This window comes from Balearica regulorum, chromosome 4, assembly GCF_011004875.1.
Source record: "Balearica regulorum gibbericeps isolate bBalReg1 chromosome 4, bBalReg1.pri, whole genome shotgun sequence".
NCBI lineage: Eukaryota > Metazoa > Chordata > Aves > Gruiformes > Gruidae > Balearica > Balearica regulorum.
In genome coordinates this window covers 65,630,509-65,774,687 of record NC_046187.1, presented here as the reverse complement: position 1 = coordinate 65,774,687, position 144,179 = coordinate 65,630,509, and the positions used below count along the sequence as shown (strand labels likewise).

The window sequence follows — 144,179 nt, the reverse complement described above, 5'->3', positions numbered from 1 at the left end:
ACAGGTAGATAAAGATTTATCATAGTAACTTTTAAAAAGATGAGATGTAATTACTCCTGGAATGCTTGTATTTTGCTCTGTGGTAGTGTTATAAAGACTGAAAAACCTGTGAAAGACCCTTTGTAAATCATCAGTCTTCTACCTGTTCCTGATTTCTCCAGTCACAAACTTCCAACTTTGCTGCTACATTTTTGATGCTTGTGCTCTCGATATATGTGTGTGTATATATACATGACTATGGGCTACATGGGGGAAATTAAGTATTTGGCACATGTGATTAAATATGTTAGTGGAGCAGCTTCTTCATTTTAGAAAAACTGATTTATGTTGCAGATAAACTTGCCAAAATGGCCTTCTTAAAATGTTATTGTCCACACAGTAAAATAATCATGTTTGCTGGAGGGGGATAAGAAAAAAAATTCATTGCTAGTGATGTCCCTTACTGCGCTTGACTTGATCAACAGTGCAGTTAAGTCAAACCACCGCCACTCCTGGTGCAAATATGAATTAATGAATGATTCACAAGAATAATTTTCAGAGCAAATACATTTTTAGGAGGATCAGGATCCTACTTCTCTTGTTAGATGACTCTTCCTGTTAGGTAACTTATCATGAGTAGTTCAGAGGAGGGTGTATACCCCTCACCTGCTCCATTTATGTAACAAACAAATTGAAAGTGAAAAGGAATACAGTCATCTTGGATGAAAAACACCTGAATGGAGAAATAACTCACATCGCTCTGAGCCTGCAACTGGCCAGGAAAGAGGGAAGCAGCCTGCAGTACTGCCAGAATGGGGACCATGTGCTTTACCCTGCCTTTTGTGGTATGGGAGAATTAATGAGGCAAAATCCCTCTGGCACCTTCACGTGATGCCAGTAACTGTCACAAGCAGTTGCATGTTGTACAATGATGCTCTTCAAAGTCTGGAGTTTGTTGTACTATTCTCAGATGCATTAGAAGGGTGAGGAAGATAGACTTTCAAGAACAATTCAGGCCAAGTTAGCTGCTGGTAGCTGAAATGTCTGCTAATTAGATATTTTAGAAAGTAAATGAATACAGTTGCCTTAAATGAATTATTTTATGCTGAAGTCATAGTAAACCCTTTTGTCCAAATACCCTACAATATCATAGAATCATAGAATGTTTTGGGTTGGAAGGGACCTTAAAGATCCTCTAGTTCCAACCCCCCAATATGTTTTCAACTTCTCGTTAATACACGTGTAATTTTTTTACTATGTCTGTCACCGTGTTTTTTCCTAGATATATGAAACAACTGGTATAAGCAGCACCACCTTGTTGGCTGAAGTGTTCATACCTGTTCCTGAGACTACAGTTCTGACAGGCAGTGCTCCTATGGAAGAAATAGAGTTCAGCAGCAATCAGCGTGTGGTGTTGGACCATGAAGGGGTTGGGAGTGGTAAGGAGTCTTGGTCTTTGTCAGTTCTGTGTTTCGCATTTTTCTGAAACTCTATAGCAGTAATAGGTTGGCGTGCGTTTCAGAGTAAATTCTGTTAAGGGCGTTTACGGCCTCTGTAACTGAATTTTATAAAACAGTTGTGATTCTTATTATTAAAGTTTGCTGTGGAATTCTTATCTCTTACTAATCTTAAGCTGTATGTAATAAAAATGTGTGTGTTTATTATTTGGTTTATAGTATTAGTGGAGTTCTACTAGCTCTAGAAAGTGTTTGGGGTTTTTTTAGTATTTAAGTAATCAGGCCTCTGACACTGCAGAGTAAGCATATGGTATTAATCAGTATAGCTCCAGTGACTTTAATGTTTTAAACCATGTTTCATTAAGAACAGTATGATGAATCTGAAAATTATCAAAACTATTAAATAGTGTGAACGAGAAAAAAGCCTTTGACATAGCTTTCAACCCAAATGGAAAGCCTTTCTCTAGGTGGAATGGAATGCTCCTTTTGTAGAGCAGAGTCCTTTCCCACAGCACGCAGGGGAATCGAGTTGTTTCACATTACCCTATTTATATAAAGGCACAGGATATTTGACTTTATTTTCGGGAAGTATTGTAAAGATGTTTAGACATTGTGTTTTAATACATAAATATACTGCTTTGGGTTTTCCCTCCCTTAATAGGTGTGTCCTTCTCATTTGAAGCTGATGGTAGCAACAAAATGACTTTAATGACCTCTGGGAAGGTATCCAATAGTGTCTCTTGGGCAGTTGGAGAAAAAGGAATCCCATTAATTCCTCCAGTATCTCAGCAAAACACAGGCATTCTGAGGTAAGAAGATAGGAATTTTCAGTGATTCGTGGGAAACTGATTAAACTAGTATTTAAAAAAATAGACTTTCATAATCAAGAATTTAATCTTTTTCCTTAAGTTTAGGTATTTTACTTTGTGCCATACCCCCCCGCAGATATCTTAGGGTATGCGTTTTTGGTAAATAGAATTTGGTTAGAAATTTTATCTTTTAGTATATTAGTTATAGACAATATTAAAGTGAAACTCAAGCTGATTAATTCCCTTTTATGATTTTTCTATTAGAAGATGTATATATTGGCAAGGAGCTTTCCTGCAATCATTTTGCTAAGAACAGAAGCTCCAGCTCTTTCTTATCTGAAGTGCATTTGGGGAGGCTATTGGGACACATGCTTTAAATGCCTTTTCTGTAATTAATGATAAAAATTACTTTATGAAAGCAACAGAAGTTAATATGGGGGCTTGACACTGTTAGTGAAGTAATCGGTGAATAATTCAAGATAATACTCTTTCACGATTTTTCTCCATCAGAAGCCTCATGCAGAAATGAGTATATTATTCCATTCAAAACAATTTAATTTGCCCTGTGGCTGCTAGTTGGACATTATAGATTATTCATCTATTTTGTTGCTTTTATATAATTTCAGTAAAGTCAAGGAGATGATACATAAAGTCTGCTTTTGTAATCACCTCAGGTAACTTCACTGTAAAGCCTTAAGAGTTTTCCCGTACTTATTAACACTGAGAAAGTACCTCTCCCAGCTGATTAGATTCTGTGAATTTTTTATTTATTTAGAGGCTAGACATTGGCATTCAAATCACTCTGTTACTATTTTTGACCTAAGCTGCAGCTGTTGGAGTAATTTGCTGATTAGCATATGAGTAACCTGTTGACTTCAATGAGATCGGAATAGCATGAGATTAAAACATAAGGAAAAACATTCCCAAAGGCTAACTTTCAACTTGGGAGACTAATCACTGTAGTAAATGGAAAAATGGGGAATTTCAGAAGGAAGTTTGCTGTAAAACACTCTTCTTTGAATCATCCTCTAGAGATGAACAACCCTCAGTGACTTGCCATTGTCTATCGTGAAGGCTGGAGACAAGATTTTTGTGCCTGAAGTTAGTTTTTGCTGCCCATTAGATTTTCAGCACAATTGTGATTCAGTGTGCATTTGTTCAAGACCAGCGCCTAAAGATTTAACTTTGATGTTACCACTTTATCTGCTTCTCCAGTAACTGTTGGATATTTGGCTGATTCTAACCAAGCACGAGAAAGATCCATAAGTTCTTAAAGCTTTCTTGAAAATACTGAGATGAGTAGAGAACAAAGACTCAAATTAGCATCCCTAACAAGAGAAGGGACAACAGCCACCTTCTGTGGTGTTTGGCTAATAACATGCGTGCCCTGATGTGTTGGGTTTACCTGGCAAGGTTTTGGTAGCAGGGGGGCTTCAGGGATGGTTTTTGTGAGAAGATGCCAGACACCTGGCCAGCAAGTCAGTGTACAAATGGCCTCCAGACTGCCTACTGTGAATACAAGAAAGTGAGCAGGAGCATCCAAAGGATAAGGAGGGGAGCTGGGAGCAGTTCTTTTCAGTATGAACTGTCAAAACTTTTATGTTAATTTTCATGCTGTGAAGCAATTTATTATCTTACTTCGTAGTAATCAGCAACATGGAATAGTGTAGGTGTATTATAAATGTATCAGTAAGTACCTTACTACCTTGTATAAAAGTTCCTTCCACCAGTTCCTTTGTATTTCCCCCTTACTTTCCTTTGCAATTCATCATTCCCTCAGTTGCATAGCTACAACTAAGAACTGCGTAGTGGAATGTACTATTCAGGTTGTGGGGAGTTTATTGGTTCTTTCTAAGATTGTTTTAAATACTTTTGTATTGCTAAATAATATGTGTTTTAGGTATAAGTTCTGTCTATTCTCTCTTTTTTAGTGCTTTAAAAAATACTGATGCTATTGCATCCATTGGCACATCAGGCTTAACTGACATGAAGAAACTAGCTAAGTGGGCAGCAGAAGCAAAACTTGATCCAAATGACCCAAACAATGCAGGTCTGATGCAGCTGATCATGGTGAGTGGCTTTTTCAGAGCTATAGGGCTAATGGAGCTGTGAAACACTTAGTCACCAGGACCTTCTCAGGCGACCTGCATGTATGCTGGGGATGTAGTAGCATTTGAATTCGTGATGGACATACTTGTGTCAGTGTTAAGAAGCAAAATGTCTATTAAAAATATGATTTATTAATTCATTCTAGTGGTGAAAAATAGGTATAAGGGAATATGCAAGCTGATTACTTTATAATTTTTTTTAAAAATACATATTTTGAGTTTGAAGTTTCCTTAAAGCGCAGGGGTATTCCCAGTGTACTTGTATGACATTAAGTTGGAAGTTGCTCATTAGTGAGAGTTGCACAAAGAGATCTAGTGTTTTGTAACAGTTGGGACTTTTCTAAACATCAAATTGAGGAGCTATTTACGTAGTTGAAGTTGTTTGTGTAAATGAATCATCTTTACAATACAGCTTCCTCGGTTACTCTGCTATGTTACATTTTTCCTACTCTTTAATATTTTGTTTATGTTAGGAGGAAATAGAATTTTATTGTGTTCTTAAATGTGTAATCTCATACTTGGCTCAACAAAAACCTACTTTAAAACACAGTGTTTCAGTCTCAGTTTGATCCATCTTAATTGCTTTTGCTTAAAATGAACATCCTTGCAATACGTATGTAAGACTTACAAAAGTTATTTTATAGACTTTTGTCACTTTCTATGAAGAGGTTAATAATTTTTTTACTAATATAGGTTGCCACAAGTGGAGAGGCACATGTTCCTGATTTCTTCAGATTGGAACAGTTGCAGCAAGAATTTAATTTTGTTTCTGATAAGGAATTTAATAGATCAAAGAGATTCCGACTCTTGCAGCTCAGAAATGAGGATGTGGCAGAGTTCCGAAACTATAAACAAGTGCCTTTACATGAACGAGAAATCAGTGACAGAATCTTCCAGGTAGCATGTTATCTGAAATATTTCTTTCTAGTTTTAATGCTAGTAATATTTGACTTACAATTAAGTCAATTTGTCCCTTAAAGAATGCACAGCTATCCTGATGAGTAAAAAATGAGAATTGTATTCCTTCAGTCTTTTCTGGTGTTATTTTAGTGTAATTAAGATAATTTCCTTCCAAGGCAATATTTCCACAGCTACACTGTGGAAGGAGAAATATAGAACACAGCAGCTGCTGTAGACACAAGTGTTCTAAGATAGCTTTTTTTAAAAGGTAAAAGACTTTTTTTTTTTTTTTTTAGAGATGGTTTCAAATATAGAAAGGTAATGCAAAGCTGATTCAGACTTAGGCTTATTAACCTTTGAGCCCTTTCTGTGGAGACTGCTGGAAGCAATGACTGACAAGAATTAAAACCTTCTTATGTTTTACTACAGCCTATGTTGCAGTTATTTCTGGTTTAGTACGTTGTTCCAATTACCTTACCCTGTCCTTGCTTGTCTGTTAATTACCTTACTGAAATGCAATGTGTGCATTTTTTTATTTGGGTCATACTTCAATTATTTTTAATCTCAACTCCATTATTAGTGTTAAGTCACGCATTCTTTTGTTCTTTAGCAATTTGTATGGCTAAGGAGCATTTTAATGTGTTCATTCCTTAGCAGGGTAAGAATCATCTCAGATTCTGGCAACTGCAGCTTTATCCCTATTTCTTCTTACATAAATTTCTTTGAAAAATTCCTTTCTTTCGTTTCTTTTGGATTATATATTTTTTTAAAGATATTTACAAATTCAGTCATGTCTCGTTCTTTACAATAAAGATTTTTCCTTTTTAAATTTTAGATTAGAATTGTATCTTTAAATAAAAGATGTGCCACATCTTTGATACACATTTCTGATCCAGTTGATTTAGTGGACTAACTTTGTTCATTTCATGTTATCATTCAAAATTGAAAACAATAGTTTAAGAATTGTTTTATTTGGTGGGGTTTTTTTTAAATTAAGGGTAAATTGGATAAATCCACAATCACCCATTGCAAGTTTGGTTTATATGATATGATCTTCAAAACTAAGTTTAAAGCAGTATTGTTACTAGTTGGTTTACTAGCTGTTTGGCAAATAAGTCTGAAAATTCATAGACTTATGGAAATATTGTTTGGAAAATATTGTCTGGAGGTCATCTAGTCCTGCTTTCCACTGAAGTGGTGGGACTGTTGCCAGAACTGGATGAGGTTAGCTGTGAATTTGTCTAGCCAAGTCTTGAAAACCTCTAAATAGGAGATTCCACAGCCCTTCTGGATAACTTGTTCCAGTGCTACACTATCCTTCCAGTGATTATTTAAAAAAAAAAAAAAAAAAAAAAATCTCATATCCAACCTGAGCCTTCCAAGTTGTATTTAATGGCTGTTTTCCCTTCTCTGGAACTAGAGACAAGTTTGGCACACTCTTCTTTGTAACTGCCCCTCAAATAGTTGTGGACAGATACTGGATTGCTCATTAATCTCTTCCTCACCAGACTAAGTTGAACACCTTGTCCAGTGCAAGAAAGACACTGAAATACTGGAGCAAGTCCAGCACAGAGCTGCCAGAATATCTGCAGAGCTGGAGCACACGATGTACAAGGAGAGGCTGAAAGGACTAAGTTTGTTTTGGCCTAAGCAGGCAAGGCTGAGGGGGTATCTTGCTGCTTTCTTCAGGCACCTTGCGAGACGGTGCAGAGAAAACAGAGTGAGACTTGTCTTAGAGGGAGAATGATGATAGACACAAGTTACTCCAAGAGAAATTCCAGTTGGATATAATGAAAGCGTTTTTCACAAAGAATGTATTCAAATTCTAGAACATGTTGTCCAGCAAGTTTCTAGAATTGCCATCTCTAGAGATACTGAAAATTCAACTGGCAAAGGCCCTGAGGATCCTGACTGGAGTTGTTCCTGCTTTGAGTGAGGGTTTGGATCAGATGGCCACCAGAAGTCTCTTCCAACCTACATTTCTCTAACATTCTGATTTCTTGTAGGTCATGTACTGTAGGCCTCTGACTATCTTAGTAGTCCTTTAGTGGGCCCTGTCCAGTTTCTCCACATGCTTCTTGAACTGGCAGCCCTGAACTGGACACAATATTTCAGGTATGCCCTCACAAGTGCCAAGTTGGAGGGGCTAGTAATTTCCCTTTGTCTGTAGGCCATGCTGCTGCTAATGTAGGCTGTGGTTTGCCTTTTGCAGAAAAACATGTTGTTGGTTATCATTAAACCATAACCTCCAGATTTTTTTCAATATGCCTGTTACTCTGCTAGCTGCTTTCTAATCTGTGCAGGCACGTGGAGTTACTCCACCCTCAGTATAGAATTTTACCTTTTCTTTGTTGAGACTTCAGTTGTCATAGTCTTCAATTATCAAGAGCCCTCTGAACTGTGGTTCAGTCATTCCTTGTATTAACCATTCTTCCTGATCAAGTATCATTGGCTAAATTGCTGACAGTGCATTGTGCCTCCTCATCCAGGTCACTGGTGAAGATACCGAGTAATACTGGCCCTATAATCAATCCCAGGGGTACTTCGCTAGTTAAAGGACACGGACTGGACATTGACGTATTGATCCTTACTGTTAGAGCTCAGTTGTACATCCTGTTTTCAGCCCAGCAAGCAGTCCATTCAAACCCATGCTCCTCAGGTTATCCCAACCAGGAGTAACTGCATCCTACTCATCGACAGTAGTGATTTTTTCAATCTTATGTCCTAGCTCTATTCCTAAATGTCAAATTCTGTGGTCATGTCTACACTGATAATGGAAGTTTCCTGCTGTTGGTTCACTGTGGTAGGCATCTAAGCACCACGAAGACGCTTGTTCACTTCCACTCTCCCTCCCACCCTGGACGGGAGAGAATAGGTGGAGCAAAAGCAAGAAAACTCATGGGTTGAGATAGTTTTATAAGTGAAGGAAAGAGGAAGAAAGAAAAAACAGACAGACAAAAAACAAGTGATGTAAAGGCACTTCCCACATGTAGACTCATCCCTAGTCAGTCTCTGACCAATGGCTACCCTCCCAAAGTCCCCTTCCTTTCTGTTTTACTGCTGATCATGACATATGTTACGGAATATCTCTTTGGTCACTTTGGGTTAGTTGTTCTTGTTGTGTCCCCTCCCTACTTCTTGTGCACCCTCAACCTACTTGCTGGAGGTGAGTTGGAAAAAGAGACAGCGCTGACACTGTGCAAGCACTGCTCTACAATAGTGAAAACACTGCTGTGTTATCAACACCATTTTAGTCACAAATTTAAAACATAGCACCATACCGGGTGTTATGAAGAAAATTAAGTCCATCCCAGCCAGACCTAATACAATTAGGTCATGAAATTTTCTTCTTTTTTTCTCCACTGTGGTGTTCCCCCAAGTGATTCTGTTATAATCGTCCTCTCCAATCTTTTTACAGTGCATAGCACTAATATGCAGTACTGCTATGAAATCTTCTTTTGCTTTATATTTTTGGTTCTTTGTGTTCCTCAGAACAAATGGGTCCATCATCTCCACCAATGAACCCAGCAGCACAGGCTGTAGGACTTTGATAATCCAAGACATGCCGTGCTCATGGGCAAGCAGAATGTCTTGATACACTTATGGAAATAAAGCAACACAAGTGTCTTGGGTCAAATGGGAAGCATTTCAATTTGGCATTAAGCACCAGAGTCAGAGCCAGTCAGTCTGTGTCTATTTGCTTTATCAGAAGTTTATGATATTTTCTTATTTCTTCTGAAAGTTTAATGCCAAAAGTTTACTAACAGTTAACAAGTACTAATTAATGATTTGTGGTACTTAAATCATACTGCAGTGAAAAGTCTTCTGAAAAGAGCAATTTATATGCATGTACCCAGTTAGACATTCAGCTCCCATTATTGGACTTCTAGCTTAGTCATTACCAGATCTGCCTAAAAGTTAAGATTTCTGGCTCAGAAGAGCTATTCTTATTTTATTTTGTTGCTAATCTGAAGTTATTCAACAATAATTATTACACACTGGAAAAGTTAGATAAAGATTTAATGCAGAAATAATGAAGCACTGTGTTTCCAGAATGCACTTCCTGGACTTAGGAGAAAATTACGTTCTCTTAGGTAACAACAGTAGCACAATGACCTGAAGATTAATTTTACTGAGTCACTTTTGCATGCTAACTAGCTGTGGTTCTGAAGCCAACCTGATTTTCAGACTGCCCTTAAGCTGCAGGTCCTGGGAGACCCCCTGGACTTGTAGGCTCTGTGTTTTGCTTCAAAGCTGAGTGTCAGCTCTAGCCTTTTCTTAATTTATGAGACACTTTCCTAAATTGGTGAATAAAAGTTGCATCTGTCAGTACAGCTTTCATTGTAGTTCACCAGAATGGTAGCCACAACCCTGAGAAATACTCCGTTAACATACTTCTGCCCAGGAACCAAGTACTTCTTGTAAACCTTTTCTTGTGATAGTAACTGGTATTCATCTCAGCACCTCGGTTAGGCTACAGACTCTTTTATCAAACCTCAGGCAAAGCAAAATCTTCACACTCTGGCTGCTTAAAGAGCTTTCACTTTCTCACAACATAAAACCAAAGATTTTTTATTATGCTATTAAACCTCTTTATTTCTTGAATATCACTTAAAAGTAGCTCAAAAATTGTTTCTCAACGAACTTTCCCACAAGTACAGTTTCTTCCAGTGTTAGACAATATGAAAACTAGTTATGTGTATTAAAACACAGTTCAGATTTCAGGTCATCTTCCACGAATGCTGCATGACTTCTGTTTATAAAGGATTCTCCCTATCGCAGCTGCAGTAACAGAAGCCATTTCCAGTTCAAATGGAATTTCAGTTTACAGCAGCAGGTCAAAGTTCAGCTTTAAAAGAAGAGAAGGAAGTCTTCAAGTTATTCATAGTAATTTAAACCACATGGATCTTGTAACTAAATGGAATTCTTGTCTCTTTTCATGGAAGTTTAGCAATGCTATTGTTTACATTAGCATTTTATAAACCTCTGACATCTGTTTTGGTTTACTGTGATCCATACATTAATATTAATGAAATATTTACCATTTTTCTTGTATGTAATAAAGCACTGAATATATATCTAATCACCAACTCTAGTAAATATCTTTAGGACTATGAGAAGAGACTGCAAGAGAGGGATGTGATTGACAGCAAAAATTACCTAGATGCACACAGAGCAGTTGTTGCCAACTATCTACAGAAGGTAAGCTGCAAAAAAGACGGATCCACCATATTTCTTTAGGCCATATGTTGCTTCTATACTCAGATGTTTTATTTCTAGGAGTACTAAAAACTGATTCATCTCTAAACATGACCTACAGGTATCTTTAAATTCCAAGTTAGGCCTGAAGCTGGTCTCATTGAGCAAGTAGAGGTTTGCGAATGACTCATTTAATGTTATTGAAAAAGATGCAATATACAAAATGACCAGCTATTCTGGATTTTTCTAGCAGTTCTGTAAATTCTTTTTCACTCCAGTGACCCAGAGATTTGTACTTTGTGTCCCAGGTATTCACTGATTACCCTCTCCTCCCTATTTTCCTTCTTGTAAGCTGTGATGCTAAGAACTTCATTATCTCCATGAAAGCAGCCCTACCCACTCTTAAAAATCATTTAATGCAACACACAGAATGCCTTGTCCTGCAGCTTACGGCAGAGGGCATATCTTCCATCACAATACCTTCACTGTAGTATTAGAGTAACATCTTCTCCCCCTTATCTTGATTTAATTTATTTTTCTAGTCTGTTCACTCTGTTAGGATGACATTCTCTTTAATCCTTAGTGGGGGAAATTATAGGAAAACATTGGTCATATAACCAAGAGAAGTTTGCAATTCCAGACTCTTTTGGCAAAATAGCAAGTGCAAAACATGGCTACCAGTTTCTTACCAGTACTGGAAAGATCAAAAAGTGTATCAAATCCTAACCAGCCAGCAAAACTCGTAATATGATGATAAAGTTGATTTGATGTAGGACAAAGCAAATTGTCTGTTAGAAAGAATGGTTTGTGAAAGAAGCATAGACAGTAAAGAGTGTTTAAGTCTTCCAGGCAAGTGCCAAAGCCTAGATTCGGTATGATAATCTAAAAAAAATAATTTTTAACAAAGCTGTCATGTCTATGTCAGCCCCATATGTTTTGCATGGTATTTAAGTGTGCACTCAAACACATGGTTTATGCAGCGTACCAAATAATAGTACAGTAGTACAGAGTAACACACATTATAGTACCTTTATTTTAGATTAAATACAAGTAGCCTTTTCTACAATATTTGGGTATTTTACACTTTTATAAATTGTCTAGTGTGCTTGAAAATTAGATTGCTCACATCAGAACTGAAATTCATTTCACTCTGAAATGTGATCTTTATATGCATCTCACTTCAACACAAAAATATAATAATAAGCATAACTTCAATAAAAACTTTTAAAAATTACAAAGGGAGGTGTATTGCCGAAAATTGTTTGTTATTGCTGTTCTGCAACTTATCTTGTAGTAACACAGTGTATAAAGGCATTACTAGCATTAGTGGTAGGAGAAGAGGACAAAGGCAATACTCTGTCACTCTGCTGCCACACAGTTGTTGGGAGAAGAGGGAAGACTTTTCACCTCTATGCTTCCGTCTATGACCTCAGCATAGAAATGAAAGGAATGAGGGATTTTAAACATTTATTTGAAATCATAGTATTTGTAACACAGGCTTCATCCATTGTTCTGCCGTCTGAAGTGTTGCTTTTTTCCCCATAACTAATACCATATAGATTTGTCTACAGCCTTTTCTGCAACTTCATTTAGACATGAAAAGAGATGTCTCTTACTGTTATTTATTGTTGTGATTGTTTCTGATGAATAGATAAAATGTATTTCTGTCTCGTCTCCCTCCCCATTCACAGGTTCGAGAATCAGTAATAAACCGTTTCCTCATAGCAAAACACCATTTCCTTCTCTCTGACCTTGTCAATGAAGAGGAGATTCCCAGCCTGGGGTAAGGGTGCTATCTTTATTTGTTCTAAATCAACATAATTAATGTAAAACCAGCTCTGATCTTTTTTTGCAAAGTGTATTGATGTGACCAACTGATGTGATTTAGTGTTTAGTATAATACATAAACTTCCAATTGCTGTGTACACACACCTCTGCCATTGCAGGCAGTGTATGGATACACAAAGCACATAAAAACTTTTTTAAGAAAAAGTCTGGGTTTGGCAGAAGTAATGTGACTGTATGTAAATAAGATTTATCGTGGCTTAATGCGTCAGCTGAGCTGATCATAGCCCTAGGTGGTGCCAGATTGAATGATTTCCAAATATATCAGGCAAGTATCAGAGGTAGTAACGCTACTACTGGTTCTGTAGGTGATGCTGGCTTTGAGTCAGTGCATATGCCCTGCAAATAATGTGCAATAGATTTTTTTAACAGTCATTTTATTTCTTTTACTTCTGATGCATCTCTTTGCTGTTGCTGGATGTCATCATATGCTGTTTACTTTCATAAATGTTACTGGGTTTTGAAATTACTTCTTTCTTCTTTTAAGTTTATTATTTGTTTTATTACTTAAACACATTCTTTTAATTTTTATTCCAAATTTCATGCTTGTTGATTTTGACATTTATCAGCCACCACAGCATAGATGACTCTTAATTAGTGGTACTCACTTAAAATCTGTATAAGTAAACAAGTTGTGAAAGATAGTTATTTTTCTTTCATGTAGAAGTTGCTTGTATTCACTATAAACACTATGACACCCTTAAAGTACAGCCATAGTTTTTTCAATCAGCAGTATAAATCTAAACAGTCCCATCTGCTGGAGATACAGAGACATGCTCTCTTACACAATAGTTCATCCTATTTTTTAGTTTGAGTTACCACATCACAGAATGGAAAAATCCGAATGAGGCTATAATCAGCTTTTGTAGTTATTTAAAATCAAATACTTCATTGATACTGTCTCATCTTGAATACTAATTCATATTGGATTCTGTTTGTGAATTTATATGGTTAGTGAATTTAAAATACACCATGATTTATTTAAAAGCATCTACTTAGTGAGATATTTCAGTAATTCATGGTTTTGTGTTATTTTAACAGTACTTACTGTGATTTTTTATTATCTATTAGGAAATAATGCCATTTGCTATCAGTTTTTAAAGTAGATTTTGAAAGGTCTGCAGTTAATGATGTGTAAAAACATACATTGGCTTTTTATTCTTTTCCTGTTTGTTTTTGGTTTTTTGTTTTTTTTTCCTTTGGTTCTGCTTTGCCTTGGGTTATAAGTTCTGAGGGTCCAGGGTATGTTGTGATGTATTCATTCCTCTTCCTTTTTATAGTTTGTTGTAGATAGCTGTGTAATTAGATTTTTTGCCTATTCAATACAGTGGTTGTCGTCATCTGCTAGATACATTGTTCATAGCACTGTAGTTTAGATCTACCTTGAAGCTGTGTAATTGTCCTATTTGTGTCTTACCTAGTTTTGAAGGAAAAAAAAAAAACCCAAAACTTTTTTGCACATGTAAATTATAATTTCTGAATGTAAGACAGAACTGGATTGTGTAGTAGTAAACCATTAAAACACTGACATTTCATGGAGTTTTGTATGGTACTAGCAGGAGCATATATTTCCTTTTTCTGTTAGTGTGTAATTTGCATGTGTGTCATGAAAACACTGGAATGCTGGATTCTATGCAAAAATGACTAAATGTCTGTTTTATGATTATTAGTATTTTGGGACTTAGCCTGTTTAAACTGGCAGAGCCAAAACGACCACTAAAGCCAAGAAGAAAAGAAAGGAAGAAGGTCACAGCACAGAATTTATCAGATGGAGACATAAAACTGTTAGTGAACATCATTAGAGCTTATGATATTCCAGTGAGAAAACCAGTGATGAGGTATGTTTAAATGCCTGTTTCCAGGACAGATTCATTTTCTGGTTGCAGCTGTTTTGAGGACAGCTGAAGCAACTAATGTTGAAATTGAGCCATGTGTGTTGTTTTGATCCTCATGATAAAAACATACATACATTTATGTTTTTATTAATAATGATAAAGAACTGCTGTTTTGTAAGTAAGTAGAATAACATGATCATTTATCAATAACTGCTACATTCAAGAAATGTTTTACCAAAAGCTGTATTCGTCTGCTTGAGCAAAAAAACTATCTGAAAGATAACTTCCAGCTTTGACAACATTACTGCTCTGGTAATATCAGATGAATTATACCTTAAGCAAGCCTGCTAGTTATACTCAGGGCAATTTTAATTCATAATATCTTAATTAAATACCAAAAATAAGTATTTAAAAAATCCAGTTCTTCATTGTGGGATCCTTTATTTGCCTCTTGAGTGTGGTGTGTTTGTCTTCTCCTTCATGAACTCTTCAAGTTAATGGGCTGAGCCTAATTTGGCACTGACTAATTTTAAAGGTGACCATTACCTTCAGGCACATTAAGGCAATGCCTGCACTGCGTGATGCTGTGTCATGTAGAAGTACTTGAGTTCTGAACAGTCTGGTTCTGAACACACGTTGCATTTAACTCAGAGGTGTTTTCAAGCTGACCAATTACTGTGCATAAGAATTTAGCATCTTCTGCTGTTTTGTCTCTTTACTATAATAAAGGTTCTGTTGGATTTCTTTAAAGAAGTTCATACTGAAAAAAACAATTCCTATTAGAAACATGTTGATAGGAAGGAGGAAAAGATGAAAATTTCAATTCATTATCAGTATTACAAAAATAACTAAAAGCCCTCCTAGTCTTTTTGCATTATGAGATATCTTATTTTGAACTGCTTTCTCCATGAATAGTTATTCTTTTATAATCTCTACTGTGGTGTTATTTCAAAAAAGTTATGTGGAAACACTATAAAAATATATGTATTAACATTTATTTTATTTCACTCATGGGTTGCTGATTGTGTAATATTCATATGGGTTTAATTTTGTCGTAAAGGCCTTGCCTGGATACCACGAAGTCTACACTGTTTATGAATTCTGTGGGGATTCATCTTCTTAAACTGAAAAACCTGTAGCTCAAGGAAATTGTACAAGGGAGGCAAAAAAAAAAAGTCTGAGGTTGATAAGCTCTTCAGAAAAGAGAGCCTCCAGGCACAAAGTGCTCTTTTGCAATGAGGCTTACAAGAGCTATACACTCGCTACTCCTTTCTGGCATTCTTTTCGTGTTATTTGATGGAATAATTATCTTTCCAAGGTTAAAGTCATAACATAAAAATATATCAGAAGTATTTCCAGAATTCTGTATGGTTAACACAGAATGTGAGGGATTGATATTTTGTAACGTGTTCTCTGTCTTTTCTTGTTGTTGTCTGTTTCCTCTTGTAGCAAACTTCAACAACCATCCAAATCTTCAAGGTCCTTTAATGAGATGTTTGCAGCCTCTCCATCAGTTCAGAGCCCAGCCGATAGCCCAGATTTGGCATTCAACCAGGTATAGCACAAAACTAACATTTCCTTATGTGAAGTCGCAAGCGTTCCTCTTTTCAACAGGCAGTAACGTTTACCATCAGAAAGATGTCTTATTAGTGAGGTTGGCTTGCCCACCAGAAAGATAGTAAAGCTGCAAAAGGTTCAGAGAAGGGCAGTAAGGATGCAAGAAATACAGAATGGCTACTGCGCAATGAAAAATGGTAGGGATTTTCAGACAGAACAGCAGTAACCACAAGTCGGGGAGGAGGGCGCCTGGTGCACTCTTAGTCTAAACCAGCAGAGCCATTCTTGTGACCAATACTGAAACTACATTTCCTTGCCATTGAGAACTAAATTCAGCATCCTTCTGAATGAAGATGGAAGCCCTTCAGGGTTTTTTCCTGATTTTCTTACGATTTTCTTTCAAAATTATTGTTTCTTGGAAAGTAGAAAAGGTTCTGCCATATGCATTTGAACGCCAATGAAATGCTCCAGTAAGGCATTTTTTATGACATTAGGGGTTTGTTGTGTCTAGTGGGAGCTGCTTATCTGTAATAGAGACCAGTTTCAGAGACAACCAGGATTGTAGCAGTAGGCTACAGATAAGAGGATACAAATGCACTTTCTTCCACTGGTGTCTGGATCACATGTTCTCTTTCAGTTACCTTCTCTGATTAGATCGCCAGTAGCTTTCCCACTCTCAGGGGAAAATGTGGTTCTGCTGGTGTATGTATGTTTAAATTTGTCAAGTATTCTGAACACACATAATCTTTTGGAAATGCTAGTATATAAAATATTTTTTAAAGCTTCATGAATGCTTAGAAGCCTGGGAAGTGCAACATTTAAGGCGTATTAAAGTTTTATCTGAGCTGGACCACAAAGTATACTCCACAAAGTATACATTTATTTTTCTAAATACATGAAAATGTGTAATTTAATATGCTCTGATTAATTTTTTATAGAGATCTGTTTCCTTTGTTTTGATCTCTACTTACAGGTTTTAGTCCGTCCTTTTATAGAAGTTTCTTTTCAGCGAACAGTCTGCCGGACAACAACAGCAGAGGGTCCAAACCCCAACTGGAATGAGGAACTTGAGCTTCCATTTAGGTATGGCAAAATGAAATAAAATTATTTCTGAGTAATAATAATTTAATTTGAGCGTGCAGATTTATTCAAATTTTCATGTTCTGTTCAAATCACTTCTTTGGTTTATTTAACCTTTTCAGAGCTCCTAATGGTGATTACAGCACCCACAGTTTGCAGTCAGTGAAGGATGAAGTCTTCATTAATGTTTTTGATGAAGTACTTCATGATGTGGTAGAGGTGAGTTCATAATTGAAGGACAGTGTACATTACAGAATATTATAAGCTTTTTAAAAATGACAGAATAAGACTTTTCAGTGTAATAGCTTTCACTTTCCTGTGCCTCTTTTTTCTCTATTTTGTCATTCCTTACGGTTTTCTATCTAGTCAATACTACAAGTTTGTTAGAGGAAGCAGTCTTTGCAGTGTTAACCTTTTCTGTACAAATTAAGCTTGTACTATATAATCTCCTGCTAGAGTTGAACATGTGTATGTAATCTATTTTACTGATTTTTAATGACATTGGAGATATTAAAATTGAGAGGCAATATATGAATTGTAATCTGAATTCTATTCTTCTTAATCAGGATTTTTACTAAATTCCAGATGAATGATCCCAGTTGGTTTTAACTATCTTTTTATGCTCTGTCTCATCCTGTTTTACAAGCTGTTTGGTGAAAAAAAAAAAACCTCTTGTATATATTGTATATATTAATTTTTTAGAATGAGATAAAAATTGCAAGTTCTAGTAACAAGAAATTTTTGTAAGCTCTCGGTGTTGGCATAACTCCTTCCCCTGTTGAAACTAGTGAAAGCTTTCCCAGTCAATTCAGCATGCACGAAAATAGCAGCACTCAACATTCTTGAAAATATCGCCCAAAAATAGATAACGCACACATTTCAGTGAGAACAGAATTCTGTCCTCAAAACTGAAATGGAATTTGATGCAGCAGAAGGAAGATAAAAACTTGAAACTCAGATGTCACTCTAGCCTTTAAAGAATTTTTTTTTTTTTTAAATAACTTGTAGGCTGGTCATATTAGATTCAGAAGTCCCTGATAGGAAATACACATGAAAACATTGCTTCAATTCCACAAGGTTTAGTTAGATTTTCATACAATTTTACCTTCAAAACGTTTTTTAGATACTAGTAAAATATTTCATTAGAAGACCATAGCTTAATTTACTTTGTCTGAGAAGACTCTTGTGGACTCCTTGTCAGATATTTGAGTTCTCCATCACTGGTTTTTCAGGAGTTGAACCCTGAAGTGCAAGCACGTTGTACCATGGCCATGACATTCTTGTAAGTGTCATGCAGAATAATCACTGCCATGCTAGTAACTGAACTTACAGTAAATTATTAAAACAATAGAGAATTTTTATTAATGCCTTGATTAAATTTTTGATTGAATTAAAGGAAATGAAGCTGTCTTACAAAGTTTTATGTTGGACAACTTCTTAATAGGATGATCATGAAAGAGGAAGTGGAATTCGCACTCGTGTTGAGAGACACTGGCTGGGATGTGTTAAGATTCCATTTACTACAATATATTTTCAAGCAAGGGTAAGTATCAATAACACCAAGTAAATGTCTTAAAATACAGAAACGAAGAATGGAAAGGGGCTGGTAATGGAATGTCAGATTTAATGATGTTCTCTGTACCTGTTAGTTTACTTTTATGGAATTATTTGAAAATGCCCTTGAAACCACTGCTTTTTGTCAAATTTGATGAGTGTCAGTAAGTTCAGTGTTTTGAAGGGAGAAGAGATAGAGAAACATACTTCTACACTGACAATGCAGCCTGGCTTCCTTCAATAGTAAGGTTAAAAGTGCAAATTATTTAGGTTGTTTTGTCAGTGGCTTTTGAGATCTCTGGTATTGCACAGCCTAGATAGGTGAACTAGGAATAGGGATATCACCTAGATAGGTGATAGGAAATGAGACCTAACTCTTCTTTTTCCACACTTTTCATGAATGACCAAATTTTCACTTTTGCCTCTCCCAATCCCTTCTTTCCTCCATTTTGAGAACTTTTCAAGAGAATCTTTCTTCAAGAGATATCAACAGTTAGTCATGGGAGTGATAGTAAAACATGCAGTTCTTCATAGGGGAAAGACATTTTTTTATCCATCCATCCATCCTGGACTTAGGTTAAGGAAACTAATTTTTCACATCAATAGTCCTATCATATTGTAATCTTGCTGTAGGACTCTCTTTCTGCAAGGCAGTTACTTTCATGTATAGATCAAATCATCGTATCACAAAAGTCTCAGTTTCTTACTTCATAAAGATTCTGACATCAGTTGCATACCTAACAACACATTAATTTGTTCTTCTCTGGCTATATGGGACACTTCTCAGAACCTTAAGGGCTTTAAGAGCCTCCTGGATACTTTGAGTGGAGGATAAGTCTGTAGGGGTCTCATTTAATTTAAGTGCAGTGCTTGGAGTTCAAAGTGGTTTTCTCGGGCTCTCCGTTGGCAAGGCATAACGGAACATAATTGTCATGAGATTCAAGAAAGCATGGGATTCTTTTCATTGCTGAGAAATTTTGGACAGTGTACGTCTAACCAGCGCTAGTCCACTTGCTTCTGCTAGATCATTAGTAATATGCTATCTTCAACTTGGAAGTTAATCAATGAATTTAGGTGTTTGAGGGTCGTGGTGCCCTATAGAATGAATCTTTTGTTGACTTCAGAGAAGATGCAAGTGGTAAGAAGGTCTAGCCGCCTTTTTATGAGTCTTTGGGTATCCTATGCAGACAATGCCACTGTTAAAGAAAAATTCTACCAGACGTGAGTTACCCTAGGTTTGCTTTATTGCAGCGCTGGATGCACAGGGGAAATAGCTCCACCAAATGTGCATGCCAGGTGATCACCAACATACAGGTTATATAGAATCAAAATATACATATTCATTATTTTTCTGAGAAAAGTCCTATGATAATCATTTCTTGGAATCCATTTCAATATTCTCCTCCCCGTCACGCATGCTCAGTGATTTGAGTCGGTGGTCCTCAGGGGTCTCTGGTGGTCATCAGTGGTCTCGCACCCGTGTTCGCTGGATAACCCTCTTCTTGCAGGCATGCGCAGTATCCTTGCTGTGGATACACTTGTCCATTACAACTTACTTCATAAGATTAATATTCCCGGGCCTATTGTCTGGTTGGGTAGGGACTGTACAAGGAACGTAGCAGCATTGTACATTGCCATGGTCAGTTAGCTATTACCTTGATTACAAACCCCTTTCCCACGATTATAGTCTTTAAAACAGTTCTAGGCCTTAAGCAGCTTTCTAGTTAATGTAAGTTTTCTTATAGCTAAGCTTCTATATTTTTACAGCCACATAATGTGACCACCATTGTTACAGATCAAGAACAAGATCCTTTGCTCTTTTTAGGGAAATGTTCCATGCTGAATGCATGAAACTCATCTGAGAAGTGTGTCTGCTCACAATCCCAAGAGACTTAATGGGCAGGCTTAGACATTGTAACAGACTGCTTACCAATACATAGTGAAGGACACAGCCTATAATCCATCTTTGAGGATTACCAAAACTGATGTCAACCTCTGTTGTTCACACTTGTTGGTGTATCAGTCTTTCTGTTGTAACTCCAGAATTCTTGTCAGGTGCACTCCTGACTCTCTTTGAGCAGGTGTTGCAGTTTGTGATTCCCTAAGCATAGTGTGAATGCCTGCATAGATCTTCCCAGCATTAGAGATTCTTTTAATTTGAACAGGATTTCTTACTGAATTTGAAAAAGCCAGATCAGTCCAGTGGTTATATCAAGGGGCAATTAAATTTCAGTAGCAAATGAAACATTTCTTCATTCTGTTCCACTACACTGCAGCAGAAATTCTGAGTGATTTATTTAGAGTTTTCCCCTCATCAAAACTTAATTTTGTTCTTAAATGTTTGATGGGCCAGCCCAGTGAGTCGTCTGTTCATCTTCCACATCCACTGAAGATGTCCTTCCTGACAGCAGTCATCTGAATTCTGCCCAAATCAGGACGTTAATCCTCTTGCTTTTCTCTTAAAGCTGTGTGCTTCCACTGTTGAGACTTGCCTGAGCAAGTGTGAGGCAGGCCATCCCTTGTCTGACATGGCCTTTCAAAAAGACCTTATGTTCTGTTTGTGGTGGCAGAGGGAGGAGCGAAGGGCTGGTGAGTCCGTTGGAGCACTCTTCCATGGGAAAGCTAGCTGAATGGGCATGGTTCTAGTTGCACCCCAGAAGCATCAGCAGCTTCTGCATGGAAGGTGTCCATCTGTGAGATGCTGGAGCATCATTCCCACGTCACTCAAACATAGGCAACGGCCTGTTGGTGTGATGCTACCTTCAGAAGCACAGTCCTGCAACCTGTATTTTGTCATTTTCCCGGTAAATAGTGCCATGTGGAGATTGCTGTTTGAAAGAAAAACAGTGAAAGGCTGGCACTCTTTCTTTAAGAACTAGTGTGTATGATTTCCATTGCATTAAATATTAGTGTCCATAATATGCAAGAGAAGCTGAAATCCAGTTGCAGTTAACACATTTAACGATGAGATGTCTCATGTTTTCCCCAAAGTTAATCAGTATGCCTGTCATATTCTCTCATTTTACTGTTTTGTAATTCAGATTAATAAAGAAATCAAAGGAATAAAATATTTGAATGCAAGTAGCAAACGTATTTGAGAAGGAAGTTTTGCTTTTTTCTCTTCTAATGAGAAGTATTTCTCTGTATGTGTTGTAGATAGATGGTACGTTTAAGGTGGATGTTCCTCCAGTCCTCCTTGGCTACAGCAAAGAAAAGAACCTGGGAATCGAGAGAGGTTACGATTCTGTGCGAAATCTGAGTGAGGGCTCGTATATAACACTGTTTATTACCATTGAACCACAGCTCATTCCTGGAGAGTCAGTCAGAGAAAAGGTAACTAATCAGTAATTCATCATATTCTTTTTGTTTCCAGTGGTGCAGTTCTTGAGATGCATATTAAATAGGTATGCTTAGCGTACCAAAGGACATGAATACAAGTACAGAAAGACATTAATACAAATTCTTCAATTTTTTTAGCTCAATTCAATTTCATTGGATACACCATTAAGTTAGATGGACACTTAACGCATGAGATGTAACTTTCACCAGGTATCTAGTTCCAGTGTTAATAGAAAGCAAATTTGCATTCATTATCTGTGAGCATGTAATTTTCCCATTTACTTCTGTAAACAATAAAGTATTGATGTGAGGATTTGTGAACAGCGGACAAAAAGGAGGTGGCAGGTGCAAACATAGTATTTTCTTGCTTCTGTGTTGATACCATTCAAACACAGCATTTATTATTTATGGCTTCATGCATGCCTCCAGATCTTGAAGATAATTATTTCTAAACAGCAGCTCTTTTTTTTTCAGTTACTTTACGAAACCAGAAGTGCCTTACAGTAGCAACAACAATATGTAGTTAAAATGTATACACCGCTTGTTATTTTATGTACCATTATGCAATGATTTTGAGATCCATTCAGCAAGGATGAATGTTTTTCATGCACAAACAGCAGTGGTTCATTCTTTTCCAGTTCAGTGCTATACTGGTCATTTATTAGAGACAAACAGGAACTGGAGAGAAAGGTTATGTAATTTCTTGTTCAGAATAAATATAAAATTGTATGCTGCATTCTAAAAAGCTTTTTTCCTGTTAAAGTATAGCCTTGGAAACTACCCAGTCCTATGTTTTCTTGCTCTTATGCAATACCGTGGGAATTGTTACAATTTAGTACTGTTGAAAAAAAAAGAAAAATAATAAAGTGCATTCATGGATGCCTTTTAAGGTTAATTAGCTTGAATGATAAGATTATTACTAGGACTCGAAACCATAAATATCAACTTAACAGCCTTGAAGCGTGTTTAATAGATGAGACCTTATTCAGGAGTTTCATAGTCTTAATCTTCACATACAGTAATTAGTTGCTGGGGAAGAAAATTACTGAATTTGTAAGGAAACAGATCGCTGTTTATAGAAAGACCTGTCTCCAGTACTGTTTCAAAAGAAAAATTATAGAAATTCAAATAAGGGGTGAGATTATTGTAAAGTATTATGGACTGTGTGTTGTGAGTCTTGACCTCTTTAAATAATGAACAAATGTTCAGAATTTCTTGCATAGATGCAATTTGATGCTTAGTTACCAAACGCTTGTGTGTTATATTAATGCCTAGTAAAATGGTAGCTATGATTAGAGTTGATTTGAACACTCCAGAGGGAAAAAAACAGCATATTTTAAGTCATAGATCTTGCTGATATAAGTCCTCTTTCGTTTCAAATCTGACAGTAGGAGCTAACTGCCCCTCATCAAAACTCAGACTTAAAGAACTAGAAAGAAGACTGAAGTACCTTCCATTCTGAAGATGCAGCAAAGAATCATAGCACACTTAAATCACAAGACAGGAAGTGAGTCCTAAATAACAGAATAGCAAGAAGTACTACATGTCAAAGCTGCTCCTCACAAGGAGCCACACTGAGAAGACAAGGGGCAGGGGGTACAAGTTGCACCAGGAGAGGTTTTATCTTGATGTGAGAAAGAAACTTGTTACAGCGAGAACAATCATTCACTCAAACAGTCTCCCCAGGGACATGGTAGAGTCCCCATCACTGGAGGTTTTCAAGATGCAGTTGGACAGGGTGCTAGATAATCTCATCTAGGCTCCCTTTCCCACAAAAGTTCGGACCAGATGGTCTTTCGAGTACCAAAAAGTATGCATTGTCACTGAAGTGCATTGAAAGTAAAACCAGGAATAAGGAAAAATGGTGCTGAGGTAAAAAAGCTATTGGTACAGAAGATCTCTTTTCTAAAATTTGAAGAACAGTGAAAAACCAGTTGTGATTAATAAATCAGTAGGAGTTTTGCCAGGTTTCTGTTCACTCTTTGCATTAGAGATTTTTCTAAATCTTATAAAAACTTTACTTAGATGATGTGTTTACCTTGGATACTAAGCCAAACCAAGTTACTTCTTTAGCAAACATTGTATGAGATTTTCAAATAATCCATTTTTTCAAAGCAATATAAATAGAAAACACTAAAATATAATTTCATGTTAGAGAAAACTCTATAAAGCAGGACTAAATTCATTAAGAGACTGTTCTATTTTAGGTGGTGTGTATCAAATGAAATCTGTACATAAAAGCACTACTAAAGTGACATGTGCATGTATTCTAACTGTGGCTGAAAAAGAAATTATTCTTTGCTGCAACTCCCTGAACGTAGCACATACAGTTATTATAGAAAGTGTTTGGTATTAAATGACAGAAGCTAACTAAATATTTTTAGTGTCCTTTTGCTGCTATTCCTAGCCATTCCTTCTGTAGTTAAGTCATTTGAAATACTTGTGTACTCTTTTAGGATACTAAGCTTAATTTTAGTTTAATTTTACAATACCTTTTTTTGTTTCTTCACCTAGTTTTCCTCTCTTTCTTGCTGTCCTTCCTGAATCTCTATATAGATGAATGAAATGCTTAAGAAGGTATACTATTAATAAATTAAATCAGTTTAGAAATTCCTGTTGTGATCTGTTTAAGCTTGGTTTTGTAGCAGTATTTTTGCACTTCGCATTAGTTGACTGTGACATCGTAGTTGTTTCTTTGTCAGTAATATTTGCAGTGGATTACTACATTTAGCTTTACAAAGTGCCAGAGGCTGTATATATTGGCTGTTAATTATGATTGAGAGGCATCACCACTGCATGCCTTCTCTGCTGCCTTGGTGGTCTAGCTGCAGGGCTCTGCCCAGCGGTTCCACCTCTGGTTAGTTTGAGAAGAAGGGTAGCAAAGGACAAAGTGGTTTATTTTGATCACAAATATTACCAAGGATGAGCTTTCATTCTCAGCACCACTAGAAATACCCAAGCGATTCTAAGAAGATGTAAAAAAACTATTTTGACCAATCCGAGGACTTTTAAAAGATGACATCTTAGGTGACATATGAGCAAATAATTGTCATTGTTCTATAATTAATTTGTGCTTTTGAGCCCTAGATTTGCTTCTGGAAAATCTCATCTAAAAGCATTAAAATTTTAGACAAGTCTGAATTACATGGATTTATCTAAAAATTACTTGGACCATTTCTGCAAATATTTTGGCATTGCGCAGGGTTGTCACAGTATCATTTATATAAAAATCACTGGGATTTTGTGCATAACCACAATTGTGGTTTTAATGGTGTGTGATGTGAATAGCATGTAGGATTATTACGTAACCATAAGTGTTTACCTTTGAAGTAATATATGGTGTTACATACTCATCCCTGCAGTTTTACTTGGCCATAACTTTCACTACAGTTTAAGTGCTTTAATAAAGCCAGCTATAAGCACAGGTCATTACACGCATTTGTAAGTAAATGCAAAGTGCGTGGTTTTCCATTACCTTCACCTTTCTTATATGTCTGTGAGCCAAAGTATATACTGCAAGGCAAGTTCAAAATGCTATTAGGAAAGAATTGTACACTCCGTTTATGCTCCTGTAAATGGTGAAATAAGGCCAGACATCATAAAGACTTAAACCAAATTATGAATAAAACTGGTTTTGTATATTCATATATACTGTCTTTTGAAGTTTGATACCCAAGAAGATGAGAAATTGCTCCAGGCAGCAGCAAAGTATGAAGTTGAATGTACATCAAAGTTTCCAAGCCGCCAATGCCTAACAACTGTAATTGACCTCAATGGGAAAACAGTTTTTATTACCAGATACATCAAACCTCTGAATCCACCACAGGAGCTTCTCGATGCTATCCCAAATAGTTCTCAAACACCAGCAGTAAGTACTTAGAAAAGATGGTGATGCTTCTGGGATATAGATTTCAGAATGTGTGTGTTCGCATAGGCACACGCACGTGCACATAGGCACATAACCTTTTTATATGTTTGCTGTATAGCTACACTTGTCATAGAGGGAAAACTAGAGATACAAAATAAGTAGTAATGACAAGGTGTGATACACAGTAAGTCTATCCATAATGATGCTGGGAAAGGATGTTTGTTTTCTGTGGAAAAAAATTGGTATATTAATGAGTATTGTCCTTTAAAAGACAAAGAATGATGTCAAACCTCAATGGGAGTAAATCATATCAGTCTTTGATACGAGTTCTAAAATGAGCTCACTGCTACTGTAATGAGGGTAGTCAGTGTCTTGTCATCGATAGCTGGGGAAACAGCACTGTGCTTCCCATCTGGTATAGTACTACTATTGTTATATATCTGTGTCGTGAATTGAGGAGGTGACTTGCTCTGTTTTGTTTTCTTGCAGGAATTGGTGGCTCGATACGTTGCTTTGATTCCTTTTTTGCCAGATAGTGTGTCATTTGCTGGAATTTGTGATTTATGGAGTACATCAGACGTAAGTAATTCATTAAACAGAAGTCCTTTATCCTCTTGAATGTGATGTAACATCCTAGCAGCCTTCGCTTTCATGGAGAGATTGTACTAGATGAGCTCTTCAGGTCCTTTCAGACCTAAATTATTCTGTGATTCTATTATTGTGAGAACTATTTTTCTTTATAAGCTGTTTATTTCAAAGAGTGAGGACCAAAGCTTGAGAAAAGTTGTTCATCCTGATTTGAGCCAAGATTTTTATCTCTGATAGGTTGCAATTGATTGGCCCTAAGAATGCTTAGGGCTTTAAGCTTTTCCTGGTTTTTTTCAGTTATAAAACAATCCAAAATGGCTAGTCATGCACAGTGAAAGGATGCTGACTGATGGAGACTTTAAAACTAGTCTTAAAATTGATCATTGCAGTTCCAAGTTCCAGAAAAAGCATTGCGTGTAATGTCAGCAGTAATGGGAGATTTGGTGTTCTTTGACACATACAGATAAATGCTGTCATCTATAGAATAACAGCAGACGTTAAGTTAATTACAGATGATGTTTTTACCATCTCAGAACCTTGAGAAAGTCAGAGTAACTCAAAAGACAAAGACCTTGGTTCTTGTGGTAAAATCCCAGATTCGTTCCATGGATTTTCACAGCATTCACTTTTCATCCTGCATGTTGAAGCAGTGCCCAATAACGAATAAAGATTAGTTGCAAAGATCTGAGAGGACTCTTTTGCTTCAGAAGTGTTAAGAAATATTGTTAAATGTTGTAACTTGAAAACACAGTTGATAACTGCATAGAGAGATTTTTTTATTTTTTTTTAATCTCAATTAGCAATTTCTTTATCTTCTGGCGGGAGATGAGGAAGAACATGCCGTGCTCTTGTGTAATTATTTTCTTGGTATGGGGAAAAAAGCCTGGCTTATCATTGGAAATGCTATTCCTGAGGTACGAGGATTTTTTTCATTTGGTCTGAATGTTAACTTTTATTCTCTGAAGTCTTTGGTTCCCACCAATGGACAGAATTGTTTCTTGCTGGCACGTTTTCCCAGGAAGTTATCTAAACATTGGTGCTGCTGGAACTGATTCTTTCCAGAGAGAAAAAAAAATAAGTTCACAGCATATCTTAGTATAATATAGTCTGTTGGGTTTTTTCTGGACCCATGCTTCCACGCTTAATCTGGTAGTAGCTGTCGTCCTCCTAGTACAATACCCGCATCTGTAAACCTTGATTGGACTTCAGCTGGTATAAACGGTGTGTCCAGGACACAGGTATCGAAGGTGCTCCATTCACCGTGCCCGAGTCATGAATACAGAGCCTGTGACAGAGTTGGGGTGGGACTGGGTAACAGGTGAGAGGTGGCAGGAGAGGGTTAGGGCATTCTTACTGGCACGTACATGTCCCTTGATCCTCTCTCCAGCTGATGGCAAAGCTACAGCAAGAGTAATGATAGATCTGTTCAGGCTTGACCAGTCAGTCTTCATCTGCCTTCTGTAATACGGGCAGGTTCGCAGTCTGCTTTGCCTTGGGCTGCTGTGGGCCCTGCCATTGCTCTGAGCCTGCTGTAGCAGCAATCTGGCTTAGACTGGCCAAGAACTACAAAATTTAGGTTATTTTGCCCCTTAGGAGATGAATTTGTTCTCAGGGAAGCACTCAAACTTTGAAGTAACCAATACTGCTCTTTTCAGAGATGGTAATACTGTTTACAAGGCAGATTTCCACCATTAGTATCTTAAATTACCAAGCACATGTCAAAGTTTCGCAGAACAGAATTTTGGTAAAAATCCCTGTCAAGAATAGTTTCTTTAGCACATTCTCAGATATGGCAGTGGCAGGAACAGGTACTCAGGTACATTCCTTCCACTCCGAATCTGATGAAGATGGTAGTTCTTAATAAAGCCTTCAGCTTATACTTGTACAGAGGGGGATTATTCCAGGTATTTCAAGGTACCTTGAAAACGTGGGAGATGATAACAAGAAAATAGAAGAGCAGTTTAGGGATTTCTGATAAAGAACACAAAAAGATAGGTGGGAAATTCCTTACGTGCCTGTATGAGGGAAAGCTGATGGATGAGGCACAAAGTGTGGGCCATCCCTCAGCTCAGAGATTGCCCGTGGATGAGCTGTGGCAGGAGCCAAGACAGATGTGCTGATGTTGAAGTGGCATACATTAAACATTCCTGTATATGGAATTTTGCATAAGTTCCTACCTGAACCAAGACACTTTCAGAATCTGTATTTTAAGAATGGCTCAGGGCTGTGTATGTCTAACATTTCTCTGCCACGTGAGAGACAGAGAACATGTTATTATGTACCCATTAGTTGATCGAATTTTAACAAACCTGTAAATTCTTCCGACCAGTTTGCCCCCAAAAGTACTAATAACCTCAGTAGTAACAATTTAATATTCCAAACAATACAAACCCTACTCTCTTTGTAGCCAGTTTTAAAACATCTTTCTCATACTTCTTTTTCTTCCTAGGGACCAACTGCATATGTATTAACTTTGGAACAAAGTCGATATGTAATTTGGAATCCCAGTACTGGATGTTTTTATGGGCAGTACGATACTTTCTGCCCCTTACAAAATGTGTATTGTCTGATCAGCTGTGACAATGTAAGTGTACTCATTTCTATACACATAAGAGCTGATAACTTGTTATTTTTCTTGACCTTATGCATCATTTGGTCATCAATGTAACTATATTTATACTGTCATGTTAGTGATTTTATTCAATCTTAGGTAGGTTTTTCAGCTACTTTAAATACTTAAAGACTTTTTTTAATCGCCATTTAGGTGGATCATGATATCCATTCATATAATTTTCGGTACTGGGTTTTATTTACATGTTTTCCAACTTGGATGGCCTAAGAATACGTTCAGTTTGCGACTGCTTAGCTGAGGAGTAGTAATTCAGCAAAGCTAATAGTTTGCAGGTGAAACGTAACTGAAAAATGAAAAAAAAAAGCATATTGGAAGGAGTTACTGGAGTTGCGTACATAATGGCGGGCACAGCCCTGAGTGGTCCTATGTGCAGAACATAGAGCTGGCATGACAAGGCACAAAAACTACTCATTTTTTGCTTGGTGTCAAGTCTTCCCGTTTATCTGCTATAAAATACAAGTAACACTAGTGCCTGTTCACAGTATGTTATTTGTTGTGTGGCTGGAAACCCTCTGAGAGGCAGCAGTGGGGGAAAGGAGAGAGAAGCCGTGGTAAGAGCTGGGCAGGTGAAGCAAAGGCTGCAGACAGCACGGGGCAGAGCTGAGCCTGTGCCCGGAGGAACACAAACCCCAGCAGGTTCCTGCCAGCAACGGTCCCCGACATGGCCGGAGGCTAACCCACACGGCTTCTGGGGGCAGAAATGGGACGTGGTAGCTGGGTAGAGGGATGCGTGAAAGTCTGAAACTGAGGGCATAGAAGGTGAATTTAAAAAAGAACCCAAGGATTTATTTGAATGAAAACTGGAAGTTGAGTTTAGTAGTTTGCTCCTCAGTTTTTTTAAGGAAACAGTGAGTCAGGCTTCTGTTGCACACCAAAATATAGCAAATGTTTGCTTTTATTTTCTGCGTTGAAAACATACCTGGAGAGGGCCTTTGAAGTGTCATGCACTGGAAGTTTTGTTTTGCTTTGGATGAGAATTTAATATTCTAAAGCATATTTATTTTAAAAGTGTCAGTTCTGGCTTTCATTGAAAGTGTTCTGGGAAGTGCTTGAATTGGTTTGGGATTTTTTTTTTAAGTAAGTAAGTAATACTAAATCTACAGTTAAGAAAAAGGTAATGTACTTGTTGATTGCTGGAAGAAGCAACTGAGGACTTCAGCACTGACAACCTCATCAGCTAACCTTGAACTACAGAGCGCAACAACATCTTTCAAGGCAACTAATTCTAGTCTACATGTGACGGAGCAGGTGTGCTGCCAGCAGAGCAGTACCACATCACAGCCAACAGGAAAAAACAGGCCATACACAGAACTGTTAGTTTACAAACAGTTACATATTAATTGCTGGTACATTTACATATTAATTGCCAGTACATTTTGCAGCCTTAGCAGTAGTTATTTAAAGGTTGTTTTGAACAAGAAGCCTGTAATGATTGCATGCTTCAGCCTCAACTCAAACACAGACCAAATTTACCGTCTATAAAGAAGTGGAGCACAAGACACAGGTTCCCCTTGATGACAAAACAAACATACATAGGAGCTGTGTGTGTCTGCAGTATCTACTTCTGTTCTGTATCGTAAGCCTGAAATGGTGCTGGGGTGCAGCAGGCCACCAGGCATCACAGCTGCACTGTGCTGGGCTGTTGGAAAAATTTCATCAGAATTCAGCAGCTTTGTGTAGGAATCCAGAGGGGTGGAAGTGCAGCTCAGGACAGCAGATGAAACTCTGGAGTATATTGTAACCCAACACCACGTGATGCTGAAGTGATGGTAAAGGCAGAAAGTTTCTGAAAGTGTAAAAACTGCCATGGTGCACAGCGGATGTGGTGTTGAAAAGGAAATGCTGGAGAAAAATAAAAATTGAGCAGGAAGAGCTGCTACCTGCAGACAGTAACTCTGTTCACACACTAGTCTCAACCCATACACAGAAGCACAAGGCATGACAGACCAGTACCATCCTTTTGCTGTGCCGAAGTTGCACATCAGCTGTAACTAACAAGCTTGCTTGTTTCATATGAACACAGACTGGTAATTGCTGGAGGAGGTCAAGATTGCACAGTATTTCATTGCCATAGCTGTGATTTTATGCTGAAAGTTAAACTTACTTTCTTGTAGATTTGGTTTAATATGCAAGAATATGATTCCCCAGTAAGGATAAATTTTGATATCAACAAACCAAAACTCTGGAAGTCTTTCTTTTCAAGAAGCTTGCCCTTCCCTGGTCTCTGCAGTGTTCAGGTATGAATGTATCTGTCACCAACTTCAGTTGAGGGGTTGAGAGATCAGAGACTTCATCAGTTTCTTTATGCTAAGTTCTTTGGATTTCTGTGGTTAAGTAATAGCATTGGGTTTTAAGAAGATTTTCCCAGGCAATCCTTAAAAATACAGCAAAGTGTTTGGTTTTGCACAGAATGAATGCACACCTTTTGTCCTCTAACTATCTATGTAAGGTCTGAGGACCACAGTGAAGTAAATGGGACAGATCTTTAACACAACCCTATCCAAAGTAGCTATACACACAACCTTAGTGAACAAACAGGAATTTTTCTAGTTTATCAAAGGTAGAAGCAGTTGAAGTTTACTGGGAAAAATAAACAGCACTACACACAAACATCTTATTGTTTTTATTATGTCTCTACCAAATAATAGATTATTTTAGCATAATTGTGAACACAAGTACCATCAAGGCAGTAACTCCTCAAGTAACATTGCTGTATAGACAGAAGGGATTGTACTTTTAATCTTTAAACTTTTTATTTATTGCTAGCCTGAAGAATTAGTTTATCAGCATTCAGACAAGGCTGCTGCGGTAGAACTACAGGGCAGGTAAGTCTACCTCCAAAACAAATGCTCTGAGTGCTGACTGCTAGAGGTAGAGCATCTTCTTACAATCCCAAATATTTGTATGTAGTAAAAAAAAAAAAAAAACAAACCAAGCCCAAAACCTGCTTTGGGTGCTAGGAATTGAAAATGGCCTACAAAAAAAAGAGCAGCAGCAGCTTTTAAATTCTTTTTCTTCAATAGATATTGCCAGATAGAAGAACTGATCAGGCACTGCTGTACAGTTTCCTAATAAGCAAAATGCTGTGAAGGGATGAGAGGAGGGTGCTAAGCCCCTGGCCTCCCAGGCTGTTACAGACTGGAACTGTGCTGTGTTGGCATTGCTTTTCTGTGCTTTAGGTAGCAGTAAATTTAACTGAGGTCAGTTCTAGTTCCCATAATCTGTACTAAGCATGTCACAGGAGAGGAGTTCAGGTATCCAATAAATACTGAAATTCTAGTAATAAGTGTATTTTATTGCAGGATTGAAAAAATATTAAAAGATAAGATTATGGAGTGGAGACCACGGCATCTAACCCGCTGGAACAGATACTGTACCTCTACCCTACGCAACTTTCTGCCGCTGCTGGAACAAAACCAAGGCAAAGACGTAGAAGATGACCATCAGGCAGAGCTGCAGAAACAGCTAGGAGATTACAGGGTATGGCTTGTGCATAGAAGTAGGAATCTAAAGCCCTTAGGATTTAGTATCACTCCTCTAGCATCGAGGTGGCATGGGCTGTTTCTTTCTTCTGCTACCAAAAGTCACAAAAGCTTTTATACCAAAGATAAACCAAGGTAATATTTACAGAGTCAAGGAGTGATGATCTATTTTATTTCATTTCTAGATGTTGAAGATAAAAACTTTCTGAAGAATGTAAAGATAAATTGGCTGCACTGTTCATGTATTACTGCTGTACTACAAGTGTCACTGCCTCTACTACCCAATACAAGAACAGTCTCATAGCGCTGGATTTGATCAGTGCATTGGCTCTCAAGTCTAGTCAGTAAGGACCTGGCACTAGTGCTCACTAGTGCTACACACAGTCTGCTTACAGGTGCAGGAGCCCACACAACATGCTTTACTTCTGTTTTCTACTCTTTCTCTTACTTAAGTACTGACTGCAGCCACTGGTACACCCATGCAATTCTTCCCCCAGACTGTTCTGAAGGTTGGGTCCTGCTCTTCACATAAAAGACATGGGAACCATACTGTACCCAGTGCTGGCCATTTTCAAAACAAGTTGAGGTTTCAGTTCCTGTTGGACCCAAAGTGTATTATGGGCAGAAGGTGTTTGCCAACTCCCATCCCCAGCCAGTACAGATAGAACACAACAAATTAAAGCCAGTTAAGAGGCAGAAAACCAGCAAAGTTATGTGTAGGTGTTCAATAATGTAACTTTATTCTGGTGGATTTCTAAACACCTGCACTTTGAACTTAACCCAGACTGAGGAGAAAAAAATAGGAGAAGCTTGCCTGAAGTATATGAAATAGGGAGGTGGCATTAAAAAACAAAATAGGCTTTTTTATTGCATGTCCTCAGGCCAGCAATAGAAAAGATAAATTTACATAAACAGTAAAACAGATTTTTAAAACCATGTATTTATTCAGGTGCTTTTACCTTTTCTGCTTACCTTACATGTTTTTTCTTCTTTCTTTCTCCCAGGTCTCTGGATTTCCTATTCATGTGCCATTTTCTGAAGTCAGACCTTTAATAGAAGCTGTACATAGCACAGGAGTTCATACCATTGATGTTTCCAACGTTGAATTTGCTCTAGCTGTGTATATTCATGCTTATCCCCAAAATGTTCTCTCTGTATGGATTTATGTTGCCTCACTTGTTCGAAATAGGTAGTACAGACCAGTCAGAATACCTGAAGAAATTTGCTTATGTAGAGGTAAATAGATTTCTTACCAAATAGAACAGATTTTTCACACTGCTGATCTGAGCTATCCCAAGTATTTTAAAAATAGAGCAAGAACCTGATTTTTAGTAGCTGCAAACACATGAGCTTTATTCACCCTACAACCACTGAAGATACTACTTAGTACCACTAAGGAGGAGACTGACAGCTTAAAATTCCAATACTAATAGGTGATTTTTTTTATACAGTATTTTACTGCTCCTCATGGGACATCACACTCAAAAGCACTACACCTGCCTACAGCTAGTGACATTGCAGAGTAAAATGATAGAGTTTGGCCACCTTATTTTCAGGTGAAACTTGGTTCCTGGAATCATGCCTTGAAGACTCTGGTTTTAGTTACAGTTGATCTGCAGACCTTCTTCCTCTTCGAAGACACTGTCATTCAGTCACCATACAAATAGCTTTCCAGTACCCAAGTTCCTGAATGAAGACCAGAACTATTCACTCATGAGTAAGTTTAATGCACCAAAGAGCCATCCAAGAAGGCCATACTTCAGTTTTTAAAAGCCTGCTACTTCATACTTAGTGTCTGAATAATGCCAGCACCATTTAGAGGTGTAAAATGACATTTTCTTTAAAAGTTTAAGACAAAATATTTAATAAATATTTATACCAAAAACTTAAGTGAAAGCTCATTTATTTTATACTCCAAAGTAAATTTAATCAAATTATTTTATGAAGTCCTTATCTGCAAGTTACCCTTATGAAAGATTATCAAAACAATAGTTTACTAAAAATCAGATTCGCTTATTAGTATCTAACTAGTGGTGTTAACTGTTAATGCCAATGAAAATACATACACTTTTCCTGCAGTTACCTTACTAATTAAACTCTTCCAACTGAAAACGATGGTGGGTTGAGCTTAGGAAGGGTGTTCACCAGAACATAAAGATTATTCCTGAGCTTAGTTCTAAACTAGACTCAATCCATCTCATAAATACTAGAGACAAAATCTTTGGTTTAGAGCCTGTGGTTCCCACAGGTTCCTTCTGTAAACCTCCAGCAGAAAGGAGCAGCTACATTGTCTGAACACTGATGACATCTCCCAAGTTTAGTCCAATTCCCCTTCACAGAGGGGTAAAGAAGAAACCTGATGTAAGTGAACAGTTTTCTGCAGCTGATCCAGCCCTCAGCAGCGTCTCTACCACTCTGCCCAGAAACCACCACCTCGCAGCAAGGAGAAGGACCTCTAGCTGCACCTTCCCAGCCTCAGAAACAGTTCTGGAACACTGACAGATGCAAGCCCACCGTGTACCTCATTGCTCTCATCTTGCCTCAGTCAGCATTGCACAAATGGCCATGTATCTACTCTACCTCTCGGCAAAGTAAATTTAATGCAGCTTACTTGAAGCAACAGTAGCTGGAGCAACGGTAGGCTTTTATACCTCCTCTGTAGGTTGTGAGCACTGTCCGTTCTGCCTCTAGCCCACGATCAGCTAGTAACCATGAACAGCCAACTCCACATCAACTCTAGGTTCACTAGGATTTTTTCTTACCTTAGTACTCTTTACTATTAGTGGGAGCAAGATGGTTTCAAACCTTGCAGTTTATTGTAATCTCCAGCTATACTTGTAAGCTGACTTCCCAAACACAAAGAATCTTAATAAAGCTATATATGCCACCATGACCGCTGTCCTAAATAAATACTACTCACAAGAATTTATCCCATTAAAACAGGTAAAAATTGGAAGTTTGACATACTGCCAGCCTTCAAATTCAGCAGGACAGGGGAAAAAACCCCTCTGCCTTCTACAAATTCTGCAACGTACCCCTCTTCTGCCCGAGAGAATGCCAACCTGCAGCTACGCCCGTCACACAAGCTGGTGGCCACTGACATTTGCAGCTTGACAGGGGCTGCAATACTCACTCCCTTTTGCAGTGGGGTCATCCCCATGCTGCCGCACACACAACTCGTACATTACTTGTCACTTCCTAGCACAGGTTTCCCTCAGCCCAGCAATGGATTCTCCACCTCCCTGCCAGTCTCTACTGTTCAGTGAGAGGTCTTTTCAAAAATCAGAGCAATGAGGAAGATGTGTTGTTGATTCCATAGGAATGAAAACTGACATCCCTTGAAGCTCTTTCAAAAATGCATCTTAACACAGTTGTGGGAAGGAAAAAAACAAACAAAACACACCCCCCCACACACACACACACACACACAACCCCCCCGTGTAGATCGCAAGGTTCACAGCTCTGCAGCCACAACACCCACCCACCTCTGCAGCCTACTGGCATGGTATGCCTGGGTATTACACCTTAAAAGCACATGTATTCAACTACTACATAAATTTTTTGTTGGTGGGAATGTTTTATTTGAATATGTCTTTCAAGCCCAAATACAAAACCAAATGCAAAAGGAAGGTGGGAATTTCCCTGGTTTTGCAATATAAAGAACTACTTCAGGATGAGAGGAAAGGGGGAGAAACAAGGCTCCTAAAGATGTATAATTGTTACCCAGATGCAAACAATATATATCAAATTCTCTGCAGAGCTTTATATTGTACTTATGGATCCAAAATAAAAAAACCAAAAACATTCACTTAACACAAAATAATCCAGTAAAGTATATTTAAGTGCCAAACTTGGGAGAAAGTGGCATTAAAAAAAAATCCGAATGTTTTCCCATCTTCCCCAAATTAAGTAAAACAAAACCCAACACCCTTCCAACCAAATGAGATTTTGTGAGATTGTTACAACACTGTACAGTACACTCATCATTAAGATTTTGAAGTTGTGGGCAGGGTCAGGCTAGTATAAACAAATCTCACTCCAAGGATTGTTAACACAAGATGCAAACTGTAAGTAAAGTGCATGAAAGGAAGCCTGCTCAGCTAAATGAAGTAGACTGAAAGATCAGAAGTCAGCGGTCATTCGCCAGAGCGGCAGCAGGCCCGAAAACCACACTGCAAGTTCTGGCATCCACTGGCGGTTTCAGCATGAGGACCTGCACAAAAACAGAACAAATGTGAAAAGAAGAAAAGGCCATTTATTTAGATTCAGAGTTCTCGTAACCTGGTAATTCAGAAAATGTCTCCTTTTTCTTCTTTTTAATACACTAAACTTCATTCAGCACTCTGAAACTTGAAACACAGCCAGTACTATCACAGTATAAAAACCTCAACTGGACCAGTCATTTTTCAAGATATTTTGCTCTGATAGCTTAGTCCCACAAAGCTAGCACATTCAAAGTGACACAGATGTACAATGAGCAACACTAAATGAGTAAGGTTAGGCAAACTCTCACAGCTAGCTGTCAGAATTGAGGTGTATTTTCACAATGCATACTTAACTCCCATTTTTCAAATTCAGATGATGACTTCAGGGCATTAGCAGATAAACCATAACCTCCAAAACTATTACTACTATAATGGAAACAGGGTTTTTTTGTAGTCTGGAAGGGTTTTTTCTCCATGAACACTTCATGGTTGGCTAGATTCATGTACTCTGACTGGAAATTCAAAGACTAGTCACCTTTAGTATCACTGCAATTATCAGAAGCCATAAAGCTAATAAAAACTAGCCATTCAAAAAAGAAACAAAAAGTTGCAAGCACAGACAGTATAAACCAGCACCGTAATTCTACCCACCTCCACTTACCTTCACTTACTGTTATCCCTTTAATTTGAAATGTTAAACTGATCATGAGATAAGAAACTATTAAATTTATTAGTACAGGATTTCAGCTCCTGCAGCCACACGCCTGCTTTAGAGATACAAAAATTTACAGTCCAGTTGGCTGACCTCGGACACCCAACATAAATTGGAAGTGGGTTGCTGAGTTAACTAAAACAAGCTGTTAAAGGCCTAACCAAGACAACCTAAAATTTCCTCCCCTTGTATTTTTTACATTAAAAATACCATAAAAATACATTAAAAACACCTTTAAACATTTAAAGAATGTTTAAGGTGTTTTTAATACATTTAGAAAGGACTAGCAAAATAATGTAATGAACTAGGGCACCATGCTATGTCTGGCTTGTTTTTTTTCCCCTTCAACAGTAACTTAAAGTCGTAATTCAATTAATTTCAAAGAACGTGGTGTCTGGAAATCAACTTTCTGCTTCATGCCTCACACCGATGAGCAATATTCTAAAAGGTAATTAAGTTAACATGCATGACACTAAATAAAACAAACCTGGAGCTATAATGAAGGACAATGGTATACAAAATAGTAAACTTCATTTTTCAAGCTCACTTTCCTTTTCAAATCTTTTTTATTCACCTGAACTAAATTTTGATCCTCCAAGTCACTTACGAGCTAGAGTTTGAAAGCTTCTTCATAAGTCCTTTAAAAAGGAGACTCGGTGCTTCTGAACAGCTGGTTTAGCAGAGCATGTTCTGTGCAGCAGCATTTTCCAAGTCGTAGCTGACCTTCCTCATCATTGCCACAGCTAAGCAGCACATCAGTAATTTTGAAGCAACTGTCACATTTCTAGTAAAATGTTTGTTGACAAAGTGTACAGAACCACAACATCCCAAGGAAGGGAATACTCTGTATACTTCAATATTGTTTTCCATCCTTTTATTGCTCATTTTAAGAATGTTGTTCCTCATGCCCATAACTGGAACATAAAAACTGCCCTTCTAGGTCTGGCCAATGGTCCATTTAAACCCACCTTCATCACTGGCAACAGCAAGCGTTACCTAGGGAGATCATAGAGGCCTCTTGTGCGTCCCTTTTGTATCTCCCCAGCATCCCTGTTGTAGCAGGAACATTAAAGTCCCTTCCCTTTTGTATTTGTTTATGGTTCAGTTGTACATGCATCTGTTTACCCTCTTTTTAAACTTGCTGATACTAACTGCTTCCACAATTCCCCATGGGACCAAGTTCCAGAAGTTCACTACATTGTGCATCTGCTTTAAATCAATCGCCTACCCATTTCACCTACTGTGGCTGAGCTCTAATACTGCAGAATTTGGAGAGTTACTGGTGCACATTCACCTCATCTACTGCCTTCCCAGTTGTGTAAACAGTCATCCCCCTTCCTGCCTTCTCATTCCCATATTGAAACATTCCATCCTTCTGAGTGTCTCCTTGCAGGACAGCTGCTCAGTTCCCTATCTCTTTAGTAGGCCTCTTCTGTATCTTCTGTAACTCCATTACATACACTCCTCAAGATGGGGAGACCAAAACCGCATGCAGTACTCCAAATGCGAGTGCCCCAAGGCTTCCAGGACCATGCAGCAACACCCTCTCTCTTGTTCTCAACACCCTTACGATGCATAACATTGGTGGCTTTTGGGCTGCTGCTGCAAACAGGAAAGATCTCAGAATTAGCACCAACAGCTCTCTGAAATCATTGTCTCCACGCTGCAACTGCCAGCTCCAAATTCAGTTTCATGCAATCACAGTTTGATTATTCCCAACCACCCGCACATATAACCATACATACAGCTATGCTGAAGCACGTAAGAAGTCCTTCTGGAATCTTCAGCACCAGTACTGTGACTTCAGGCAGCTGAGTAGCACTCAGAAACTTGGAAATTGCTGTGCATGTTTCTTACACCACAACAGCAAAGGAGATGCTGAGTAAGACTGAACACAGCTCGGGGGGGGGGGGGCAGGGGGAATGACAGGTAGGAGGAAGAGATGTCACCTCAGATTCCTGTCCATCCTGAACAGTGGCCATTCAGCCCTACCCTTTCTTCCTATCCTTTAGCTTTCAGTTTTTAAATTTACACACCAGTCTTACAGCAACTTAATCTCAAAAACTTAGAAACTTCTAAGTAAACTGCATCATCTGAAAAGTTTATAGGTTCATTTCCTAATTTATTAGGCACTGAATTACAAGTGACATGAACAACACCACAGTGAAAATTCATCCTTCTTCCTCTGTTACATTTCTTGTCCCATGTCTAATCCTCATACCATCACTAACTTTCCTCTATAGCCTCTGATGAAATGAAATATTCAGGGTTCAGACCTCATCTCTTTAAATCTCCCACCCTGTATTCTCTTTGCATGTACAGACGATTCCCATAATTTGCAGGGTATTTTATGCTCTTATTACAACAAGGTAGTAAGTGTCATTATTGGTTGTTTTAACAGTAAGGCTATTTGGTTATGACTCATTTCATTTATGTTTTGACATGTCAATTGATCTCCTCTATCACAGGTCATTTATCTCCGCTACAAATGCCCCAGCCCTCCTCAGCTTGTTCTTTTTACATTTAATACAGATAGTGAAATTCAAATGCCTTTGCTTTTGATAGCCAGATAGACTGGTTTTGTTTCTCTAGCTTTATTTACTACACCTGACTTTTGGCTACACCTCTCTGGCTTCCTAATCTCCGATTTCCCCACTCTTTGCTAGTGACCTCTTTTGGAATGGACTTTGTTTTCAAACTATCTCTGTTTAAATTTAAATGGCCTCTTTGATCTTGCCAAAAACCACCCTCTGCTGTTTTCTCTGGACTCTATATACAAGGTCTCCAATTCATCTTACATCACTGATGCACCAGGTTAAGTAAGACGGCAACTGCATATATTGTTCCATTTATATTGGCCAGTGAGCAAGATGATAATTTTGGATCTTACAGCAGGGCTGAATCACTTGCAGAAGTCACTCTCTTTCTACTGACTCTGAAGACTTAACAAGTGCTAGTGGTGAAGTGTGTTTTGGGACAGTTAACCTGGGAAAGCAGAGTTAATCATATTCTCATCTAACCTGCCACAGTCTACGTTACTGGTTTAGTTACTTCTAAACTGGATTATTGTAATGCTCTTTACATGCACATCTGATGCTTCAGGTGACCCAGAATTGAGGTCTGCTTACTCATGATGAACAGCCTTCTATTTTCAATAAAGTGCACATAAACACGTCTTGCAATGTAAGAAAGGAGCATAGCTATTTGATTACTCCATTTTGTTACATGTACTAGTGAAACAAAGATTACAAAATTTCCTAGAAAGTTAGCCATTTCACCAATACATGACAACCCAAATGATGGTGAAAGAGACACTCCCAGCCAGGACAACTGGCTGCCACCACCACATCCCTTTAGCCACTTGTTTCTGCTGGCACAGGCAAGAGCTAGAACATTGATGCAGTCTACAGCAAGATGGATCCCTGACCCATCTAGGAAGAAATAAGAAAAAAAAGAAAAAAGATAAAGGCTTTCAGCTGCCCCAGTTCTTGACTGAGTTTACCAAGTTGCCACAGAAAGACAATGCTGGCCACAGGAAGGCAGTAAGAATGAGCTGGGAGGAACAGAGGAGGGAAGGAAAGACAGTTCTTTTTCACAGCCATCACAAGCAAGAGACTTCATCATCAACACTGCATACCGTACTTGATGGCAAATATAGCAAAAGTAATACATTACAGGGGAATTACCAAAAAAGTGATCAAATTAAGCATTAGCTTTTTAAAAAAATATATATAAAGGCAATATTAAATTTAATTGCCAAAGTGCTACTCTCTATCAGCCTTTAGTAAAGTTACACTTACAGACCTTTATGAGAGCACCTTGGTTATCCGTACAACTTAGAGAGACCAAACTCTTGAAGTCTAACAATGCATTCCCATAGAAATCTGCACACAGGAGTCCATAAATCTTAACACAAATTGCAGTCTTGGCTCCATTGCTGGAAGACAGATCAAACTATGACCAATGTATTTCTAAATGCCAGAAGAAAATACTGAATCATCAGAATAACCACAACTTTATTTCATTAATGCCCTATTTCTTTAATTACAGCACCTGAGGACTACATAATTAAAAAACTCTAGAAACTGAATCATACTTAAAAGCTGCAAAGAGCTAATGCTGCAGAAATTGGAGCGCCTCATTTTTCTAATCCTGAAGCTGACAGAACACCAGGCTTTAAAACTGAGTAAGGAAAGATTGAACACAGCTGGACAAAACAGTCCATGCGGAAATACAAACTTCTAAGTGGCAAGAGGTAACTCAAACATTAAACTCTTTTTACTGAGTTCAGTGCGATTTACAATCAAATGTGGTTTAGATATTAAACAAAATCAACAATTAGAAAGGGTGTATACTAACAGATTTGTTTTCAGCTGCAGCTGAGGGTTATCTAACTCCAAGTCTCCAGTGTTGAGCAAAACATAGGTAGAGATCCTAAACATTAGCATACAAACCAAGAACTGAAGTCACACTAACAGTAAACAAACAGAAAATAAATTTGGAAGTGTGTGCAAATTCGTGGTCTCTGTTCATAAAAACTGCACCATATTACTGCTGTGGAACAGCAGTCTGTGACTCAGACCCAAGTGAGTCTTACCAACTGTAGCCACCCTACCTTTTTAGTTTTAGTCTACTACTATGGCAAAGCAGCTATTGTTAGACCAGCACTTGCAATGAAAATCTGAGAACTGCAAACAAAAATGCCAAACAAGTCCAGCAAGCTCTTCGCAAAGAAAATTCAATGAAGCTGTGTGTAAGGGCCCCTGTTAGGCTCAGTGTTTACAGAAGAAAAAAATCTGAAAATATGCTGTAGGTGAAAGTAAAGCCCTTGTGTCAACGGACGACAAAGTGGTATCTTTATTATTCAAAGATGACTAAATTCCATGCTGTTGGCTCCTTTTTTTGTTCTGCAAGACTGACGGGTTTTCCAACATGATCTCAGAAATATCTCCTTCCCCGAAAATAATCCCTGATAAGCTGGTGGGCAAAGAAAATTATGAAATTATTCTCTACATGCTTACAGACCAGTAATCTTTGTGCAGCAGTTAATACAATCTATATACACGCAAACAAACATAAACAGCTTCAGACACAGATTGATTTAAATGAAACAGCTCTTGCTTTCCTTACAGTTACTTTACAAATACCAAACAATACAAAAATAGTTCAAGCTGTCACAGAAATCCTGCTGCCCACACAGTGGAATATGGCATTAGCTTCACACTGAATAGCCCTATTGCAAAGAAGTTTGAGTGAAAATACAAAGAAAAGCACCCAGGTAAAACTTCAGGGGCTGCAGTTATAAAAGGTTATTTGCTGTTTCAGAATTTTACTAGGACACCCCTGTAAGTTTTTATTGATTTCCTTCTTAAAGAAAACAGCCACAAACTTCTGAGCTGCTACGGTTTCTCAATAGATGTGAGAAGTCAGACCATTACAGCCTCACTCTCCTGTTGCTCTCTCTCTCGCTACAGGAGTAATTGTTCATCCAAAGGCACACATGATGCTTTACAGAACCAAGCAGAGCTCATAGGCTCACAGCTTCCAGCAGGCAGTAAAAGGAAAGAAAGAAACAGGAAGAGGATCAGGACATCTTTGCAGAATAATTCCAAAAAGTATTCTGTTTAAAGCTTGGCTGTTCCATAATATCCTCAAGAAATTACTTATATTTAAAGTGGTGGACTCGCACAAGAGATTTGTGCTTTGTAAACTAATACTAAGATGACACAGTGTATTTTAGGGACAAGGAGAGAAACAAATATCTGAAGACAAACCACAAGTCTGGTATTACTGACAGAAGTGAAAACAGAAGAAAAATAGCAAGGAATCAGATGCAAAAGGAAAAAAGGCTTAACTGGTCTTTGAAGACATCTTTAAACTCAACACAATGCAGGAAGGAAAGTCAGTGAAGGACTTTAAAAAAGGAACTTTAAAATTTTCAGGTTGAAACGTTAGATTTTTTAAAAGCTGTAGTCTGGATGGAATGAAAGCAAGTAACAAAAAGCAAGTTTTTTGAAAAAACTCCGCAGTATCAAAGAAGTGTATAAAGTGCAAAAATTATGGAAGCAAAACATGATTTAATACTTTCACTTCTAATATTAGGATCCATTCCAAGTGCATCATCTTATATCAATTGCAGTGGATTGAATACGCAAATGTCGGTACAGATTTACTTGCAGTATCAAAGCTCTGGCATCCTGTACCCCTGCTGCGGCTGCATCTCAATATAGATGCAAATTATCGCGCTGAGCACCATGAACTACCAGGGAATATAATTTTGTTTTACAGACAATTAGCTCTTATAATCCTGTGAACTCAGTTGTTATCCTCCTTTTCCCTTCCTTTCTGTTGCACTTACCTGTTTCAAATTCACACATGGAATACAAGTCCCACCATGGTTCCCATCTCTAATGCTATGAATGCTTACTGGACCTAACATAATAGCCTGAATTCCAGCATGGTAAACACTGAGAAGACTTGCACCATAAACATACTTTATGCATTTATCCAGATCCTTCCCTAGCTTAGATCCATCCCCCAAGGTACTAACTCAAGTAAAACCAAGAAAACTAAATTACATTTTCCATAAGGACACATGACAGTAGAATCAAAAATATCCTATACCAAAACTACTGCAAGATGGGAGGTCAGCATGGCAAAACACATGTCATTCCTTTCCTAAAGATCACGGCTTTGGTACCAATCTAATGAAGCCTCTGAAGTTATGACCATAAAGAAAAACGTGGTTTACAGGGAAGATACGAAGAGGGAAAGTGTGTATTAGTTGTATGAAGACTTACTTTCTAGTGCCTATTATTTATGCTAAACTAAATTATGAGATACATGGACTAAAATGCTTTCCTAGGTAATACAGAACAGTACTAGCGTCAAGCAAAAAAACCCAGAACAACAAATGAGGAAAGACTTAACAGTCATCACTTCATAATTCATCTGTGAAACTCAGTGCTATACAGCCAAGAAAAAATGTCGGTTCTTTTTGTTTTGTTTTAAAGAGCCCTTAAAGCAAACATCACTCCCCAGAAAAGCATCACACCTTCATAAAAAGACATTACCGTTAATGTTGTCACAGTAGTAAAAGTGTTCATCATTTAGAGAAGGGCACGCAGAAACTAAATCCTGCAGGCCTGCACCAGTTACAGTGAGACAACCCGAGAGGTTAAGGTGTTCCAAACGTGGCAGTCCTCCTCCCAGAGTCAATGCCCTGTTAACAGACAGAAGAGAGGTGTTAAGAGCCTGCACTGAACTAGACTGACAAGTACTCCACTACATCATCAAGTCAGACTTAAAAACAAGTCAGACTTAAAAACAGCCCACACCTCTAATAAACCATGCAGTTTTAAATCTGGCAGTTTCATACCCTAATAAAGGGGGTCACCCCTGAAGCCACCTAACAGACCTGAAAAATGAGTGGATTTCGACAGAAACTAACAATTCCTTCTAACAGGCTTAAATGGTAAATCATTTTGAATGACTCCAGATATGACCAAGACATTCTTCTCCAAAATACCACTGATTTTGGCAACTCTTCCAAGGTGATGTATATTCTTCACCCCACCTTGAAAATGTGACATTCCCAAGTTTGGTGCATTACAGTTCTGAAAGTTTCACCATCTTTTTCATTTTTTAAATTATTTTGGAATCCAAATTTGTATTTTCCTAGGGCTGACAGCACAGCCTCTCTCTGCCAACACAACACCTTATTATTCAAGCTGAATTCCCCATTTTTCCTCTAAACCCAAGAGAGCTTGGCTGTTGATGGATATATCACACCTGAGCAATCACTCCATGTCAGGCTGCTTGCTCCTCCATGAGCTCTCAGGGCAGCCAGCCCAAGTTCAATCACAAACACAACTCACCGACCTTGAATTACCAAGCTAGAACATAAAACTGAAAATGCCTTCTGAGCATCACTGTACAACCTTCTCTTGTCAGCAGGCAGAAGTAGAACCGTTGACCACAAAAGCAGCTATCAGTTAACAACTTTTCTATGAAATGGACTGCCAAGTGTTTCTGTTCGGAGGTTTCATTCTCTCCTCAGGGACTCAAACCATTCTGGTGAGCACAAGAAGCACCCGTTTGCAGCACACTCTCAGCTCTTAAATACTTTTAACCAAAAAGCACCAATGGAAGACTGGCACCACAACTAAACAGTTCCCGTGACTCAATGATCAATCTCCCTTTGGTCCTAGATTATCAAGTTATGAAAAAAACAGACCAGTAACACGCAAACTACACACAGCATGACCTCATCAGCACCAAACAAAACTCAGCAGTACCGGTTCACTCCGCCACTTGAACAGCAACAATCTCAAACAGAAAGCACAGCTATCTGAAGCTTACTCTGAGCAAGACTAACACTGGTGAGTGAAAGAGTGTAATAAAAACCACTACAGGAGACATTTGTACTTCTGAACATCAAAGGGGATGAAGTCACCGGAGAGACAAATTAATGCCAGCAGCACCTCACACTATTTCTCAGCTGCCTATAGCATACAGTACAGGTAAGCATGAAGTCTTCCCACTCCAAGAAGCTTTAATTGGCCTTAAGTGCTGCAGCATACCTGAGCAGGTGGCTGCAAGTACTTCAGCCTTATCCCATTTTTATTATGAAGCAATAACTATTTTTTTTCTCACACAATACACAGTATCAATGGCAAATATTATCACACAGAGGAAACTTTCCAATTCTTGAAGCCATCTCAATGTTCAAGTCAACTACTTTTTTTTCTTCCTTTCATTGTTATATGAAGTCATATTTAACATGATATTCTGCACATACAGAATCATAGAATCATTTAGGTTGGAAAAGACCTTTAAGATCATCAAGTACAACTGTTAACCTAGAACTGCCAAGTCCACCACTAAATTATGTCCCTAAGCACCACATCTACACATCTTTTAAATACCTCCAGGCATGATGACTCAACCACTTCCCTGGGCAGCCTGTTCCAGTGCTTGATAACCCTTTCAGTCAAGAAATTTTTCCTAATACTCAATCTAAGCCTCCCCTGGCACAACCTGAGGCCATTTCCTCTCATCCTATCACTTGCTACTTGGCAAGCGAGATCGACCCCCACCTGGCTACAACCTCCTTCCAGGTAGTTGTAGAGAGTGAGAAGGTCTCCCCTCAGCCTCCTTTTCTCCAGGGTAAACAACCCCAGTTCCCTCAGCCACTCCTCATAAGACTTGTGTTCTAGACCCTTCACCAGCTTCGTTGCCCTTCTCTGGACATGCTTCAAGCACCTCAATGTCTTTCTCATAGTGAGTGGCCCAAAACTGAACACAGTACTTGAGATGCTGCCTCACCAGTGGCAAGTACAGGGGACAATCAGTTCACTAGTCCTGCTGGCCTTCTGATTTCTATTTCTGATACAAGCCAGGATGCTGTTGGCATTCTTGGCCACCTGGGCACACTGCTGGCTCATATCCAGCCGGCTGTCAACCAACACCTCCAGGTCCTTTTCCATCAGGCTGCTTTCCAGCCAGTCTTCCCAGAACCTGCAGCGTTGCATGGGGTTGTTGTGACCCAAGTGCAGGACCCAGCACTGAGCCTTGTTGAACTTCATACAGTTGGCCTCGACCAATCAATCCAGCTTGTCTGTAAATTATCTCATTATCCAGACAGGTTAAATGAGATGTTACTCCAGTTTTATTAAGTTTCAAGCATATTGACAGGCATAATAAATAAAAAACCCCAACAGTGAATCAATGCAATTTCCTAACAAGAAATCACTAAAGATCAAATCTAAAAGCATTAATACTGCCTAGAACAACAAATTCACAAAAATACTTTACTTCAGAGGATATGTCTAAAAGATTTTTTTTAAATCCCCAAAGGAAAAGCTAGAGACTTTTCAAGTCTGCAACTACAAATATTCTAAGAGTCAAAGACAACTTAAAACTTACCAGAGTTTCTTCTACCCAATCAAGGCAGATTCACCCCAGAATGACCCAACAAATAAAACTTGAAAAGACATACTGCAGCAAAATAGCTCAAAAATATCTCCTCACCTGAGAGCACGGTCTGTGATCTGGTAACATCCAGACAGACTGAGAAACTGAAGAACTCTTGCAGTCTCTTCATCTGTTTTTTCACTCCCAGAGTATGCAGAGTCTTTTTTCTCTGACTGCTTAGTCCTTGGTTTTTTACACAGTGCAGAGGACTCTGGAAGTGCTCGAATAGTTCTTAGTGCTGTCCCAGCACAACAAAATGAGTGACCGCAGTAAATTAAGTCAGTAGAAGCACAGTGCTGCTGCCACCCTCTAGTCCTTAATCCATAAATGTCTCTACCGTAGCAAGATGCAGAACAATTAATATGGGATGTTGGTTCCATAAGACAAAATCCTTCAACATTTCTGTGTCTCCACTCCGCAGCATCTTCAATGTCAGCTAAATCATCTGCATCTAGCATCCACACATATGCAGAACTGAAGTCTTTTGAGCCATCAGGTTTAGTCCAATGCTGCTTACTATCTCCTCCCTCAATGAGGTTTTCATTGTTGATTTCATGCAAACAATTATACTTCTTGCTGGACTGCAGAGTAATCTCTCTGTTTTTCCACAAAGTCTTAGCATTCCTGTTTCTGCAGCTTTTCAGAATACCTCTGTTATGGTGAGTTGATATGATACCCAGTGCTCCGGAAATCCTCTCTATAGCCACATCTGTGATTTTTTCACATCCAGATAGATCAAGGTGGCATAGATTTTGACAACAACCAACTGAAGACCAACTGAAATCAGAGAAAAAAGTAGTTAGTTTGGGGTTATTCTGGGGGTTGAGGGGGAGGGGGGTGTGATCGGTTTTGGGTTGGTTTTTTTTTGGGGGGGGGGGGGGTGTTTGGGGGTTTGTTGTTTGGTTGGGGTTTTTTTAATTTTTAGGTTTTGTCAGAAACAGGTATTAAGGCTAAATATAAAAAAAGAACATTTCATAAGTAAAATACTTATATTAATTCACAGAATATTTAAAGAAAATACCCCAGACAGGTTAGATTTGATACTCCAAGTGCTGTATATATGCCTAGAAAAATTACATCTAAAGAAATACGAAATGAATCAATCAGTAACAACCTGTATTTTTTCTATTTACTGAGACTTAGAAGTCCAAATTTGCCATACACTGAACAAATTTTTAAATAGATCAGACTGCAAACACCAGATACGTATGTGACAATGATTTCAAAAAGCAACTTCTGTTGTACATAATGCAGTTACCAAGAGCCATTTCAGTTACTAGACATCACAGTTAACTTCTCAGAAGGCTGAAAAAAGTGAACTTACTGAACTAGCAAATTTCACCCTCCAAAAAATACACCTGAGATGTAACATTCAGCTCAAAGTATTTTAATAGTTGTAATTTCTAGTATTTGAGTTTCTCAATCCTGGATATTTAGACCTATTAAATATCAGTGTACTTAGATCATATATCCTTCTGTCATTTCCCATTTCTTTCAGAGAGAATTGCTGGATTCCTGAAACACATTCTGTATACAGTATTAGTTATTCCATAAAAGTGATTAGGATTGGAGATGGCAATGAAATCAGAGATTTTCATATTAATAAAAACCTCACCCCTTCAGCCTTATCTTTCTCAACTCAAATAGAAATTTGATCTACAGTAATATTGTTACATTATTAGCTTAAGTGAACTTTACCTATCCATAGTTTATGTTAACTTTCATTTACTTTCCATAAGTGATTACTTATATTTACAACAAGCCAAACTCATTTTTTGAGTTACAAATCGAAAATATAGATATATATATAAGGAGCAGCAGATAATGTAAGTTTCACAAGAGATTGACAAAAGCTCACAAAGACTGATTTCTAAGCCACAGAAGTTCCATAAGGCTTTTATTTCAAAACTTCGTGCACAAGCTGCAGAGTGTTGTTACCAGCATCCATGCTGGTAAAGTTTTCTGTGTTGTCAAAACGTAGAACTCGAGAGTACTATGTGACATAAGTGTTGAACACCAAAACAGCCACTGAGTTTCGGTACTACAGTAAGACCTACTGGTGCAGGCTCTGCATCTATGCACCATCCCACTGCCATCAATGACATTTCTGCAGGCTTCAGTAAAACTCAGGAATCCACAGTTACTACACCTAAGCCTTAGAGGCTTTAGCCACCATTTGATTAGTGTCTTAAATAGCTGTATTTCTAACACTACCAGCTGCACTAGACCAAGAACTACCATAACTGACTCTGCAAAATCTACAGAACATTTCAAGTTGTTAATAACTCAAACAAAACATAATTATTGTTATGGATAGCTACACATTGTTAGGCAATATATATCCAATAGCAAAGACAGAGCATTTTAAATAGCCATTACAAAGTTATGTGCTTCACTTGCTATTTCATTATTTGTTACTCTGGTTTAGCTCTTAGTTATGCGTGAATCCTGAATGTGATTTCTCTATTTGTCTCTATCAGCAATGGACTAAGACACATTTGAATGTTCTTCTCCCTCAAAAAACTAGAATTACTCTTTTTTTTTTTTTTAAAAGGAAATAACAATTATCTAACCTTTCAAATGCAGAATCTGAAATATCAGTCTGAGTGAGATCCAAATATTCCAAGTTGGGGCAAAGCTCCAAGATCTGTCTAACCTGGAAAAGGAAAATAATCAGTAGAGACACAAGCCAGTAAGGCTGCACACAGTGTCAAGACACAACATATGAATTAACATGCTCTTGAATTGCAACTCATTTTCACTATCCCAGTGTTTTAAACTCAGGCACATCAGTTATTAATTAGAGGCTGCATAGTCAGTTATTAAACACCAGTTTCAAGTTACATACCATTTTGCTAGATACTGCAGAACTGTAGGCCAATACTAATGTCTTCACTGAGGAGCCAACATGCGGGAGGACATTATGAATTAAGCCATGAAGTAAACGTTTTTCCATTTGTGCTATATTAATGGCAATCGAATCTTCAGGTGCTTCTTCTCCAAAATAAAACCAAAGAGAAAGACTTAAAATATGTTTTGAGTAATTTGAAATTCACATTACCATCTTACATCAAACAAGTTATCAGGGAACTAAAGAAAGTTTACCAAGGCACACAACAAACTTTTGCTGAACTCTAGCTTAACATACTACTAAAGCCTCATCTTTAAAAAACATCTGCTTGTCTTTCTAACAGTCCTGAAGAGTTTAATTCCAACAGCAAGTAAAACCAGTAAGTCTTAACAGAAAATCATCATTAAAGGACTTGGAGAAATATTTACTACAGATTATGTACTGCTCAGGGCAGCTGTTTCCACCAACTTGCTTTATACATTGAAATACCTCACAGAGCATTTCATATCCTGTGACATAACAGCTTAAGACAAATTTTAGATTAAGCCTAGAATGCATTAGGATGCAACATGATTCAGCTTAACTTCCTGAAGAGATGAAACCTAGCTTTTACCTCCTTCCCAACTCCAGACACATCCCCATAACTCCTCTTCTGCCTGCACTCATGTTTGCTTTCTCCTAGATGAATTAATTCAGCTCATTAAAACCAGCTGCCTGCTTCTCCCCCCCTTTCACCTCCTCATTCCCCTTTTTTCCACCCAGCTAGGAGTCAGGATGAGATGAGGATGAGGAAAAAGAGCAACCCTTTCCGGAACCTTAAGTAGTTGTTAGACAAAGCTTCCCAAGTTCTTTTTTACAGTATAGGTCTACTTGGCTTAGTAATCATTTAACCTAGACAGAACGTAAATATTATTGCAGTTGCAATTTTAATATACTGGAATCAATTATGAAAAAAAATTCTGTATTTTAAACTGATTTTCCAGAAAAGACACTATTTAATACTTTTTTTCCCCCCCCCTTATAGCTATGTCATCTTCAGGATAAAAAATAAAATTCACCAAAATCAGATTTACCTACCAGATTCATCTATGTCAGCATCTTCATCCCATTCCTGGAAAGCACGACTTTCATCTTTTCTATTTTTCACCCATTCCTCGTCAGGTTCTGTCTCAAGATCTGCTGCAGGACCACTATACCAATCACCTAATCATTCCCCCCAAAAAAAAGAAGGAAAGGGAAAAAGGAAAGAAAAAAGATATTAAGACAAACTTCTCATCACTGCAGAAAACAGCAACAATAAACTTCTCAGTATACCATGATCTGACCAAAAGATGTAAATAAATTTTGCATTCATCTCAACTGAGGTTGGACTGAACCTTGACATAATTTTTGTTTGATCTATATTTTAAAGCTTCAAAAGATTCTTGGAATAGTTTCAATACTGTTACAGAACTCACAGTCTATTACACTATTCTGAGGCATGCCTGTTGTCCTTATTTTCTTGGTAGGGACCAACATGATTGCAAAAATAAAATAAACAATTATGAAATATTTGGACTGTGTAGGTGCTGAAGTACTTCCTGGTAGGTATATTAACCATCAACTTTTAGTATAACACTGGGTTGAAAACATTTCTATTTTCCTCTGCAATCTCACAAACATACAGTCAACTAGGACGTATTTTACTAGTCTGGGTTTAGTCCAAGAAACCCAAGGTCCAGAAGTAGCCTACTTACAACAGCTATTCAATACTCAATTACAGCATATGTAGGACTGAAATCAATAGACAATCATTTTCATAACATCTGGATGAACATGACTATCAGCAACAGCTCCACTGTTTTAGCTGGTAGGGCATCCCCTCTCCCCGAGGGGACCTGGACAGGCATAATTTACTACTACTTTGGGTATACTGTACTGTTGGCTCAGTATAAGCAGGTCTGCTGCCTCTCTCAGCATTGACATGCTTAAAACAGAAACAGCTTATCCTACTACCTCATTAGTGGGGGATCCTACTATCCCCAAAGCAAGAGCAGCCCCTGTTGAATGGTATCTAAAGAACAAGGTTTCTTATGAGCAATACAGTCGCAGTGAAATCCTAATTTATTGTCAACCAATTGTGAAGCAAAAGGTTTTGATAACATTTCTCACGTTCTTTAAGCCATCTCTCTAATATATAAAAAGCCTCAGAAGCCCTCACTGTATTAGAAAAAAAAAGTTCAAAATTTAACTAAGCCTGTAGTTTTATGTTCTTTTTATCCCCTCTGTGCAGAAGTGCTCTCAACTGTGTGGAAGCTTCTCAAATAGGATTTACTGCCAAACAACTGTAGTAGTATAGACAGTACGTCATGATACTAGCTTCCTGTTGTGCCAAAAACAGGTTTACAAAGAAGTCATTTTAAGCAGCTGACAACTATCTTTTTTTGTGTAGCACTGAATTATCATGACAACTAGGTTTCAGTTTAAAAAGAAAATTTAGCAGTTTAAACTCTGAAACCTCTCCTTTCCACTCCATCTTTTGCAGCTCAGGGACCAATCTATTATTTTCAGTAAGATTTATGCAACCAAAAAAAATTAATTCAGACCCAAAAGTCAGATTTTAGAAGCCATAAAGGTCTGGTCAGAAAGTTTTTAGCTTTTATGTATCTCTAAATTTAAAGTTATATATTGTCAGATTTCTCTTAATATCTTAAAGGCACATAAAATACAGCACAGATGGTCTCCTTTCTACTCAACTACACTGACTGCAATTGTGAAGCCTGCTATGCCATAGTCAAGTTGTTTAATACTCACATAAATATGGACAAATACAAACAGAAATATTTAAAGCTACAAGTATACTCTGGTAACTTGTAACTGGTCTCATTGTAATACAGGGTATTTTGTCTATTTGAACAGGTACTTTTGTAAAGGTTACACTTCTCAATAGGAAATTTTAATTGACAGGAGAGATTGAGGAACAGAAGTAAAAAAAAAAAATAGCCCTTACTGCAGTAGAAGTTATTGAAGTATTATATCTAAAGAATCAATACTAAAACCAACATTCATACAGTTTTCTTTGAAGTTTGAATACAAAAAGAATAGACTGTGAGGAAATGTTAAAACTCCGTTTGTTTTAAACTTCCATTCCACAGTTATGTCTGAATCACAAGACAGACCTCTCAGAGGAGACCATACTAGTCAGGAGCTAACAAAAATAGATATATTTTATTTCTAACTAGTAATTTAATGAAATATTACTAAATCCCTTAGATTCTTAAATTATAATTAAGATGTTGTATTAGTGAATATACTTGTTAGCATTCATACAAGCAAACAAACCTCAGTAAGACTAATCAACAGGTTGTATACAAGAGCTACCCATGAGTTACAACTAAGACAACATTTAGTTTCTTAATTCTACAAGATGGAAGCACATTTCAGGGATTTTTAATATTTAACCAAGCACTATCCTTGCCAGAAGCATGCTCAGCTGTCAGGTTCATTGTACATAACAGCCTATACTAGAACGTTCTCTTCTATAGACTCAGAAATTCTGATAATTGACATGCTTTCAAAGGAAGAATTAATTTTAACTTACCTCTGGCCCAACGAACAGGGTAAAGATGTTTCCAGAGAGATCCAGTTTTAGCCAATTGTGACCATTCAGTGCTTACTTGACTACACTGACATAACTCTTGGGGGTTAAGGTAACTGAAAATGGTCAGCATTACTTCAGGAGGAAGATTAGTAATATTTGCGGTGTGCCCTGTTACTTCAGTTTCTGAAATACAGAAAGTGTGTGTTAAATGAAGCACAGCCTCACAGCTTAAAGAACAGTGGAACTCACATTTTGACAAGGGCAATGAAAAAAATAGTTTCTAAAAAGTTTTAAACAATTGTTTAGCAAAGGAGTTATAAAAAGCAGGTATTGCTTTGGCTTTAAAAAGCTTTCACTGTAATACTACCTTAAAAAAAAGTCAGCTCGGTTTTCTGTTTGCCATTTTTTTCAAATTCCTAGTTTTTTCCAACCCTGACAACCCCCCGCCCCAGAGGTCCAAAAACGCCCTGGACAAAAAGTAAACTGCTGCTACTCAACCACAGCAAGATGAAAGCAGTATCTGCTATAAGTGAAATACTTTTGAAAATACCTTATGTCAGAGATGATATATATACACCTGCTTTGCCACATTCTCAGGAAACAGTATTATCACAGAGAATCTACCCACTGGGACCACTCTCAGTGAAAGCGCTCAACCTCTTGACTGGGACACAGCAAGAAGTCCACGCTTAACTCTTTGCAGCTGTTTTGTATTTATTTCTAGTTTTAACTGCTAGCATAGAAAATTAATTTTAACTTCTGAATGGTGACAAGCTATTCAGGTTGGAAGGCAATACAAAATATTACGGTTAGAAGCTGAAATATGACCACTGGAATACTTCAATGGACAGCAGTAGGAACTATCCCAAATAGCCCTCCCTTACTGCCATAGTACATAGTTTTCAGGAGGCCTTAGAAATAGCAGGGATTTAAAGTTAGGACACAAAGTACATAAGATTTTATAGTGAGACAAGGATCAAGTTTATTTTTGACAAAAAGCTTCAAAAGTGAACTTAATGTAAACTTTACCCTGTGATAATCTATTGCTACTTCAAAAAATATAATTAAATACAGTTTCACTTGATAAATCAATATATTTATTTGTATACCTGGCAAGTTGCTGCAGGTAAACTACAGACAATTTCACACTAAAATGCAGTTAAAACTGCACAAGAATGCAAGTTGATTTATCTTCTTCCATTTTTAAAAAAAATGGACACAGGACACATACTTTCTTCTCCCTAAAGTCTAGAACACAACCATTGCAGAATTACTACTGTCCCAAAATTGCTGTTCCGGCTAGACAACAGCAAGTAATGCCATACGGCTACTTCTGTCACATTCATCTGTTCAGACTCAATAGTATTTCACACCATGGACCATGATCTTTTCTGAAGGTTTCACCTGAGGGCAGAAAATGACCAGTTCAATAGTTCAGAGAAGCCAAGTTTCATCAAAAAAGTCTGATTACAGAGTAGTTTTTCAAGTTTTTCTAATGAGAGCACCACATCTTATCAACACCACCAAGTCAGATCATGAGTGCTTGCTCTACTCAGTCTCACACTTTTGGTACATTCAATTCCCCTTCTTTGGGCCATCAACTCTTGTTACTTGAGTGAAAACTGCAAACACAGACAACTTAGGCTGCTTTGACAGTCATAAAACAAACCTGAAGTGCACTTTAGTAGTTATCCATTTAATATGTTTCATCAGGAAAAGTAGTTACAGATGAACGCAAATTAAACATCCACTTTCAGAACACACGTTCCACCTGACTACTCACATGCTGCACAGATTCATTCCCTTGCATCAATTCACACACAGTTGTTCCTTCCCGATTCCCAAGAGGCCCAGGGAAATTAGATAGTGGAGCTGGGGAAGGTGAGTTGCTTTTAATTTGAAATATTGTCAGTTGGCTAACTATTCTGTGTTATTAAACCATCAACAGAAAAGCTTACAAAACAGTCCTGAAACCCAAGAATCAAATTGCAGGATCTGCAAATAGAGATTATAATTTCAATGGAAGTATGAAATTAGAAGTTAATTATAATTTCTGCCTATTTATTATATCAAATATTAGCACAGGAGGGAAGGGAGAGGAAGAAAGTTGAGAACAGGTAAACAGTGAAGTACTATCTACATTACAACCTGCCAAGAAGCCTGTATCAAGCAGCAAAGTTGCTCAAGTTTCAAAGCTGCTTTGAAGAAATTCCCATTTTATAAAAACTATTTTATCTGCCAGTATGTAACTTGAGGTATGCCACTGGTGTGGCTTTTCAAATAAAAATTGCAGTTTGAAAATTACTTCAACTGTAATTACATGATTCACCTTGATCTGCCTTCTCATCCACAGAATACTTAAAGACCTTCTGAAGCTCTTCTGCTTGATTCCACTTACTAAGACCTCTGAATTCAGCAGCCTCCTTCTGTGAGCAGTGCTGTGCAATTACTTTCTTCTTAATATCTTTCAATTCTTCATAAGTAAAGTATTCCATCAACATTGGCTGAAAAACCTAAAGCAAAAGAAAAAGAAAAAAAAATCTGGTGCTGACAGTGATACATTGGTAACGCTACACAGACCTACCAACACAGCATTTCCTGTTTCAAATTCTCTCCAAGTTAAACAATGTCATACATTAAGTGAACCTAAGGACAGGACCACAGAAGTTTTGAGTTCCAACTCTCTGTTTGCCAATGGATCACTGCATAGTCTCAGGAAAGCTGTTTAACTGTTTTCCCAACAGAAAGGGGAAGTGATTAAAGTTGCTTAAGCTATGTAACTTATCGAAGTATTTACACTGAAGGCAAAGTGGCAAGGTAGAAAAACATGAGAAAAGATTTCTCTTGGACACACTTCGGAAGATTTATTCTCTGCTAAGCTCCTAAGGATGCTTCCCAGTTTTTGGATACCCATAAATCATCAGACTGGCAGAACTAGTCTATGTTTGAAATATAGGTCAGAGGCTGTTTGGGAGTGTCAGTTTGAGTCATGAAGCACTGGTTTACAGGACTTCGTTTAAGTTTTCCTACACATCCCCTTAAATAACTACCTGCTACAAACAAATCCCAGCCCCAGTGGATTTTTGATACCAATTTTTTAAAGGACCAAAATTTCATCATAAATTTGATACATTCACTGTTTCGGAATGTGTCGCTTTGTGGTCAGAGAACAGAACAATGACATCACAGTTCTGAATGCAAATTGGCATAGCAATAAAAACAGAACTGTGAAAAATCTGAACCTCTAAGCCCTTTGCCTCTATTCAGTCATTCCAAAACCCAAGGAAGATCAGCATAATATTTGAGGAAGATTTTTACCTACCTCCTCTTCCTCTTTCATATGAGGAAGGAAATCCCTGGTAAAGGCTTCCAGTCTCTCCTTCAGCTGTTTCGCATAGTTTAGCTGTTCATATTCATTCTGAGAAGAAAGCAAAGATTTAACTATTATCTAGTCTTGCCCATTTATTCAAGGGTTGAACTGTTAAATAAAGTGTTTCAAAGCCCATTATGCCTTCCCCATGCATTCAGCATGTTTGCTCTATTTCATTGTACGAATATGTTCACTTAGGAGTTTCATGAGAAGCTGACAGTCTGTATTGGCCTGTTACTAGGCAGAACAATATATTCCCTTCCTGCCTGATTCCAATTTATTTTATTAGGTATGAATTAACTTGTCTAATCACATTTTTACTTTAGCGTAAAGACTGAAGTCTGCCAATCTACAGTCTCACCCAAAGTTCAAAGTAGTAACAGACTAAGCGTTTGCACATTTTACATAAGAATTATTCTAGGGCACAGCAGTTCCACTTCATCTTTTAAGTGCATACATTTTGTATTAGTTATTCTACAATTCTAGCTTCCAAATTATAATCAGAATTTATAGTCAGACGTATTGTATGGGTATTTACTTTGGAAATAGAAAGAAATCTTAAATAAAGATGTAACTGACTTTTAAATGTTAAAGTTAGACCAACCTCATCTATCAACTTGTTACCTTGTTCTCTGTGCCAGTAATAAGAAGCTGGTTCTGAAGTCTGCCCAGTAATTACAACATACTGAAGTTCCTCATAGCTCTTACAGTAAATGTTGAAAGTTTTTCTGTTCAAACTTCTACAACATCAAGAAATCCCGACTATTACAGAAAAAAAGCTTAAGCCATCAGTTTAAATTAAAGTAACCAGAATCTCAGAAAGAGTTAAACAGTTAATGCTAAAGAGAGATAGAGAAATGTGCTTTTCTACACTTAAGTAACAGAATAACATCAGCATCCCATCAAAGAAGGTATAGAACAAAGCCAAGTGTTAAAATTTCCCCTCTCCTTCACTTCCCTTCATTTTCTGATTCATTAATGGAAGCAACTTCAGACAAATTTTAAGGTTGGATATGCACAGGGAAGAATTATTTGCAGGATTCCCAGGTTAAAACCAGCCTTAGATAGTAAAATAAAATCAATCAACTGCGTGTTTAGTATTTTTCTTACTGAAAATATGTGTAGTTGAAATGTAATACGGCATGAAAAATTATTACTGGAGACTACAGAGTGCAACAAGTGGGAGTTGAGTTGGGTACCCCAGAGGAAAGACAGAGCAGAATTCAAGTAGGATTCTACTGGAGAAGAATTTAACAGCTTTAAGTTGTGAAAAAGCCAGCTGGAAAAACAACAATTTAGAATTTCTTGAGGACTGGAACATTAACAGCATTATCGACCAACTGATTACTGGAAAGAGTACATGACTCGCTAACAGAATAAGACAATGCTTCCCCCCCCCCCTTTTTTTTTTTAAGTCCAGTAATCATCTCCATTTGCGACAAAAATACAATGCTATGTGCCACAAAAAAAAACATACTTAGGGTTTCCTAACCAACTAATAAAAAACATTATTTCTATAATCAGAAACCATTTTGAACAATTAGCAGAGTAGTCTTTGTATTTCCATGTTGTCTCTCCAAAACACCTCCCATTATGAAGTGATGGATTTCTGTCACAAAATACACCTCTGAAAATAACTTTTACTAGAAGTTTAGTAACTGTGATGAACAGCAAAAGAATTTGTGTTTCAGACTGGAAAGTTTTCACTACTGTATCAAGAAACCACAAGTGTTTCTTCTTCCTCCTTAGTTTATTTGTAGAGAGTACTAAGAAAAGTTGAGGCAAATTAATACATAATCACAGCATGTTTTCCTTTGGACACAAGTCCTTCTTATAGTCTACTTACCTTTACATTCTTTAACCCTTTCTCAAAGAGGCTAAGCATCTCTGAGAGTTTGTTGTCCGAGTGCACATTGTACACTGTCCGGCTACGTTGCTGAAGTAAACCAATGATACACTCATTTTCAATCTGCTCATGCATTTTAAATTCCTTGAATGTGGCATAAAGAGATTGCAGAAGAGCCCGAAAATCATTGTTGTTGGAGAAGTTGGTCTTGGAAAGCTAGAAGAAAGAAAAGGTCATTAAAAAAATCAACGAAAATCATGTCAAGGCCAAGTTAAATCCTTAAAACAGGTATTAGGCTCCTGTTGTTCATTGCTCCCATTACTTAAAAAAGTTGAAAACCTTCAGTTTCATAAAGAAAACTGGCAAAAATAAAAATTGAATTTGCAATTTGAGCAACTCACTTGAAAGGCATCAAAAATTAGAGTAATGAATGCTTTTCATTCCAATCTTCAAGCTAATAGATAAAAATCAGAGATTCAAGTGCACAGATAGGAATATACAAACTAGCCTTCCATTTGAATAGTAACTTTTCTGTAATTTAACTGGTGCATTAAAATATAATTTAATAAAATTTCTTCCAGAAGTGGACAGAATTAATATTAGCATTTGAAGACTACTGATTAACAAACATTTATATAATATCCCTATCAGTATCACTTTTGAAAATATTCAGAATTCATAATTATTTTAACCTTAATGACTTGCCATTTGATTTTTATTTAACAGGAACTGACAGAAATTCTATATTAAACCCTCAAGCTTGTTTTAAAACTTTCAAAAACTCATTATGCATGGTCATTTCATGTATGTTTCCTCTTACAGTTCATTAAAACAGTACACCATTCACACTGCAATTCTGTTAACTCCCCAAAATAAGCTAAGGAAACACTTTTACAAGTCTTGTGTTTTGTGAATGATGTTTAAGTAAACTAAGGTATTTAATTGCACTATTCTTCGATTTCCCGTGGCAACTATGCAACTGCATTTCCCATCACAGGCTCTGAAGGAAAAAAAAAAATGAAGCCATAAGTTTTGGAAATATTACAAGGAACTAATATAACTACAGAAGTTACACAAAGCATAACATATGCAATAACATACATTGTAAAGAAAAGGACGTTACATTTAATCACACAAATTCTGAAGGCAACTGTCTCATTCCACATGAATGAACAGAGCTTAAGAAAATAGCGAAGCAGTATGGTAACTCTTTTAAAAGAAAAATCATCCTTGAGAGAACAATGCAGTTATAGCATTAGGTTAAGAATTAAAGCATTAGCTTTAAGAATAGCTCAGGTTGCCCAGAGAGCTTGTGGATGCCCCCCCCTCCCTGGAAGCATTTAAGGTCCGGTTGGATGGGGCTTTGGGCAACCTGGTCTAGTACAGGGTGTCCCTGCCCATGGCAGGGGGGTTGGAAAGAGATGATCTTAAAGGTCCCTTCCGATCCAAATCATTCTATGATAAGAAACCAGTAAAATCAAAGTTGTATTTAAGGAACATAAACCAATCTTGTGAAACCTTGAGATAAACAAATGTAGAAAGATTTCCTGGTAGAAATCAGTGCAATCTCCCCAGCCTGGCAGGCAGCTGAAAGGCTCAGCTGTTTTCCCAGATCTACATTTCAGCCCTTACTAAACAGTCATTGTCACAGGCCCCTCAGCGTACCTTTAAGGAGACGTTATTCACAAGGAACACAAGTCCTACCAAGTGAATGCAAACTATACTAACTGTTGAACAAGGTTTCCAATAGACAGAGAACCAACAAATCAAGACGCAGAAAGTTCTAGATAATAAGGTAGTGCTGTTTTTACATGCATACAAACAGTCACCATTAGGAACAATAAATTTTAAAAACTGCATTTTCCTCTAGTGGATGTAGAAAAACAGTAATTTTTCCATTATGTTTTATTCCACACAGCTTCAAAAATCATAGCCTCCAGGAGTATACAAGAGCAAGCATTCTAAAAATATTTTAATTAAAATTAAATTTAAAAAAGCGACTGGAGTATTCAGAAGTGGTTTAGTTTACAAAGACTCTGGAATCTAAGGGGTTTACTAGAAATGGCAATCTGAGACATATGTTCATACATAATACTTACACCAAAAATAACCATAAATTGAGATATCTGGAATTTCTATCATTTAAAAAAAAAAAACAAACACAAACCACCACTTACCATTCCGACATTGCATTGCCACTTCCTGGCAACCACTAGCAATGCAACCGAAACACACTGGACATCTGCCAAGTACTTATGCAACTCCAAGTCAGCTGTGCGTACTGTATGTTACATGCTGTACATACAAGCAGAATGACTGCCATTATGGAAAAAAACATTTACTTAGCCTCAGCGGAGACAGAAAAATATGGCAAAGTTAAGGGCTACGTTTTTTCTCCCCCAGTATCTTTTAAATCAACTACTGAAAAAATTCATGTGTTTGCAACGCACTGCGTTAGGATTTAAGGCATATGTTAGTACATACATATTGTGAACGGGAAGAGATCTTGGCTCCAAGTGCTATGCTCGGAGAATTCAATATACAGAACAGCGGTACCTGATCAAACTACAGGCTAGACTTTCCACACTGGAAAGCAGAAGTGTGAACAAGCACAGGAGACGGGCACAGGAACACCTCTTCAGGATAGCCTCCTCACCTCCAGCCACTTGCGATTCAGCCCTCAGTAATAGTGAGGTCTGGTTTCTAATGTAGCATTTCTCATCAAGGACTGTCTCAAAATTGTTCATTCAACCCTAAGTATCCAAAATACCTGAAGTCAGATCCCAAAGACCTTTTCCCCCCAAGAATCCCATATGCTCCCAAATACTTGGCATTTTGATTGACAAAAGTGTAAACAAGACTGCTGAAGTAACAGGAAGGTTAGAGAAAACTTTTATAGTTTGCTGTTGGATTAAAAAAAAAAAAAATCACAAGATTGGTTCTGATACAAAATAGCATCTTCTCATCCTCCTGACTCAAAAATCTTTTCAGGACTCAAACTTCTGTTGAACCTATTATCATCCACAAATCTGAAATAAATACAGAATTCATTCATGCATCCAATTTAAGAATTCCTGTTATAAGTGTATTGTTATAGAAGCCACTGTAACATGAAATGCTTGCATATTTACCTCTCCTACTGAGGCTTCCAGCAGATATCCAAGAGATTAGGAACTATGGAGGGGATATTGAAGTTTAATGACTGTACTTGAATCGGCAATCGGTACATTAAAAAGGTCAGTCAAAGCTGAGGAAAGCTGGCTTTTCAGAGGACAGGTAGCCTAGCAACAAAATCACTCGGTCAGATCTGTAATTTCATTACTAGGACTGATGAAGTCTTATGACAGGGGACCAAGACTATTAACAGACAGCAGCTGCTCCACTCCGAGGTCCACTTTTCACCAGCTCTACACAAGGAAAACCAGTGCAGGAGTTTAGTAGCACAAAAGGAAACCACTACTCCCAAAACCTGGACAGAGAATCCCAAGAGAATGGCATGGGAGAAGAAATGGATTGTATTAAGGATATTTGCTGACTTGTCAAAAATATAAAGCACAGCGCATGTGTGATCCCCGAGCAGGCTTAAAACACACCACACTAAATGGATTATCACAGCCACGGGTGTTAGAGATACCTGGGAGCTTTTTCGACTTTTGAAAGCATTGCATTTAAACGATTACAAGTTACAGCACAAATGCTTTTGTGTTTGGAATGCAAACTCAGATGGAGGAGCGGTACCACAATAGAAACAGTCATGGTACCTCCTGAAGATTCATGAAATTTAAGAATTCTACATAATCCAAATAGCCTGAGCAACAGGCCAACCAACAGTCAATCGCATTGCAAATTCTGTTTTAAACACTTCAGAGACCTTTGGCTGATGCAGGCATACTCTAAAAGTAGCCAGGAGCTGTTAAACTCAGTATTAACTTTATTTCGCCACATATCAACTTTATTTCATGTAAACTAGGGAAGGCAAATCAATAATCCAAGGGCTGCTGTGGTGCCAGCAGTGAAGTAAAGCACAAAGTCACAAAATGTACCAAAGCTGTTCCAAGTAACAACATGACAAGGGGATAGTCACGCTAACATAAGACTGCTGTTTTCCTCTGAAGTTCTTCATACTTATCTGATCAATTTAGGAGTTTTACCATATAAAATACTTAAAATCATGACTGAAATAAAAATTGGAAATATTGATTTTTTTCATCAGGGTTGAAAGCAATGTGTAAACTAATATTAGGATTATTAAGAAGTAGATCTTAGAAATTTTCTGCCATTGATTCAAGATTGGGTAGTTCCATCCTTCCTCTGCAGGAAAAAAATAGTAACTCTGAATTAAGATCACTTGATGGACATCTTTTTTAAACCTCAAGTTGCACAATTAAAGAATAGCTATGCTTGAAAAATCCTTGTGGCTCAATCATATACCAGTTTTAGGTGAGTGCCCAACTCCGCTGGACTACAATAGAGCCATTAACATGGTCAAAATGCACATAGAGAGGTGTAGCAAACACACACCCTTCCTTACTGTAAGCTATTATTTCATTTTTGTGCTTCAAAAACAAGACAACAGCACCAGCAAGATTAACAGTAATTGCTATTTATACCATGCTTCATGTTCACGACACTCAACTGAAGGTAGATACACATTCAACTCTTGCATCTCCTTTGTGGCTTTAGTGCTTTCATGGAAAAAATGAAACTTTCTGTCAGATAGAGACAGAGATATTTCTATCCAAAATGTTATGAACAAATAAGACAACTCAAGGCTGCTAATTAAATCACCAAAACACAGTATTACTTGGTTTCTGGAAGTGTTTTACACATGCGCCAATATGGAAAAATGTCTTCCTAGAAGAAGAAAATTAATTTTCCAGAAACATTAGTTTTCAGTGAGTAAATTGAAACAGTTATTTCATAATATCTAAGCCAAAAACGCATGTAATGAGTGGAAAGGTTTGCTTTTTCCTTACAAATATCCAAGCATACTATTAACCAGCAAGGAGAAAGCAGCAAACAGGAATAACGAAAAAGTCCACTGCTCTTATCAGACTAGCACAGCAGTAAGTAAAGCCTATGCTGTGTGCTAACTCTCCCAGTTACAAATATCTCTCTACTCCCAGCTACAAGCTGGAAAACAACAAAAATATACGGAAAGAGAACAGGAAAGAGAAAACTGATTTTTTCCACTCTGCCCAAAGACTTCACAAATTTAAAATGGAATAATTACTCAAGGTTAAAGAAGTTAGAAGTGGCTACAAATTCACAAACTGCTTTATTTCAAATGACGGTTTCCCCATCAGCACCTGCACCTTCTGAACAACCACTAACCCTAAAAATTCAGTCTGGAATCTGGGGAAAAAAAAAAAAAATGAAGGCAATTTTTCTTCCTTTTCACCACAGTGCTTGCTAAGACTTATACAAGCAGCTGACTGCCACTGGAGATGAAATAAAGATTATTTCTGACAATCAATGTAGACTACATTCCTACCACTAGTTAACTCAGCAGATTTAAAACTCATTAAAAAATAAAATATTTTCCATTATGGAGCTGGCAGATCACTTTGATTAAAAAAACTAACATTTTAGAATTGAATAGCACCAGAAAAAAAAAAAAAAGCAGCATGGCTTTACTAGTTAGCTACAACTTTTCACTCGTACATTTTTAGGTATTATCACTATGCATATGCAATAGCACTAAAATTCAAAGGATGGGAACCTGGATTCTGCAGAGATATTATCTCAATTTTATGAGCAACAAAATGGAGGGACAAAGACCATAACAAGGTGTGCCTGTGTCAACACCAAGAGCATGCAATTTCATGTTATAGTTAATCTGCTGTAAATTAGGGGGGTGAGGATGGAGGAGGAAACACCCAGAAGCACCAGCAGCCCCACCCCTGCTTCCAGCTGTACATTCCTACTGCTTCCCTCGAATATTCTCTAGCAATTAGGCAGCTGCAAGATGAACCCATTTGGTGTACAGACCCAGTTAGAAGTTGTGCCTTTTTAGTGGGTTGATTTTTCCCCTGGTCAGTGCACTAGTCTGACAGCCAGCCTGCAGTGACACCCAGTTACATGCAATGTCTTACTTCGGAATTCACAACCAGAAGTTCAGTTTATATTGTCCCCAAGGAAGAACCATAGTGCTATAAGAACTATAGATAGCCTAGCAAAAAGGATGACTGTGCTCTCAGTGTCACCTGCTCCTTGGCTATGCTTTATACAGAGGTATACAAGGTGAACAGTAAGAGAATTAGCTAAACTACTTCATGCTCCAGCTGTTTGGATGTATGAACTCTTACATCAGAGGAGTAATACAGGTTTTCTACCCTGGGTGCTTTTCTTGGCTGTGGGTCAACACAGAATAATAGTCATTAGTAAGGTAGGCAAGACAGGATCTGGCAGAACTCAACAAGAAATCCAAAATTTTCAAATGCCCATCTGTCTGTCCTCTCTATATAATCCTGTCCTCTATGTAATCTCATTGGTTGTTTTGCAGCTTAACTAAAATCTTGAAATAGCCTTTCAAAAAGAAGGAAAAAAACCACCCCACAAAAACAAACCCCAAACAACAAACACTATACTAAATCAAAGATTAAGGCAGACAAAATTATTTTGTTTTTCAAAGAGCACAGGCAACAGGGTAGGTAAAATCTTGTACTCCATTTTGAAAGGCTAAGGTCAAGCTGATAAATACCAAACATAAAAGCACAGTGCAGGTGGAAACAAACTGCTGTATTTTTATTGGTGTCTTTTATATCACACTCTTGCACTACATACAGTAAATTTTGTCTAATGAACATCTGTATGTCAGTTTTTGAATCATTAAGGCTTTTCACAAAGTGACATAAATTACAACATGGGACTGACTGCATCAAGATTTACAGTGATGCAATTGCTGGGAGTGTCAGACCCCCTTGGGGACCTTAGCAGAAAGCACAGCTCAGGAACCACTGGTAAATCAGCTGAGGCTCCTCCATCACGTGGTTTCCAAAAGTCTACCAGGATGAAGGGACACAGGCTGTCACTAGGCCTGCAGAGATGAACCCAACAAAACATTAAAGAAAAATCTAGTAAGGATATGAAAGAAAAGGGCCTTAAATGAAAGCATGATGAACACTTGTAATGATGCTGTTATTTAGGTATCTGTGTCACAGCATTTCTCATACATATTCTAGATGCTATAGGCTTCTTCCCTGTCTTAGATCCTCACACAGGTTCCTGCTAAGACCTGGCCTTTTGGCCTTCTGTCAGGACATATTTAAAGTACCAAGAGTGAAATAACAGCAGCCTCAAGGCTTTTCTCCACTCTCCCACTGCAGGAACTCACCAACTACAAACATAGCAAAAATGCCTTTTCCCCTCTGCAGCAGGCTCACTGCAGTTTCCTAACAGAACTGAAGGTGGGCACTGGAAAAATTCACCGTTCCAGCTTAAGCCACCTTGGGCACTAACTGCAAAAACAAACAAAAAGCCAAGTCTCTCAAGAATTATAACTTATAGCCTATTTAATCAGTTAAAGCATGTCCTAGGATAGCTGCATAAAACCTGTATGAACACCAATATACACTAATTACAGTCTCTAGCTTTTTAGAGGGCATAAATTTCTTTTTTCTCTGCCAGAGAAGGCAAGAATAAACTGTTGTTGCTTAAAGCAGAGAAGGGCAAAGGTGGGTTATTACTGCTCTCCAGAGCAGGCTGGAGGAGAGGACAAAAGATGAGAGCAACATGCAAAGCAAAGGGTGAAGAGAAAACTTTTTTTCCTACAATTCGAGAGCAAAAATAGGTGCCAAACAATTACTTGGGAAAAAAACCTGTTACTGTCTCTGGCATAAGAAAATACCCTCAGTTTTTTCTTATGAAGGCAAAAGAGACACAAAAGGCCAAAACATCTGGTAGGTAAGAAAAAATGGCATTTTGCTAGGCAAAAAATAAGTAAGTGGTGAGAAAGTTTGAGGTGACAGTAAGAGCTAAAAGTGTCCTGAAAAAATGAGCAAACTTGTTATGCAGGTCTGAAGAGCCTCACTTAAACTCCAAAAATGTTTTATCACTGTTGTCCCCCATTTCAGAACTCCTTTGGCACCTTACATAAAATGCATTTGCTTTAAAATGTAGATATTTACAACACACTATTACTTCCAGATTCATCTTCAAAATATTCTTACATATGAAAAATGAATTCAAAGGTGTTATTTCCCACTAGGTACAGCAACAAGTTACTGAACTATACCGTATCCAGAAGCTAAGATGGAAAGACAACTGGCAGTCTCTGACAAAATACTCACAGGCATGGACAGCTAATTGCTCACCTATCTCTGGATGCTAATGAGAAGGTTTAATTTCCTTCCAAGGAGGAAGGAATCTTCTGCCTGTAGTGACAGCATAGCCCATCATTTGCAGACTTATTAACACTAAGCATCCTAAGTAGCTGTTTGTTCATTCTAAACATAGGTGAAGGCAAGTGCTCATTGCTACAGAATGTTAATTGGTAATAACCAAATACTATGAATTTCTAAATCAACGCATACATTTGAAGCAGCAGTGGAAAATCAATAGCAGTGTACCAAAATACTGAAAAAGGATTTCAAAAATAGAATGAAAGTTTTACCAACATTTGTTGATTAGAAACAGAAAGACACATCTTCATGCAACAGTCATCTTGTGTTCTCAAGGACATCAAGCAAAAAGTACTTGACTTTGCAACAGAAAGTTACAATGTTGATTATTTGTCTAATTTTTCAGATTTCAGTCCCCCTTGCTGCCACAAAAAGTGTAATTCTAATGTGGTCACCTGACTCCCTGCCTAATGCTTTGCAACTTCAATTCAACTTAATTCAGGAGTATTTTTCACTCCTAAAATGGTACATCTGTAATATCCTTATTGCAAGATCATCACAAATTTACACATGAAAACAATTCGTTCTCTTCAGCAAAGGCGAAAGCTTGCAAGGAAGAGAAACAACTGAAGCGCAATAGAAGGCTATTGAAATAGACACAAAGGTGGAAGAGAAATGCACATTATCAAAAGAAACCATTAGGAAATAGAGAGGAACTTTTTAGCTACACGTAAGTTTTGAAATTAATCCTGCAAAAATAACCAAGAACTTAACACTGCAGGTAAGCAGAACAGAACAGCACTTAGACTTCAAACAAGGAGGACAGAGGACACAGAAAAACAGCAAAAGTCTGTATACACACTTAGATAAAAAGAAAAGGGATATGTTAAGTCAACTATTTAACAGGAAAGGCAGAGATGACAATAGCAAAATTAAGTGTCATCTTTGCTCAAGTCTTCATAAGGAAGTAAATTAGGAAAAAATATTTATGGCAATCAATTTTGAACAAGTAGTCAGAACTATAGGCTAGAAAAGAAAAATACTAGTTAAATATTTATACAAGTTCAATGCATTCAAGTCAGCAGAACATGACAAAATTGATCCGAATTTCCTGGAAGAACTAGCCAACATAATTACTGAACCATTAAAAATAACTGCAGAGATATTTTGTAGAAAAATGAGATCACAGAAGACTGAAGCCAGGCAAACAGAGGGACCTTTTGATCAAACACCCAAAGGTTTCACAATAAAGCTGAGCTATTAAAGCAGCTGTTTACTTCTGCAATGGTTAGTCCTCTTCCCTCCTCCCATACTGTCAACCTGGTTCTGGAGCTTGTTTGACCTCTTAGTGAGCCAGTTTTACTGAATCACCTTGCGCTTCAGTGCACTAGATGAACTAGCTGCTCAAAGGACCAGACAAGCACAGAGGATATCATCAACAATTAACCCTTCCAGCAGCAGCTGGTTGTTCAGTCACAGGATGAAGTCTCACGCTAATTTTAAGAGGCAGACAGAAAGACATGAGAACAAGTTATCAATCACTGATAACTGCGTTGCAGCATTCAGAGCGTGACTATTTTTCCTATTCCTTTTCCTAAAGCACCTAAATTTGCTGGTTAATTCTGTAACAAAGATTTAAAAACATACTCTTCAGCTGCAGTTAACTCTACAAGACAGCAGGAAGTTTGAGAACACATACAGCAACACCAGGTGTCTTGTCTCTGGGGAAGGCCCAACCAAAATTTAATTGCGTTTATCTAGACCAGAGTCTGCTACTTGAGTAGCCCTGATCTTGAAGCTAATGAAGTAACAACCAGCCAGCACGGATTCGTTTAGAAAAAAAGAATCTGATTTCCTTTTGATAAGATAACCAAACTACTTGAGAGGAAGACAACACATGTTACAGATCATGATTTCTCTAAGGTTTTTGACACTGTTTTGCCTGACAGCAAACTACTACAATCTAGAGGAAATCGTTGCTCAAGCACTTGCATATAGTGCTCTCAAGCCATAGCTACCAATGTTTCCAGCCAAACCACAATGGTATTTTCAATACATCATCAGTTGAAATCTGTGCTGCCTCATGACAGATACGATGCTTTCAGCCACAGCTAGGAAAGCAGGTAATACATGAGTGGCACATTCTCGAGTGCAGGAAACAAAATCATAATGCAACAACAGAAACAGTCTCTACTGGACACCAACATGTTGATTTGGACAAGGGCATACTTCTACATCCATGATAGAAGTCTAACAACAAACATGAAATTCAAGTATCAGAGAAGCACAAAGCAAGTATACTGCTGTAAAGAAAAAAAAAAGCTTGCAGAAAAACGCATCCAAAACACATCTGCTCTACTCAACATCCTATTTTGCACAACAGATTTCAGGAAAACATAGACATCATTAGGCTGAGGTTTCACAGTAGCTTAAGCCAATCTAGTTGCTGGTTGTCATGGTCCCACCCTCTGCCTCGCATTGGCTTCAGTACTCATCTGACCAGTGCTTGCTGGCAGCACTGCCTCAGCAGAAAAACTACCCTGCTTCAGGAAAAAAATGTTTTCTGCCAGCTTAGAGCCTTTGTGAGTCACTTCAAGTGCTGATGGGAGCAAGAAAGGCACGCAGTCATAACAGTGGCAGTCAGATAGCTTAAACTGTTACAGAACAGCAGCTTAGTTCTGACAAAAGCAACAAGTACACTGAGGTAGAGAATGCGTTACCCATATGGTGAAGTATAATGAATCAGTTCGCTTAGGCCAGAAAACAGATAACTAAGATGGAGGACACGGCTACAATTTGCAAACGGGCACAAGATCTTTCTGACAATGAGAAACGGTTCACTAGAGATAGGAAAACAGAATCTGCTCTATTTGGAGCAAAGATGACGTCAGGCATTAGGAAAAGCATTTTAACTATAAAGACTGTCTGCTGTAGCACTCCACTACCTACAGGGGGTTACATCCTCTGAGGACTTAAAGAATCTACTTATCAGAGTAGGCAATAGATTTGATAACCTTGTGGGTTTCCTTACAAAACAGAATTTTAGTTATTATTATTATCCAAGTCCATGCCACTTAAGAATGCAGCAAACATATGGTGAGATCTCTGCTAGCAAGAGTTAAAAAAGAAGTAGGATAACTTTCCTAATGCACCAAACATCTTAAATGTCTGATTCACCATTCCGTCTCACATCAAGTCCAGGAAGAACAAAATAAACTATGTCTCTCTGTTCTAAAGGAAGCACCTACACACTTTACCCATCAGTAACATTACAGTTGTTCCCCTGAAAAGCAAAGCACGGATGCACCCATTTCACCCTTGCTAACATTTGGTGGAATTTACTAAATTAGCTAACAGACAGCAACGACATTACAGGGTACAGGGAACACGAGGAACAGCAGGTAAGACATAATTCACAAAATTAAAGACCCCTCAAGGGCAAACTAAATTTTTAAAGAGCATGGCTTTACAAATTATAATTGTCATATAAGTAGAACTACAGTCTTATCTAATTACAGCATCTCAATCACAGAAGAAGTTAAGTCACAGTTCAGAGAGTTTTTTCTGATGCAAAGCTAGCCTTACTCTAATACAATGGTCATAGGCCAGGCACAGTCTGAAAGTTCTGAAATAGGGTTAAAGGATGCAAGATTGAATACTTTTTTAAAAGCGTCATTCGTTCATGCTCACGCTTCTTCAAAAGAAAAAGGAAGCAAGCAAACTCCTGTATAAAGTTTTTTATAATATGAGAGATTACATTCCTAGTTTTAATCAAATTTACCAATATTTAGGAAAACCAACCACTCCTGCTCAGGCAGTTCTACTTTCATCAAGCCATGGTAAATTTAGTCAAAACTTTGTGGAAGGCCTAATAAAACTGACAGAAATGCCTCTCTATGAGCAAACCCCAAATAACTACAGTATCTGGAGGTTGAAACAAAACCTGTCCAGCTGCTGATACTGCTGCTGGGGTGGGGGGGGGAGTCCCAGGTGTTTGCTTCCCTTCACATAAAAAACACTCTGTTAAGATATCACCAGTTTTCATGCTGCCACAGATTAAAAAACTTAACTGCAAACACACTCACAAATAAAAGGCAAAGTGAAATTACACACATCTTCTCCTCAGCCTGTTCAGTTAGCTAATCCAGCAAAAAACAACTCACATTTTCTTTACCCGATTAGCAAATTGAACAGGCTCAAACAAAGGGGACTGGTGAGCCCCGGAGCAGTACAAGGTGGCATTTGAAAAACAGGGGAAGGAAGAGAGAACTCCCCCATCCTACTGGCAGTAGTAAACTATTATAGTATCTCTCACGCAATTTCACCTTTCTTTTAAATGTCTGTTAGCCAATCTGGTTCTCCAAACAGCCATTTATGCCCAGAGATGGGAGGCACTACTTTTTTCAGTACAAGTGCTGGCTTTGAAGTATTTGCCTGAAACCCTTCCACTACACTCAAAGCTGCTACAGCAAAGTTTGCCTTTCAGGTGGCACATCAGCCTCGATTACTAACTGCTGATGCAAGAATAAAAATTACTTTTGTCTACGAGTAAAATTATATATATATTTAAAATTTAAAAAACCTACCTAGGGTATCTTTAAGCTACTCACCAATTAAACGCTGCGTATAAAAACAGAAACACAGCCGCTTGCAGACTGTTAGCGAGCACTATGCACAGCACCGGTGTCTCGCCTGGTACCAGTTAATTAACAAAAAGCGACAGGGCTTGCTGCCTGCGTCCCCACCGCCCCCCCGCCCCAGCACTACGGCCCCGCCGGGGCCCAGGGGCACCTACACGCAGCCCCGCGCCTTAACGGGGGTGGCTGCTCCGCCGCGGCTGGCCCCGGCGCTCGCTCCCCAGCCCCAGAGCAGCAAGTCCGGGGAGGTGAGCGCCGGCGGCCCCCTTCCCCACGGCCGGGGAGAGGGAAGGCGCTGGGAAGGCGTGGTCCCCGCGGGGAACCGCCGCTCCTCCAAGCTGAAGAGAGCGGGACACCCCGCCGGGGGCCGGCGCGCAGCCCAGCAGAGCCGCCGGGGCACGAGAGGCGACGGAGCCCGGGCCCGGCCCTGAGGGACCGAGCGGGACGCGGGGCGCGGCGGGGAAGGCGGCACCACCACCCTTGCTGCCCACGGCAGGAAAGGCCGGAGCGCCCGGGAGCCCTGCAGCAGCGGCGAGGAGAAGTTGCCGGCGGGGCTGGGGCGACAGTGCGCTGACAGCTGCGCACTCCCGAAATCCTCCCTCCCGCCTCAGAGGAGCGGGGCAGAGGCCGCCCCCATCCGCTACCTTGTCGCAGTAGAGCCCCACGAGCTGCTTCATCCGCCAGTGCGGAGCCGAGAAGACATCCACCTCCTCGGGAAAAGGAGCCATGTTCTCCCCATAGAGCCCCGGCGCTGGCGGTGCTAACGGCGGCGCTAACATCCGCCCCGCGCATGCGCAGCGCGCCGCGGAGAACGACCCAGCGCCACGTGACCACGGCCGCCCCGCCAGCGCCGCCGCCCGGCCTGCCTCCGCCCGCATGCGCAGTTCGACCCGCGCCTTTGCGCGGGGAGCGGGCGGCGGAGGGGGCGCGCAAGGAGCGGGGTTGCGGCGGGCACTGCCTGACTGACTGCCCGCCCCTCGGCGGCGGGCACTGCCTGCCCGCCCCTGGCTGCTCCGCGGTTGTGCGCGGCAAGCAGCGCTCTGAGGCCAAACCTGCAAACCGCCTGGGGCAGGAGGCGGAGCAGGGCCGCGGGAGGGGCTCCCGGTGCAGGCGGGCGCCCGGGCTGTCCCCAGGGCACGGCCGCTGTCCCGTGGTAGCGGGTCTCCACGCCCACCGGGTAACCTGAGACGCCGAGGGCACAGCAGTTTTCATGCCTTTAATTAAATCGGAAGGAATTACAAATGGCGTTGTGCGTTTACAGGAAGCAAACTCGCTTCACCCAACTAAACTGAGGGGGTAACAACGTGAGGAATAAAGAGGGTGCTTGCAGGCGGACTGGTGTTTCTGGGGGAAGACGGATGATGTGTCCCAAACTGGGCTGCAACGGCCCCCAACTTTATGCAGCATTTGTGCCAGATAAGCAAAGTTAAGTGCTGCGTTTAGCATCCAAGACAAAAGGACCAGCCTTCGATACTCATCGGCCCGTGCTACGTTTCAAAAAAAGTAGGAAAACTTAAGCAGAGTTGAGATTACACATCAGTTTGGCAAAAGGTGTAAATGTCAGCCAACATGGCAATGCGTAGTAAAACCATCCACCAGCATGGCCATGTGTAGTAAATGTCCCCAAAATGCATTGTCAAACATAAAATAAATGCAGCAGACCTTTCTGACTGAAAACTATTACTATACAAAATCTATGTTGCAGTTATCAAATCGATTAAAAGCTAGTTTATAGATGTAAACAATTAATTGTAAAAAGTTTACAATATTTTGCGCACAGGCACACATTTTTAGTCCGGTATTCCTCAATGTACTAATGCTGTGGAATAAAATGCGAAATGGCCGGTAAAGGTAGTAGATGGTGACTTGAGGAGTGAGCACGTGATGAGGGTTATCTAGATCACACTGTGCACTATAATCTTTTTATCTCTTTATCTAAGGAAATGAGGCTTAAGCGACTCCAGTATTGGGTGTTTCCTTTTCCATTCATCCTTTCTACCTCCAAGGACTTTTGAACATTCTGGCCTACTTAATCAGATTTGCAAATATGTACGAATCTTGGAAGGTTAAATACGTACAACTTTGGGGGGAGGGGGGGGAAGCACAGTTACACATGAGAGAAAGAAGGCAAAGCACGGGTGTTATGCAGCTGGCCAGCCAGGACGTGGTTGCATTTACAGCTCTGGCTTTGGGCTTGTGCAGTTCTTGCACAGAGAATGTATGATAGCATGTAAGGGAGCGGGTGAGACCTTGGGTTACTGCTGGAGGTAGAATTAGGCACCGAAGACACAAACCCTCAAGAAACAATGTTCGGTGAAGTTTGTTGCTTACAGAGAAGCTTGTTAATATGAGCAGTTCCAAGGTACTATTTCCAGGCCTAAAGCATGAAATCATACAGAATTGTGGTTATTCTGGCAGCAATTCATGCCTGAGTTATAATAGGGGATTAATGGTCCCACCTGTTACACCTTCCTTCTGCTGGAAGTTACCACTCCCATCTGGTAGAAATAACAAGAGAGAACATGTCTGTTCCTCATTGTCTAGGACTTCAGAATATAAACATATGCTGAATTTCACGGTGGTTTGAGTTAATATTCAGTTTGTGAACTACAGTGTCTCCAGAGCAGATATGCTGCCAATTTTGCTGACTTTGCTTCATGGGCAATAACTTCTTCTAGGAGAGAGGGACAGAGAGCGAGGGACAGTGATCTGCATCCAGCCTGAATTGCCAGACCTTGGGAGGCAAGATGAGCAGCCAGTTTGTGGCAGTGAAGTACAATACTACAAGAGAAAGTGCCTGTTAATGGGATTAAAATACTGATTTTTTTTTCATGGACAAGTTTAAGGGTCATTTTCTACAAGAATTTACACAGAGAGATTTCTGAGGGTGGATTCTTCATTAATGTAACAGAAAAAGACATCATGAGATCCAATGAGTGGAAGGTAGACAAGTTCAGGCCAGAGCGAAGGTTTGACTCTCAAAGCTATCAAACCATTGGAACAATTTCCCTGGAGGTGTGTTTGTTTAGCCATCACTTGAAGTGAATACGTGAAGTATTTAAATCAAAACTAAGAACATAAATTAAAAATGGCTGCGCTGAGTCAGATCAGAGGCCCTTCTGGCCCAATGTTGTGTTTCTAGAAGTGGCAAGGAGAAAGGGAGCTCAATAGACAATGAGATGGGGATGCCAGCAGGTGTTTGACTCATTTCCATTCCCTCTGGGATGTTATGACAGGTCACCTCTTTTTCGTAGAATACCACATCTTCTTCCCAAAGTTGACGAGTCTTAACCTAGTGTGTCCTTGGAGAAAAGCCATTCCAAAACTTGGTATCCATCTTTAAGTCTTTTTAACTTATACAGTATATTTTAAGCAGAAGTTTTAGTCTGTGACTGAATCAATGACTGCCCTGTTCTATATAGAAGATCACATTGGTGATGCCTCTGGTTTCTGTTAGCCCTGAAATTATTGAGCAAAATTTGGTTGCAGCAAAGTTGATAATAATAAAAAAAAATAATCATTGACTTCCATGGATTATTGCATTCTCTAATCCTGAATCCCAAGCAGTGACTTGAAACTGTTTGATTAACATGCTGGTGCCCTATCAGCATGGCCATGTTTCAGAGATGTTAGGAAGAAAAATAAGGAGAAAAAGCATCAGAGAAGTAACTGAAGTACAGCATTTGCCGTGTCTCTACCATATCAAGCATAACATTGCACGTCCATTTCTGGGGAAATCTGGCTTTCCTGAAGATTCTGCTGCAGGTAACAAACCAACTGGTTATCTTTCTGTCACATTTACAGGAGAAATCCATCATCAGCAATTTACTTGATGATTAGCGAGGTTTTGCCTTCAACAAAATCCATCAGCTGAGTACCATCCATCAGCTTCTATGTAAGCATCACACTATATAAATAAGTACATAAATAATAAAGATGTATATATTCACTGAGGCATGGAGACTGTTTAATAGAAAAAGAACCAGCATGTTCCTCAGAAATGCGAGTGCGTAGACAAATTACTCTAAGGTTGAAATTTTTTTTTTTTTAAAAAAGGGAAAAAAAGTAGTATGGCTGTATTTGCAGCAGTGTATATCACAGAATATTTACACTGAAGATTAGATTAATTCACGCCATTTGATGATCTAACAAAGTACTTAGGCAAAAAAGCTGAAGGGAGAATAAAAGTAAACAGAAGTTGGAGAGATTTCTTCAGTGCACAGGAAATATGTCTTAATCCTTTTGGTTCTCGTTATGATTGATTCCTGCCTGTGAGGTGGTTTTGTTCATGAAGAAGGCTTTAAAACACATATCACAGCACCAAGATGTCGCTGTCAGTATCCAGGGGAGTGGTGGGAAAGGAGATGACTAATGTTACCCCTATGTGTGACACATCATCACCTGAGAATTTGAGTGTTTATGTGATCACTGCTTCACCTGCATATTTCAATTTTTTTTTGTTTTTGCTATGTACTTCAGCATTTTTTTCAGCCATTAGAGAAATATGTGCAAAAAGCGTAGCCCTTTTAAAATGAAAAGAATGTAGCTTGCAAGCCCTTGTGATGGAAGGTGTAGCATGGCAACGAGTATTAAGCAAACCTAAGACATTGCAAATACTGAAGTGGTAAAAGTTTTTTTTCTCCTTTTACTGAAATATATTGTAATTCTTCGCAGTTATCACCAGGTGGCAATATCATGACCTTAAAAGTCTCGTTTTTCTGAAGTGGAAAACAGTTAGCCTTGAGGAAGTGATGTATCCCTGTGCTGCAATCGCTCCAGGAAACAGTTAGATTACAGTCCCCAGCAAGGTTCAGATTTCCGTCTAACTTTGTCTTTTGTGACAGAGCTGTAGCCAGTATTGAAAATATTAAACGTAAAGCCTCAGGATTTCCATTTAAATTGTATCGTTTAACTGTCCTTTTTTTTTTTTTTCTCTTTGTTTAAAAAAACCTTGGGTTGTCAAGAATTCACGATGAAGAGCCTTTTTTTGTCTCTCTTACTTGTCTCTGTTCTGTTTATGAACAGCTTCTCAGAAATGCAGGGAAGGAAATGGAAAGGTGAAGGTACAACGCAAAACCTGGAAGCTATTGTCATTGGAAGATGCTATGACTATATTAGAATTCTGAATCCTTCTGTTGGGTAAGTTTTTGCTCATTTATGGATTAGTTTTTTATGTTCTGTACAAAATGGTTATTAATCAGAAGCCTGATGTTTTGCTCCTAGCCATGAAAGTGATCCTGTTGAAGCCAACGTGCTTGTAGCTGCTGGAAACAAAAAAATGAAATTTGTTGGATGTCATATTAATAAAAGTAGTGTAATTAAGGCAAGATTTTTAATCCTTCAACTTTTTATTTCACATTTCTCCCCCGCTAGTGCCAGAGTGTTCTGTAAGGAGAACACTGCACAGAAATGGTGGGGATGGGATTTCTGAAGTTCCAAATCTGACAGTGCTCCTGGGAAGACCGGCTTTACTTTGCATGCCTTGTGTGTCAGGTCATGTAAGAGGGCAAGCACCACACTTTATAGCTATCCTGTGGTACTGAAAGAGACTCTAACTCATCCACCTGAAAAACCAAGTAGTAATCAACTGCTGAAGTATGATTACCCATGAGATTTCATTGCCTGTGTTAATTACACAGAACTGCCGGTAAGTCACACACTAAAATAACCACTTTTTCTGTCTTCCTTACACTGGGCTTCAGTAAAAAGTAAAAAAACTAAGGAGTTCAGTCTCCTGGAGTTCAGTCCTTTATTCTGCCACTAAAATTTTTGCTGATAGTTTGAAGAGGTATTTGCAGAGGGGGTCTGTCTGGGTTCCTGCAGCATTGAGTCATGGCCTTAATGGGATTAGATTACGTTGCATAGTATCAGCAAGTATCACCTCCTTCCCCCAACCTCCCCTTTTCAGTTCCTGCTGCAAAACAGGAAGATACAGGACTGAAAACAGGTTCATGGTTTTTAACAAAGGCAAAACAATATGTTTCTTCCTATGAACATTCTTAACTTATCAGAAGCGTTTTGGTTCAGTTTCCCCATGAAAGAAACAATCATCCTAATGCCAATAACACGGTACTAAAATTTCAGCTGAACACTTCAAGTTTGGCAAATTTATAAACACGTCACAGTGGAAGGTGCCAGTAGACTTTAACTATAGATTTCTACGCACCTACAATATAATAGATAATATGAACTATGAAAACTTAAGTCAGTTAGTAGTTGTGTAGATATATGAAGTCTGGTCTTGGCAGTAGGCTCTAGATAAGCAGAGTTCCTGTTGGGAGTTGACAGATGTCACTTCCTTTATATCTGAAGCAGCACATGACTAATAAGACAGAATACACTAAAATGAGCAACATAAAAGATTGTTATTGTGGAAATGTTAACTTTATCATTAACTGATTCAGGCTTTCAGACACGTAAATACAATACTCTTGAAACTATTTCTGTATATCTCATGTTTATGACAGTTTTGTGGTCTAATTAATTCCTGTGACATTTTCACAATATAAATTTAAAATTGAGAAGTCTGAATGCATTCATCAATGGATTCTTACTCAGAATAGCATGAAGCCAGGCTGGACATTAGGACTGCTTTCCTGAGTTAAGGCGCAAAATGGCATTACAAAAAGAAGGGCTGCAAAATTGTGTGGTTGTTTTTTTTCCCTTAGGTCTATAAGTAAATAGTATAATCTAAACAAAATGGAGATGTCATATTGCACAGGTGCAAAACAGATATTCTAATTATTTTTACCCCTTTCTGTTCATTGTCTGTTTCTTAATTGCCCCCAGGCTAGCTTTTACAGAGGCATAGCCACCTGGATAGGTTTTGCTTCTGAATTTATGTGCAAATAGAATAGCTTTTAAAAAATACTTTGCTAACAGAAAAGAAGCTAGCAAAGCATGTCTTTACACTGCAACACAGTTAAAACATAGATGTTTGTAGAAACTTAAGAAAAACTTTCCTTTACGTTAAAACGGAACATGCAAAATGGCAGTTAAAAGGGCATTTTACAAAATGTTATGGTTACGTAGAAGTGAGGGATTTGAATGAAAATCATATTTGAAATTTTCTAGTAGGACTATGCTATATAACACAAATGTTCCTGGAGTCCATTTCCCCCATATTTCTTTATTGGTAGCATATAATGGAAGTTTTGAATACATATTTCTTTAACTGACTAGTATGAAATAAATCTAATATGACTTATTAGTGTCTATTAAGATTGGAAAAAACCATCCTGAACAATCCTTCCCCACCCTGTAGTTTCAAAAAGTATTTTTGCCAGCTAAGAAATTTTGAGTAACAGAGCAGAATAATCCATTTGATTTACAAGCTGTTCAAACCTGGATGAGAAGATACGAAGAAAAAAAATGCAGGAAGTGAATTAACCAGAAAATTACTGCTGGATTCCACTGTCAAGAAAGATGTTAAGAGTTCAGTTGATCATAATTTGCAAGTACTAGCATGAATAAGTGAGGGCTTACAGTAGACAGCTCTAGCAGAATGAGACATAAGTATATATAATTGTCAGAAGCTAAAGTTTAACAGCTTGAAATCAGAAATAGGGTGCAAATCCTTTTATCAGGTAAGGCTATTTAAACATTGGAACTACTGATCAAGGGTCATGTTGCATCACTGAAGATTTTCAAATCAAGTTCCCATATTTGCTTAAGATATATTGGGAGCTTTTTATATAGTTTTTGGAAGCATGACCAGAGATTACTCTAAGAGAATCTGTGGTCTTTTTCCTGCATGGGAACTGCACAGCTCATCACAAGGTGTCCTTTAACTTTCAAGTATCTGCAACATTCAGCATCACAAAGCAGCTCCTTAAAGAATCTTACGAGGAGAAGCGCCAGCAGAAACCCCACTGCCTATGGATGACATCAAATGAGGAAAACACTAACGGCAAAGTTTGATTTACTGGATCGGGACTACTGATGTTCAAGCTGCAGCTTTGCAATTAAAGCTGTTCACGTTAGAAATGATGTATGCGCATTATTCTCTTCTGCAGAGTGTTCCCAGCATAGACATTGTCACAGCTTATGTGGGGAAAGTACTGTGGGAAAGTGGTGAAAGTAGCAATTCCCTTTTTAATTACTCCAGGCAGGCTCAGAGCTGGGACAGATGAGATCCTGCAAATCCAGAGAAATAAAACACTTCTGTCCCTAGATGGCCTGGCCTGGCCTTCCGCGGGAGATTATTGTCCCCAAGACAGAGCTGGCAGAAGGGAACTGTCAAAGTGCACAGCCTAACATCTTATTTCAGGCCCCCCTACACAAGCAGTTTAAATATTGAATCCTAGCAGTATTCTTGTAGCTACTGCACAGTGACAGTACATGTCCCACATGATCACTGTACTCATTCCAGCAAGGTAAAGCTGCATAATCCTATGGCCTATATAAAAAGAAGACATCTTTTTGTCAAAATCATTATTCTGCCATCAAAACTTTGTAGTTACTCCTCCTGCACTTGAATCTGATATTTTAAGAGTAATTTTAGATTTCAGTAGCTTTGCACATTTAGCTACGCTTTAATTTAAATGGCTTTTTGAATCTGGAAAATTTCAAAGAAAGCTGTTTTCTTTAGTATTCGACAATGCTGGATAGCAAGCTCACTGTGTATACTGTACCTTCTATTGGTGAATTACTACGTATTTCTAGTTCCACACTGTAAACCCTAATATTTTAATTGCTACTTCTTGCTGCTGTTAGGAGTCAGGAAAAGACAAGATGCTCTTCCCAGGTGGCATGTTTTCTACCACTTGGACTTCAATTTTCTATCTTAACCTTGTGGGGGTTTTAATTTGGGAATTTGAAGAAGTTGGGAACAAATTACTTTCTTGCTCTGCTTTGAAAAAAACCAATTTTTCTGTTTGTTTGTTTCAATGATTACAGTGAGAAGAATTGTTCAGAGATATGGGAAGCATTTAAAAATGCATTTATTAACAAGGATCCTTGCAGCATTCTACCTAAGGACTATGAATTATTTATCAACCTGTCATTGCACACAATTCCACCTAACAAGGTAATGATTAATACTACGTTAACAGTCCTGTGACATCCAGCAGGTTTTCCATGCAACAGTTCAAAAGTGACCACGAGTCATTCTGTGGCTGACTCATGATTCATTATTTTTGGCCTTTCTGCAGTTCACAAACTAGGCTCAAGCTTGACAGCATTTTTCAGTGTGTTTGGCTGCATTTATTTTATGCAGTAACTTCTCAGCAACTTCTCTATTTTCATACTGCAAAGATCCCCCATTTTTCCTGCTGTGCTGAAAGCTCTGTTGTAGTCCCTGAACTTCCACTTCTACTTTTCCTCAGGTTAGGTGGTCTGCCTGCAAAGACTGTGCCTGCTATCATTTTTGCTTCCACTCCTCTCACAGCCAAGTCTCAGGGCAATAACATCTTAAACACTGACATGTTAAACAAGCATAAACAGAAATGAGATAGTACACTGTTATATGCTAGAAAACAGTAAGGGTTTGATGTGCTGGCAATTGCAGAGAACAAAGCAACGGCTCTTCATGCCATCGTATCCCATCAGAACGTGGGCTTTGACCTTGTCTGAAAGGTTGTGCTTTAAACCAGTTTTTCCTTTAGCACAATTATTCCTCATCTCTAAATGACACAAGCTAAACCAACAAATACTCCCATCAACATAGCTTAATTCATTAAAGGGTTTGCAAACAGAAATAACAGCTAGACGTATGATTTTTTCACACCATAAGTCAACGCAGCAGTGTGAGAGAATTCTGGTGAGATACATGTGGCTTATAAATGTCTGTCTTCCCTTTTTTCCCCTTTTCCTAAATCTGTCTGCTGAGGAAGGCTAAGCTAGGCCTAACTATATTTAATAGAGGTCTATATCCATTCCCATCATGGTTATGAATGCTCCTCAAGCCTCTAGTGATCAGAATTTATACCACTGTAAAAAAAAATAAATTTTTTCCTCTAAAGAGATAGCTGTCATTTCTGGTTATTACCTTGCTTTTTGAAAGAAATACCAAAACATGATTTAAACTGTTTTCAACACCCCATAATCTCATTGTGTCCACACCCAAGTGATGGGTGATTTCTTCTCTATTTTTTTCCTTTCTTTACATAGTCTCTCTTCTGGGAAAATAATGAGCTGCTAGTGAGTAGTTTTGCTGACAGAGGCCGTCGCTACATGTCTGTGAGTTATACTCTGTTTGGCTTCATTGGAGATCTTCTAAACTGGTGTGGGCAAGCAAACAGCAATGGTAAGACAATGAGTGCTACATTAAACATCTGTCTGTAAAAACATAATGGAGACCAACTGCTGTGTTCTGGAGGAGCTAAGTTTGCTTTTACCCCATGAAAAATCAGGGATAGTTTCACTGGTTTGTTCTCTCCTGTTTTGTGTGAGTATTTAACACTGCAGTCAGGGGAGCACACAGTGAAATCTAACCAGTGCTCCACAGAAGATAAACCTCCTTCTCAGTTCTCTGAACATGGAGCTCTCTGCATCCCAGGAACAGAGCGCGCCCTTTCAGCCAACTCATTGAATCCACAGAATATCACTGTTTGTGTAAACTGCAAAGGATGGAAAATGGTAGAAAAAAAATACAACTGTCAGCTTTCAGTGTTATGTGAGACCGTCTTGTATATTCAGTGAATAATATGTGAATATATTTAATTGCTTTCTAAGGTCATTATCATCTCTCTAATAGCAGAAATCACATGCCTTCCTACAGGACTGGACTATGAATCCTGCCCTACCACGGAGGAATGTGAAAACAATGCGGTGGAATCTTTCTGGAGGATGGCCTCAGCCACTGTAAATACTGCGTTAGTGCTGAGTTCATACGTTAGTGAGTGTGTCCTGGGTGGTTTCAGGAAAATGGATCAAAACAGATTCAAGTCTGTAACTGTGCTAGATTATTTCCTCTGATACAAATTTTTTAGACTGGGTACAGTGTTTTAGCAGAGGAACCTAACTTTCACCTAGCTAGAAAATTCTGTGTTAGCTTTGTTAATATACATTAAGCATAAACTAAGCACAATAAGCACACTAGTTGTCTACTGAATACAGGTCCTAAGTGACATTTGACAGCCTTGGTGGAAACCCTTTATTCACAGATCAAACCCAACACAGATTGCCAAAATGCTTTCTTCCTATGCTGAAGAAACTCTTTATAGGTGTGAGAAAATAGTTTGAGAAGATGCATTGAATTAACGCACTGGCTATTTATTTCTTGTATTCTCTATTGCAGTAACATGCTAGGGTGCTAGTTTGGTATTATTTTAACAATTCTGATATTCTTCTTGGTAAAATTCTTTCTTTGGTTGTTGTTGCTTGCAATATAGTATCAAGTCATATGACAAATATGTAAAGATGAGTTCTAAAAAAAAAAAAAAAATTATGTATTGCAGTATGCACAGCACAGTTCTGGGGTGATACATGTCTTGCTGAATGGTTCTGCAGTCAAAGGAGCTTATCCAGACCCAGGGTAAGACAACTGACTTATTTATGTGTACAAGTTCTGATGCCTGCAAAAGAAGGGTCAACCAGTTGTTTGGGTCTTCTGCTGCAGAAAGCATGGGAAGTGTAGCTGAAAGAGCCTGTTGCATCAAAGTTTGCCGAGTTGTGGGGACAACTGTTAATTGTCCCCGGCTGTAGGAATTAGCATGAAATGGATGGAAATAACCCTTTTGACTCCTGCATTTTACAAACTGCTGTGGCAAGCAGGATAAATGCTCTTTGAAAGCAGCCTTCAAGTCAGCCAAAATACTGTGGCAAAATGTGTATGTCTTCAAAAGATGAGCGTTACAAACTTTCTGTTCAGGGACATCTCCAAGGAGAGGACATTGTTACAAGGAGTGTAGCCTCTGTCAGGCCTAGGAACAAACTTGGTGAGTTCTGTAGGGAAAGTGCTTTGTCCTGCTATTTCTCCATGACCAAGAGAGGAGGTAGTTTGAGATCCATTACGGTTTAAGAAAGCAAAAAGGCTCATTGAGAAGGATAATAGCAAGGATTAGCTGCTGCTTCTCCTTATTCCCTCATATATTAAAGATAGACGTATTTTCCCTGATTTACAGGTGTACCACTATGCAGAAGTTCATCTAAGCTTATGTTTAAAATTTATTGTAAAAGTACACCCTTAAGAACTTTTAGTGACTATGTGGCTGTAGTGACTGCCTACCTTTGATGAAAAATACAACTTTCCTTACCTCAGCAACTGTCCTGTCCAAGGCAGATAAAAAAAAAATCTTTTAAAACCCATAGAACAGATCCTCCTCCTGTGTGCTCACTGAGGACTAAAATTATCATTGAAAAGTTAATTTTATCTCCAGATAGGAGAGAAACAAGAACCATCTGTTCCAAAAGACCTATTACCTACTTACCTCCATCCCCCAAAAGGTCCATCTCTGTACACAGCTTTCAGCTAATCAAGAAGACTTACATGGTCTGCTTCGGTTGGTCAGGTGGTCAGCAGGGATGACCACCTGCAGATGATAATACCTGGCAGCCTGTCAGTGCCCAGAATCCAGTTTCCTTATTTCAGAAACAGTTTCCTTATTTCTGTTAATTTACAAGTTCCTTATTTCAGACACCTCTTACACATAAATTAATTCCACCAGTTCCCTGGGTTGCCTGTCTGGAGGTATCATGACCAGTGAAATCCTCACCACTGGAGCCTGCCAAGAAAAAAAACAAAGCCAGTTACTCCATCTGTGTTCTTTCCTGTCTATCTTCTGGTTCATTTATGACTGAGTTTGTTTAAGGGATCTTGTTTGAAAGAGGCTTGGAGTTAAATAATTAATTGCAGAAGGTAATCTGAAAGATACAGCTGTCTTCCTAAGCATTTCTCTGGTCTGTTTTTAAGCATTTCAAAGCCACTTCCAAAGTTTATCTTGTGTTACAGTTTGTAAACTTAAATCATCATTAGGTCACCTGTTACCATTTCAGTTAAGATTTATTTCTCACTTCAGTGCAAAATAACTTTGCTCATTCACACTGTATGAATGTCGTTGGCAGACTTCTTTAATAATATTAGTTGGTTCAAAAATTGGTTTACTGAAGTAAATTGTACATTGTTCCTCCAGAGTTTCTGACTCCTCTGGTTAAAGATGCCTTTATATTTTGGAGGAAGCTGCATTTTTGCTGGCAATAACATATGCATGAATGAGCAAATGAGTTAAAAATAACTGGAATCTTTATTTTTGGTTATATTTTCACTATGTATTTAAGACAGGCGTGGACACCTTGGACAGACAGGCAAACCTGCTGTTGCTGCTACTGGTCTCTGGATAACCACTGCCGAACCAGACTTGACCAGAGAAGGCAACTGTTGGTATCTGCTTCCTCATGTTCCACTTCTCCAGAAGTTTAAATTAACTTGTTAACTTCATGAGCAGGTCTCGTCTGGCTGCCAACAGACACTGACAGCCACCACACATCTTTGTGCTTCCATGCCAGAGCACCAGTAATTTGCCTGCAGGCAGCAGGAGGACAGAGCAGTGGTCACGTTGCCACTGCTGGTCTCATCCAGGAGGTGACAGCTAACAGTCCCTTCTAGTCTGAGGGGTCTCAGAGCATTTAAAGTGGCTAAGAGACACTGCAGCCCAGATGTAGACATTTAATAAGACCCATGATAGGCATATTAGAGCACACCTAGGCTCAGGCTTGGACCAAGCATTCACTGCAGACACAGCCCTCAGAAGCTTTCTAAGGAGGAAGAAAAAGCAACTAAAAGGTTGGAAATCATTACAGTACATCCTGCTAGGTTAGAAATCTGTGGCTTTGAAATGTCTGCATCTCACAAAAAATTAATTGTACAGACATTAAAATAATTCTTTGGATTTGGCATCTTTAGATGGGAGAAATTCTTCACTGTGGGGGTGGTGAGGCACTGGAACAGGTTGCCCAGAGAAGCTGTGGATGCCCCCTCCCTGGAAGTGTTCAAGGCCAGGTTGGATGGGGCTTTGGGCAACCTGGTCTAGTGGAGGGTGTCCCTGTCCATGGCAGGGCAATTGGGACTAGATGATCTTTGAGGTCCCTTCCAACCCAAGCCATTCTATGGTTCTATGATTTAGTTGCCATTTTATTATTTTATTCTAATTGTTATTTAAATACCTATCAAAGTCAATTTACACAAAGCAATAAAGTGGAAGATTCTCTCAGCTAGGGATGAACATTTCAAGAAGTTCCTCCCTTATGGTGTTATATATCCTAGACATATCCTTCATGTTTGTGCTGCTGTGATTTTGTACCTAAAAATATATTTGTTTTGTGGATGTTAATATTTTTTTATTTAAAGCAAAATTGTATTGTGTCTAAAAGCAGTAACTACAAGAATGACCTTTTTACTTTGTTTTACTAAGTATCAAATGCTTTTTGTTTTGTTTTTGCATTTTTTAAAGTTCATTTCATTCTGGTTCACCTGTAAGTTGTAACTTCTTTTCAGCTGAGCCCCTCTAAGATGAAGAATATGAAAACAAAACTTCAGATTAAATGCCTTTGACTTTTGAGGACATTCAGAATGTGAATTAGATTTTTTCTACTCTTTGTTGAGTCTGATTGTAATCAGAAGACATAAATGTAAAATCAAGCAAGCCCCTATCCTACAGCAGGATTAGAGCGTTCATTAATGCAAAGGGAAAAAAGATTATTTATTTTTCATATTGTTTATAGTTCTAAAAAATTGTTTCTTTAATCAGATTTTTTGCAGATTATGAAATACCTAATCTCCAGAAAGACAAAATCTCACAAATTGTCATCTGGGTTGTGGATGATATTGAAGGACCAGATAGGTAAGTTACGTCTTCCAAAAAATGAATTTCTCCTTTTTGGACCTGTCTTTAAAATTTCACCTTAGCTTTATGTTTGATTATATTTGCATATCAGTTAAACTAAAAATATTTTAGATGCTTTCACTAACACAGAAGGCACATCCTGCCATTCCCAAAGAGTATAGAAATATCAGAATTAGACAAAATAAAAATAAATTCTAATACTGGGTCTGGAGTCCACTCTTGGTTAGATGTGCGTGTGGATATCAGACCTTGAGTGAAGATACAGCACGTACAGTTTTAATAAGACAGAGTCAATCTGAATTTCAGATTAAATGCTGATGTGAAATATTTCTTTAGCCTTGCCATATGCATTCTTTTAATTTTCATCTATCTTAACTGTTTGAAAATTAGTAGAAGGAGGGAAATACCACCAGGGGGCTTGTTTTCTCTCAATACTTACAGTCAGTCCAATAATAAAATGTAGGCTTTAAAAAGGTCTAATTTTGCTGTTAATTTAATAAAACAAATTAACAAAACAAAACAGATCAGTCCAAACAGAGTAACTTGTTGGTAAATAGCCAAAGACCAAGTGACAATTTTCAGCAGAAACGTACCGGAAAATGGACTCTGAATTTAAAAAACTGAAATCATTAGGCCAGAAATTAGGCCTGGTTTGGGTTTGATTAAAGGAAGAATTAAAAAGTCTATTTGTTACAGCTTTTGTGGAGGTTCCTACAAATGTACATGGATGAATCGGGGGTAGAGGAACAGAGGAAGTCAGTTTTTACCCCAACCATCTGCAGGGTCCCTGCAGTTTAATATAACGTGGTGGCACTTCATTGGTCTTAAAACTGCCCTGGCTGGAGAGAGACAGCAAAATGGACTCAGGTGTCACCATATCCACCACTGGTGGCTGAACCCCTGGTGTCATCTGCATTCTTAGGAGCATGAGGCTTCTGTTCTTGCTACTCAACGCTTTTTAGTTGCATCCATTCATTTTGGTGTCATTTCCCTTTCACGTCTCATCTCTTCTCTTTCCTACCTCTTCTTGCTTCTCTTTCATTCAATTTTGGCATGGCCAATCCACATATTTTACCACTGTGGAGTCTGCGAAGCATAGTTCAGATTAGCGTTTCTCAGCCTTTCTTTTTAAATCAAAGAATCATATCCCTTTGGGGAAAAAACTCATACAGCTCACTTTTGCAAAAGTAACCCTTACTTCGAAGAAAAAGTAAGACAAGCACTGAATGTTAATTTATCTTTCAGTTAATGGATACATGGGAATATTTGTGTATTTTTATTAATTGCTTTTTACAATGATTTTGTTGATCCTCGTATGATTTCTTTAGTCATGAGTATTTACTGACCAGCAGGTAAGTAGCACTGGCCTTAATACTTGACACTGGTGCAAGTTTTAGAGGTCTCAGTAAGTTCTGTACTATGCTAAACTTTCTTTTGCTAGTTGGACTACAAATTAAAAAAAATCAGTGCTAGACACAGAAGCTGCTTTGAGGATTGTTTCTGGGTTTTTTTCTCTCCCCTTGTGTTTTTCTATTGTTCTGTATTCAAGAGAGAGGACAAGTTTCTAACAACAAGAATAATTCTAATTTATTATATCAAACTACTTCTGTAAAGACAGCTAGCATCTACTTTAGCACCACCTAAATAGCTGCCAAAGAATTTTACAAATGAAACACTGTTTTACGAAGTTATTTAGCTCTTTTTCTGTTTGTCTAGTGAAATATTAAAGGTGGGAATATTGGTTAATAGCATCTGCAAAAGCTACACTGGCTGAAGCCAATCTTCCAGTCTCTGCAAATCGAGTATAAATTATTAAATGACTGTAAGGAAATGAAGCATTATAAGTAGCAATGTACACCAGTTTTCTATAGGTGTTAAGGAATACAGAAGAGGCAAAGTAATGGGGATTTACTTTACTAATTCCATCAAGTTCAGTGAAAGGAAATTAGATAATAAAAGACTTGCAATAATATTAAAATCCTTTCTCACAGAGAGTCCTGTGGAATTCATACTGTAAAGATACTAGAAAACAGGCTGAAAACCCTTGGTTATGATGTCACCTGCACTGACAATTACAAGTAAGTGAAAATGCTTCATTAATATGGTGTATTTGCAGAAGCACCTCGTCTATTTTAAATGATTTCTTACTTTCCAATACTTAAGTGCCATTAATGTGTCTTCGGTAAGAGGCTGATATGTTGGAGGGGTGATGTCATATTTTTCAGATACAGTATTTTTCGACTGAATTGAGCAAACCACTACACTGTATTGTGTAATTGTATAATTAAGTGGAACATTGTACTTACCCAATGTCAGACACAGAAGATGGTCACATGTATTCAACTTCACTGTAAAATCTTTGTTTGGATTGAAAATCTAAACAACAGTTAAAAACACTATTGAATGTCTGCAGAATTAGTAGTTACTCACAGTAGTGTTCACAGTTCTAGTAATTCACAGTAGATTGTAAGATAAATATAATTGAAGGGAAGCTTTAGACATGATAATACTGTTGAGTTTGTTTCATTTTTTCATTTATTTTCCTCAGTTTTCTGCCTGAAAGATGCTAAATAAAATTGTATCTTCACAGGTCTGTAATGTTCTTACTCTGCCTGGATTATCCTGACAATTCTAAGTGTACCCTTCCATCGTAAGTAAAAGAAGTTCAATCCATCCTCAGTGTCATTACAACCAAATAAATAATGCCGAAATCAACAGTTCAACAGATTCCACCTCTATCATCTATTATATATCACCTATACGCAATGTACAGTATTCTTGAATGCATTACTTACTGTATATTGAGTAAGCAGTTTCTATCTACAAATTGTGCACAATTGTCTGTGAGCAACTGCTATTCAAAATTAGGTGTTAATCAGTTCTCATCAATCACACAATCACACTGTATTTCACTGATGGTATGAATGAAGTTTGTAAATATCAGTGTTCTGATGCAAAAACTACTACAAATTTGGAATTGCTTTCATTAATGTTTTTCTTTGATTAATGAAAATGTAGGTCAAATGGCAACAGATCTAAAGGACATTTCTCCAGCTACTGGAACTGTCAGTTCCAAATTTTGAGGAAGTTTTTTTTTTAATCTTCCATTTTGTGTGCAAACCAAATTTCTATATTTTAATGTATTTACCTTGGGCCACTAGGTTATCTGCAGAGAATGCAGATTACATCCAAGATACAACTTTCTTAATTAGCAAGCATCACTCTCAAAGTAGGCTTTAATAGTTTCCCTTCCTATCCATATTTTTCTTTGTTATATAAAGAGGATTAAATTAATTTATGATGTATTGCAGTGAATTTACAGTAAATATGACTTTTCAATTGTGGCTAAGTTTCTTAATCTATATGCTGCTGCACGTATAGGTACACATAAGGTACTTGAACATCTGAATATGAAAACTTCCTCACAGTTTGGAAAATTGCAGGATACGTAGATGCATAAAAGTTGTTCTCTAGTTACATTATTTTTATGCATAATCCATACATTTGGCCATGTCCTATCTCCTACTGTCCTTTCTGCCCTAATTCAAGCATCTGCAAATCTTTTGTATGTTAATACCTACGTAATACTGCAATGATAACTTCTGCCATGAAAAACTTGATTTGCTGTCCCTGGTTATGGCAGCAGGGAGGTGCAACTCTGGCTTGCCTGCCTCTGGTTGTGTGGCAGTAGTGCTTCACGCAGGACGGAAAAGGAGGTGTATATCACTTTCTGCAGCACACGTTCAGTTTTTAATACACCCTTACAGAGAAAGTAAGTATTCTCTGTTCCTGCTGATCACTCATCATTTACTCATCTTGTCAGGCGACAACATTTATTCTTACTTCCAAATTGTAGCCCAGCACCAACTTACAAATGTGAGATGAAAACAGGGGCATTTTAGATATGACAGATACCTCTGGACTCCTTCTAGGTAGTAGATCATAGAACAGGCTTCCAGGCCTGTTAAGGCATTTATTTGTTACTAGGTGTCACTTGCATGGTGGATTAAAATAGGGTTTCCTTATTCTGCCAGTGGATGGTGAGGTTTTTGTTCATGTGTCAAAGGAAAATACAGCCATCCCATGCAAAATCACAGCTGTGAAGGTGGTGACAACATTAACAAACTGGAGGAAAAAGCACTTTACAGGATTTTAAAAAAATATAATATTGTGAACTCTTAACAGAAGATTTTTCTCTTCTCCCAGGTTTTAAACCATTTCCCTCAAAGTTTTGTGATGTGGGTACATTCCTCAGCTGAGGAAATGTGGATGAAAAGGCTTTTGGAAACAATTAATGTCTTTTTCTTTCACCTAAGGGATGGCCATACCAGTTCTCCAGTATTACCACATAGCGCTTGCAGTATGTAAGCAGCCACCCCTTCCTTTCCATCCATGTCGGTACTTAAATTAACGTAATCACAAGCATATTCTAAGCACCACTCTCATACTCTTCTGGGGTAACTACTAAGCAACTCAGCTGTTATCATCCTCCTTAGGAAAAGTTTCCTTGCTTCATTCCTTCCTGAGCCTTATATTCCCTCCTGTATGCATGGCAATATAATAGCCTTGATTCACTTCATATCTACGCTATCCCTAATTAAGACAGAGCTTCCCAATCTGAATGCTAACTATCATTGCCTCGCCCTGAAATTTAAATCGCTAAAATATTTCAAGCCAATGAAGCTTGAATGAAGCTCATCCTGAAATTACTTACTTCTCTGATAAATAACATCTCCATTGACATTACCTGCCCTTTCAGAAAGAGCCTTAAGCAGATGTATATAAATTATTTGATGATTATCTTCTAGATCTGTTTTCTCTGTGGATGGATCCCCGCTCTCTGATGGTCCATTAACTGACATGGGAACAGTTTGGTCAGTAGTGGTATCGCTATTAAGAGCGTGTATCTGTTAAGAAAAGGCTTCATTTGCATAGGCTGTGCTCACTGTACACACATTATATTTTCATTCTTCTGTAATAAATAGTGAGACTAGGCATGCAGGCTCTGTTCCGTCCCCTTTCACAATGGCTATTTGCTGTTAGAAGACCGATAGCTGGCTTCTCAGCCTCCAGAGAATAATGTCCAGAACCTAAAAACATCAGACTTGTGCAAGTGACTTTTTTTGTCACCGCAGCTCCTGTTACATCAGCATACCAAAGCAGAGGGCAGTGTCAGGATAGCAGAGGGATGGCTTGAAGGTGCTGTAATGTACTTGGGGCTTCTTGGGTAGTGATAGTGCCCCTTAACTCCTCTCCAGACTATGTTCCTGCCGAGTCAGAATTTCGACTTTGCCTCGTTAAATCGACACCCTGTTTGAAGAAAACTTGCAAGTAAAAAAATACCCACTAGATGGCATAGATGGCTTACAAACATAAGCAGAAAGGAAACCCGATGCAACCTATTAGTAGTGGTATTTATTACTTGCATTACTGCAATGTCACGGAGACTTAGAAATGGATCTGGATACTGTTGTATGAGGTGCTGTAGACCTCTAGGACCACTGCTGTCTGGAAGAGCTCTATACAATCTCAAGCATAAGGCCAGAGACAGTGAATGGATGTGGAGAGACAAGGAGGCTCAGGTATTAAGGTAGAAAGGAGTGTTCCCAGGGTTTTGCACACAGATAGCCTGTTTATAAAATCATGACAGCCAAAGGGAATCTGGTGGCAAGCTCTTATAAAGAAACTTCTAGCTTAGCACTTGGACTGCAAACTTCATCCTCGGCAACAAACCCCTGTTATTTAAAAGAATCCTAAGTCAGCTCTGTGCTGTGAACATCCTGTTTGTTTTCTTTTCCTTAGATCTGCACCAGCAGCACAAAGAGGACCTGTATCTTCAGACAGAGGAGGCAGCTGGAACAAGCTCATGTTTGTTTCTTTTCTAAGCTTTTTGTTCAGATTTGCTTTAGTGTACTAAGTTAATCAACTGAATCCATATCCTGTGTTTGCCTTAGCTGGCTATAAACTTGATTTTAACTAATTTCTAACTGCAATTTCACCCTAGTTCTGGGACTGGCAAACTTGCATATTAAAACTCTGCATACTTCTATCTAGATACCAACTACTTTTAGTATCAAAAATTATTCTACTGCTTCTAGAAAGCCTCATCCTTCATTTCCTTTTCTTGAATAGAAGAAATCCATTGCTTTTTCCTCTTATCCTTATTCTCCAGAATTAAACTGAGAGTAATAATTGCTGTTCACCTATTTCAGAAAGAAAAGTGAAATTATGCCTGTCATATATGTCCCACACAGCTTACTTGTTCATAAAAACAATCCTAGCATTGGGCCTTGGAAACTAAGTGCCTGAGTATCATGTTTTGGGAAGGGGAAATATGAATTCCGATCAAAGCGAGCTTAGATTGCTCACTTGGTACAAGATACAATAGGTGAGACAGTGGAAAAATTAAACTTATTTTCATAAGTGGACCAGTACTTGGGCCAAACTTACCTAAAACTATTGTACAGCAAGATTCTGGCTTGCATACTTACTTACAGCATTTTACCACGTACTGATTGCTTCATCATCTGCACAGCTACTCCTCAGCTGGCTGTTTCCTGGCCACTGGATAGCCAAGAGTCAGGAATATCAGGTCTAGAAAGCTCCATGGGTTTTCCACCATGATGTGATGGTTGATCACCATGATGTGATTTGTGGCATATCAAATTCAGACAAGAACCTGCCAAGTCAGACATCTGCCTGCTTGCAGATGCTTCAGAATATATTGAAGAGAGAGCAGATGCCATCTTGAAGGTCTCTTGAGTTACTTCTGTGAATTTTCTAACTGGTCTAGCTAGATGCTCTTTGAAACCACCAAGACATCCAGCTACCAAGATGACACTTAAATCTTTGGAAAAAAATAGTTCTTCCAGAAAATAAATTTAAGTAGAATTTTGTTGCATTCTTTATTAGCTTCTGTATTATTTATTTGTGTTTGTATTATCTGGTTGTCAGGAAACTGGAATAGGATGTTCCTGTTATATCACTGCATCTGATTAAGGACTCCATAGTATATTTATGTACTTTCAGTCCCTGGTACAACTATATCACGTTGTATATTTGAAAATATCTAATATATGTTGTTGTTGCTTATTTGTCTGGGTTCCATTCCTGTAATAATCTTTAATTTGATTTTAATGCAAATCCCTTTACATTACACACACAGTTGTGTTTGCCTGTGTCACAGCTGGGTGTAGGCTCCAGCTTGAAGGATTTTTGTGTCTGTTTCAGACATTTGCAAAAAGTACTGAAATCAGAAATTACAGACATTTTAAAATCTAGGCTGTATTACACCTCAAAATTGTTCCCTACCTAAGCTGAAACATTAGTCCTTTGATTAGTTCCTTCAATGTCCTCCTCATTTTTATTGCTTGTTTGATGCTGTCCTGAACAGCAGCTGCCAGAATACGAGAGGTCTCTGTTTGTAACACAGACACAGCTCAGATAACTAAACCCAAGCAGTTTTGATCAGCCTTCTGTTTGCACACAGCAGGTCACATCATGGCACACTGTGGACCGCAGGCTGTAGAGATGCATATGAGGCTCACAGATGATAGGTGTGCAAGCCATCGTTTGGTCTAGTGTTGGCCTACCCGCTGACCTTTATATTATAGTGTGTCCCAGATTCAGATAATAGCTTAAGACCGTTAAGAAGCCGTATGCCTCTTAGGCAACTGCTATCCACAAGCCAAGCATCCCAGCTGGACATCCCAGCCTGTAAAAGCTTTCCAGCCTCCACTCCAGCAGCACAGTCAGTACTGGCCGTTACGTATGATACCAAACACACTGTAGGAAGTGCTAAATAATTCTGTTTTGAAAAAAAAGTAAAATGCAAAGTAGGATAGATACGATTCAAATAATTTGAGGTTTTTTACTGCATAAACTTATATCAAGAACAACACACTCAGAAACTTCTTGTAATGTTTTCTTATTTCTAGTGTTCTTAGCTCTTTTCCCATTACTTCAACTTGGTAGCAAAGACAGCTTTTCCCCCCCCCCCCCCCCAATATCTGTTGAATAAAGTCTCTCAAACTTGCTGGAAAAGCTTGGAAAGACCTGTAAAGATTTTTAGCTAACCAACTAGTATAGCTGGGAAAAAAAGGCAAAGTTTTAGATACGTAGGCTTCCTGAGATCTTAAAGGCAGCAAATTTCAAGCTGAGTGTCATTGGTTGCTCTGAGTTTAATATAGTGGGTTTAGTCCGTGTGAAAGAACTTTGTGACTGGCATCTCAGAAGCGGAGGGGCAGAAGAAGTGTCAGCAAAGCAAGAAACAGTAATGTCATTTGTTATTCCTGGAGGGAGGGAGAGACGTGAACAAAAAATTGTGAGCAAGAGAATCCCCTACATCTCTCTTTTTTTATTTCTACATCTACCAGGTGTGTGAATAGTGCTATTTACAGATGTGTTTTACACTTATGTGGTGACAATCAGCTAGGTATGCCTGTGCTCTGTCTTGAACACTCAGTAAATGCTCTGATTAGCAATGTCTCATGTAACAGCTGTGGCAAATTTGGAAAAATCATAATGTCTAAGTGGCATCTTCCCTTCCATGCAAACCCATGCAAGCCCGGTAATGTTCAGCAGGGTGCTTCAAATAAGGATTCAAAATGTTCAATCATTCATACTTGTACTAGCAGTACTGCAAAAACAGCTGTCTCCAGACGTGATTTCAACAGGCAAAATGTTTCATATGAAAACATTATGTATGTCACTTCATTTTGAACCCAGCTGGATGCCACAATCCTGCGTTGATATGTTACTATCCAACTACTCATAGCAAACGACAGCATCATGTACAGGAGCATTACAAGGTGCTCTGCATTGCTGCAGACAGACCCGTGGAAGCCACTGATACTAAGGTAGTATTTCCTGTCTTTGCCCGTTTTGCAGACCACTTAAAAATTCAGTTATGTCATGCTCTTCATTCCTATATAGAAATAAATATAATCTCCCCTCCTACTAACCTACTTTTTCTTCCCCCTGCTGCATGCGTTCCAGTCATTCTATCTGATAAAAGCCAAACTCTAATTAAGAATAATTAATTTTTTTCAGCACGTATGTGCATGCACACATGTACATCTGCTCATACCTGCTCTGTCTACTTCTAAATGCAAGTTATTGAGTGCTCTGGAGTAAGGAGTTATAAGAATAAGGCAAGGACAACTTGTTCACCTCTCTGCCCTTTTTATACTGCTGGTGTTTATTTTTGTCATATTGGCCTTGATGTGATATTCAGCTGACACAACTATGTTTCCGATCAGCAATCTCAAATGTAGTGAAACTTGAACTGAAACCTCAAGAAGTTGTGTAATACTTACTGTTCAAAGAAAGCTAACTTTTTAGATCGTTTTCAGATGGATTAGCTACAAATAATTCTGATGTGTTCTCCTTCAACAATAGAGAGTGTAAAGTGCTTTTAGCACAGCCAAGAAGTTAGGTTTAAAATAGCTCAGTATGGGGAGGGATGGCATCTTAATTTAGGCAAATGTTAGGGTGGCTGAAGCACTTTACAAGTGTTTTCTGATTTTCAGGTTTTCCTAATTCCAGCCTCTACCCAGTCTAAATTTACTTGCCATTTTATTCAAGAGGTGAAGAGTATAATTTGCCAGATGTTATTTATAATCTGCAGGCATTTGATTTCCTACTGTTCCCTGTGAATTACAAAGGCAAGCTCAGAGGAGACCCCCGTTCCCACAGTTCAAGTGCAGGCTGGCAGGGAGAGGGGCGCAGGAAACCGGAGCCTGGGAGCACGGCACAGGTGTACCCTCACGCTGTGCCAGAGTACCCACCCTGCCCGGGCAGCCCCACGTCGCCTACCTTCTCCTCTCCTTCCTGCCACTCGCACCAAAGGTGAACCTGATCTCAGTTCAGATGAGTTACTTCTTATTTTTAGAAGAGTGTGTGAGTGGAAAATTATGATGTTGGAAGTTTTATAGAAGGAAAACAAAGGAGGAAATTCTATTTAATAATACACATTGCCTCTAAGTAATAGGCGCTGAACTAAAGTAACTAGTCCTTGACTTGTGACCATTTGACTAGGAATACCTCTGCGCTCTGTAAGCAGTAAGTGTTTAAGTGCAGGCAGAGGGGATGCTCCAGAACTATGTATCTGGAGTAACCTGAGTTATACCATCAGTTACAATAATTCAGAAAGAAATAGTATTTTTTAATCCAGTAACTGTGTGTTTGCCAGGGCATCTCTTAGTGATTACACTTGATACAGTTTGATATCAGGTGCTAATGAGTGCTTGGATAAATAATTAACACGGAATGTCAGCTACTGCAGGCATAAACTAGGATGAGATGTCAAGTATTTGGCAAACTGCAGGAGGACTCTTCCCCCCCCCCCCCCCCCCCATTTGCAACAGGTAAAGTCAAGAGAGCAGTACTAAGAAAATGACAGGTATTCCATACGATATGCTAAGTCAGGGTACAGGTGTGGAAAAGCTCCTAGGTCACACTATACCATTTTGAAGAGCAGTGAGCGAAGAAGCAAATGAGCAGAAACAAGTATTGAGTCAAAATCTTGCAATTTCACATCCCAGCTGTAGGACATCCTGGCCTGTGTTGTGCTTCATTCTTACTTTTGTTTTAATGAAAGATGACAGAAAATCCAGCATTGGTGTTTTCATGAAGCAGAATGAATGTTCTAGGCTTTCACTCTGAGGTTTCTGTCACCACTGCGCATTAGCATGGGGTTAAATAAAAAAGAGCCGCTGGAACAACATGAAAAAGGAGTGATGACAAGCAAAGTACATGTTAGATATCATACAAAAAGAAGGACAGTAAGAATAACCAATAAACTTGGAAGCCACAGCATCAAATCCTGGACAAATATTTATATGCGTGTATACAAAAGAGTGTTTTACACAGCTGGGAAGCAGGAAAGATCTTATTTTTCAATTTTCTTGTTTTTTGACCTTTGAACCATCACATGAATCCTTTCCAAGTGGCAGACCTACACCCTATTGTTCTTTTAGGAGAATTTTTGCAATTTGCACACTCCTGTGCTTGCAAAGCATACTTCTGTATCAACTTTGTTTCCTTGCCTGCCCCAGTGGGAGGGAACCCTGCTGGGTATTCCCCTTGAGAATGCGTGAGCAGCATAATTGGTATTGGCCAGAAAACAAGCACTCGATTGCATGGAAGTCAGCGAGGTTACTGCATTTGCTTTTCCTCTGCACTAAAACTAAACCTTGAAAAATGTTTTGCACAAAAAAAGTACAACAACTACATCAGAAATCACAGTAAGATCCCTCACCAAAGCCAGGTTATAGCTTTTCTTGCAAACTCTTCTATTGCAGCTATTCCATTTTGTATAGATTAAATATATTGAGTAAAAAAATATTTTTTTCATAGCCTGGATGCATGATTCATTAAATGTGGGTCACCCACTCTGCAGACCAGTGCTTTAAACACTACGTCCTTGAATGTGGGGAGGGTTTTAAATTTGTCCTGGACATAATTTTCTGGCGTATCTAAACAGGTATAGCAAAAAAAGGTGAAGGTGATTGATACAGAAGAATGAAGCAACCTGTTTCCTCAAACTGTTCTGGAGCTAGTCCAGAGTTTGTGTCCCCACTCTGCCTCCTTCCCCACCAGCAGTGTTTTTATGTGTAGATCTCTCGGCATGTTGCCTTGCTCCATGAGAAAATCGGTGCACAAACCCCAGTTTTAATTTTTTTTGGTACAAACCCACCACTTTGGCTGAGAAAGAAACTGGGAACTGCAAAATGCAAAAAGCAGCGCTGGTGACAGCAGGAAATTCTTCAGGCAGCAGCAAAGCTTAGGAAGCACCTGTACAAGCGCCAGGCTCTCCAAGCGAAGGCGAAGGAGCAGATGGCCCAACACTTCAAGAGATCCAGCAAGGGAAACAAGTACAGAAATGGGAGGAAGAACCTTGGTCCAAAGAGGGAGAACATTATGGACCATTTGGGATCTTTGTTTGCAATACACAAATTAAAAACCAGTCATAAGTGTCTGTTACCCTGTGTTACACTGAAGAGCAGTCAGTGCTGTCATGGCTCCAACTGGCTCCAAGCGAGCTCACACAGCACCAAGTGGAGAAGCAAGTGCTAATCAGACGGACAAGGGAAAAGGAACTAGAGTGTGCATGTCGCTGCGGAGAATGACTAAGGAACAGCTGTTCCCAAACACTCCTTCCCTGGACGTGAGCTTTACATGCACATCCCATCATAATGCTATTAATTTGTAAGGTAGTCAAAACTACAGTACAGTTTGAAACATCTGAGCTGAAGGACAGATGTCACGACTTCTGAGAAAGCTCAGGGGACGTCTATATTCTTGTCAGTGTGTCTCACCGGATACTTGATCCTACTGACATAATCTGACTGTCCATAAATCACGTCCTAGAAACAAGCAGCTAAAACTCTAGTCGGTCCAGTGCCATTTCAGCAGAGCACAACACTAATGGAAAAAGCAGACCACTAATTTAGGCGTCTTAAGCTCTGTTGTGGGCCCTGAAAAGCTCTCATCCCTTATGCCATCTCCGTAGCCTGCTGTGAAACAATAACATGTAAAAGATTGGAGCAAGTTTTCTATGTGGTGTTGGGTAGGAGTTTCCTGATCAGAAAGGTTTTTAGAAAAATTAACATATATACAACTAAAACACCTTTCAAAATATCCCTGAATCATTACTGAAAGAAGAACATCACATAAAATAGGCAAACAGGAATAATTATCCATACAAAGACAAACAAACCTTACCTATGAAGGCAATCAGAAAGGTTTGGAAAGCTAATTTATTGATCAGGAAAATTTAGTACTTACTGATAAAAGATTTCTCCTCCATAGTAAAGCACAATGTTTGATGAGAGGAAAAGACACTTTGCTTCCTTTATTTCTCCATTTGTGATCTCTGATTTGAAAGTGAGGACATTTGGAAGGACAGAATAGGGTGAGACAGAGATTGTATTCTAGGACTCAAGGGAACTGAAGAGCCCACAACTGTTTCTGCTTTACCAAATGCCTAATGGAAATCATTTTAAACAAACAAACAAACAAAAAGGAATTGATCCTGACACAGCCACACTCTAACTCTTTACCGCAGCTTCCCTTAATCTCATCTATTTATTCCAAAATTGTTCATCTAAGAGGAAGTATTTCTTAAAATTTTTTTGAAATGGCTGGTGAATGGGTGTCAGAAACCTTGTTGTAAAAGCCTGGACATCACAACTGTCCATGAGACACTTCTGTATGCTACAGCAACAAACCTTCCAAAAGAGGATCCTGAAAGTTATCCAGAAAGGATAGTTTCTTCTGCCCTCTAGAGGGCATTGCAGAGAAAATGGAGCCATACTTTTTTTCAGGCATGCACAGTGGAAAGACTATGGACAATAGTCAAAAAGCTCAGCACGTGAAATTCTGATTAAACATTAAAAAAAAAAAAAAATCATCATGAGAGTGGCTGCCAAGAGATGGATTCTCCATTCATGGAGATTTTCAAAACTCCACTGGAGAACACCCAAGCAACCTGATCTAACCTTGAAGTTAGCCGTGGTTTGAGCAAGTGATGGGACCAGATAACCTGCAGAGATCCCTTCCAACCTACATTGTTCAGTGATACAGTGAGCTATCCAAGAGTGGCAATTACTACATGCTTTCCTTCTAGAAGGGCCTGTCATACATAGTACTGTCCTCTTTTTTATTTTGTAACGCTAATGCATAACTGGAAAGACAGCTTTATTTTTATAACATCTTTAGCTGTCCATAGAATTTTAGCAGTCAGTCATACTGGGTGCGTTTTTTTAAAACCTGATGGCTAGCATGTTTTATCAAGGACATTTACAATTCTAATTTAGGCAGCACAAATAATATTCCACAGCATGTTGCATTCACAGTCAGCCTTAAGCTACCTGGAGACTTGTTCTTATACTAATTAATTTCAGCTATTCTCTTCAAGGAAAGATTAGCTAGATTTCCATCTGTCTTCAATTCCCTAAATCCCAATATCTTCGGAGACCTGTCTGATAAAGTTCTTTAGTTCCACTAGTTATTCATTGGAAAGCATGGAGATCTGTTTGCATTCTGCAAATTGTTATCACAAAATTGTAGTTTCAGAGAATCATATAGGTTGGAAGGGACCTCTCGAAGACAAGAGTCGCGATGTAAGCCAGCTTGTTCTTACTGCCCTCAGATGCATCTCATCTGGACGCAGGGACTTGTATTCAACAAGTGTGCTTAAATGGTCCATAACTCAATCTTTACTACGAGTAGTAATTTTCTCCCCCAAACCCCCATCTGGGCACTGTAGACACAAAGACATAGGACACCTGAGAACAGACTTTGCCAGTAAAGAGTAAGTCAAGGCTTTGAGTCACCTCTGCTTTTTCAGTGTCCTTGAGACTAGGTCACTTACCCCATTGAGCAACAGCTCCATCTTTTCCTTGGTGTTCATCCTGTTGCGGATGTGCCTGTGGAAGCCATTCTTGGTGCCCTTCCACACTTCACCAGTTTTACCTTCAGTTCAGATTTGGCTTTCTTAATTCCTTCCCTGCATGTCTGTCACACAGAGCTGGCCAGGACTCCCTTGGTCCCACAGCTGACCTCCACCCCATGCTCTTGACTTTAGAGGCACCCAGGTGCTCTCACAGCCAGCGCTGGCCCTTAGAGACCCACTCATCCCCTTGCTCCTAAATCATGTCACCTGCTCACCGGCTCAGTCAGCGTGATCTCTGCTAGTGCTCACACAGTCACTCACACACCCGCACTCACTCCAGCCACTGGCACCAGGGACACGCAGGCCTTTCAACCCATGGTCTGACCTGTTGCTGCACTCACACCCCCGTGCACACACAGAATGGAGACCCCTCACCCAGGGAAGGGCTGGAAAGGAGTTGAAGAAGACAGGTCAGACTGCCCTGGTCAGGCACAGAGCATGGCCACCCAAGCGAACTGATCAGCCAACTATTCACATGCAGTTGCCCTTTTTATTCCCTTACCCCTCTATTTTACCACTCTTGTTTCTCCTAAACCCCTCTCTTGTCCCACCTTTGCTTCCCCTCCTAAACATCCTACAATAAGCACTCTGTGATCATGAACTGCTTTTCCCCTGTGTCCCACAATATATCCCACCCCTAATAAGCAAGCCCTAGTCCAAAAGGTGATCCGAAGAGCTGCTCCCAGTGTTCATAGTGACGGGTGTCACGTCTGGATGTTGGGGCTAAGGCTCTGCTGGGACAGCCCTGGAGGGACCTGGACAAGGTGGTTGTTCCTCGGCAGTCCTTAATTTGGGTTCTTGCCTTGCCTTTGTGCCCCTGTGCTCCTCTGGGCTTGTGCAGATGGGCCTCTGGTGGGCAGATGGCCCCTGTGATAGGCCTGGGAGGAGCCAGACAGGCTGTTATTTGGTTTCCCCATCCTACCATTGTCTCTCTGAGCTCCTTTGTGGGCGTGCAGATGAGCTTTATCACGTAACTTATCAGTCTGGGCAATGCTTCTACATTTCTCCCAGACAGTCCATGCCTGCTTCCCACTTTCCCCCTACAGTTTCTTCCAAGGTTTAAGCTTAGTCAGGAATTCCCGGTTTGACCAAGCTGGCCTCCAGCCACAGTTCTGACTTCCGGCCCATCAGGATAGGCCACTCATGTGCTTTGAGGAGATTGTCCTCGAATCAACTTGCTCTTTTGGGCTCCTTTGATGTTCAGTGTCCCCTGGGGTCACACCTACCAGGTCTCATGGAAAATGGAAAATTCAGTCACAAATGTTTCTGTCAAACCGAACTGAGTGCATCTACAGTTCTGTACCTGTTTTCCTTCATAAGGCCTTTTTTCAACACTTCCTAAGCAGTGATTTCTGACTAATTGTTCTGATCATAAATTTCCTCATGCTGCTAACATCGAGAAATGGGTCACTGAGTCCATGTGTTTTCAGAAAACTGCTACTAGATCAATTCATTCCCAATAAAACACAGCAAGCACCACTCCTCTACTGCACCAAGTCACTGAAAGACAACCCAGTCAGCACTGGTGCCCAGCACCAGAGCATTGGACTGATCTGTCCTGGGAGATCGATGTTGCATGGACAAAGACAAACCATAGAAGCAGGTCCGAGGCAGAGAGCTGTGGAAGATGGCAAGAGCACCTGGGAGTGTGGAGGGGGGATCTCCCTCAGCAACTCAAGCAGGTCTCCTGGGCACTGTCCCATGCCAGTCTAAGCTTATTCCCAATTGCAGATCTGACAGGTGATAGACAGATGGACCAGACCATCCAGTGACTCACACAGGAATGAAATAGCTTTGTGCTGGTGGCCTTGAGACATACTCCACCCGGCCCTGCAGCAGTGCACAAGTATGGTATTTGAGAAACAGGAGGCAAAAGGGATGGGGGAGGGAGAAATGACTGGCGTGAGCCTGTGGGAGTGCAGGAAGGTTTTGTCTTGAATGGAGACTTCTCATTTTAGATGTCGCTTTGTGGTGTGCTGCTGTGCTGGCTCTTTCTGGCTCTACAGTTCAAAACTGGTGCATCGGCCTCAGGATGCAATCCAGCATTAAGCCCTTTGTGACGTGCGGAAGACACAACTGAGAAGGTTGTAAAGTAGGTATGTTTATTCAGCGCTGGGCAGCACGGGGGGTCGCCCCACCACAATCGTGTGCGCCTTACAGCAGCTTTTAGCTTCCTTATATGCTACAGAGTATTACATATTCATAATAGTTTCGCAAGACGCCTATACATATACATAACCTTTTCCGTCTCATATTAAAATTCGCTCTTTCCCCGACTCCTCCTCCTGGTGCATGCGTAGTGTCCTCTAGTCAGGGAGGGCAGGGGTCTCTGATGATGAAGTAAATATCATCCCCTTCATAATCTTTCGACCTTCTTCCCTTACGCAGGTGCAGTACTCTCCCTGATCCTTTCCCAAACCGCAAGGTTAGTTTGTCTTGTAAGATGTTTCCTGCTGCGTCAGGGATTCTGTCCTTGGTTCTTCCTCTCATCATTGTGATATGTGTAAACTATTCTTAATCACCCTGTTTATTTTAAGTTTACCTGTGTGGGAACAAAGCTCGTGCCTCCCTTATCTCATTTGTATACATGCTTCTTCACATAATTGACACAGAAAGCAGAAACCACTATAATATTTGTTAGATTTTTATCTGTATTGTTTTTTCTTTCTTTCCTTATACCCTCAACTTCCTGCAGAAGTCTCGAGAAAAAAAGCAGACAAACGCAGGAGTGCATTTAGGGTAATAAAAAGGTCACTGACAAAACTACAAGGCACAGCGATGACATTTGGTCCTCCCACACTCTTCTCATGTGTGAGAACGCATAGGAAAAAACCAGTATGTTCTGGTCAAGAGAGCAGAATGCGTTATTGAGAGGCAACAGGCATTGCACTTGTCAGCACAGGCTGATCTAGCACTCTCGTTTCCCCAACTAAACCCCTCAGCAGCGCATGAAACAAAATGATTAATTTCCACATGGAAAAACAGGCTGCTTACAAGTGATACAGATGAAAGAGACGGAAAGCCCCAGCAGCCTGTAGCGGGCAAACTGCAAATAATGACTCGTGGGTGCCATTTTACAGGATAATTCCCCGCACTCCGGGTCCCACAGCTTGAGCCTGTTGCCCCGCCGTCAGGTGGGTGCTCTCGCCTGCACCGCTCAGAGGAGGACCTGTGTTTGAAGCAGCCCGGATGACTTTGCAGTTCCAAATCTACATACTGTAAGGGAGGTTAACTCCAAAACACACGATCAGCATGGAGGGATGTGCATGCATGCACAGCTAGACGCAGCGATAACAGCAATGGGACAAGGTGTGTCTCCCACCCAAGTCATAACATGTACAGCGGCAGGTAATGGCAATGGTCTTTCTGCATACGTCTCCTCCTCCCTAGAAAAGGGTAATACTGATCATGATATCCTTACTTACAGCAAAAATAAGATTAAAGTGGCCATATTCAGAATACCCACAAAGCGCAAAGTCACTTTTACGAGTAATATAGGTATCTGGGCTTGAGAAAGCAATTTCACACCACTTTCTATCCTGTAATTCTTGAATATAAGGATGCCGAAGATATAATGGTGTTTCCATTTGGATTGAAAAGTCCTAGGTGCTTAAACATGGGTATATTAACAAGTTCAGAAGTGTCTATTAGGGACTCAGAGGCAAGTAGCAATTAAGACATTACCATTTTTCCAACAAATTAGTTCGGGCGCACCTCCTCACACAACATTTGGTAGCAATGAATCAATGCACACACATACACACACAAAGCATTTTTACTTTTGAAGACAGCTGCAAAACTAATCTCTCTACAACTTTTCAGGATAATTAGAAGAGTTCAGGACTGAAATCTTACAGGTTTGCAAAGCTGCAAGTGTCTAAAATAAAATGGTGAAAATGCAGATACATGCATCTTTAAACTCAGCAGTTTTACATCTACTTTAGTGATTGCTTCAGTGAACTACTTACACACAGATACAAACTAAATCACCATTTGAAGGAGACAACATAGTTCATCTCTACACTGACCACACAATTTGACGCGCGGCAGCATTGCTGTATGTCAGCAGAGCCCTGCACTGTATATACAAACTGCACAGAAAAAACAGAAAAGGCTTATAAACTTTCAAACAGCTTCTGTATGCAATGAGTCAGAAACAGAAAAGCACGCAATATCCTTTCAAAGAATTGATAAAATGCACAAGTTATCAAAAAAAAATTTAAAAAAGATGACGAAACATTGCAATATCAGATTAGCTGACAAAGGTCTGAAAGCCAATTACCTAGTTAATCAGCTAGATTTTATATTGCACCTGCAGTAAGCCATGTCAGTTATTTACACCAACAGCACTTCGTATCATTGCTGTTGCAGAGTTATTTGCACCCTTTTAAGTAGGAAGATAATTTATCTCGAACCTGTTTTACAAATGAAAGGAGGCCTGTGCAATCACTTGGTTTGCTTGTCCTCCATCTATCAACCAAAAACTTGTGAATTTATTAGCCAATTTTAACCATAATCTAATGGACTGGGCTGCAGAACCGATGTTCTTGCTATCTCTGTGAATGGAAGCCACACTGTCCTGTTCTGAGATTAACCCTCACTAATACCTGGTACTCAGACTTTAACATACAATGAAGCATTTTGTCATCAGAAGTAATCTTAAAGAATTTACAAGAGAAGAAAATGCAGTCAGAGTAGAAATTTGTGTCCAGTATCAACAAAGTGAGCAAGACAATACCACCATGCTGAAGAAGACAACTGGGTAACGGCAACTGGTTGAGAAAAAAAGATTTGGGGTGGGGAAGGGAATGCTGGTGCTCAGACCCTCTCCAGACAGCTCATCTGGTAAAGAGAAGCAAAACACGGTCGTGTTCCCAGCAGTGGATATGGCCTCGTAGAAGACACAAATGGGACATTTTTCATGTCCTTTAGATGGCCACCAATGCAGGCTCAGAATAAAGGCACCGTTCTCTGTCTGCTGGTCTCTTTGTGCACCTATAGCTCTAGCGTAGGTGCAGCGGGGGCTGCCACCAGGAAAACAGAGCAACTTATAGGCTAAAGAACTGTCCTACATCCTGGAAGTGCTCGGGCACTCGGCCCAGAGCACAGCTCTCCAGCATAGCTCACGTTGTTGCGGGCAGAGGAGATGAAAGAAAGAAGAGCTGAATGGGTTGCCCAGACACCGAGTTACAAATGCATTTTTCACAGTAGCTGGTGTGTGCGGATGGATGGCATACAGCTCTTCACAGCTGTCACTTTGTACTGCCTGGTTTCCTCATCCCAGCCCATTTATCATGTTATTTTCGGCGTTCATCTCAAACCTTCTCTAAATATTATGACAGCATTTACCCTATGAAATTGGGAAGCAATGAGAAGACGAGAGTCATTGCTATTCCAACAAAAGCCAGGAAAAACATAATTTCTTTAATTATTATAACAGCTTCTGCTCTTTTCAGTTCAAATTCTCTCATTCATAAGTTCTGCTGAGAAGTGACAGCCAGTAATTATAGGTGTCCACAGGACTGGGAGTTATTAGTTGCACTGTGAGTGCTGTCGTTGGAATCCAGTGCATTACGTTAAAACTGTCTGTGTAGTGTTTGAAGCAGCCTTTTTTCCTATGATATGGACAAATTCACTGCTCGTTTACCTGAGGCCACTTCCATTAAAGACAGGGGTGGTGTTTGCATTTCTAGCAGAGCACTGGCCACACGCACACCTTGGTGAGAAAGAGAGGCTCGTGAGGAATGACCAAAACACGAGCAAACCACACAATCATAAAATATTTCTAACAAGCTTCTTACTCGCTGAGGAAGAAACATTTCCAGAGTTTCCTAGAAGCACTGAAAAGATGCACAACATATATTTTCTTACCTATGTTTACAGGTCACTGTTGTTCTGGGCTGGTTCAGTCCCAGCTGCTGCATACCCCCTTTCACCAGCAATTTCTGCCCTGAAGGATTCTTTGTGTCCCATGTTTTGGGTGCCAGAACTATCTACGTTTGACGGATAGTAAAAAAGAAAAGGATAAATCAAACTTTTGAGTGATCAGACTTTGGGGATGGTTTGTTATCTCTTGCTGCCTCAAAAATACCATCCGCAGAACTTGCATGTAGCAGTGGGAGCTAGCTGCTTTTCTCTTATGATACTCCTAGCAGAACGTAAACAGGCTGATAAATTATACATAATACAAGTCCATTCTTATAGAAGTGCCCTGCTGCAATACATGGCATCAAAGCAGAGGCTGGCAATTATGTGCCCGAAGTATTTCTATCTTCTGATCTTTTACACCACTTTCTAATCACCCCACCCAAAGATTGAGTGTAAATGCTGGCTGAAGAGTGGATGCACCTTGATAAACCCAGGATTAGTTTATATTTGCTATCTTGGAAATTCACGTAGCACAGAGGGCTCCAAAAGTGGGCTATGAGTTTATGAGACATGGTGCTTTTAAAAACGGTAATTTTCCTTATAGAGGGCAAAACCAAGCACTAGAAAACCAGTTGAAGAAGGATACAGATCCATGAGGCTTCCCTGCAATCTCAGGCGAAACCCTAAATCTGCATTTCCTTAAGGTCCTGTTGAGGATACTGAATTCCTGTGGAATAAAGTCAGCTTAAGGTTGTCTGCCTGGGAAAGCTGCTTAGGAAAAAAGTGAAATCCAGCTCATTCCACAGACCTAAGGGGATGCAAGACCCTTATAAAACACACTGCTTTTTCACCTACCTTCATCCTTCCTCATTTCACTTTCTCTTCTGTGCTCCCCTCCCAACATCTTGTTCAGGGAATACTGTTTCATCCGTTCTTTGCTAAGGCATCATTATCATCTTTCGCCTCTCGTGACAACACTCTTGGGCCAGAACATTTGCAAGGAGTGAGTACCTGCTCACATTCACACTGGGAAAGAAACTACCACCTTCTGAACCACCGGGAGTATGTGCTTTTACTGGCTTTTCTACTGCCCCCTCAACACTGCTTGTCCTATTTACTCGTCCTGATTAGGCTGCCAAGCCTTGCTGAAAGGAGGCTTGACATTTACTTGTCTTGGACATTCCTTAGGTAGTTTGAGGTGTTACAAAATCAGCAGCAAGGACACTTTCCAGAGCCACCGAGTCTGCACTCACCTTATTTATTTATTCTTAATGAATCAATGTCATATCTGAACAGAAGAAAAAAAAGTCTTCTTACATCAGGTTACTGAAGAAAAGAGTGTTTTCAAAAAGTTTTAAACTTTTTAATTAGCTATTCATTTGTTTGACTCTAAAAGCGACTCTTAGACTTACTGAAGACAGGTATCTTCAATACCCAGAGCCAGCAGAGATTGCAGTTTTACTGCATAAACTGCTTAGGATAACTGGTTGGTTTTTTTCGCAACATGGTATGTGCTTAGTTAATGAAGCTGAAGAGGAGCAAGTTCTAAACACACTCAAAAACACATCAGGGGAACAATAAACCAAATTCAATAATGTCTCTTGTGTGTAATAAGAGATCAAAAAGTTCAGCAGTGAATACCTTGGATTCATATTTACAGGATGGTGAAAACAAAGAACAAATAAAGAACAATCATTTCAGCCTGCGAAAGTAAAATCCGCATGCTCACTGAAAGGATTATGAGGGAAAACTTCCTTTCTGAGCTAATTCTTACTGAATTGCCTCCTACACAGCTTCCTGTGGTCTCTGCAGAACCTGCAATGGGGACCACTCAGGGGACACATGCAGTGTCACAAAGAGAGAACACTGTTCTTATGACAAGATGTCATTGCTAGGAAGAGATATAGAATATTTCAGCTGGAAAGGACCTACAATCATCATCTAGACCAACTGCCTGAGCACTTCAAGGCTGACAGCCTGGTATGCCATTCCAAAACTGAAGCTTCGATTCTGAGTAAAATCCTCCCAAAGTTTGCATCACTTCTCAGAAAACAGGATCAGAAAAATTCAGAATATGTGCTTAACATATTGCTTACCACAGGTGGCTTTGGTCAGAGCACAGCATTTCTCAGGTCTTTTAGAGCTAACTTAGATGTGTCACAAATGCCCTTTCTCAGAGTCAACCAGTTGAAGATACCAGTTGCTTGGTAAGCAGTTATTAACAATTTATTAATAGCAAATATTAACAAATGATTAATAATTTATAGCTAACATTATTCTGACATTGCATAGCTTATTTTGTTTACATTTTGAGATTTGAGTCTTATTTTATGTTGGCTTTTGACCACGGAAGTACAATTGCCCTATTTGGAGAGGACAAGAAGGAACTAATTTCCCTCTTCCACAGAACACTTAATCCTTCGTTAGATGTTTTCACACAACCTCACTCACAATTTACACACAAGTCTTAGTAATTCCTATGACAACTAATCCAAGCCTATCTGCGAGGGAGAGAAATGAAATACCCCACTGTGTGTTCATGAACTATTTTTTATGACTATTGCAAAGTTCATAATTGCCTTTGGTAAAGTCGGAATCAACACCTACCATTTAAAAACTAATTTAGAAAAAACAGACTGGGGTCATTTGAACTTAGCTTTTACTCACGCATTAGCTAGAGCATGTCGGTGCAGTCGGATCTTTATGTGAACAAAGGCTTCGGCAGTTTTACAAGTGGTTTTCTGAGATTCACTTTTGTGAGTTTTCGCTGATAACTTCGCAAAGTTTAACTCGGGGAGCTGACGGCAAAGTGAGAAACAGAAAGCAAACAATAGCGAGGCTCTCATCTTCACGTGTCGAGCCCCGACAAGCCATTGTTTGGCTTTAAAAATGACTGAATTGGCCCGATCCTGCTGGGAACGGGGCGGCGGGAAGGGGCCTGCGCTAGCCGAACCATCCACCCGCGCTCCCCCTCCCCGGCTCTGCCGCCACCCGAGCAGCTCCCCGCCGCGCTGCCGGGGCTGAGCCCGGGGCGGGCGAGGGGTCAGCCCGGCCTCCCGGCCAGCCGCCGGGGCTGCGCCCGGGGCGGGAAGCGAGGGGAGGGGGAGGCGCACGGTGACACGCTAGAAAGCTGTTTTCCCTTCGCGCTGGGAGAGCAGTTGGTGCTGCTCTTCACCGAGCCCTCGCAGCATGCCGTTCCAGCAGGGCTCTGCCCGGACGCGGCAACGCACCGTCCTTCTGGTGGGGATCGCGGTCCTGCTGGCCGCCCTCGTCCTCGCCGTCTTGCTGGCCTCTGTCCTGACTCACGGAACGCAAGAGGTCAGTCCCAAAATGATGAAGTGGAAGGACAGAGGGACCACTAAGAATCTGAAAGAAGTCATCCTGGGAAGATGCTACAACTACGTCATGGCGCGGTACCCTGAGCTGGGGTAAGTAGCAGTCCCGGTTGTGCAACAGGTGCAAAAAGAGAACAGAAAAGAGCTTGATCTCACCTCCCCTGGCCGCATCCGCTAGGTTTGTGGATAGGAAACCAGGGGAGTAACACTTCTGTCCTGTAGCAAAATGTACAAACTCAGACTGCAACTGCCAGTGCTCAACTGGTGGGGTTTTTTTAAGGAAAATTCCTGCAGAACCAATGTAAATAATACTAATCCTAGGTCAAAACTCAATCATAAATACATTTTGCAACTTCTTAAAGTCAGCTAAAATAAAAGCTAACAGGTTTGAGTACCCGGAGGTGAAGGCACTTTGCTGTAAAGCTGATCTGCCAAAAATCCTGTAACGCGTGACACTGCATTCACGAAACCAAAACTACACAGGAGGGAGGAGAAGGTTCAGCACAGAGTTATAGGACAGACAAAGATGTTAGAAAAATACTGAGAAATACTTTGGGGTTATCCAAAACAGATGTTTTTAGTGAGTGGGTAGGACTTTGTGGTGAGCATTGGCAGCTTGCGCGGAGGGCTGCTGATGGTTCGTAGTGCCAGCACGGCAGTCCCAGGCAAAACCTTCACCCAGCGGTGGTCCCTGCTCAGCCTATCGCAGCAGGTAGTGCTGTAACACTCTGAGCCCTCCGCTCCTCTGCTGCAGAAGGGGATTCCCTGGGCCTAGGTCTGCAATAGCATATTAGGGCTGAGAACTGATTTCCTGATCCCTGGCCCCACAGGGAAAAGCAGAATGCGATCTAAGGAGGGTCCCCCTGCAGGTACTGGGGACACCCAGCTCCTCAGGACAGGATCCAGGGCAGCTGGGGGCTCTCAGCAGGGACCCATCCATCATTTCTGTGGCACCAGCCACCTGATTTTGTGTCCTCAGCAAGCCTCTGACAGCCACCATCCCATGGGGCTGCCCCGCACCTTGGCTGGGTGACAGAACCGTCCTGGTCTTTGTCTTCAAAAAGGCAATTGCCACCTCTTCTTTTCATGACGTTGAGCTGATGGGAACAAAGCTGCATTTAGACTTCTCCAAGCCTCGGTTGTCCCGGGCTGTATGAAAAAGCTGATTGGCAGCCTTTGAAGGGAAATGGTGGAAAATCATGGCCTGAGCATGCAGAGACTTAAGTTCATGCTTTTCATTAAACATGTAAGTGGGTTTAGTGAAGGGAAGGGGAATTCACTTACCAAAAAAAAAATTAAAAAGCTCCTGAAGCTTTTGCAAAATCATATACATGTTTCTAAAAGCACACATTAATTTATTAAAGAAGTATACACTTTAATATTATAATCTGAAATTATTTTAAAGCCTAATGGCCTTCATTCCTTAGGCTTGTTTTGTTCAAATTGGGGTGCTGAAGATGTAAAACCCACTTTTGTGTGAATATGTGTCCAGCCAATTTCACATACGTTTTCATTCACAACACAGTCTGAACCTGACCTGGGAATATTTTTTTTAAGAAATTCTTTCAAGGACACTTTTAAAAAAATCACGAACCCATGTTCATAAGTTTTTACAAGGCATAACATTTTGTCCTGTTCTTAATCCAACAGTGTTTAATAGCTTTGTGACTGTAAGCTCACTTTCTTGCGGATGAAATATTTTTTATATAGTAGGACACTTTTTTGTTTCATTCAAAAAGCCATGTGAAATTTATCCAAGGCAGAGTGCACCGAAAAAGGAAAAATATGCTCGTTTACATAGTCCTAAAATGTTCGGGAGGTTCTGAACAGAGAATTAGATGTAGGTGCTTTTCTGGGAATCCAACCTGAGATTCCTCGGTTCTGATTCTGCTGAGCTCGGTGCAGTTTGTCCTGTAACCAACCACTTGTGTCGCTGGCACTTTCTGATAATGAAGCGGGAGCCTTTAGGGCACATCAGAGAGCGCTGTATCTTTCATCCTCTGCTCTTTCATCGTTGATGGAAGTCTCGGATCTTGCCTCGCGTGAGATCTTTGGTGCACTTAATCAAAGAAAAAGAGTCGGAACAGGCAACTGCAGAAACTCGGGCAAGCTGTGTCCTATACTCAGTTAGGACTTTTGTTGCCACTACTCCCACCGTGGGAACCTGCTGCCTTGGCTGGAAATATTCTCATGTCCTTATAAATTAGTCTGTAGTCTGTTCTTGCCCTTTTAATCTTACACCAATATGTGCATTTGTTTAAAAAGCTCTGCTTTTAGTAAACTCATGGACATTTTGTCGTATTTTATACTTGTCTATAACAGAGCCATTAAGTCCCATCCTTGACAATATTTTCCTTTTTTTTTTTTTTTTTTAAATAGCAATCTATTCACTGCAGTAGTTAGTGAGTGTAACTACTACATTTTGGAGTGCCATATTTCAAATTGGAATAGCTGGCAGGTTACTGGAAAAAAGGGGGATTGTTGACCTATGAATGCGGACTTTATAATGTTTCTAGATACCACAGGTGGATTTAACAGGAGCCACAGGTCTGTAGCCCCCGTTTATCTCTGCTTTGGCAGCCGCATGCTATCAATCATGTGATAAGGCCACGGATGTGTTAACGTACACCTTCAGCATCACGGCTGCTTTAACCCTAGCAGATACCTCCTTGTGCTCTCCCTCATCTTACTGGAGCCCCGGACACCACGCGCAGTCAGCACGCTTTGGTCACGCTTTTGTCTTTTCTGATACAAACCGTGGGCTGAACCCAAGCCCAGCGAGGCCCATTTTGCTGCCTGCAGTGGAGTTTTGTCAGCACCTCATGCAATCAGATTTTATCCTGTCGATTTGCTTTTTCTCAAAAATCATCAAAATGTTGAGGTGCTTCATTGAACTTGTTTGCTAAAAAACAATTATACAGCATCTGCTGGTAATAATGTGTGCACTACAATCTGTGGTTTTATCTCTGCTGCTGGCTGGCTGACTCTTATCATTTGTACACATAGAGTTTCCTCAGTTAGTCTTCCTGTGTAGAGCTGTCGTTGTGCCAAAGTTGAGGAGAAACAAGCAGGGAATAGCAAATGCTTCAAATAATGTATATTTTCAATATTTTAGGGAAAAAAATCTGGATGGTATATCAGCAGGCTTTAGGGTTTCATTCCCTGCGCATGTCCCTAGACACATATATGAAAGAGTAGTATTTCTTTTTGGCTTCCCTGGGAAATGCTGGCTGCTGCCAAAAGACAGAGCTAAAGCAATAGTTTGTCACAGCTCAGCAGTCTTTTTTTTTTTTTTTCCCCAACATTAACAAAAGCTGCAAGTTCTGCTTTCACAAGTCTTGCAAAAATCCCATACTCATCGACCATGGTCATTTGTGTGTATTGTAGTTTTGTCTGAATAAAGCCCAAAGGCAGTTTGGTCTGAAGGAAGGATTTGACCTCAAATTACTTCGTCTCCTCTTTTCCACCGACTCCCTCTTGTGGCTACCGAAACACTCGCAATTCTCATACTCCAGGTCTCAAGGCAATGCAGATTTGAAGTTTAGAAGTATTTATCCCTGGTATAGCCAGAGGAGGAATTGCAGACGGGGTGCACAGACGTGCACACTCACCAGCACCAGGCTTGTTCAGGGCTAGGTCAGCACTAGATCCAGTGCATTTCCAGTCAAGACCAGTTGTGGTGACCTGATAACTTACCCAGCGCTTGGAGGATGTGGTTTATGATGAGTTTGCATTTTGTGTCTGCTGGAGAAGAACAGGTAGTCACAGATGTAGCATGAAACCTGTTAATACAAAGTTAACCGGTTTAGTTTTCCTCTTCACCGTATTTGAATCAACAGGCTGAGTTCAGATATGATCGGCACCTTGTGACCTGGGGAAGGAGGCCGTAGTCACTGATCCTCAAAACACAAACAGTGCTGCTTTTTCAGTCTAGAAATAAACTCATCTTACATATGCACCTCAAGAGATTTTTCAATCCTAGATCATGACTACTCCCCCCTCAGCTCTGCGGTCACTTCTCAGTCCCTGATTCACCCGAGCTAAGCCAAGCTTGCAAGGACCTACTATTTAAAAATGGCTGAAGTCAAGCCAGCTTAGTTTTTGTCTAAGCTCTGCCAATGAGAGAGCACCAAGGACACAGACAGGGAGCCACTTCAATAACGTATGTGTCTCTCCAGGCCCAGCAATCCTACTGTGTCTGCCTAAGCAGTGCAAAAACCCAGCGATGAAGATGCAAAGCGTAGCACTTGAGTACGCTGGGGGACACACAACATAGATTTCCCCCTTAAATACAATTGGACTGACTGATGTTGTTTTTTATAGTTATTGGGCAATTCCTGTTATAGCGAATGTTAACAGTCAGTAATTCCATTAAATTTAGTAAAAATTGGTGCACATTCAGGAGAGCTTTGTCTCCTGACTGCGTGATCACGAATGTATTTTGTCTTTCCATTCCTTTGCAGCCTGTGGAGATGGAGATTTTGTCAAAAAGAACATGTGGAGCCATGATTTTGTGTGAGATACTATTGCACTCACAGCATAATTTCCTCCAGAAAGGAATCTGGGATTTGTTGCATGCTTACTTTTGCATTTTGCCTTCATGCTTTGCTAGACATTTTTAATTTCATTTCCATGGCCCTCAACAAGAGATTCAGTGTCACAAAAAACTAGGCTTTATTTTATAGAACCGTGACATTACGTTCAAACTTACTTGAGATTTGGGTTTTCATGAAGAAAATATGCCTTACATAAGAGAAACCTTTACTGAAGCAGAGTCTTATGAAGAGTATGGTGTTACTACCTAATTGTAATGCAATGGTACCCCTATTGGAGTGCATTGCAGACTTCCAAAGCTTTTTTCAATTTAATATACATCAAACAGCAAAGGATTTGGCTTTTTTATTTCTAAAAATACATGTTCTAAAAAAATATTGGAATTGTTACAATTGTTATGCCATCTCTTTTGGTTCTAGAGCAAACGAATGACTTTATTTGCACTATCTGTCTGCAGAAAAGGGCATGAGGTCCTAGTGGGCATGCTGAACGTGAGCCATCAATGTGCCCTTGCAGCAAAGGCCAGTGGTGTCTTGGGCTGCAGGAGGAGCGTTGGCAGCAGAGCAAGGGAGGTGATCCTTCCCCTCTACTCAGCACTGGTGAGACACATCTGGAGTGCTGGGTCCAGTTCTGGGCTCCCCAGTACGAGGGAGTCATGGACATGCTTGGAGCATGTCTAGTGAAGGGCCACAAAGATGAATAAGGGGTTGAAGTGTCTGATGTACAGGGAGAGGCTGAGAGACCTGGGACTGTCCGGCTTGGAGAAGAGAAGGCTCAGAGGGATCTTACCAGTGTGTATAAATGGGAATGGTTCAGAGCTGCTGCTTCAGGGGAGTTTAGACTGGACTTTAGGAAGCATTTCTGTGCTCAGAGGGTGGTCAAGCACTGGAACAAGTTTCCTAGAGAGGTAGTTGATGCCCCAAGCCTGTCAGCGTGTAAGAGACATTTGGACAATGCCCTTAATAACATGCTTTAACTTTTGGTCAGCCCTGAAGTGGTCAGGCAGTTGGGCTAGAGGATTCTATTCTGTTCTGTTCTGTTCTGTTCTGTTCTGTTCTATTCTATTCTATTCTATAAATTTCTGATGGGGGGAAGTAAAGAAGAGGGAGCCAGGCTTTTCTCAGTCATATCCAGTTGTAGGACAAGAGGTGATGGGCACTAATTAAAATACAGGAAATTCCTTGCCTTAAGGATGATCAGAGTGGAACAGGTTGCCCGGAGAGTTTGTGGAGGCTCTATCCTTGGAGATATTCAAAACCCAACTGGACACGGCCCAGAGCAACCTGCTGTAGGAGACCCAGGTCTGAGCTGAGGGATTGGATTAGATGTTCTCCAGAAGAGTCCTCATATACTTCCATTTCTTTGAAAATGTTTTTAGATGTGCAAGAGGTCCACCGTGTAACTAGGACAAACAGTGATGAGGGAACTTTTTGGCTTATCTGTAGTGGCGCTGGTGTTGATATCTGTTGCTACTTTTGGCTTGTCTCTCAGTATTAAGATGGGCACTGTATCATCATAATAACACACTGCTTATTAAAATTCCCAAGTCAGAACATTTGTTACAATGCTTCAGTGTACACTCTCAGTATTCCCCTCCCTATTTCATACGCCAGTGTGTTGACTTTAATACCTTTTCTGTGTTAGCCTTTGATATAGGAAACATGCATAGTTCTGGTTTTCTTTTTTTCTGCCCTTCAATATCTATGACAAGATCTTCTTTTACAATTGTTTTTCCTTAACTTGCATATGAGTGATATTGACCATTCTTGTAATTTCTTGGTAACTAAGATAGAATAATTATAAACATTAACAATTCTTTGAATCTTACTCAGAGGTACACTTCCATTGAAATACGCTCTACTGAGCTTTAATGGGGAACTGGAATATAACATTAGTAGGCACAAATGGACAGTTATTAGCACTTTAGGAGGTAGAGGTGGGGCTACTGGTTCTATAGTTGGTCCTTCAAATGAGTCCTCATGCTGTTTAAGGCAAGTTTCTATAATTATTCTGGGCTATAAGATAGGATTCCATTTGTGGTTTATTGTCATCTCTTCCTAGAGGCAGTTCATTAGAAAAAAATAATTTTCTTTTTAGCTAGAGACAAGTTCATATGCCAGTGGATAACTCTCATTTATTTGTTCTCAAGATAATTAATCACAATAATGTGTATTTCTGCTCTTCTGGAGTCTAAACAGCAATGCTAGGCCATCAAAGGCCATCCAGTTCTGTGCAACGCTCATAGTTCTGCACAGAAAATTTACCCTTCCAGGCTGTATCCCCAATGACAACAGTAACCCAAAGTCTGGGAGTGTCCTGTGAATCTGAGGAGGAGATGTCTTTTCTCCATGGCCAAAGCAATATACTTCTGAGGTGCAGAAATGCTGCTGAGATCTGAATTTATCTTTCACTTTGGCAGCCATATGTTTACTTATTTGTCTGTTGTCTATATTGACTTACAGTCATATATAAATTACTATTAAATGACTACATATTTGTCATATGCTCCAACTTCTTACATTTATTTAACGATGGTAAGGTATTTAATGGTTCTTAATGCAAGATTCTGTAGGATTTCAAATAACTTTTCACATTTGGGTTAGCCTACACATACTGCATGACTCATGATTACACCACCATCACATATTAAAATTTCCTTGCAGTGAAAATCTCCTTTGTTTTGCATCCCAGATACCAGAGAGTATAATTCTGTCTGTTCTGGCCTTCTACACATTAATCAGAAATATTTGTTGATGAAATACTGTTCAAGTTTGTTTTCTACTGCAATTTTATACAGCTATTTAGTCAAGCACAGTCAGTTAGCTGCTTGGTTTATGTTTGGATGAACCAATCTAAGAGCTTGTTGCTAAAAGGGAGAATCCTGTTCCTTCCCACCTCTCCTTGCTTCAGTTCTTGTGTAGCATCTGTAGAGATGTCAGTGAAAACAGCCGTGCTCAGAGGTGATATCGTTCAGCTGTCACTGCTAAGATATGGTGAAAACTCAAGAACTGTTTAACACCTCAGAGCACCCTGGGAAAATATCACTTTGCTTATGCATAGGGATAGGAGGAAAAGATCCTTTTTCCTCCTAGGGTCAAATGGAAATCTCCCTCTAGTGTCCAAGAGTAAAAACAGATGCTAAAGATGCAGTCTGTCTTCTCAGATGACGACACCAAAATAAGGTATTAGCTGGTCTGTTCCCTTGTCCTTGTCCTGCTGACACCTGCCCCCCTTGAAGCAAGGACTTTTCCTGACTTACTGCATTTATGCCACATCCCAGCAGTTCTATAAAAAAAGTCAATGTACTGCAAGTTCATGGTGGGGCTGGGGGTGGGGAGTCTTCAGCTGCATTGAACCGTTGAGCGTTTCCCTGCTATAGCATATTTTTATTTAGGTCATTCTTATAGAATTGTTTTTCCAAGTTTAATACTAAAAATGAAACAGTACTAAAAATACAGCTTCTAATCAAGTGGTAAGATGCTAGCTGAAATTGGTTCCTTCTATATCTGTTGAAGACATGGCCCTCACTTAAACAGTTAAAGTGTAGCACAGCTATGATCCTCTGTCAAAATGCAGTCCAGGTGAGACTTCTGCCCTTCTAGAGGCTGCATCCCACTTACTGCATCCCCCATCTGTTGAGCAGCTTGTTTTTTCACCTGGGAAAGCTGAAATCCAGCCAGCAGAAAAATCTGCTTATGTAGATGAACTCTTTACTGGTTTATAGCTGCGACCTCTTGGCTCAACCCTTCCTGGAAGAGTGATAAGACTTAATGTTGTCCCGGAGCACCGATTCCCAGCTCACATAAAATACTCCAGGAGCTATAAACCAAAGCCACAAATACACCTGCCCTTAAAACCTTCTCATTCCTGCCAAAGGTGAAGGACCGGTGCGACAAGGAGCTGTCGTTTGTTCCAGCATATTCCTTGTATACACGAACGTACACAGCCCTGAGGTGCACCCAGGGGAAATCTCACCTTGTACTTCTTTTTCCAGACTTCCAGCCTCCCCGCCTCTGCTGTGGGGAATTTAATTGCTCTGCTTACAGGCAACCTTTCCGAAATTCATCTTTCTCTGAGGCAGAATTTTGGAACTCTGTGTCTGTCCCCAGTCAGCTCCTCCAATGCTTTCTTTACTGGCTTTTGAACTATTTAATTAACAGAGAGCAATACTTACAAAATCAAGCTGCCAAAAAAATCAAGTATGTCATTCCCATATTGAAAAACAGTCAGTTACCATAAATGTTACGGTGGCAGACACTTTGCAATAATTAAACTAAGTGGGTAGTGAGAGGCTAGTGCTCATTGAAGATGTCGAGATTGACAGCTCTTCCATGATTTTTTTTCCTTCATCCTTTCCCTTGGTAATTTTTCCCCTCTCTATTATCCTAATGCTAAAAGCAGCAGACAGTAGTCTCTTCAAATCTTCAGCGATGACAGCATACTGGCTGACCTCTCTTAATTCACATTTGTCTGATTTATAGCACAAAGATACCTGACGGGGGATTTTAGGTGCTAGAATAATAGGAACAAAGCCGAGCCGTTGTATGCACATAGCCATTTTCTGACTCAGTGGTCTAGAGACGGGTCGGGCCCTCAGCCGGCATGAAGAACCGCACGCCTTTGGGGTTGACCTCAGCTGCTGCTCCTGAGAAGTCCCTTCTCCCGCGTGATGGCAGTGTTCTCCTTGTGTTCATCTCCTCGCACCGATGCTCAGGTTGACTGCAGCCAAGTCCAACCACGGCTGCCTGGGCTGGGCTTGGCAGTGGCTCCGGAAAAGTTACTCCGAGGCAGCAGTGAGACACGGCAAGGCTGGAAGAAGGGAAGGGTCAGCAGAAGGAAGAACAGAAATATTTCAGATGAAAAGGTAGCAAAAGGATTAGGGGTTACAGAGGGCCTCCCCTCAGCACAGGCATAAAGGTTATTGTTCATTGCGTAATTTTTTTATAACATAAAGTCAAGGCTATTCGTAAGCTCACATGAAAAAACAAATTGAATATGGATATATAAATTGCACTGCTGTTTACCACCATCAGAGTTTACCTAAAAGAGGCAGATAAACTGACACACAGGCAAAGATGGATCTGTTAGATGCAGAAACATTGCTGCACCATTTAGATCCTTTGACAGGCATTCTCCTTCTGAGAGGTCTGGTCTTTTACAGGTCAAGAGGATGCTTTAGACTCCCAACAGAGTGTGAATTGGTCTTATGCCTTTAAGGAGCTTTGTTATAACCACAGACTTCTCACTGAGTTTTTAAAGAGCCAGACTTCTGAGCGCTTAGGTGCATATCTGCTTTTCTATTTTTGCTACCACTAATGGTGGTAGCAAATGAGAAGGATTTTTTTTTTTACAAATTGCAGCTGGTGGTGAGGTTTGATCCTTGCAAAGGCCAGTTCCAAAAAGGGCTCTGGGGGCTGTTTTCAGCCCTAACTTCAGAGCCCCACCACAGAGGCCACAATTAAAATCTCAGTTTGGCCTGAAGACGTCGTCAAGTTTTAGAAGGAAAACTCAGGACCTTGGAAAAGCCTCTACGGACTGCTGGGGAGACCACATCTCACCAGGGAAGTGTCTGTCTGGTAGAGTGATTTCAACAATATGGGCAGAATTGACTGAGTTCTCCAGAACAAAGCCTGGAAGTAATTTCTGCTTGTAAATTTAAAGTGGGTCTCATACTTGAATCATCTCTCTCAAATTTGTGAGTAAAAAACTCGAGGCAACACAGCCCAAGGAGATGCTGCCCTTCTTAAGATGTTTTTAGCATCCCGTGTCAGTCCAGTGCTGAACTGAAAGCAAGACGTTGTTCATGGTGTAACTGAAATCAGCAGGGATGAAACTTATCCTTGATATTATACCAATTAAATCAATTTCAATTGGGGATGAGTTTGCTCCATCATGTCCAGTTAAAGAAAAAATAATAATTACAAAGTAAAGAAAAAATTATCTATATTAATAGTGATTTCCCAGGTAGCTCAATGCCATCCCTTTCCTTTAAGTGAAAGGATACTCTTTCAAGGTTATCCAGACCAGTGTACTGATATGCAAGAGATAATGATGCAGAAGCTGTCCATTTTTCTAATATGCACATTAAAGTTTGGCTGCTAGGATAGCTGCTAATGGCAATATTCTTGGCCCCAGTTTCTGTTTGATAGATTAATGAGATATTCATAAAAAAGGTAGATGGATAGAAATACTCAAATTCATTGGAAAATGCAGCTTCCACCCAAATGTAAGGACAAATGCAGGATATGCTTTGTGGTGTATATAACATTCAGATTTAATAAGGAAATGTAGTTTTAATGGTTATTTGTATCCTAGCCCTTATTCAGTGTTATATCGAATGCAGGGTATAGTCTCTGTCTCCAGAAGGTCATAAGGCAAGTTCTGCAATCCTCACTTTCCAGAGAAAAGGTGGCAGGTTCAGTTCCTGTGTTCACAGCAGGTTTCATGGTGTTCCTTCTAGTCTCTTAGTTATGGTTTCACATTTAACAGCATTTCCCAAACTCTATCCATAAAAAAAAGGCTTGAAAAAATTAAACATAAAATTGTAGTTATTTTAGATGTCACTGAATTTGGATTAAATATTTCAGATTCTGTAGTAGAATAAAAAGCTGTAAATATTTCAGCATAAACCAAGTTAGCCTCAAAGGAGGAAATCCATTATGCATAAAGATACGATAGTTGCAGATACGATGCGGAATTAATACGCAACCCAAAACATACAAACAAAAACCAGAGATGGAGAGCATGTGAGCCCTGCAGCAGTGTGGTCTATAAGCGTATTCACCATGGACTCCTGTATCTGAATTAGATAAGATTAATTAACTGCTAGACTGGTGATCTCTTTCTCACCCTCCCTTCTGTAAACCAACAAAGGAAAAAAAAATGAGCCCATGCTGTGACTGAGAACTTCCCAATGAGCAGCTGGGAGCAGCCATAAGAGGACAGTTTGTTTCTCAGGCATTTTTCGGCAAGGCAGATGTGCTTGTTTCAACCTGAAACTGTTCTCGCTGGAATTTTTAGCACACCAAGTGCCAGCAAACTTCTCATACTGTTTTCAGGAGGCCCAGAGCTACACCAGGTCTCTGCCATTACTTCTGCTCAGGGCGAGTTAAATGCTGCACGGCAGACAAATATTTTCTTGCTCTGCTGGAAAAAGGGACAGGTGAAGCTTTATTAATAGTGTCTACCTCTACAGTGAGGCTGGAAGGGGTGGCTTATCTTACTGGAGCTGGGATTAACAAGTCCTAAAGTTTTCTCACTGCTTATTTTTTCATATATCAACCAAAATTGCAGTTCTATGTGACTGGTAATCTCTTGGAGATGTGAGGAAAAACCTGTATTTCGTATTAGAGAAATAGCTTTCCAATGGCAAATCAATTCATTATTTTCATTCAATTGTAAAAATATACATGTTGATAGGTGACAGTAGTGAAAATGAAGTATTGTTTTGCTTTTCTATGTATTTTTTTACATTGAAGACATGTATTTTGATTTCTAAAACAATGCTGAATTTGCTTGGTTTCTATAAAAGTCCATCTTCGTGTCTTATCATTCTTCTGTGCGGTACAACTACCGATTACCAGCTATAGAAGAGCTTCCCCCATTTGAAGACTAAGCCCTACCACTTTTATGAGATTAAACATACAGTTTTGCTCAGCTCTGCCAGAACTGTGCATGAAGACTCTTCCCTGAGATAGAAGTGACATCCAGGGACATCATCAAGTGCTGAGCTTGGTGTCTTGAAATGCTAGAAAACTAATGCTTGAATTCGTGACCCAGCAAGCTGTCTTGGCAGGATCATGAATCACCTGGATGGTTCTTGCTTTGTGCTTCTCATGGCCATGACTTGAGTCCAGCAGCAGAAATGCTTTTTACTGTGTTTATCACTTATCTCTCTGCTTTGGGAATAATAAACCCGTTTTTTGTATGATTCCTTGAAAAAATGTTTTGTCTTCTGAGACCAAGCTTAAAAACTTTGCAATATGAAAGGATAAATGACCAGGTAACCAGCTGTCACCTGTGGCTGTTAAGACTGTTAAATGTAACAGATTTCAGGAGTAGCTTAAGGAGAAAAAAAAAAAAAAAAGGAGTCCTGCCAGGAGGACAAATCATTTGACAGATTGGAAACTGCGCACCATATAAATGTCTGGTTTCTTGTTTCTACAGTGACTGTAACTGAAAGTTTATTTAGGCTCCTGGATAAAAGACAATGGCCCAGTAAAAAATCATCATTGTTATTAGTCTTCTCTTACCTGGAGGTAAATTTAGTTCACATAAGCAAGAGGTATGGTCCCTCACACAGCTGTGGCTGCCCCTGTAACAGGCTGGCATGGTAAGAAATGGAAGTCAGCACGTGGCTAGAGCTGCCCTGGTTGGCCATACAGCTGGAGACCCTCCAGGCTGACCTGCCTTGCCCCTGCCCCCAGGCTCTGTCTGCATTTCAGAGAGCACTGTACAGCGGCAATACCCAAGCTAGCTTTAAATCAGCAAGGTTGGGCAGCAAGGACGCCTGCATCCAGGTAGAGTTCCGCAGTGTGATGCACTTGGCTGCCTGAAAAATGAGAGATGAGGACGTATCCACCATAGACCCTTCACAGAGGAGGACTGGAAGAAGCTGGGGCATGGAAACCTGCTGTAGTAACCGCCTTGGTGCTATGACCTCCCAAAACCCGAAATCATGTATAATGCTAAGTGTCCTGGTTTCAGCTGAGAGGGTTCATTTTTCTCACAGTAGCTAGTATGGGGCTGTGTTTTGGATTTGTGCTGGAAACAGTGTTGATAACATAGAAATGTTTTTGTTACATGGACTTGTTGTTGTTGAGCAGTGCTTACACAGAGCCAAGGCCTTTTCTGCTTCTCGCACTGCCCTGCCAGCGGGATCGCTGGGGGTGCACAAGGAGTTGGGAGGGGACACAGACAGGACAGGTGACCCAAACTGACCAAAGGGATATTCCATATCATGTGACATCATGCTCAGTATAAAAGGGGGGCTAGTTGGGGAGGGGCAGCAGCAGCTCCAGGATGCGTGGCTTGGGGACAGTCCGGTTTCAGGACAGGTCTGAGCGTGCGGTCTGAGTTGTACGGTCCTTGGGTGAGAAACTGCATTCTGTATCACCAGTTTTGTATACTCTGTTAAGTACTCTTTGTTTTGGTTTGGTTTGTTTTCCCCTCTCCCTTTGCTATCCTAGTAAACTGTCCCTATACCAACCCACGAGGTCTTGCTTTTTCCTTCCCATTCTCCTCCCCGTCCCACCAGGGGAAGGGGGGGGGAAGGAGGAGGGGGGAGGGAGCGAGCGGCTGCGTGGTGCTCAGCTGCTGGCTGGGGCTAAACCACGACACTAAATTAGATTTGTTGCTACATAAATAAAAGCAGACAGGAAGGAAGGTCAGGGATGTCTTGCTGTGGATTGCCTGGTCCTTCCCGGTGTGATACTGGCCCAAGCCCCTGAAGCGTGTCTGATAGAGGCATTGCCTCTGGTACCTGGTGCTGCAGGTGCTCTCGCTTTCTTCTGGACACAGATAGACAAGAGTCTGGCCTTCTCTTTGTGTGATGTTTATTTTCTGTAAGGCTTAGGAAGGGAAAGAAGAGAGTTCATGTCCAGACAGCGAGGAAATGGCCAGGAGCTGACAAATGGTTCTGGGTTCTGCAGTTTAGACATGGCCCGTGTAACACAGACAGCTCAACTCTTTGCGTTCCACTTTGCCCCTCTGATGCTCAGATGGGCGCTCAGTAGAAATCTCAGTCAAGTTCAGTAGTAGGAATAAGATCACACAACTGTAGGGAACATTAACTTGAAAATGTTTGGAAATCTTCAATGATTTACTACCGTTTTTCTTAATCCCTTTAGGACTATTTTTAAGACTGATCAAATTCCACATCCTACATGTTACCCAAATACCAACTGGTAACAAAGCCTGCAGCTGTGTGTCTGTCAGGTACTAACTGATCAGTGCTATTTTTATAGTGCTCTGAAGGCATTAGTTTCTTCACACAAGACAAAGTCCATTCTTCAAAGGGCTTTTAGAGGGAACACACCGGGCGATGATCGCAAACAGTCAAGAAACGGTGGATGAGTCAAAGACAGTCAGAATGGCTCCATGCAGACATGCAGACGGCAGGATAATGCAGTCAGCATTTTAAATTTACATAAAAATAGGGAAGAGAAGGATGCAAAATCACTGCATTACAGTCACTGCTGTAATGAGAGGGACAGGCTTTCCAAGCGGGCCTGAAACTACAGGAGCGTGAGGAGGAAGAGAAGTGTACCCGTGGGGGACAGCCTTGAAAACGCATACTAGACAGACAATAATTTTGAATTATCTTAATGCAAAGTTTTCATTCATTACCTCAAGTACAAGAAAGCAAATGTCCTGAGCCATCCCAAGCCTTATTATGTGCTGCAGCTTCAGGAAGGGAGCATGGCACTACTTCAGTAGAGAGATACGATTGCTTGCCCGCATTGTGCAACACATTTCCTCTTGGTAGTACGAAAGGAGCTCTGCTTCTGTCAGCAGGGAGGTACTTTATTTCCTAGGCTGACAAAGCAGCATCTTAAGAAACAAATGTAGGCTGAGGTGATAGGGGTGTGTCGTGGCATGAAGCAGTTCCCCCCATGTAAATTTAGTGGAATTTCTCTGACTCACACCAGTGAGAGCAAAAGGGCCAGAACCTGTAACACGGTGGAGGATCAGGAGACTGAAACACCCAAGCAGCTAATCTGGATCTCGGTTATATGTGTGCAAATCAGCTGTGGCTCCAGCAAAGTCAATAGCCGCAAATTAGTGCGTAAATGAAAGTAATATCAGGTCCAAAACTGCCAGACCTCTGGTTTTGTTTTAGATAAAATTATAGCTATGATTTCTGTAGGGTTGAATGCTCCGTAGGGAGACACATGGGCATATTTTTGGCTCACTGTACCTGAGCAGGCAGTATCCTTCAGCCGTATTTTTAAAACGTACAAGCTATATTCTGCCACATTTGCTTCTCATGAATTGGTATGAATCAAGAAATTTGAAATCAAGAAAGCAAGAAATTTGATCTTCTGGTTATGTGATATCAGCACTGCTCTTTTTAAGGGACAAAAACATAGAGGGCATTCAGATATTTCAATTATCAGTAATTTAAAATGCAGGAGAGGAAGATGTGTTTTAGAACTGCTCTTTCCTAGTTTATACTCAATTTGCTGAAGACACTCAGCATTTTGTAACGGATAATGTATTTTGGTGCCTGAGCATAGTCAGAACTCTTTTAAAATCTGATCCATAGTGGTTGACTATAACAGGAGATCCTTTCACAGTCATAAATACTCATAAATATTAATTAACTGTGTTTGAATCTTTTGGCAGAGATAAGGATTGCCTGAAAATATGGGAATCATTAAAGCATGCGTTCATTTACAAGAATCCCTGTAACATTACATCGGAAGATTATCAGCCTTTAATGGAGTTAGCGAGTCATCCCATACCCTGTAACAAGGTAACGGTACAATGCACAGTGGGCTGCGTAAGGAGGGTTGCTGTGGGACGACACGTCTGAGCAATGCTCTGAGTGATGGATCTTGTCCATAATGCCTGTGAGTGTCTGTAGGTCGACGATGATACTGTGCTCTTGTGCTTACTGCAATAGTGTTGTCACCTTTGGACCCCAGTAAACCCATTCATTCTCTGTCACTGGAAGTCATCCCTGTGTAAGGCTTGCCTCAAACCTCAGTACCAGGGTGGTGCTGGTGAAGTGATGGAGATGTCCCCGTTCCCTGAGCATATGGCTGTCCGTATGGAGCATGCTATCATGCTCTTAGAGGGACACTGCTTCCAAAAAGCTGTCTTTCCATGTGCAGTTCAAAACGCACAACAAATTAGGAGAGACTACGAGAACTAATCGAAACCCTTCTTTCAAAATGCTTTACAGGCTGAACACGTCCATTTTCACAAAAAAATAACCACCCAGAAAGATTTTGGAAATGGGCTGCAGAAATAAGAACTTACCCACAAATGTGAACTTGCAGCATTTCAATAAAAACTAAAACTCCTTCATTACCATGAAAAATTTTTGCTTTTCTCCAGGAAAATTTCCTGACCAGGTCTAGTATAAGCATCACTTATTAGACATTGTACCTTACTTCACAGTCACTGTTTTGGAGCAAGACAAGTGACCTCGCTCATCGTTATACAAAATCCAATCAAAATTTCCTTACCTTGGAGGACACCTTGTTGGGTTATATTGCTGATAGTGTTTCATGGTGTGGAGACCCCTCTGCCCCAGGTAATATTTCCTATTTTTTGCAAAACAAATCAGAACACTGGAATTCCAGTTTATTCTTTTCTCTTGTATATCTGGGCCTAAACATAGTCCTTTTCAAATATTCTTTTCTTGAAGTTAGTTTAAAACCTTAACCGTATTCTGTCCCATATTATGGAAGAATGAAAATAATACTTACTTCTCAGGTTAATTTAAAGAACACAACTTTTTGGCTACTACTAAAACACCAGATTGCTTCTTAGACTAATGGTCATATCTCACCCTCTTTTGTCAAGATTACTTGGTTCCTTTTGTGACTTCCATGGGACAAACCGCAAAATAAGAATGCCATTCAAGAAGGTCCTGGCCATAGTCCAGTCAAAGCGGCAGGGGTGGTATGTAGGTACCCCGGGGTTATTGATGCCCACGGTACTTCTGGGTCAGTGCTTAAAGTTGGCAACCTCTAAAATGGGGTGAAATTGCTCAAAACGTTGGGCAACATTTAATTTTTCAATGCAATTGGACAGCATTGTCAAGAGCCAACCTGTTTCTCCCATTTAAGACTACATATTTTCCCTTCTCAGTTTTCTGAGAATTATTTGCATACAGGGCCTGCAGCCACCTCTCTGAAATGTGTGTGAGCAAACAGGAAGACCTTCAAACGCATGCAAATTCGTTTTCCTCTTAGAGCCCTTTCCTCATGTAGCCTTCTTGCTTTGGTAGGGGGCACAACTTTTTGCCATCTATAATCAGCTCTCGAAGCCATATTAACACAATATTCATTCTAACCTTAGCTATTCTATAAATGTATTTCTTCTCAGGAATCAACTATGAGTCTTGTCCAAAACGAAGTGAATGTGAGAGCAACCCTAGCTCTGTATTCTGGAAAATGGCATCCAAGATGGTAAGATCTAGAATAAATCTCCCTGAATCTGAGAATGTTGAAAGGCACTAAGTTCCTGACACTGCCAAAAATGTGAGTTTGCAGATTGGACTTAAAACACAGAATAGCAAAAGTTCACTGAAGCTTTAGCCTTAGGTGCTAAAAATCATGGGTTTGGAAATTTGTATTTGTACAATATTTAATGTCACTGTAGTTTGGGCATTCTTATTTGTGGATAGAGACTGTCTGGAACAACACTTGGCAGACAGTTGGAGCTTTGCAAATAATGTTTACAATCACTACCCTTAATTAAATCACAGGACTGAAATTGCTAAAATAAAATACATTTTAGCATGTTAATGTTGATAGCAGTGCCCAGATTGGCACAGAAATTTTCCAGGCAGCTGAGAATCCCCTTGCATGTTCCCGGCATAAACCTGAAGAGCACATCCTCCCACAATGGTATCTGGCAAGGTCCCCGCGATGTACCCACCCATACACACATGCCAACTCCCATCACGTGAATGAGACCCTGCTAGTCCAAGTTAAGACATTAGCCTGGCTTTGTTGAATCAGCACTTTACAGAAACAAACTGCCAGAAAAAACCTGCTCTCCTGTATCAGTTTAATCTTACATTTCTCTCAAGACTTTATCCTTGATAGGACTATTGGTAGATAACTGCCCAGGTGAAAAACAAGCATTCCTGTATGCTTCAGCTCTCATGTATGTAAGAAAAAGTCTACTCACCATTAAAAAAAGTTTTGTGGGTAAACTAGTGTACATAACTTTTCCAAGCTCAAAACAGTTTTGATGGTCTCATTGTTCCCCTCAGTTCCAGAGTCTGGGAGGGATAAAGCACTGTACAGAGTCAGGCTTGCTTGACTGCAGGCTTTCTAGCCCAAATAAATTTAAGATCTACTAAAACTCATGCTTATTACATTAGAAAGTTACACATAATGAAACTTTCCTGCAACTTCACAGCTCTCGAGAGCTCAGTTTGAGCCACATTGTTTTGATGTAAGAGGACTTGGAGGATTTAATAAGTACAGTCACCTGTGTTAAGCTTTTTAAAATTTCTTTTTCTTACTAATGGATTATATATCTTGAGTGGGTATTTTATGTTGTAACCTTAGTAGTCTTTAAATATTTGGACATGAATTTTAAAGAATAAAAGAGCAGTGATTACCTGGTCCAGTAATTTAAAAATCAAATCAAATAAAACTCAGTGATGAGTTTTATTAAAACCACTGAGGAGAAAAACCCCAAGCCACAAAAGAATACAGAGCGTGAGTCACAAGATAATGAATACGCAATGGTTTGCATGTCCTTAAACTTGGGGTACCTCTGTTCTGGCTCATCCTCACTGCCTGAGTTAAAGCAGTCTGAGGACTATTGCGAGTGACTGGGGGGGGAACAGCCCCATCAGACAGCTGCAGCTGCTGGGGCTCTGCAAAGTTGCATCCCCCTGTAAGAACTGCAACCAGCAGTGACAGCAAAGTTGCTATACCAATCCCACGCAACCTCAGACTGCCAATTTATAGCTGGCTGGTGCAGCTTTATGGCAGTTTTGTCATAGCCTTTAGAGGCTTTTTTTTGCACTGTCATGTTCTGTTAAGATATTGGCTAGATCCTCTACTTGTATGTCAGTTCTGATGACATCAAAGAAGTTACAGTAATTTCTACTAGCCCTAAGTCTGACGTGGCACTGCATGTAGTGTCAGAGTATGACGTCTATTTGTTTTGTTCAGTTTGCAGAAGCAGCATGTGGTGAGGTTCAGGTGATGCTCAATGGATCGCTAGAAGCTGGAGCTTTCAGAAGCAGCAGGTATTTACTCAGTGTGCTATCGCCCATGTTTCTGTGGGGCCTGCATGCTGGTGAACGTGTCTTTGCCAGTGAGTCCCAGTGCAGAATGGGTTTTGGTAACCTCATGTAGAGGTCTAAATTATTGTCTATTGAAGAGGTGATTCACTTAATTCCTTCTATACTGTGACTGCAATTGAAAATCTCCTGAGGGTATGTGGGTGGGGTATCCAGTGTGCTCTTACTGCACAAAGTAACTTTATTATTACAGCTTATTTATTCACTACACCTGAATGACACATTTCTAACTGTTCCTGGAGCTGACTGGATTTCCCCCCCTCCAGACTGTACTTCCTTGGGTTAGCTGGTTGGAAGCGCAGTCTCGAATAATTTCAAAAGATGAAGAATGTGCTAGTCAGGAGAACAGCCACGTTCATTCCCCTTGTACCAAACCAATAGCCAATAAACAAAGCAGGAGAATAGGCACTAAACATGGAAACAATTCAGCTTGCTTCAGTCTGCAGACAGTTTCAAAAGTTCTTATGAAAGTGAAACAAGAATGAGGAGAAAATCTTTTACCACAAGGTAATTAAATAGTCAAATCCATTGGCAAGGACGTTCTTTCATGAGAATAATAGCAGCACTAATAAGCACTAGTATCTGGGGAGCATCTTACATCTTATACATCTTACCTAGATAACTAAGAATGTTTTGCTTTTTCATGTCCCGTTCTTACAGCATTTTTGGAAGTATTGAGATCTTTAATTTAAATCCAGGTAAAGTCTCTGCAGTACATATTTGGCTTATGCATGACATCGGTGGACTTCAAAGGTAAGTGACGCTGGTACGGACCCATGAGTGGTGTGTAGAAGGCAGACGGTGCAGCTCAGTTCTGACAAATAACTAACAGTGACACTATCTGAAACCTGTTCATGAAACCTTCTTTACATTCACTTGTCTAGCTGCTTACTTCCCTGGAAAGAATAATACTTTTACTGTTGTTTTCTTGGATGTTTTTCGTAGGTACTGCTGAACAGTTATAGCTAAGGCACAATGACATTTTCCTTGCTTTCAAGAGGTGCCATGACCTTTACATTCCTCCCTACCCCACTGAGCTCTACAGACCCTTATTATAGCTGCAGCACTGAAGTCACAGAGCAGGCTACGTTTGCAAGGGTGAACAGCTGGAAAATATGTTTTCCCACAGGAGTAATATAATTATGCTAACCAGAAACATTTTTGGCAAAATAATTTCAAATGTAGAAACAGGTTTCCCAGAGAGATCGTGGAGTCTCCATCTGTGGATATACTCAAAACCCGACTGGCTAATTAGCTGATACTGGTTGGACTAGATGATCTCAAGTGGTCCCTTCCAACCTAAATGATTCTGTGATTTTTAATAAATCTGTGGTTCAAATGCTTACCATGGAATTTCTGATACCTGAACAGTGACCTCAGATCACATCTGAGCCTTTCTGAGTATCCTTTTTCATCCCAATCAGATTCTTGGCAGACCTATCACATTTCAAGCTCTGAGCATGAGGTTCAATGCCTTTGACCCCTATCTTCAGAGCCGTTTCTGTGGTTCATGTGGTTATACTGTGTTGCCATGGTTTCTCCCATTCCTAAGGACCCCACACCCCAGACACAGCAGCTTTGATGCTCTGGGTCAGGAAGGAGACTGTGATGATGCAGTGCAACTCAGGAATGAGTGTGGACCCACGCAGCAGAGACCCTTGCTCAGACAGCCTGTCTGACACAGTGCCAGCTCCAGTGTTGCAACCCCTCCCCATCTGTCACAGCTCATGGGCATGTGTCTATCCTGTGGTCACCATGCCGGGCATATTCTTGTGGCCCATTGCATGGAGGTTTGCTGAAGAAAAGGACATTGGGTAATTAGTTCCCCCAAACATGGCACTTGATACTTTGTCCCATGATTTCCCAACATCAGAAAAGCCATCATGTTCCTCCTCAACAGCTTCAACAACCTGGTGCCCTGCCAGCCTTCCTGACACATCCTTCTCCTCTGCCAAGTTCACAGCAGTTTCTTTTTTATTTTCTACTTACTTACAAGGAGAAAGAGGAAGGGTAGCGCCAATATGCATTCCTTTTATCTTCTGATTTGTATCCCATGTTGAATCACTGATAACATCTTGTAAGTGTTGTGAACAAAGAAGCGCTGGCTCTGCTATCCACTAATGCCACATGTTAGGAACTGGATTTGCCCTGATGTTTGTCCCATACTTTGGACCAGGAGACGATTTTTATCCCGAGGTAACAAGTCTTTTGCAGTGGCTCTGTCTGTGTCTCTGACATTTGTCAGTCCTCTCACTACAGCTTTGGGGCCCCTTGGGCTATTCCAAGCAAATTAAGCACAGAGTTAAAGATCTCAAAGGTATGACATTGCTACATGCTTCATGAAACTATTAGCTGGATGAAAAAGAAATATACAGGTTAGGGCTTCTACCAATGGAAAAGTAGTTGGAACAGCCCTTTGTCAAGACAGAGTAGCAACACTGAGTCTGACAGGAGATGCTTCTATCCTGCTTCCTCCCATGTTTTCTTTCTGCTTCTTCCTATTGTGTGTCCTACCTGGGACTTAGCTGCTCGTTTTCCTGGCCCTTTCTCATCACACTTGATCACTTTGTCCTTCCACAGATTTGAATGAGCTTTGTATCATGCTCCTGTGGATGGAGGCCACCTGCAGATCTGGAGCAGTTCTAGAGCATATTGAACTGTGAAAGGAACTGAGTTAATTCCCACAGATACCTTCCTGCACGAAGTTCTTGTGCAAGATGCACAGCTGAACATCACATAGTTTCTACCAGCAAAGGCCCAATGGTGGCCAAAGCTCCACAAACCCAGTGGATTTGACAATACATTAGCAAACAAGCTTTTAAAGAATATTACCTGAAATAAGGCGAAGTGACATAGCGTGGAATTTAGCTGAGCTTCTTGTACGCACAAGGAACACAAGTAACCAAAGACTTTTCTTTCCAGTGAATCCTGCTCAGGTCATTCCATAAAGAAGTTAAAAAGCATCTTAGAAGAGCGAAACTTTATGATCACCTGTGAAGACAATTACAGGTAATTACCTGCTCTTACTGGTATCAACTTGCTAACATAAAACTAGTATTACATCTCCCTCTTCATTTAATACAGGTTTCTTGGTTTACAGCAGGCTAGAACAGACTCCCCGCTTGCACATCCCTTCGACGTGGCCATGTGCTTCTCAGGGGCTTCCACTTGTGCTGCAGACCTCACGTTGGCTGGGTCTGGGGCTTGCTCTCTGCCTGGCCCTCCAGGAGGTCACCACCACTGCACGTGTTCTGTTGCCTTCAGGGAAGGAGGAATCCAGCCTCTCTCATCAGATTGTCATCTGACCGGGCTTTTACCTACAATAATCACAACCAAATAGGCAGCTTTCCTCCCTGCTGCACACAGACAACGCAGTATGTCAAAGACGGTCCTTCCTTCCTTCGCTATACTTTGAGCTTACTTTCCATCTAACTGCTTTGTCAGAGAGTTAGGCATGAGATATGATACGTATTATTAATTACTATAATTCTCCATTGTCAGGAGATAAAAACAGGAGTCCAGGAAGCAGAACAGCCCAAGTTCTGACTTGCCTGAAATGTCTATGTGCCTGCTGAGGAGATAACAAAAACCTGAGACCCTTTATCTGTGGGGGGGGGTTCAGAGACCTTCGCACAGAGCAAAAGTGTTCTTTAGTGACATTAAAAAAGTAGCAAGGGTTCAATATTACTCATATCTTACCTGTCAGGAACAGCTTTTTGGAGTGAAGGACTCATACTGGGATAAGAACATTTCCAAAGTAAACATTTCTATAAATGACTGAGTTTGTAACATTGGTTTTAAATAAGGAAAAGTTGGTCTTCAAAGGAGACAAGCAGCTTATTTTGTGCTAGGATTTTAATCTTAAAGGCAGAGCAATATATTCCTGTTTAGGTGTTGCTAAACCTGATTAATGGGATACTCTGCACATCGTGAAAAAATGAACACTCGCATAAATCTTCCAAACGGCGATGCTCGTGTGCTTGCTTTCTTTTCGGGTGACTGCAGCCTTTAACCAATACTCCCAGGACCTGTAGATAGGTACAAATTATTTCAGCCTATGATGAAATAAGCTAAGGGGCCAGGGAGGAAGGGGAAGTATGTAGTAGCTTAGATGCCTCGTGGCTCAGCACAAGGAGAAACCTGTGAAACCATCATGAAGAGTTGTTGACATACTTGTTGCTGGATAGAATAACAAGTAGGGCTTTTTGTCAGAGCTCAGCTAACACATACATAAACAACTGTGTAGAGCAACACAGACAATTAATTTTACCATTTTATATACAGAGCAATAATAAAATAAGCAATTTACATGTGCAGTAAAACTCTTCAGGATAGATCATGTAAGTCAGCGTCATTCCCCTGAAGTCATTGCAGACAGAACCACGTGGGTCCGTGTCAGCTGAGCATCCGGCTTTTCATGCCACGTAGCAATTGATGCTGATCATTTTCTCTTGCTTTTGTCAGTGTCAGTAGTATCTTCCAGAAGTAGCTGAAAAAATTGATTCACTGGATGTACTTCTAGCAAAAAAATCTATTTATATCTGACACAGTTAGCAACAGCTTTACATTGTAGCAGTAGGGGTTACCACTGGGTAAGCAAGATAATCAGCTCCAGCATGGCAGCAGCTCTGTAGTCAGTGCAAGAGATCTTACTTCTTTTTCATAATTATTTTTGTTATCACAGCATAGCTGACATGCTGTGAGTTCACACCCTACTTTATTTCATACTCACTTGCTCTTGTCCCTAACACCTATAAACATCAAAGCTATCTTTCTGCAGCAAGATCTAAAAAAGAATTATCCTAAGACAAGATATCCACTTGGTAAGCACAGATGAAACATGCATTTTGACTTTCACGTTGTGTTTAGTAACTGTGGAGTTTTTTTCTGTTGTACGTGCAAACTGATTACTAAATGTTTGGTTTTGTGTCTTATTACAGGCCGGTTCAGCTTCTTCAGTGTGTGCATAACCCTGACCACACAGACTGCAGATTCTGCACCAACACCACGGCGACTCCATGAAACAGAGTGTTCCGCACTATTGAAGACTTTCATTATTTGCACGTAAAGCTGGAAAAGATGTGGCTACATTGCTTAGAGTGATAAATAGTAGCGTGGTGCGTACAGAGTCCATAACCAGAAATCCTTGCTGTGATACTAATGGCCAAGGAGCAGCAGATGATGTTTGAGGTGTGATTACTGTACGCGCGCACGCACGCACACCCACACGCTATTTCAGAGGGGCAGGGGGCATGTTCAGTGGTTGACGGCAGACGCCTTGCCCTGGTTCACTCCCTCCTGTACAGCTCCCCTTGTGTTCAGAGGGTCAGAGCAGGGATTCCCTGGGCCGTGCACATGGAAGAAAGAGATTTTCCAGCAGAGGCAGAACTTGCTCGGGTCAGCACTCGCATTCCTCCCCGCAGGAAGGCTGGATGGGAAATGACCAGAGGAGGCTACGCTCCCCTTGCATCCCAGTGCAACATCCCCCAGAGGGGAACGTTGCCCAGTGGCACATGATGTAAACCGTGTTTCTCCCAGGGACCGTGGCACCTCTGAGCAGGTGAAGTAACCGGTTGAAGAGGCAGAGTAGTTCTTGCCTTTTAATGGGCATCACAGTACGTGGCTGGTGGGGAAATGGCTGAGCTGAGCCAAGAAGAGACCAGAAACGACTTGGAGGATTGCCAGCATCCATAAGAACGTGTTGAGTGTGTAGCTGGGGAGATGAAATAGCAAGACTGACTCAGGGACCCCCATTAAAATCCTACTGGAAACACCACTGCAGTTCAGATTACATTTTACTCTTAATATAGCAATAAGCATAAGCCTTCCAACTTTCATAAAAGGTCCCTCAGGCCACAGCTTGGCCATCCAGTGGAACAGAGACAAACATCAAAAGGTTGCCGCAATAAGGAGTCTCTCTTGACCTCCGTTTTTGAGGTGAAAGGTGACTCCTTCAGTCTAAAATTCACAAGCACAGACATGCCGCGCTGCACTGAAACAGCAGGTTACATCATTGATTTCCTTGGATTTCCATTTTGCCAGTCTCATACGCATATTCAAGTAGAGTGTTTATAACAAAAAAGATCTGAGGCCAGCTTGTGGCCTCGGCTGTAGTGCCTTTGTGCGGTGCCATTCACACTAAGAGAACAGAGCAGCTTTTGCTACAGATACACTCCTAGGTGTTGCAGTGGCAGCACAACCAGCAAGTGCCAATTCATTAGGCAGACCGAGGTTTCCGCCATCCCGGAAGGTTATAATGCTGCACATCGTAGTGACTGCCTAGGGTGCGAAGCATCCTTCTGGAACTACGCAAGCTGGTGTAATTCTGAGCATCTCTCGCTAAACCTTTGCTCCGTAATACACAGGCCTGCACTGAGCATCGCTGGACCATGCCCAAGACCTCACCCATAATGTTTACATTATGTGAAATCTCTTTTTATTTGCCCTCTGTTATGTAACTACTTAGAGGCATCAATGCAGACTCATACCAATACTTTCAAATAGGTTATTTCTGACTATAGGTCAAGAGTTTGTCTTCATGCTCACTTTTGTAGCTCTTCTGTTGTAATATAAAATGTTGACTGTAAAACTGAGATCTATAATAAAATTGCTGATGGCAAGCGTTGTTAATACAGTTTCACACTCTACTTAACCTCAGACTGAATATGAAAATACTTTCTAAAAATAACTCAGAAATTCATTCAACGTATGAAACTCCACATATACTCACCCAGGAGAGCGGAGGAAGGTCAGAGCACCTATCCTCCTTGGACTGTACTCTTCCTGCCTCACTCCATCTTGTACTTGGCTGGAAGTGAAACATCCTGTCTTCATCTGGAACACCAACGTCCAGACATGTTTGTTCTCAGCCATATTAGTTAAGAAAGATGACTGTTCTTATCAGTGGTTATGTAGTAAAATGTTAGGCAGCAAATTGTGTTTTTGAAAGCTGAGGTGCGCACTTAATACAGGCAACTGTGCTGGAGTAAATGACAGCTTTGTAACACGGGTGGTTGGCATGAACGTCGTCCCAGCAAAAAGTCTTTTAAAGGCATGTAAAAATGACCCACCTTAACAGGGAAACTGGGCAATACAAAACAATAAACACAATTAACATTAGGGAAATGAACTTGTGATTGCCTAGTTTCATTCTGACTGGTTATTCTGCTGCCAAGAGGGGCTGCAAATATTGTGGGTTTGCAGGTGGCTGTACTGGAGGGAGGGTGCAGGACACTAAGGGCTCATTTGCTTTTCCCCTCCTTGGCACTTGTTGCAAAGGGAGAAGCGTCAGTGCAGGTACTGTGGCTATCGCACGCTCTGGGTACGCCTCAGCTCCTGTTCCTAGTACCACTCCCAAAGCCCACAGAGCTTAATGTCATCTGCTACGTCCCACTGCTTGCCCTTAAGGAGGGAGCATTAATGTTGGCCCACTTTATTTATTAGTACAGATGTGCTGTATCTGGCCCACTAACACGCTCAGGTCTGTGCTGCTCAGATTGCGTACACAGCAGAACGCGATAGAGCTAATTTCCAAGTGAGGAGAAGCATTTTTATTATCCATGCTCGCACATTTGACATGCCACGCAGCCATGTCCTACCAGACACGTATAAGTCCAAATCTTACTGCTCTCCTGAAAATTTATAAACCAAAAAAATCCCGAATCAATACAAATTCCTAAATTCACAGAAAACTAAATAAAAGGAAAAAACCAACTATGCAGGTTTTTTCCACAACATGGAAGAAATGTTTCTTGCATAGTTTGAAACATGTTGGGTTTTGAAAATATGCTTTCGATCTGATGAAGGTAACCTCTGTCACAACTTGTTCAAGATAAATGGGCTAGCTTGTGCCCCAGGCCCATAGCAAACACTGCCAAAGAGCACTGCTCAGAAACCCAGGAGGAATCCGAGTTATTGTGTGAGATATAAGGTGATATCAACATTATGCACTCCCAGAACCCCACAGCGCTGGGAAAGCTACTTCTGTGACCCTATTACCACAGTATTGCTGCTCCTCCAGTCTTTGATGTACTTAACCTGATGAGACCCTGCATTTATTACACTTCTTTTTGAGCAAAGGGCACAACTGAAATACAGAAAGGTTTGTTCTCCTTGCTAGCCATCACTCAGCCTTGCGTGCTTACCATGAATCACAGTGATTTAAAACATGTCAGCCTCTCTTAGGATCAGGAGGCTCAGAATACAAACGGCCTGAACTCCACTTAGGTCCGTACACCTCGTGTTTGCTCTTGGCTGACCCCAGGTAGCTGCCCCCACACCTCACTTCAGTCTCCTGAATCTCCCTGCAGTCACCCTTCAGGGGCCACTAGCTCTCTCCATCACTTATGTGTAGGGATGTGGGTGAAATTAATGGCTCTGACTCTAGGTTTTCATTTAAAATAACAAGCCTTACAAGCCTAGAGAAAAAAATTGAAAACTGGAGACAAAGGTTTAAACGTGTGAAGGGCAACAAACCCTACCCTGCTGCAGCACTGCAGGGTCTATCAGGCAGAGGCAGAATTTTCACCTTGCTTGATTTGGGCTACCCTTCATGTGTGCACCTGGGAAGACTCCCTGATACTCACACCAGTGACCCTCAGACATTTTCTCTACACAAAAGAGCCCAGTAGAAAGCGTAGAAAAAGAAGATCAGCAAGCCTTCAGGTAGGAAGCCCTGCAAACAGGCTGCATCTCAGAATCTGTTTCTTAATATCATTTACAGGCTTAAGACAACAATTAAATGTTCTTAGAGGCTGATCTTTCCTATTAAATAGTTTGAAAGGAGTAGTGCACTGGCTAATCCAAAGAAAACACTGTGCATGTAAACCACGAAGGCTGGTAAAAAATAAAAACCAAATAGTATGGCTGAATGACAGAAGCAAAACCACAGAGAGTGCAACAGGAGGTGCAGTAGTGGAAGAAAAAGATACATAAAAGATCTAGCTATGTAGTTGGAGCGTAACGACCATACTGCCCACGTACCTATGACCATGGGATGTACCTCTACCTGTCCTCAAAGTCAAAGGGCTGGATTCAGCGTTTGACTAAGCCGCAGAGAGCTGTGCAGTCTTAAGCAGTCCCCGTGCAGCCTTTCCAGTTCACTCCTTTATCTTGCAGCAGCATCATCCCTCCGTTCTGCCAGCACAAATGTTTCCTGAAACTCCTGATGAACCAGGACAGGCGAACGGTTTGGGATAGTATTTTTTTTCTCTGCTTGGAAAAATAAAAGTTTATATTTAGCTGGAAAAGATGTGAATCAATGGGAGTTTTTTGTTTCAAACCGTACACGTTTATTCTCATTGTGCAGCGGGAGAGGGCAGCTGCCTGCTCACTGTTCCTCCTTTCTCGTGTGGCACCGCTTGCCCAAATCCAAAGAGCCAAGAAGCACGTAACACCAGGATCTGCTCCACACCAGCACATTTCACAGCAATACAGCTACCTTAACCCTCATTCATTTCACTACTGGGAGCTGGGCGTGCATTGAGGGAGAACAGAGTGGAGAGGGTTAAAATCCATACTAAATACTTTAGATGATAGGATTTGTGTCATTTAAGGTTAGTCACCTGATTGTACAGGCCTTATCTACAGTCAAAGGGACAACCAAGGCATCTCCTGAAAGCTGTTACCCTGCTCTGCTCTAGGGGGATGATGCACACTCTAACAGAAGCTTCTTATCCCTCCCCACTATGAAAGTTGCCTAGATTATTAGCTCAAATTTATAAAATTAGCTGTCAGGTGGCTAAAGTTGTATAAAATGAATCCAAATCATAAAATGATTCCCTGTGAGAAATATTCCCAAACAGAAAAGGACATCTAAACATCCTCTCAGTTAGAACAGATGAAAGGTTTTTGCAAAATATTTAAAATCATAATTTCACAATCCATTTTCTGAGTATGTAAAGCCACAATTCTAAAATTCGCTGACCATTTCAGGAACTGACTGTGTGATAATGCAGTCTTTCAAGCACATCAAATGCAACCAGTTAGAAAATCTAATACAGCGCTAGAGAAAAAAATGCTGTTATTAATCTGATACCTCCATTTCATAGGTTGTGTTCTACTGGCTGCCTCCATTTTCAAGACTGAGACCATATATGCTTGCTTTAGGGTTTTCTTTTTGTGCACATGCTGAGGTTAGATTTTTTTTGCCAATTTACTTTCAGCAACACAGCCATAATTGTTTGTGCCACGATGGCAAAAAGGCTTACAATTTCTTTCTTATTTCCTAATGGAGTAAAAATACAACAAGTGTAAATTATATTTACACCATAAATAGTTTAAAGGTAGCTTAAATGGTGTGGGGTTTTTTCTCTTATTGAAATTGAAAATCCAGAAATTAGTCAATATAGGAAAGTTACACTAATGGTTTGCACAGGACTGGGACAAACTCCAGGGAAAACTTTTTTTCCATTCCTACTGTTCTTGAAATACTAATCAAATCAATAGCACTGCACTGCAATTAGACCTGGGACTTCCGCAGCTGAAGTCTGAAACTTGGGAGCTTGACCAAAAGGTCTCCTGTCAGAGAACATTACCAAAATTACATTCTCTGTGGGTCAGACACGGAGTGGATGTGTAAGTCACTAAACAGTCAGTTGGAGCTGCACTGGGATAGATAATAAACTTCTTGACAATGAGGCCCTATGCAGAGCCATGTTTTTGTGCTATAATACCCTACATAGAACGTTAGGTGACCAGAAGGAGCCAGCTTTGCTTCCCCTGAAGTCAGACTTTCAACATCAGTATGTGGCTATATGTTTGTTTTACAGCAGGAAAACATTAAGAAAAGACTAAGAAGTGGTCTAGACAGACATAAATTACAGAAATAAACAAATTAGTAATATGGATAATAGCTCATTCCTTATACTAAAAATATTACTAAAAACAGGACGCAAGAAGACAGTGACAGTTTCCACAATTTTTCATCAGAGGCTCATAACTTTCATGAGTAATAGCAGACACTTCTGATATGTGACATGTGGGGCTGCTTCACGTGAGGAAGTGAAAGATTAACATACAGCTTGATAAGTTTAAGCAAGCCCGGGGATGCTTTAATCCTTTTTTCATTAATCAACTACATTTTCTTTTGGATAGGAATTCATTGCTAGGGCTACTAGGGACTTGCTATATGACACTGGGCAAACAATTTAATCTCCAAATTTGAGATTTCCTGCCTGAACGGGAGGAATGATAAGTTGATATTTTAAAATTTTAAGATTATGAGGGTTATCATAATGTCTAAGCTGATCCTATGAATACTACAGCTTTTTAGTTTCATCCTGTATCATGCCTCTGCTCTGTCCTCAAACCGTGCTTTAGGCTAATGCAACCTTTGCAGAGAGGCACTAGCCTCCTGCTCTCTGATAGCATGAGGCGATAAAGCATCCACGCTTCCCACGGTAAACTGTTCCAGTAATTAGTCAGTACCATTATTGGAAATTAATTTATACTTTGCTTGTATTCAGGTTCTAGCAACTTCTTCTTGTATCTGTATCCTGTGCTAAAGATCTTTTGTCTTGTGGGCAAGGCAAGCTTCTCCTCCTGAAAGTAATCCTTAATCCAGACACTTCTTTTTTTTTTTTTTTTTTTGTGAATTAAAGAGATTAAGCTTTGTAAACATGTCAGGATGATACATTTGCTAGAATCTTTGACTTTTTACTGCACCCTATCCCATTTTTTATTATTCTTGTAGTGCAAAGAGACATCTTATATCCTCTGCAGCATGTTGACTGTTGGATTAGACTGACATTCAATGAAATTAAATCCCTGCTTTTATTGTGTTTATCACTGATGAGTCAGTCATAGTACTCACGGGTTTGTTGGAACAAAGTCGAGAGGCAGATTCTCTACTACTGAAAACCAACTCAGTTGTTACTCTTAACAAGCAGAAGTGGGTGGACATTGTGGTCAAAATACTCAACTGCAGAAAAGGTTCAGGGAACCTCTCTTCCAACTATGTCTTTCATTTAATCTATTACACATATTAATTTTCATAACATTAATTAACACATTATGGCAGGCAAGATTTTTTTCAAATTTAACACCAGAATACTTTCTTATCATTCTACCATGGTTAGTTCATTATAAAATTATCTTTCCCTTTAATTATTAGCCCAAACATTCTGCCTTAATAGAACTATAACAAGTTGATATTTCTTTTCTAATCCAAGCATTTTGTCACTCCAACCTTCTTGAGAAAAAGAATTTCTACATAGCAATATACCTGCAAATACAAATTATGTGTATCAAGCTTTACTTATTACCTTTCCTGACAACAAAAAAGCCGTCACCATCATCAACATAACACTATCTCAATTTACCAAGAAAAGAACAACAATCCTGGCAAGTTAGAAAGCTCTTTGCCAATGTCTGAGATCCTTCCTAATCTAAACACTAAATTGAAGCACGGAAAGTCAAGGAAACATAGCTGTAGACCTGCTGATGCTCTATAGTCCTCTTTAACACCCCAACCCCGCTCAAGTGCCAGACATGTTCCACCTGACCATAATTCTACTCATTTTTCCTGTTTATGCCCAATTTCTTCTCCATTCCCCAGGAAAATGGAGACACGCGTAAGTAAAGCAGACAAAAGGCACAAGCATGTGGGCTGTGGGATATAATTGAACATTGAAGTAAAAAAGAGATTATTGACATTTCAAAGAAGAGGAGGGAAGTCACTTAATATTCCATGTCCTTTTGGTTTGGATTGCTCATGTTCACAGTCTCACAATATTACCTTAAAGTAAGCGGCACAGAGATGATGTATTGGGAGATGATTGATTTTGATCTGGTGATTTACAGCATGACAAATTGTATCAGTGCAAAAGTAATTGCTTTTTAATTACAATGTCAAAAATTATACAGTCCCATAACAGAAATACACCATTCTGCATTTCTAAAATCGCCACTCTTTTCCTTGACGTTATGTTCAATTAGCTCAGGCAAGGTTACTTTGGCCAAGTCTTGGCATTATAAAACTTGACACAGTAAATTAAAAATGGATAAGAAATTATTTATATATCTCCTCCAGTACTATTTTCAGCAGCACATGAGTTGTACTAAATATTAGTGACAGCAAAAGTAGAACGTGCCTGGGCTGTCCCATGAGCTGATAGGCACCTACTGGTCAATAAACCCACAGCAGAGTCTGTTGCAATGTCCTGAGCCAGAGATAAGAGTGTCATTACTATCTGAACTCAGTTAAAAGTCTGCTTAGTATTGACATGGATATTCCAGTTAATCATTACTGAGACAGAACCTGGCCTTTTGTGCTGCTTTGTCCCCAGTTCTGAGTCCAACCAGGAAACAGTCCAGCTCCCACACGTGTGCATGGAGCGGCACCCTTCATGTAGTGACTGTGCTACAGCAGCCCCATCCATGCCGTACCAGAATTCATCACGGACACCATTTTGAAGATCAGTGCTGGCAGTGAAAGACTACCCAGAGTAGGAGAGCACCAGCCATTCCCTGAGCCTGCTCCAGCGTCTCAGACCTGAGGAAGGGAAAACAGGAATCACTGTGGGAAAAAATCCCCCAGGGGCTGGATAGGAGCTCTGTCACCAGAGACCAAACTTTTCCCAGAAAGAAAAAGCTGAAGGAGGAGTGACAAAATGTGATGCATCATTGGTAGTGGTAAATTTTTCTTCCTGGTGTGATTGTCAGGATTTTCAGTTATGCCTAAGAATATGTAGGCCTTAGAAAAGGTTAATGCTTGGAAAAAAGTATATAATCTCTAGAAGGTTTCACCAGGCACACTGCAGCCATAACTGCAGTCTGAGGAGTGTGGGATTAGCCAGCTTCTCTCACTACTTACCCATTTAGCACCCAGCAATGCCCTCCAAACACCCGCATTTTTGTGATGCTCAGCATAATGGCAGATGGAGGGAATTTAAATCCAAATTCAGTGCCTGAATGAAATACTATAGATTTATTGGTAATATACATGTATTAGTAATTGTGATGACAGAATAGCATACTCAAGATATGAAGAACTTGTACTATTGTAATTATAGTTTTCCCCATCATGAATACAGTATCTTAACACAAAACTACAACTCTTTTTACCAACTGAAACAGAACAAACTGTTCTCTATAGAAAACATTGTTTCTTGGGATATTTCTGTCTGTAAAATTCACAAGATAGCCTCAGGTAAAGGCAAATACTACTGGCAAGTTTCTGGCAATAGTACTAAGCAAGTAATGGGTGAGTAATGTTAGATTTTGACCTGTCAGCTTCAGCTTTAATTTTATAATTTTATAATTTTATCATTTTCTGCAGACAGGACCAACATCAGCAGGTTCTGTGGACAATATGCTGCTTGTAAAGCATGGGATTATTTTATGAGTTTTGGGTCTTTCATGGAAATAGCACAGGAATAACAGAAACTCAATCTGTGACCTATAGGACCTTGGACAATAGCACACATCAAA

At 39.8% G+C, this 144,179-nt stretch overlaps 4 protein-coding genes across 17 annotated transcripts in view; 3 read left to right on the top strand and 1 right to left on the bottom strand.

Annotated features, from left to right (window-relative positions):
- LOC104640656 (complement C1q tumor necrosis factor-related protein 7) overlaps window positions 1–34,117 on the top strand; it is a 126,033-nt gene extending 91,916 nt beyond the window's left edge. For all 5 annotated transcript variants that reach the window (XM_075752456.1, XM_075752455.1, XM_075752458.1 and 2 more), the window contains 21 exons: window positions 1–4; window positions 1,262–1,418; window positions 2,098–2,245; window positions 4,177–4,315; window positions 5,047–5,250; window positions 10,363–10,455; window positions 12,144–12,235; window positions 13,968–14,135; window positions 15,582–15,687; window positions 16,663–16,772; window positions 16,892–16,988; window positions 18,214–18,312; window positions 21,480–21,656; window positions 25,327–25,530; window positions 26,020–26,109; window positions 26,919–27,032; window positions 28,568–28,702; window positions 30,865–30,987; window positions 31,517–31,575; window positions 32,053–32,230; window positions 33,237–34,117. The exon at window positions 1–4 is cut by the window's left edge and continues 174 nt beyond it. In XM_075752456.1, coding sequence (XP_075608571.1) covers window positions 1–4; window positions 1,262–1,418; window positions 2,098–2,245; window positions 4,177–4,315; window positions 5,047–5,250; window positions 10,363–10,455; window positions 12,144–12,235; window positions 13,968–14,135; window positions 15,582–15,687; window positions 16,663–16,772; window positions 16,892–16,988; window positions 18,214–18,312; window positions 21,480–21,656; window positions 25,327–25,530; window positions 26,020–26,109; window positions 26,919–27,032; window positions 28,568–28,702; window positions 30,865–30,987; window positions 31,517–31,575; window positions 32,053–32,230; window positions 33,237–33,425 — 2,686 coding nt within the window. In that variant the 3' untranslated portion in view covers window positions 33,426–34,117. The remainder of the gene's footprint in view (window positions 5–1,261; window positions 1,419–2,097; window positions 2,246–4,176; window positions 4,316–5,046; window positions 5,251–10,362; window positions 10,456–12,143; window positions 12,236–13,967; window positions 14,136–15,581; window positions 15,688–16,662; window positions 16,773–16,891; window positions 16,989–18,213; window positions 18,313–21,479; window positions 21,657–25,326; window positions 25,531–26,019; window positions 26,110–26,918; window positions 27,033–28,567; window positions 28,703–30,864; window positions 30,988–31,516; window positions 31,576–32,052; window positions 32,231–33,236) is intronic.
- FBXL5 (F-box and leucine rich repeat protein 5) lies at window positions 29,834–72,716 on the bottom strand. 4 transcript variants are annotated; one of them, XR_012835394.1, is made up of 12 exons: window positions 72,395–72,692; window positions 58,772–58,987; window positions 56,878–56,973; window positions 55,885–56,068; window positions 53,556–53,738; window positions 51,053–51,178; window positions 49,973–50,121; window positions 49,698–49,780; window positions 47,182–47,901; window positions 44,223–44,371; window positions 37,757–38,751; window positions 29,834–36,445 (listed from the first exon to the last, which is right to left on the bottom strand). XR_012835394.1 is itself a non-coding variant. In XM_075752462.1 (11 exons), exons 1-11 carry the CDS (start codon window positions 72,626–72,628, stop codon window positions 36,369–36,371), a joined length of 2,217 nt encoding a protein of 738 aa, XP_075608577.1. In that variant the 5' UTR covers window positions 72,629–72,716; the 3' UTR covers window positions 29,834–36,368. The 4 variants fall into 4 exon arrangements, 3 of the variants coding, with proteins under 3 accessions (XP_075608577.1, XP_075608576.1, XP_075608578.1); XM_075752462.1 differs by lacking the exon at window positions 37,757–38,751 and having other exon boundaries at window positions 72,395–72,716; XM_075752461.1 differs by lacking the exon at window positions 29,834–36,445 and having other exon boundaries at window positions 37,400–38,751.
- Window positions 72,717–75,576: 2,860 nt separating this feature from the next.
- Window positions 75,577–98,501, top strand: BST1 (bone marrow stromal cell antigen 1). 7 transcript variants are annotated; one of them, XM_075752453.1, is made up of 10 exons: window positions 75,577–75,645; window positions 76,776–76,889; window positions 80,649–80,778; window positions 81,861–81,996; window positions 82,471–82,553; window positions 83,150–83,226; window positions 86,438–86,530; window positions 88,525–88,611; window positions 89,124–89,183; window positions 92,336–98,501. In XM_075752453.1, exons 2-10 carry the CDS (start codon window positions 76,786–76,788, stop codon window positions 92,448–92,450), a joined length of 885 nt encoding a protein of 294 aa, XP_075608568.1. In that variant the 5' UTR covers window positions 75,577–75,645; window positions 76,776–76,785; the 3' UTR covers window positions 92,451–98,501. The 7 variants fall into 7 exon arrangements, with proteins under 7 accessions (XP_075608568.1, XP_075608567.1, XP_075608562.1 ...); XM_075752452.1 differs by lacking the exon at window positions 75,577–75,645 and adding an exon at window positions 76,490–76,558; XM_075752449.1 differs by lacking the exon at window positions 75,577–75,645 and adding an exon at window positions 91,342–91,407 and having other exon boundaries at window positions 76,520–76,889.
- Window positions 98,502–109,977: 11,476 nt separating this feature from the next.
- On the top strand, window positions 109,978–136,376 carry CD38 (CD38 molecule). Its single transcript, XM_010311909.2, has 8 exons — window positions 109,978–110,287; window positions 126,095–126,224; window positions 126,875–127,010; window positions 127,808–127,890; window positions 129,619–129,695; window positions 130,410–130,502; window positions 132,672–132,758; window positions 134,690–136,376. Exons 1-8 carry the CDS (start codon window positions 110,049–110,051, stop codon window positions 134,769–134,771), a joined length of 927 nt encoding a protein of 308 aa, XP_010310211.1. The 5' UTR covers window positions 109,978–110,048; the 3' UTR covers window positions 134,772–136,376.
- The last annotated feature ends 7,803 nt before the right edge of the window (window positions 136,377–144,179 follow it).

Excerpts from the sequence above, each read along its gene's own strand:
- FBXL5 (XM_075752461.1), bottom strand. The coding sequence starts at position 72,628 with ATGCGGGCGGAGGCAGGCCGGGCGGCGGCGCTGGCGGGGCGGCCGTGG. Across the intron at positions 58,988-72,394 it reads TGGGGCTCTACTGCGACAAG|CTTTCCAAGACCAACTTCTC; the intron begins GTAGCGGATGGG and ends TCTTTCTTCTAG. Across the intron at positions 51,179-53,555 it reads CCCTGTTCGTTGGGCCAGAG|GTGATTGGTATAGTGGTCCT; the intron begins GTAAGTTAAAAT and ends GGGAATGATTAG.
- BST1 (XM_010303411.2), top strand. The coding sequence starts at position 76,723 with ATGAAGAGCCTTTTTTTGTCTCTCTTACTTGTCTCTGTTCTGTTTATG. Across the intron at positions 80,779-81,860 it reads ACACAATTCCACCTAACAAG|TCTCTCTTCTGGGAAAATAA; the intron begins GTAATGATTAAT and ends TTCTTTACATAG. Across the intron at positions 82,554-83,149 it reads GGAGGATGGCCTCAGCCACT|TATGCACAGCACAGTTCTGG; the intron begins GTAAATACTGCG and ends TATGTATTGCAG.
- CD38 (XM_010311909.2), top strand. The coding sequence starts at position 110,049 with ATGCCGTTCCAGCAGGGCTCTGCCCGGACGCGGCAACGCACCGTCCTT. Across the intron at positions 127,011-127,807 it reads TGGAGACCCCTCTGCCCCAG|GAATCAACTATGAGTCTTGT; the intron begins GTAATATTTCCT and ends ATTTCTTCTCAG. Across the intron at positions 127,891-129,618 it reads GGAAAATGGCATCCAAGATG|TTTGCAGAAGCAGCATGTGG; the intron begins GTAAGATCTAGA and ends TGTTTTGTTCAG.